Genomic DNA, 144,179 nt, shown 5'->3' with positions numbered 1-144,179 from the left:
AAAATATTTCTATCATTTTCATACTATGTTCTTTTGTGTATCTATATATTCCATCCCAACTTGACTACTCTTATAAATCCAAATATTCTACTCTTTACTGACTATGCTAGGATCATCATTTCTGTTCATCTCCACTAGTATAATATACTATTTCTATTTTAAAGTTCAATTCAAATGGAATCTCTTCCAGGAAGTTTTCCTTGATTCTCGGCTCTTGCTAGTTGAGAAGAAATCTTGCTCTTCCTAAGTAAGTTTCTACAGCACATTTTTTGGTTCCTTTCCAATGCAATTAACATATGGTTATATTGTGTTATAATTATCTACATATCTACCTTTTAAATAAGTAAGGCCTATGACAGAGATTATGGCTCACTGAAATTTTGTATCTTTCCCAATAACTTGCATGCTGTTTGCTTCTTGAATATAATTATATACTCTGAGAATAATAAGTGCTTAATAAATACATGCTGACCTTTCCCCAGCTGGAATGGATTTTTGTTATTGTTGTTGTTCTTGTTGAATTCAAAGAGTACTTTTTACTTCTCATGCAATTATGCATTATTAACTCTACATATTAACTTGCCAACACTGGCTTCACAAAACAGCATAGTAAAAATAGGGAGAAATATTGCAATCTTATTGGGAATAATATTTAAATGGACTAGTATCGGTATAGGGCCAACTTTTCAGTTATAATACCTAAAGCTTAGCAAAGTGTTTCTTTTTCCCCCCACAGATGTTTTCAGTTCAGAAGTTACTTTTTAGTATGAGTCAATCTTAAAAATTTGACTTCCTTTAGGATTTATATTTTTCCTTTGCTGATTTCTCTCCTCTCCTGTCATTGATGTATAACTAGTTTAATAGAACAGAAATAATAGGTTACTCATTTGTGGTCTGAATGTATCAGTAGACTTTACTTTTGGAATCATTAGCAAAGTCACATCAAATTACTAAAGTGCATGCTCTGTAGTTTACAAGAAATGGATTGGATAAAGACCATGTAGGACCATGTAGAACATAGTGCTCATGAATACAAAAAGTTTGGAGTAGTCATTGTCAATTTTTTATGTATTTGCTTCTTTTAAAATAGCCTATTTTAATCACTTCCTTCTTCCCATTCCTTTCTTAAAAAAAAAAAAAAAAACTGAAGTAGCCATATGAAAAGATGCTCCAAGTCATTATTAATCAGAGAAATGCAAATTAAGACAACTCTTAGATACCACTACACACCTGTCAGATTGGCTAGAATGACAGGGAAAGATAATGCGGAATGTTGGAGGGGATGTGGGAAAGAGGGACACTAATACATTGTTGGTAGAATTGTGAATACATCCAGCCATTCTGGAGAGCAATTTGGAACTATGCTCAAAAAGTTATCAAACTGTGCACACCCTTTGATCTAGCAGTGTTTCTATTGAGCTTATATCCCAAAGAAATCTTAAAGACAGGAAAGAGACCTGTATGTGCCAAAATGTTTGTGGCAGGTCTCTTTGTAGTGGCCAGAAACTGGAAACTGAGTAGATACCCATCAATTGGAGAATGGCTGAATAAATTGTGGCATATGAATATTATGGAATATTATTTTTCAGTAAGAAATGAGCAGCAGGATGATTTCAGAAAGGCCTGGAGAGACTTATATGAACTGATGCTGAGTGAAATGAGCAGGACCAGGAGATCATTATATACTTCAATAACAATACTACATGATGATCAATTCTGATGGATGTGGCCATCTCTAGCAATGAGATGAACCAAATCAGTTCCAATAGAGCAGTAATGAATAGAACCAGCTACACCCAGCAAAAGAACTCTGGGAGATGACTATGAACCATTACATAAAATTCCTAATCTCTATATTTTTGTCCGCCTGCATTTTTGATTTCTTCACAGGCTAATAGTACACTATTTCAAAGTCTGATTCTTTTTGTACAGCAAAATAACTGTTTGGACATGTATACTTATATTGTATTTAATTTATCCTCTAACATATTTAACATGTATTGGTCAACCTGCCATCACGGGGAGGGGATGGGGAGAAGGAGGGAAAAATTGGAACAAAAGGTTTAGCAATTGTCAATGCTGTAAAACTACCCACGCATATAACTTGTAAATAAAAAGCTATAATAAAAAAATGAATAAAATGAAGATTGATTTCATTTTTAAAAGATCAAGAACAGTTCATGAAATAATCAGAGGTAGTATGGTGATGTTTCAGAACCAGTGTTTAAACATATCACCATATAGCAGTGTTCTTATCTTTCCAATTTACAATACAAGGTTGACAGAAGTGCTTTTTAACCCTTAGAATGTTCTAAAAACATGTAAAGTATATTAAAGACAATAGCATTTGTAATCATGCACTCATATAGGATTTATGAATATTAAGGCAAATTCCTTTTTTTCTATAAAGGGCATTCTTTTGATTCTATTTGCAGTGAGATTTCATCAGTTTAAGGGATTCCTACTTAAAAAAAAAAAAAAAACTTCTGCTACCAAATTTTCTGTGATTTATAGTGAGGATCACATGAGAGACAGGCTAGGATCATAGGTCAGTATCTATTAAAGATTGGACTTGAACTTAAGTTTATGTTGACTCGAAGGCTGACATACTATTCTTTGCATCATTCTATCTCTCCAAAGAATTCAACGAGCCAAATTAATCAACAAAGCAACTAAAATAGTCTAGTAGGTGATTATGGTTAATAGGGAATATTTATAGTGCTATTAGAAATAATAACAATCACTTTCACAACTACTATTGTAGCTATTAGATCAGACATGTACTAAATACATTTAACAATATATTAATATGTTTAACTATATATATATAACAATCTTTGAGAAAATTTTACACATGAAACATCTTTTCCATTTAATATATATTATATTAAAAATTAATAAATCAAGCCTAGATTTGAAGCATTTGCCAATTTCTGAGGTATAAATGCTCACACTGAAAATTGTAAGAACAAATGGATTTTATAGGCTGATTCAAACCAAGTCCAATGCACTCTTCATTCATAGTTTTCTAAAATGTTAGAATTAGAAGAAACCTTGGACATCACCTAGTCCAATTTTTCAACTCTCTTGACTTGATAAGTTAAAATAAATAGGTAAACAAATTCAAAGTGTGAACCACTTATAATCATAAGCAGCAGCAACTTCCACAATAGATGATAAATCCTGAATTATATTGGGTGGGTTCCCTGTGGAATACTTATGGAAAAACTGAAAATAGTCACATGTGATAAAAAGTCAGAGATATATTATGATCTACATTGTGAAAGGGACTATGGACCCTGATAGGAAAACAGTTTCATTGGATTATTAAAGTATTATTACAAGCTAAAAAGTATTTCATTTTTTTCTTAGGTTAAAAATGATCCTGTAGATTGGAATGAATTTCGGTGACTATTTTAGTGCACCTCTTCCTTGGGTAAAGGATCCTTAGGTCAAAAGGATGGAGCTGAAGAAATTAGAAGGCTTTGTATACTAGATGTGAGATTTTGAGTAATTCACTTGAATTCTCTGGCACTGCTTCCTCAGTAACATGATGAATAGATGGATTTAGGTAATCTTTAAGCTCCTTTCCAGTTCTAAAATCTGTTGATTCTAAAGCCATAGCCCAGTCAATTTATTAGCAAGTAAATCGTATCATAAATTAACAGGAGAATAGATTAGTATTGTTGGTATTGCTGAGCCCTGTTGAGTGCAACTTTTTGTGACCCATTTTGAGGTTTTTGTTTTTTTTTTTTTTTTTTTTTTTTGGTTTTCTTAGCAGACATACTGAAATACTGAAGTGGTTTGCCTTAGTTACACAATCTACAAAATGAGCTAGAAAAGGAAATGGTGAACTAATCTATTATCTTTGCAAAGAAAACCCCAAAAGGAATCACAGAGTCAAACACAACCAAAGACAACTAAACAACAACATTCTTGAGATATCTATCACTTGATGAAATTTTTGTATTATCTCTGGTGTTAACTTCTATTCTATTTCCACTATATATAAGATAACAACACTGCACATTTATATAGAGTTTAAAATTTTAAAAAGATCTTCCCTCACACCTTGTGAGGTAGGCAAACTTACAGATAACAGAATTGAGTCACTAAGAGATAAAATCACTTGCTTAGAATCACATGGCAATTAAGTTTTGAGTTAAGATTGGAATCCAAGTCCCTTTACTACATATCTTGTTCTTTGTCCCTTCCAAAGCAGACTGAAGGGATTTTATGTTCCTCATCTGTTTCACTATTGGTAAAGTAGACACTGTCTGTGTTCATGATCTTCAATAAAGAGTGGCAGCCAGAAGATGAAATTGTTTTTTTTTTTAAATGCTGCTATATCAATTTTACAAAACATGAAATGTCACTGCCTGAAGCAATGACCTTGAAAACTAAGTCATGTTTCTGCAAACATATTCAGCTGCATAGTTTTTAGGTGGCCTGAAATAACTACTTTTTTCTTCCTGTGAAGCTACATACCTCCTTTATGATTGCTTTAAAAACCAATAACAGTACTGCTCCATTCTCTTATTTTGTGTACTTGTTTTCTTGTTTTGTGTAAAGAAATTTATTGCTTTGGAGACTATTGTGTTCAAGAAAATGACAAGTCCCAAGGTGCTACATAGCCTAAGTCCAGAGGCAGGTGTGTCTGCAGTGCTATCAGAATGTGAATATCAATTTCATTCCATGTTTTAGTGTAACTCCACTAAAAACTTACTTTGATGCCTAGTCATAACTTAATCATGACCTGAAGTTCATAGAGGCTATGCCTGCAGAGTATAAATTAGAAAATTTTTAAGTTCAAGTCTGGCAACTGTTTAATATCTCATGACCAAGCTAGTATGGTTCTGTTGTACTTAGTTCAATAGAAGGCTAAGTACCAGGTGATGATTTTTTTCCCCATCACAGTGATTCATGGAGACAGCATAGAAGGGTGCCGATCCATATCAATATATGTGTGCTCTGCAAATGTCATGTTTGATAAAAGGGAAGTTACTTTCTGTAATGTATGAGCTATTGCTTAGCATTGATTTTAATTGACTGTATAAGAAACTCATAAAATCTATGTTTCAGTAATATGATAGTTACCTCACTAATGTAGGTTGCAATACTTTCACATTTTAAGAGGTGATTCTATCAATTCTGAGTCCAGAAACATTTCTCACATAGTGAATAGACTTTTAGTGATAAATTACTTTAAAAAGCTAGCTGGGCTGGTCCTCAAATGGCATATATTCCATCTTTGTAGACCTATATTTAAACATTTTCTAGTTGAATAGGATTTGCTGGAAACGTTACTGTTTAGTTAGTCAATAAGCATTTATGAAGTTGTATTCATTATGTACCAGGAACTATTAGAATCCTAGTGTTAACTCAATGGAATTGATAGAAACAGTGTTTATGTGCTTGGAATTACATCTTTGGAGTTCACATCTTTGGGAGAATTCACACATTAGAGGTCACACATCAGAGCTCACACATTTAAGCGAGTTTACATATTGCTCACACATTGGAGTTCATAAATAGGGAGCTATCCAAGTTTATATCTTCCATAATCCCACTCTTGGAGGAGGAGTCAACATTTGAGTTTTCTCCTCTAAAAGCATAAAAAGGAGCTGAGTCAGTGGAGTCAGTCAGTTAAGGAGATTGAGAAGCTAATCTGCAGTTGGGCAGAACCAAGATTCAGAGAGAGCTGGAGGCTGAAGCTAGCAACAAGAGCTCTTGGAACCAAAGAAACTGGGCTATTTTGGAAGAGAAAATAAAAGATTTGAACTTTTATCAGCTGGCTGCGTTTGAGGTGATTATTACTTTGAACCGAAACTAAGGTTGCCTCCAGAAAACCTCCCCAAGACACCTGCTCCCAGAGAACCATTATATATTATACAAAAGAAGAGAATACCACAAGGAACTGTGCTAAGAACTGGGGATACAAAACAACAACAACCCCCACAAAAAAACTAAAGATAGTTTGTGATTTTGAAGTTAACCTACCACTGCAGACTTTGAAAATATATTCACCTTCCCACTATGGAATAGCATTAGAGTAAAACCTCAGTGACTTCCTCTTTCCTGGGGAAAAGTGGTCAAGGATATCAAATGTAAGCCCAATTCCTTTGAGAAACTTTAGTTAATTATATATTCTTGTTGTCTGACTCTCCACAAAAATACCAGCTTGATTCTTCCATTCATGATATACTCTTCAATTATCATTACTGTTGTTGTTGTTGTTGTTGTCGTCATCATTATTAGAGTGATTAGTTTTTGTCTGGACCTCTCATATTATGAGTCAGAACAATTCCCTGGTTTGGAAACTCGTACTAGCAATGCTGACTGGTAACTTATCTGTAACTTTGTTTGAGAGAATTGTCTGCAGCACTTAGAAGTTGTGACTAGCTTGTACTTTTTCAGCTAGTATGTATCAGAGAAAAGAATTAACCCAGAAACTTCCGCCTACAAAGCTGTTCCACTATCCAGTATGCTACACTGTCCTTTAATTATTGTAGATAATAGTAAAAATGGATATTCATAGTCTATTGCATTATATTATTATAGAATGTAAGCTCCTTAAGCATAGACATTCTCACTTTTATCTTTATATCTTCAATATCTAAAACCTTGCTTAGTACATAATAGATACTTATTAAAACATAATAGATGCTTATTAAATGCGTTTTGATTCATTGATTTGTTGCTTTTGCTTACTTGGACAAAAGGACTTGTTCTAAACTTAATTGGGTAGTCTAAACAACACATTTGGTCCTATGTCTATATTACTAAATAGAAAAATTACTCATTGAGCACAGGTATGCCAAATCATTGACCTGAAGACTTTTTGTGAAACTCGTTACAAAATTTGCTGAGTTCTCTTCAAATTAGGAATCAAATATCTTAAGTTGCAAACTTATTTTATTTTTAAATTTTATTTTTCAATTAATAAACATCTTTTCTCCTCTTTCCCCCCTTATTTCCTTTTTCATTACAGAAGAGAGAAAAAGAAAAACAAACATTTTAACCAATAGGCATAGTCAGGGAAAATACATTCTTATATTTTTCACGTCCTAAAATATGTTTCATTCAGACTCCTAAACATATAATTTCTTTGCTTATATATGAGTAGCCAGTTGGAAGATACCTTAGAAATTATTTAATCCCAAACCCTATTTTTATAAAGGAGATAAATGGAGTTCAAGAAAATAAAGTCTCTTTCTCAAGGTCACACTGGTATTAAAAAAAGAGTTTGACTTTGAAACCAAGTCCTTTGACTAAAATACCTAAGTATTTTTCTTTTTCAACAGTCATTTCTTTTTTACCATTTAAGCATCATTTTTATTAATTTTATGTATTTTTGGACTACCTCAGTCAATACAATTATATAAATATCATCCCTAAGGCAGTACCAAAGTTATATTGATTTCTGGTTACTTGTTTTAAAATTGTAGACTGAACAACTTCAATTAATATGTGTATATATATATATATATATGTCTTTTATTAGTATACAGATAAATTAATATTTAAAGGATATAATTTTGTTAATGGGCATTTCATCCTTCAATCAAGATTATGCTTCATTTCTTATTTAATAGATGATAGGTTTTGGAAGTTTCTATGACCCACTGATGTACCATTTCTGTGGTCAACCTAATTATTGACTTAATTAAGCCAAGTTACTTGTTCCATATATAATGGAGCTAATAGCCCAAATATTTTCAGTTTTGTTGTATTTGCAATCATATTTGATTATTGTTGTTTGTTTATTTGTTCAATTATGTCTGATTCTTTTTGACCTCATGGGCCATGCATGTGAGGCCCTTCCATTCTATGCTACTTCTTGAAGTCTGCCCAACTTTGTGCTTATTGCTTCTATAATACTATCTATCCATCTCATCCTCTACCATTCCCTGTTTCTTTTTCCTTCATTTCCCCCCCCCCCAAGCCAGGGTCTTCTCTAATTCATCCTGTTATCTTATTATGTGGCCAAAATCTTCAAGTTTTATATTGAATATTTGTCCTTCCAATGAGTAATTTGAATTAATTTAAGTATTGATTGATTTGATCTCACTTCTGTGCAAGAGGCTCTCAAAACTCTTCTCCAGCACCACAATTCTTAAGTGTCAATTCTGTGGTGCTCAATTTTCCTTATAGTTCTTATAGACTTTATGCATACATTACTATTAGGAAAAAAAAACCCACACCTATGAATACATGGATGTTTGTTGGCAAAGTGATGTCTCTGCTCTTTGGTATGCGACCCAGATTTGCCATAACTTTCCTTCCTAAGAGGAAACATCTTTTAATTTCATGGCTGCTGTTACTATCTGGAGTGTTCTTTGAGCTTTAAAATATAAAATCTGATACTGCTTCCATTTCTTCTTCTTCTATTTACCAGAAATTGATGGAATCAGTTGCCAGGCTTTTGGCTTTTTTAATGTTAAGCTTCAAGTCAGTTTATACACCCTTCTCTTTCATCCTCATCAAGAAGTTTCTTCACTTTCTGCCATCAGAGTAGTATCGTATACATATCTGAAATTGGTGATTTTTCTCCCAGAAGCCTTAATACTGACTTTTGATTCATTCACTCTGGCTTTTCATATGGTGAACTCTGCATATAAATTAAATAGATTAGATGACAATGTATAGATTTGTTATACTCTTTTCCCAATCTTAAATCAACCAGCTATTCCATGTTTGGTTCTAACTGTAGCTTCTTGAACCAATTATAGGTTACTTGGAAGATAAGTAAGATATTGTTAAGTTTCTATCATTTTTGTCTTTTATCATGCTTAATTTATTGCATTAAATTTTCCTTTGATATCTTTAATTTCTTCTACTTCTTTGAGTTGCTCATTTAAGGAAATATTCTTATCTCTTCTTGATATTATCTGCAATTCTTCATTTACTTGGTTATATATTTTCTTTCTCCTTTCTGTTTCATTTTTCCTAGTTATTTATAAAGCTGCATCACACAGCTATTTCACTTGCTCTTTTTCTTTGTGGTGTTTTTTTGTTGTTGCTTCTTCTACAATATTGCAAACCTCTGTAATTTTTCAGTCACTCTATCTATCAGATATAATCCATTCAATCTATTCATCACTTTCACTTCATATTAATAAGGAATGTTATTTAAGGCATTCCTATACAGTTTTATTTACTGTCTTCAATTTAAATTTGAATTTTTCTGAATCATAGTAAGTTCCAACTTTTGTTTTAACTTACTGTATAGAGCTTTTTTACCTTTGGCTGAAAAGCATATAATCATTTTGATTTCAATATTGATCATTTGATGATATTGATGTGGAAAGTCATCTTTAGGGTTGTTGAAAAACAGTGTTTGCTATATGAATAGTGAATATCCTTACAAAACTTTTTGAGTCTGTGGCTTTTTTCTTTTTGTCTGCCAAGGCCAAATTTGCTCAATACTCCAATTAGCTCCTACTTTTCTACTTTTGCAGTCCAGGTTTCTGTGATGAATGTGACTTCTTGTTTTTCTTGTTCTTGTTCATGTTCTCATTCTCCTTCTTCTTCCTCTTCTTTTTCTTCCTCTTCTCTTCTTCTTCTTCTTCTTCTTCCTCTTCTTCTTCTTCTTCTTCTTCTTCTTCTTCTTCTTCTTCTTCTTCTTCTTCTTCCTCTTCTTCTTCTTCTTCTTCTTCTTCTTCTTCTTCTTCTTCTTCTTCTTCTTCTTCTTCTTCCTCTTCTTCCTCTTCCTCCTCCTCCTCCTCCTCCTCCTCCTCTTCTTCTTTTTCTTCTTCTGATTTTGTTTCTAGATATTGTAGGATTTCATATAATGGAGCAACTTTTGCCTTTTTGATACCAGAGATTGGAACGTAGATTTGTAGTCCTCTGATACTGAATAGTTTGCTTTGGATTCAAATAACAATTTGTTATGTTATCTAACTTTCTCATCTGAAAAAAAAAAGTTAAAACTTAATTCAAAGAAGCTCATCAAAAGATTGGCTTTTTTCTGTTATTTTTGAGATTAAACACCAGAACTGTTTTTTTTTTTTTTTCCCACTCTTTTTGACTATGAGAACTACTTCATTTCTTCTAAGGAATTCTTGCTCACATTAGTACATGTAATGATCACCTGAATTAATCCTTCCATTCCCAGTTGTTTACATTCATTGATACCCAAACTGTCGGCACCATGCTTTTGTTTTATCACCATGTATGGTGACAAAGCTTCCTCTGTTTCCTTTTAGGAGCTTCCTTTGTTTAGCTGCTTCATTCTTTCTGGAGTTACGTGTGTCTTCTATTCTTGTCTAGTGATGTGTTGAACACTTTCCTGACCTGAAGTGTTCATTTTCTCATGTCATATCTTTTACCATTTTAATATTGTTTATGGGATTTTCTCATAAGATCTGGAGTCATTTATCATTTCCTTCTTTGGAAATATGATGTCCACAGACCTGGAAAATAGATCCAGGAGAGACAACCTGAGAATCATTGGACTTCCAGAAAAGTATGATGAAAAAAAAAGCCTGGACACTATTTTCCAGGAAATTATCAAAGAGAACTGCCCAGAAGTCATAGAAACAGAAGGTAAAATAGACATTGAAAGAATTCATCGATCCCCTACTGAAAGGGATCCTAAAATCAAAACACCAAGGAATATAGTGGCCAAATGCCAGAACCCTCAGGCAAAGGAAAAAATACTGCAAGCGGCTAGAAAAACCCAATTCAAGTATCAAGGAGCCACAATAAGGATCACCCAGGATCTGGCAGCATCCACATTAAAGGATCGAAGGGCCTGGAATATGATATTCCGAAAGGCTAAGGAACTTGGTATGCAACCAAAAATAACTTACCCAGCGAGATTGAGCATCTTTTTCCAGGGAAGAAGATGGACATTCAATGAAATAAGCGAATTTCATCTATTTCTGATGAAAAAGCCAGAACTTAACAAAAAATTTGATCTACAAGCACAGAACTCAAGAGAAATCTAAAAAGGTAAAGATTAATCTTGGGAACTATATTTCGGCTATAAAGTTGTATAAAGAATACATGTATACCTTGTTCTAGAAACTAGATGTGGAAAGGACATTGTACCAGAAATAAGGGAAAGTGGGGGTACTACATCTCATGAAGAGGCAAAGAAAACCTAATATATCTGAGAGAAAGAATGGAGAGGGATGAATATAGTGAGTATTTTACTGCTTTCAGAATTGGCATTAAGAGAAGAATTTTAGACATATTCAATCTATGGTGAAACTTCTCCCACCTCATTGAAAAGTGAGAAGGGAAAAGTGAAAAAGGAAGGAATAAGCTAAGTGGAAGGGAATACGGTAACTGGGAGGGAAAGGGGCAAGTTGGGGGAGACTTTAAGGGGGGGGAGGGATACTGAAAAAGGGAGGGCTGTGAGAAGCAAGTGGAGCTCACAAGCTCAATACTGGGAAGGGGGGTAAGGGGAAAGAAGGGAGAAAAGCATAAACCGGGGTTAACAAGATGGCAAGTATTACAGAATTGGTCATTTTAACCATAAATGTGAACGGGGTAAACTCCTCTATAAAGAGGAAGCGGTTAGCAGAATGGATTAAAAGCCAAAATCCTACAATATGTTGTATACAGGAAACACACCTGAAGCGGGGTGATACATACAGGTTAAAGGTAAAAGGTTGGAGCAAAACCTACTATGCTTCAGGTGAAGCCAAAAAAGCAGGGGTAGCCATCCTGATCTCAGATCAAGCTAAAGCAAAAATTGATCTAATCAAAAGAGATAAGGAAGGGCACTATATCTTGCTAAAGGGTAGAATGAATAATGAAGAAGTATCTATAATAAACATATATGCACCAAGTAGTGTAGCATCTAAATTCTTAAAAGAGAAATTAAGAGAGCTGCAAGAAGAAATAGACAGTAAAACTATAATAGTGGGAGATCTCAACCTTGCACTCTCAGAATTAGATAAATCAAACCACAAAATAAATAAGAAAGAAGTCAAAGAGGTAAATAGAATACTAGAAAAATTAGATATGATAGATCTCTGGAGAAAATGTAATGGGGACAGAAAGGAGTACACCTTCTTTTCAGCAGTTCATGGAACTTATACAAAAATTGACCATATATTAGGACATAAAAACCTCAAACTCAAATGCAGTAAGGCAGAAATAGTGAATGCATCCTTTTCAGACCATGATGCATTGAAAATTACATTCAATAAAAAGCCACAGGAAAGTAGACCAAAAAATAATTGGAAACTAAATAATCTCATACTAAAGAATGATTGGGTGAAACAGCAAATTATAGACATAATTAATAACTTCATCCAAGAAAATGATAATAATGAGACATCATACCAAAATGTATGGGATGCAGCCAAAGCGGTAATAAGGGGAAATCTCATATCTCTAGAGGCCTATTTGTATAAAATAGAGAAAGAGAAGGTCAATGAATTGGGCTTGCAACTAAAAATGCTAGAAAAGGAACAAATTAAAAACCCCCAATCAAACACTAAACTTGAAATTCAAAAAATAAAAGGAGAGATCAATAAAATTGAAAGTAAAAAAACTATTGAATTGATTAATAAAACTAAGAGTTGGTTCTATGAAAAAACCAACAAAATAGACAAACCCTTAGTAAATCTGATTAAAAAAAGGAAAGAGGAAAATCAAATTGTTAGTCTTAGAAATGAAAAGGGAGAACTCACCACTAACGAAGAGGAAATTAGAGCAATAATTAGGAGTTACTTTGCCCAACTTTATGCCAATAAATTCGACAACTTAAATGAAATAGAAGAATACCTCCAAAAATATAGCTTGCCTAAACTAACAGAGGAAGAAGTAAATATCCTAAACACTCCTATCTCAGAAAAAGAAATAGAACAAACTATCAATCAACTCCCTAAGAAAAAAACCCCAGGACCAGATGGATTTACATGTGAATTCTATCAAACATTTAAAGATCAATTAACTCCAATGCTAAATAAACTATTTGAAGAAGTAGGGATTGAAGGAGTCCTACCAAACTCCTTTTATGACACAGACATGGTACTGATACCTAAACCAGGTAGGCTGAAAACAGAGAAAGAAAATTATAGACCAATCTCCCTAATGAATATTGATGCTAAAATCTTAAATAAAATATTAGCAAAAAGATTACAGAAAATCATCCCCAGGATAATACACTATGACCAAGTAGGATTTATACCAGGAATGCAGGGCTGGTTTAATATTAGGAAAACTATTAACATAATTGACTATATCAACAACCAACCAAACAAGAACCATATGATCATCTCAATAGATGCAGAAAAAGCATTTGATAAAATCCAACAGCCATTCCTAATAAAAACACTTGAGAGCATAGGAATAAAAGGACTTTTCCTAAAAATAGTTAGGAGCATATATTTTAAACCTTCAGTAAGCATCATATGCAATGGGGAAAAACTGGAACCTTTCCCGGTAAGATCTGGAGTGAAGCAAGGTTGCCCACTATCACCATTATTATTCAATATTGTATTAGAAACACTGGCCTCTGCAATAAGAGTCGAGAAAGAGATTAAAGGAATTAGAGTAGGCAAAGAGGAAACCAAACTATCACTCTTTGCAGATGATATGATGGTATACCTAGAAAACCCCAGAGATTCTACTAAAAAGCTATTAGAAATAATTCATAATTTTAGCAAAGTAGCAGGATACAAAATAAATCCCCATAAATCCTCAGCATTCTTATACACCACCAACAAAATCCAAGAGCAAGAGATACAAAGAGAAATTCCATTCAAAATAACTGTTGATAGCATAAAATATTTGGGAATCTACCTACCAAAGGAAAGTCAGGAATTATATGAGCAAAATTACAAAAAAGTTTTCACACAAATAAAGTCAGACTTAAATAATTGGAAAAATATTAAGTGCTCTTGGATAGGCCGAGCAAATATAATAAAGATGACAATACTCCCTAAACTAATCTATTTATTTAGTGCTATACCAATCAGACTTCCAAGAAAATATTTTAATGATTTAGAAAAAATAACAACAAAATTCATATGGAACAATAAAAAGTCGAGAATCTCAAGGGAATTAATGAAAAAAAAATCAAATGAAGGTGGTCTAGCTGTACCTGATCTAAAATTATATTATAAAGCAGCAGTCACCAAAACCATTTGGTATTGGCTTAGAAATAGATTAGTTGATCAGTGGAAAAGGTTAGGTTCACAAGACAGAATAGTCAACTATAGCAATCTAGTGTTTGACAAACCCAAAGATTCTAAATTCTTAAGTGTCAATTCTGTGGTGCTCAATTTTCCTTATAGTTCTTATAGACTTTATGCATACATTACTATTAGGAAAAAAAAACCCACACCTATGAATACATGGATGTTTGTTGGCAAAGTGATGTCTCTGCTCTTTGGTATGCGACCCAGATTTGCCATAACTTTCCTTCCAAAGAGGAAACATCTTTTAATTTCATGGCTGCTGTTACTATCTGGAGTGTTCTTTGAGCTTTAAAATATAAAATCTGATACTGCTTCCATTTCTTCTTCTTCTATTTACCAGAAATTGATGGAATCAGTTGCCAGGCTTTTGGCTTTTTTAATGTTAAGCTTCAAGTCAGTTTATACACCCTTCTCTTTCATCCTCATCAAGAAGTTTCTTCACTTTCTGCCATCAGAGTAGTATCGTATACATATCTGAAATTGGTGATTTTTCTCCCAGAAGCCTTAATACTGACTTTTGATTCATTCACTCTGGCTTTTCATATGGTGAACTCTGCATATAAATTAAATAGATTAGATGACAATGTATAGATTTGTTATACTCTTTTCCCAATCTTAAATCAACCAGCTATTCCATGTTTGGTTCTAACTGTAGCTTCTTGAACCAATTATAGGTTACTTGGAAGATAAGTAAGATATTGTTAAGTTTCTATCATTTTTGTCTTTTATCATGCTTAATTTATTGCATTAAATTTTCCTTTGATATCTTTAATTTCTTCTACTTCTTTGAGTTGCTCATTTAAGGAAATATTCTTATCTCTTCTTGATATTATCTGCAATTCTTCATTTACTTGGTTATATATTTTCTTTCTCCTTTCTGTTTCATTTTTCCTAGTTATTTATAAAGCTGCATCACACAGCTATTTCACTTGCTCTTTTTCTTTGTGGTGTTTTTTTTGTTGTTGCTTCTTCTACAATATTGCAAACCTCTGTAATTTTTCAGTCACTCTATCTATCAGATATAATCCATTCAATCTATTCATCACTTTCACTTCATATTAATAAGGAATGTTATTTAAGGCATTCCTATACAGTTTTATTTACTGTCTTCAATTTAAATTTGAATTTTTCTGAATCATAGTAAGTTCCAACTTTTGTTTTAACTTACTGTATAGAGCTTTTTTACCTTTGGCTGAAAAGCATATAATCATTTTGATTTCAATATTGATCATTTGATGATATTGATGTGGAAAGTCATCTTTAGGGTTGTTGAAAAACAGTGTTTGCTATATGAATAGTGAATATCTTTACAAAACTTTTTGAGTCTGTGGCTTTTTTCTTTTTTGTCTGCCAAGGCCAAATTTGCTCAATACTCCAATTAGCTCCTACTTTTCTACTTTTGCAGTCCAGGTTTCTGTGATGAATGTGACTTCTTGTTTTTCTTGTTCTTGTTCATGTTCTCATTCTCCTTCTCCTTCTTCTTCTTCTTCTTCTTCTTCTTCTTCTTCTTCTTCTTCTTCTTCTTCTTCTTCTTCTTCTTCTTCTTCTTCTTCTTCTTCTCCTCCTTCTTCTTCTTCTTCTTCTTCTTCTTCTTCTTCTTCTTCTTCTTTTTCTTTCTTCTTCTTCTTCCTCTTCTTCCTCTTCCTCCTCCTCCTCCTCCTCCTCCTCCTCCTCTTCTTCTTTTTCTTCTTCTGATTTTGTTTCTAGATATTGTAGGATTTCATATAATGGAGCAACTTTTGCCTTTTTGATACCAGAGATTGGAACGTAGATTTGTAGTCCTCTGATACTGAATAGTTTGCTTTGGATTCAAATAACAATTTGTTATGTTATCTAACTTTCTCATCTGAAAAAAAAAAGTTAAAACTAAATTCAAAGAAGCTCATCAAAAGATTGGCTTTTTTCTGTTATTTTTGAGATTAAACACCAGAACTGTTTTTTTTTTTTTTTTTCCCCACTCTTTTTGACTATGAGAACTACTTCATTTCTTCTAAGGAATTCTTGCTCACATTAGTACATGTAATGATCACCTGAATTAATCCTTCCATTCCCAGTTGTTTATGTTCATTGATACCCAAACTGTCGGCACCATGCTTTTGTTTTGTCACCATGTATGGTGACAAAGCTTCCTCTGTTTCCTTTTAGGAGCTTCCTTTGTTTAGCTGCTTCATTCTTTCTGGAGTTACATGTGTCTTCTATTCTTGTCTAGTGATGTGTTGAACACTTTCCTGACCTGAAGTGTTCATTTTCTCATGTCATATCTTTTACCATTTTAATATTGTTTATGGGATTTTCTCATAAGATCTGGAGTCATTTATCATTTCCTTCTTTGGAAATATGATGTCCAAATTATATTCGATGCTAAACTACATGTGATTTCCCAAGTCTGGAATCTACATTAAAGTTTTACCATGTGAAATAATCAAACTTTGATTATTCATTTGAATCTTTTTGATTTTTTCCTGAAATGGTAATATCTGTCCAGCAATACTACACATCCATGAAGCCATTTCCCTAGTTCTAAGCACCACAATATTTGATATTTCAAATTGTTTATGATTTTGTACATGTTAGTAAACTGTCTGCAATCACAGTTTATAACCTATCACCATTAATGATTTTTGGAAATTGTGGTAGATGAAATGTCTTTGTCCTAAGGTCAAGCTCTTTGATTAACTTTTTTGAACTTAGTTTTTTTTTTTTTTTTTCAGATGGCAAAGGTAGATAAAGTTTATAACAAATTGTAGTCTTTCTAATTGACTAGGAATAGACAGATTTTGCATTCTTTGTGAATAGCCTTTGGGAATTCAGGAACAGATTCACAATATGGATGAGATATCAGAAGACTTCTTTGAAGGGGTGGATGGAAAGTATACCAAATGTAGTTTAAAATTCATATATTTGGAGCTGAAAGGGAACTTAGAAATGATCTGATCATATCACTTTCTTTTATAGATATGGACTGATTCTCAAAGACTCAAAATTTGCCCAAAGTCACACAGATAGTGTCAGGATTCAAATCCAGCTCTTTTGAGTGTAAAGTCAATCAAACCTCATTTCCTTAAAGTTACTAAAATTCTTTTAAAGTTATGCATATATTCAGTTATTCTATGTTCTATTGTTAGAGAAGCAGCTAATATGAAATCAAATAATGCACAATATGGATGCAATGAAAACCTTATCTAATTCAATAAACATTTATGTATTGTATCTCTAAAAACTGGTAATATATAGACAGAACACAAAGAATAGGACTTATTTAATAAAATAACATTCTATTGGAAGGTGTATTTTATTTAAAATTAAGAGAACTTTAATATAAATCTAGACTCTACCAGCTATTACCTTTATGACATTGGATCTGTCACAATATTTCTATGTCTCAAATTTCTCTTCTGGAAAATGAAAAGATTTAAGTGGATGGTCTTTAAAGTAGCTTCTAGTTTTAAGTTTTAAGAATATGCTCTTATCTAATCACATTAAATCTGTCTATGTTTATTAAGGACTCATTTTGTATAGAAGTTTGTAGGTAGGGAAGGATTCTGGGAAGATGGTGAAGTAGGTCAGAAAATTTCAAGTTCTCCAGATTTCCCCATAAATACCTCAATATAACTATGGATTGGTGAAAAACAAAGACTCATTTGGGGTTACAAAGAGTCAGAAAAGAAAATTGCTACTTCCACCATTTACAATTTGTATAATCAGTTTTCAAGTATATATGGAAAAAGAAAGTCCTGGAGATGGCTCACTGAGTATATGTGTTGGGTGATTTTGAAAGGAGAGACTCAAAACTTTTGTTATTGTTGTTACTAATATGGTTATTATCATTATCATATGTATTTGTTTACAAACACACAAATGTCACACACCTACACCTACCCACACTCGCATGAACACAAATTTTGGTTTGTAAATGCTGGGAAACACCATAGGAAGACAATGTGATGCTTGGGGAAAACAAATAAAAATGAAACAAGAGTGTGGTTGGAACCCCTAAGTTCTAATTCTAGCTTATTTATTCTATGAGAATAAGTAAGAAGGGAAGTCTATTACTCCATTTTACAGAGGCATAAATATGTTGCCCCTGAAAAGTATAAAAAAGCATACAAGATGTTATGACTAAACATATATTTATATTCAAAACAATTGATGGTGAAATACAGAAAGCCTTTTATAGCCAATGCAAATATCAAATCTACACAAGTCTTACCACCTTGAATTTTGTTTTGTCACTTTAGAGAAAACATTAGATGAAAAATTATCAGTAATAAGGAGGATAAGTAAATAATTATGGAGGATAGCATGAGATAAATATAGAAATTTTTTGGTAGTAGATAGAGATGGAGATATTGGTTGAAAAATTTTAAATATATCTTTTTGGATGCTAGAGGAGTATCTGGTATATTAAATTTTGTTTATAACCCACAGAGAAGACTATTTAAAGACTAAAAACATCCAATAGTCCTTTTGCCCTCCATTTCTCTTGCTGCATAGAAAAAGAAAGACATCTTCAGTGCTTCTATCTTTTCTCAAAAAAAACTTGATAAAAGTGGCAATGTTTTTTGCCAGTAATAGTTACAGTTGCCACAGTTTTGACTACATTAGCTCTCATTATTACCAGATCTTTGTTATTTCTTCTTATGTAGTAATGTATTTTTCAACTGGAGTATTTGAACGAATGTAGGAAATATGAACTCTCATTTGTCTATCATGGTTGTTAAAAGGAATAACACCTGTGTTATAATCATAATAGTAATCTTGGAATTACTAATTTACAAGATATTGGAAGAAAATAAATATGTTTAATTGTAAGGGTACTTTAAATGGGTGGCCACAGTGCAACAGGAGATTTAAGTGGCCTGGAAGTAATCTCTGTGGGTATAGGACTGACAATTGGGTGGGATCTTGTCCATATCAGGATAGCTTCTTAACAGAAGAAAGCTCTCTCTCTGATTGGCTGTGGTGTAACCTCACAGATCCTCTATAAGGCCACTGTGGGCAGCAAGTCTCTCTCTTTATCCTGGGGTAGCCAAGCCGAGTGGATGGATAGCCAAGAGAGGTAAGGAGGATGATAGTGAACACGTGAGTCTTCAGATCAGGTGTTCACTAGGAAGTTAACAAGTCAGGGCATTAAGTGAGTAGGTATAATAAAAGCTTTAAGTTTGCATGTCGATGGCTGTTCTTGAGCGTGTTGTCGGTTATTAAACTAGGATTCAAGAAATCATGGCCAGAGGCCTCTGAAGGCCTCAGAGGAGGCGAGTTGGTAGAATTAGTTGACACTGCAAAGGTCAGTGGCCAGAGGTACTCTGAGTGCCTAGGAATCAGGAGAGACTGGTAATAGTAACTGCTATGAGAGCATGTTACATTTAATATTAAAATCATATTTAATGTAATTTATTTTTCTAATATTTATCCCATTGTGATAAATGATCACTATTAGAATAAAATGAACTTTCTAGTTTCCTAAATAAATTGCGAATGTACATACAAATATCATATGCATCTTTAGAATTGTCTATTGAAACCAATATTCTAAATTATGATCTGTTGTACTGCATGAATTTTTAATAGAAATGTAATTATATTAGGTCTTGTTTCTATAATGTTTTACAGTTTACAAAGTGCTAATCTCACAACTCTGTGAGGAAGGTGGAAAAATAAGTTTAACAATCCTCCTCATTTATGTAGTGCTTTAAGAATTACTAAACAATTTCTCAAACCAAAAGTAAACTCTATAAGTATCACTTTTACAGATGAGAAAATTGAGGCTTAGAGAGATTAAGTAACTTGTCCTTATTAAAAATGTAAGAAGCAGTAAGGCCAGAAGTCATACTCACAACTTCTGTCTCAAGATATCTAAGGCAAAATCACATAACGTTTTTGTGAGAGAGGAGTACAAGGATTATTTACCCTTCTTTCAGATGATAAAATGGAGATCCAAAGAAGTGTTATCAAAGGTCACATAGCTATTAATAGTAGATCTAGAATTCTAATACAGATTTCTTGACTCTAAAATCTGATTCTTGCATTAGTATATCTAAACTACTCAAATTTCTATGGCAGGAAATTAGGCTAAAATGTTTGAGAAATATTTTAGATAAGAAAGATTAGACCAAAAAGGTCAATATGCATTTAATTAGAAAATGGAATTTTAAAATACTGTATTTTCTGAAAATTTTAATTATTTTATTCTGTAATCTTATTATACTTATTTACAATATTATTTAGTACTATACCCAGTGATAAAATATTATTTAAAGAATAAAACATTTCATTTTTTATATTATCTGTGCAATACACTTTTCAATAATTCTAATAAATTTAAATATCTATAGAGTCAGAGAACTTTGTAAGATTAGCAAATTTGAGTAGCACGAGAAGGAATAACATTAATAACATTTGTTTGAATTATAAAATTCAGTAATCTTTTAGGTAATTTCCAATTTTGATGGAGGGTTTTTGTTGCTTTAATCAAGATAGTCTGGTAGTGTTGGGTTTTTTACTAATGAACCATTTTATTTGCAGTCTGTGCTTTACACTTTATCACAAAACTGGGAATAACAAGTTGAACACAATAGGAATTTCAGTATCTTGGAAAGATCACCAATAGAAACCAAAGGAATTGCAGCAGTATTTCAATGCAATCCAATTCAACACAATCAACTTGCTATAGGAGGCAATGATAAATATAAACCCAGAAAACAAAGAAAATTACAGCCTACAGCAATTTCTTCATGAAATAGTTTTTGTATGTCCACAGTGTGCAAAGAAGTACATAAAGCTTTTTAAAAATTCACCATCACAGTTTAAGTAATATATAATTCTTATTCTGTAGGTTGCAATAAAGATCTTTATTGCTATGGTTGATGATGTCTAAGAAAATGACATGATTATGGATATCAAAAAAGTGATATTAGTTCTTAATCTTTAGGAAGAATCAACAACTTTAACTGAAAGCTTTTCCATTTCCACAGTTTCAATAATTCAGAAAGTTGTCACTGAGAAAAAAAAAATTGAGGAAATATTACAAGTATATTTTTAAAACAAATTCATAATGAAGAAAAGAACATTTCTTAGGATTCTTTATATAACATCTACACGTTTTTCCCCTCTTGTTCTTCTGTGTCAACAAATCCTTAACACCCACTGTCTTCTTCCTTTTCTCTTTTTTGAGTCCTTTTGTTTCTGGGCTTTAAAATATCACATTTCAAATATATATTTTATTTTATTTTAGTCATAAACCTTATTTGTTCTCATTATGAAATTGAGCAAATTTTGGAAACTTGTCACTTCAACATTTTATTTTTATCAATTTCCTTCTTGATTTCCTACTTCCATTTTATTTAATGTAGAATATGTTTGTGAAGTCAGTAAAATCTACATGAGAGGTGGATGATTTAGATCTAGTCTTGCATAAGTCAACATGATGCAACCAAAAAGAACATAGAACTACATTAATAACAAATATTGTTTAACATATGTTGAATTGTGGATGCCCATCAATTGGAGAATGGTTGGATAAATTGTGGTATATGAGTGTTATGGAATATTATTGTTCTGTAAGAAATGACCAGCAGGATGAATACAGAGAAGCTTGGAGAGACTTACATGAACTGATGCTAAGTGAAATGAGCAGAATCAAGTGATCATTATATACTTCAACAACAATACTGTATGAGAATGTATTCTGATGGAAGTGGATTTCTTTGACAAAGAGAAGATGTAACTTAGTTTCAATTGATCAATGATGGACAGAAGCAGCTACACCCAAAGAAAGAACACTGGGAAATGAATGTAAACTGTTTGCATTTTTGTTTTTCTTCCCAGGTTATTTTTACCTTCTGAATCCAATTCTTCCTGTGCAACAAGAGAACTGTTTGGTTCTGCACACATATATTGTATCTAGGATATACTGTAACATATTTAACATGTATAGGACTGTTTGCCATCTGGGGGAGGGGGTGGAGGGAGGGAGGGGAAAAGTCGGAACAGAAGTGAATGCAAGGGATAAAGTTGCAAAAAATTACCCAGGCATGGGTTCTGTCAATAAAAAGTTATAATTATTAAAAAAAGAAAAAAGAAAAAAAATGTTGAATTGGTTGAAATTAGAAAGCTTAAGTCTTGAATAAATTTTCATGACTTTCAACTTTACATTCATCCTAGAGCACAGTTTTCCCCTTCTCTAAGCCAGGGTAAAGCTGGATTTATCAGGGGAAGAACAGGCATGGTATTTATTTATTTTTTTTTTTTGGGGGGGGGGGGAGAAATGAAATAGACAGAATTTCACTACCAAATGTTTTCCTTGATGTACTTCATGGTATCTAAACTTCATTACTAACAATTGATTCATTTTGGGCACCAATAAAATCCTATTTCAATGCAAATATCTTTTTAAAGTATAAAATATTAAACCAGTAATAATTAATAGGGAATAATGACATCATTATTACTATATAGCTTTCAATAAATTTTCTACTTTGAGAACTATTTCTATTTCTTCTAAATTTGAAATAGGAGTGTATAATCATATATTGGAGCTGAAAAAACCTTACCAGATATCTAGTTCAACTCTATTATTTTCACATGTGAAAATTAATCCTTATTTGTTGAAGAGGTGCATGAATGGTCCTATGTCTAAAGTGGATTAGATTTAGTCCCTGGGGAACCTGTCTTCTGAATACAATCACTTTTATTGTACTTTCTGAATCTCTATATCTTCACCTTGAAGCCCTAATAACAGTGATGGTGGGGAGGGACACTTAAAGATCATGTTTGGCTCATACATAGAATATCCTCAAAAATTAATAGATAGACAAAATATATAAATTATTTTGTCCATGCAAAACAAATGCTTAAAACGTAATTGTATTATAAGCACAAATCAATAAAGACTAAAAGAAGATGCAAGTATTTATCTACTATTTATACACTCTAAAGAGTTGACACTTAAACCTTTAAAACATAGACATATAATAGGGGTTTTGAATAATTTTTTCTTCCTCACAGTTACACATCCTATAAATACCTCTCTTAAGGTTCATTAACTTAAAGTTCAAGCCAGTCCAGGGATTGTGTTTGTTCTCCTTCTGGTGGTCATATTCTCCTTTACAAAACATGATTGTTTATCCTTCATTTTGAAGAGAATCAATGACATTACAGGTGATGTCTTGACTTGGGCATGAATTGACTTTAATTGAAGTAGAGTTGCTTGAAGTTGTCAGCCTCAGTTTATCTTCCAGTGTTATTGAAGTCCACTGGCAGGAAAAATGCCATGAATGCCAATCTCAAGATGACTGGAGATGATATGGGATGCAGTGAATGACCTTGACATCTTTATTGTCTGACCGAATTCTAAGAGTTAATCAGGACCTGATTCAGTTCTCTTCATGACCAATGGAACACATTGTTCTTATCCACCTATTTTACCAGATATAAAACTCAAAGAGCAAGTGAAATTGGAATGAGTGACACTTGTGAGGAGGAAGGGCCACCTATTCTACCAGATATAAAACTCATAGAGCAAGTGAAATTGGAATGAGTGACACTTGTGAGGGGGAAGGGGACATAATGAATATTATTTTATTTTTTATTTTTTTACCTTTTAAAAATTTATTTTATTTATTTATTTTATTTGAAAAAAAAAAAACTGAGTAAGAAAAGAGGAAAAACAAAAGAAATTTTGTAGAAAACAAAATAAAGCCAAACAAAAGAGAATATTGTTATGTGTTCAGCAGAATATCAGGGAGGATTCAAAATATATAACAACAGATTACCAGATCAAGAAAAAAAATATACATACATATATATATATATATATATATATATATATACACATATATATATTCATAGAAGAAATTATATTCTTGAATGTCCATTTTTTCTTTACTTCCTTATAATTTGTTCTTCTTCTCTGGTGTGCACTTTATTTATTTCATCCTTTTTTCTTTACTCCTTTCATCCCCACCACTCCCAAGCAAGCTACAGTTAAAAAAAGATATATTTATGTATATGTGTGTATGTGTATGTGTGTGTGTGTGTGTGTGTGTGTGTGTGTATGTGTGTGTATACACAAGCTCTATGACTTGACTTGGCTATTACTTAACCTCTCCCCATTCAAGGATTTCTCCCTTGTCTTCTTCCCTCACCCTTTTCTTTCCCATCTGTCCATCCCTTCCTCCTTATTTCTTCATATATTTTGAAGGGTGCTATATCTTTCATGGTATGTAGGTAGTGCTGACTGTTGAAATTTCTAATGTGAGTAGGTATTCAGAACTATGAGCCCTCCTTCCCCTCTAATGCCTCTGTGTCTATTCTTCCTCTGTATGTCATTTGTATAATCTGATTGCTATTTTTACCTTAACTTTGGTAATGTTTCTTTTGAGCTACCCTATTGTTGAAGTGAATCTTAAACATATAATATATATTTTCCCATGTTATAAACAAAGAATTTATTGATGTTTAAACAGTTTGTCCATAAGAAATTTCTTAGAACTGATCTTTCATATTGAGTTTTATATGTTGAATTTTCTATTACCTTCAGATTTGGTTAATAGAAAGTCCTAAAAATCCGCAAGTTCGTTGAATGTCCATTTTTCTCATTCAAAATTATAGAAAATTGGATTGAATATGAGATTTTTTTTTTGATTCAGGCCTAGTTCTTTTGATTGTTGGTAGATATGATTCCAGGACTTGCAGTGTTTTATTGTAGCTGCTGTTAAATCTTGTACAATTTTAATTGTAGATCTAGCATATTTGAATTGTTTTTTTCTTGTTTCTTGCAAAATTTTCTCTTTTATCTAGGGTTTTTGAAATTTGACAGTAATATTCCTGTGTATTTTCTACAAAGTATCTCTTTGAGGTAGTAATCAGTAGATTTTTTCTATTTCTATTTTCTCCTTATGTTCTATCACTTCAGGACAATTTTCTAGTATTATTTGCTGCATTATTATGTTAAGGTTCTCTTTTTGGTCACAACTTTCTGCAGTCCAATTATTCTTGTTTTCTTTTTCTTGATCTGTTCTCCAGATTTGTCATTTTTCTCACAGATGTTTCACATTTTGTTCTATTTTCTCATTCCTTATAATCTATTTGGTTATTTCTTGGTTTCTCGATTGGCTTCCTCTTGCCCAATTCTAATTTTTAAAGAATTATTTTCATCTTTGAGATTCTGTACTTCCTTTTCTAGTTGGTTAACTTCTTTCCCATAAGCTTCTTGTTTTTCTTGGATGATTTTTATTTTTATTTTTATTTATTTATTTTTTAGTTTTTCCTCAATGTCTCTCATTTGATTTTTAAGTTCTTTTTTGAGTTCTTCTATAATTTCTCTCTGGGTTGGGAGTCATTTCACATTAGTTTTTGCGGATAGAAGCTTTTTTTTTTTTTTTACTAAAGTGAAGATGAACCCTGGTCTTCCCTGTTCTCATAAGATGTTTCAAATTAATAAAAAGTGATTTTTTATAAGACGTATTAGTGTAAGCACTTTTAATCATGGGGTAGGAGTTGATGCCTCAAGCTTCCCTACAGCTTTCATCTCTGAACAGGAGCCCCAAACCAAGGGCTCCACCCTCCTGCAAGTGCCCACAGCCAGCAGCATCTAGGGCTTCTCAGCAGCACAGTTGGGCCTGGCTTTCCCAATCAGCCAAGTTTCAGTCTTTCCAAAGTAAGATTTGGACTCCATTAACAATCTGGGAGGTAAAAGTCTCTGTGGTCCCTGCTGAGGCTCTGGGCACATTCAGCTAGCCAGAGGGGTTCCCACTTGCTTCTTTGGAGGTATCCTAGAGGTGTCTGAACTTCAGATAGCCTAATCCCCAGCCCAGGATCTTTCTTCAGATCTTCTTGGGTTGTATCAGGAGGACTCCTATTTTGCCCCAAGTCTTCTTGATTTTTTTCACCAATCTATGTTCATCCTGAAAAGCAAATTTGTTCTACTTGTGAGGGGAATCTGGAGAGCTTAAAGTTTACTAAGCCTACTCAGCCATCTTCCCAGCTCTGAATTTATTTCAAATGAGCTGAGTTTTGATGATGACAAAAGATTGAAATAGAAGTAGAAATGTCCATTTTACATTTGGTGAACATCTTTCTCAATTTTTTTTTTTATTGTGAACTTTTTCTCTGTCTGTAGATGTAATAGGCATTCTTCCCCTCCTCCATGCTTCTCTTATTTGCTTCTATTACTCTTTATGTCTAAGTCAAATTCCACCTTATCTTTGGCATATGATTCAAGATTTTGGTTTATGTCTAGTTTTTGTCTTACTACAAATTTACCTAATAGTTTTTTTTTTTTTTTAACCAAAAAGTGGGTTCTTGACCAAATAGTTCCAGATATTTGGGAATTAGGGTATTGGGCTCACTTGCTTCATTATCTTTCCATTTTTAAATTATTCTATTTCTTATCTAGTACCAAATTGTTTTGATGGTTACCACTTTGTAAAATAGTTTGAGATCAGGTATTTCTAGGTTCCCTTACTTTATATTTTTTATTGATTAATTAGATATTGAGCTTTTGTTCCTATCTGATAATTTGGTGTGTCATTGAATAAGAAAATTAATTTAGATAGTATTATATTTTATTATATTGGTTTGATCTACTCATGAGCAATAAATATTTCTCCAATTTTTTTTTTTTTTTTGTGGTTCAGTGATTTTAGTTGTGTCTGACTCTTTGTGACCCCATTTGAGTCTTTTTTTTTTGGCAAAGAGAGTAGAGATGATTGCCATTTTCTTCTCCAGTTCATTTTATAATTGAGAAACTGAGGCAAACAAACTTAAGTGACTTTCCCAGGCTTACAACTAGAAAGTGTTGGAGACCAGAATTGAACTCAGCAAGATGAATTTTCCTGAATCCAGGCCTGGCACTCTATTCACTGTACCACTTAGCTTACTAAGTTTCCAATTATTTAGATCAGCTTTTATTTTTGTGGAAAAAAAATTAAATTGTGTTCCTTTAAGTCCTGTGTGTATGTTGGCAGGTAGACTTCCAAGTACTTTTTATTGTCTGCAATTAATTTAATAGACTTTAGCTTTTTATTTTTTCTTGTTAAATTATGTTGGAACCATAAAAATGGTGATGATTTGAGCAACCTTGTTAAAGATGTTAATTATTTTGACCAGTTATCAGTTGATTCTCTCAGATTCTCTAATAATAACTTGTATCATCTGTAAAGTGATAGTTTCATTTCCTTATTGCAAATCCTTATTCTTTTATTCTTTTATTTGTTTTATTATTATAATCTGTAATTCTAGTAAAATATTAAATAACAATAGTGATGATAAATATCATCTGAGATGTTTCTCTCTTGATCTTATTGGGAAGACTTCTAATTTATTTAGTTACAGATAATGCTTGCTCCTGATTTTAGATTGATTCTATTTATGATTTTAAGAAAAGCTCCATTTATTCATATACTTATTAGTTGTACTTGGTCTGTAGTTTTGTTTCTCTCCTTTGCTCCCTAGTTCAGGTATGAAAATAAAATTTGCATCATAGAAGGAGTTTGCTAGGAATGTTTATTACCCTTCTATTCTATATTCTGGTTCTTATTCATGTGGAATCCAAGGCTGTTCTTTACCTTGGAAGGAACTATGATTCCAAACTGGGAAATGGGTGAATGAGCTATCAAATGACATTTGATCCAGTTCCAGTAGTGACGTCTCTTAGGATTTCATTCTGCCAAATTTTTCTATTCCCTTACATTTTTGGGGAGCTTAGTTGTTCCTAGAAGCTGCCACTACATTTTAATTATGTCTTTTCGAGCTGTTATGGGTAGAAAAAATGATTCATTGTGTTTTTTTTTCTGCTGTTTCCAACCAGAGATTTGTGTGATATATTTTTTAGAGTCACTATAGAGGAAGTTTTGGGGAAGCGTTTTGGAAGATTTGGCCTCTCATTCCACCACCATGACTCTGCCTCTAGGAAGGAGTCTCAAAATGAACCTTATTATCCTCATAATTTTGTCAAAATTGTACTTGTGCCTTCAGCTAAACTGTATTCCTACTAGCCCTATAAATGCTACTTTAGCAGTTCCACAGACTCTTCCTTGTCATAATTTTCTTTTATCATCCTACATTTCCCTCTCATTACACTTCCCATTGTCTTTCCCTTTATCAAAGAAAACCTCATTTTCTATACCTATGCTCCTCTTTTAGAGTTGTAACATTTCCCCCATTTCTTTTATATAATTTTTCCTTCAGATTATGTCATTCATCTCAGAAATGTTATCTGCTATCTCAATATTTTATCAACGTGGGTTTTCCATCCACTGGCACAGATTGCCACCCCTCTATAATTTAATAGACAGTCTTGAGAGTTTCTGTGGCTGAAAAATTCATTGTCTTATGACCATCCTATTCATAATCTTTTTTGAAGTTAATTCAATTGTTCTTCAGAAAACAGACAGAGTCACTATGCCTTATTATCAGCCAAATAATTGTCTTCAGGGAAATGCTTTTCCATTTTCTCTCTTTTTATTTTATTTATTTAATTTTTACCTATGGAGACTTGAATCCCTTCATGTCATGTTTTGGTCTCCTGCCACTGATCCATATGTCACAATATTTATTCCAGAAGCAACCTAAAATTTTTCAGGCTACCTTTCTACCTCTTCACTTCAAATGCTTATCAAAAGTCATTTTGCAAGAATATTCGAGAATTTGTCAATGTAGACTGACAAAAATTGCCTTGAATTTTAGGGAATAATAATCTTATCAAGACTAGGGAATTTTATCTATAGGGGTAGAGACTATGGAAGTATATTCTTCTAATGTGGTATACCATTTAGATCTCTAAGAATAAAGTATTGTATTTTATATATCAATATGCTGTTAGAGAAGGTCCTTAACAAATTGCCTATTAATTATTTAAAAATATAGTTATGCATATGCTTCCAAAAGGTTGAGGTCCAAATTTAAAATGTTTGAAGGAATCCTGATCACAGAAATGAAATTTGAATTGCAGATAAAATGACACTTTGGAAGGGTTATATCACTTTGTGAGTTTCAACACTGCTGAGACATAATTTATGTAGCGTCATTGCAAAGAGGGAACCATAATGGCTTTATAATTATCCCGAACTTCAAAGAACAAATGAGAAGTAGACTACTTTCCAGACAAAGTAGGAAAAATATTGGAAGATGGTTGGAAATAATTATATATTCATGCCCTATTTAAAATATCCTAGCACAAGAGAGTTTATATCAATTTCTCAACTTACATAAATTACTTAAAGGTATAGTAATACTTTTTGTTCATTTTTATCTATTGAAATAAAGTGAAATGAAGGAATTATGGGATGTATAAAAATTATTTGAAGGAATGGTAAGCATAATTTTAAGTAAAACTGTAGAGCTATAGGTTTCAGGGAAATAAAAATTACAGAATCATGAGATTTTGTTATAGAAGTGAACATAAAGATTCTCCATTCAATTTCCTTATTGTATAGATAAAAGAAACAAATAGAAAAGTAAAATGACCCAAGGTCACATTGTTAATTAGTGGCAGGGCCAGGATGAGAATCTAGACCTGCTCATTCCTCCCTCATCCCCCCTCCATGCTTGTAATACGCAGATTAATTTGGCTTTTGAGAAAGTATGTCTGAAAAGCAGAGTAGTAAGCATAATCCATTATCCAAGTAGTAAGCTTTGGACTTACATTGAATTAATTCAACCTTGAGATCAACCTGAACCACTAACATCCTGCATCCAAATTGTATCTTTTTGACCTATTTTATATACTCCCCTTATGACCAGTTACAACTCAAATATCCCCCATGTTGTCCTGTGGATGGAGGTAAAAATGAATTCATAGGTTTTGTACAGGTATTCAAGGTAAAAATGTATATAGCAGATATTTCTATATTTCATTCCACAGAAAATGCAGAAATCTCATAAAGGACCTTACTTATAAAAGGGTCTCATGAACAATTAATATAATTCTTTTTGTTATTTAGTTCAGTTATGCCTTTTTTCCAAGGCCTATATAGTTCTGTAGTTTTACAGCAAAAACAAATAATTTGGACTCCCATTGGAAAATAAATAAATATGGGACTATTAGAGAAGTGATGGCACAGCATTCCAATGAGATCTAAATTCATACAAGGGATGATCACAACCTTAAAACGTGTAGTTCTTCCCTAAGGACTCAGACTATCTCAAATAGGAAATTAAGTAGGGGTTTTTAGACAATCTTCTTATTTTTACTCTAGGCAGTAATTTGGGAATTCAATCTTATGGTACTTAGTGTTTATATTCTCCCCCTAAGAAATTTGGAGTGGTTAGGTGAGGTAATCGCTTACATTTTTTGAGGCCTACAGGCATTTAGATTCCTGATACTGTATTACACATGAGTTCTTAGAATACCTAAGCAGGGAAATGATAGGAAATTCCCACTGAATCGTTAGCCTCTGAATAGCTCTCAATAAAAGCTCAGGGCAAATTATATGTATATATCTTTATATTTATATATACACATGTACATACATTAATACACACATAATTTTCCCTTTGATGTGTATGCATATAAATACATATATATAATACACATACATATAAATATATACATATTTCCCTGTATTGTTGTTTTTAATCTCATGCAGCTTTTTTAGCTTTTGAGAATGCCTGTAGAAATCTCTTTTCCCCAAGACTGACATTTATAGGAACTCCCGTTTTTCTCATTAAGAATCTGGTCCCTTAACTTCTCAAACTTAAATATTTTAGAAAGGCAACTCTTGAATTGGTATTGACCAGAAACTTCTTTTTTGAGATCTCAAATCCAGGAACTTTCTTCTTGGGGCATATACTTATAAGTATATGTAGTTCTAATGTTCCTCAGATTTACCACAACCATTAACAACTTGGAAGAAGGAAGGTAAGATGGGGAGATTAGATGCATAATTATTATTTGATCTAGGTCCATTCTTTGCTCAGTGGCTCTCTGCTATCTCCTCCCAACAAAGGAGAAAAGAGTAAGAAAATCCAGGAGAGAGAGAGAGAGAGAGAGAGAGAGAGAGAGAGAGAGAGAGAGAGAGAGAGAGAGAATGAATGTGTGTGTGTGTGTGTGTGTGTGTGTGTGTGTGTGTGTGTGAGAGAGAGAGAGAGAGAGAGAGAGAGAGAGAGAGAATCAGAGACAGACACAGACACAGACAGAGCGGCAGAGAGAAAGAGAGAGACAGACAGATAGACAGAGAAAGAGATAGACAGATAGGCAGACAGAGACAAAGAGGAAAGGAGATAGAGAAATAGTTCAAGTTTTCTTTTCTTTTCTTTAAATCTTAATTTTTTAAATTTCATTTTAATGAGCCTGCTCATTTTTCATTGATCAGTGCAGATGGGTTGGTTAGACTCACAGCAGTAATTCATTCTTTATTATTTAGATAACTATCAAAGTCATAAGGAAAGATTCAACAGGAAGAAAATTGGCAGTATTTAATATAGAAAAAATATTTAATAGACTTTGGTTTTACTACCTCAATTTTTCAATGCATATACATATATACATTACAATGTTAAAGGTTATATAATGTAAAGAATTGCACTGAAGAAATGTGATTTGCAGAGGAAGTCATACTTATTAACATATGCCTCAGTGAGAAAATACAATACTTGGTAGAGATAATCATTTTTTTTCTTTAAAACATCAGTTCTTTGGGGACAATTGGGTAAATGATGAATAATACCTAATATTTTAATGATTGGATGAATGATGAATAATACATAATATTTATAATAATTCCTTACATTTCCCAAACCTATTTCACCCATATTATGTCATTTGTCTTAGGTAGGTAGAGCAGGAAGTATTTTCCTATTTTTAAATATGAAGAAACTGAGGACTGTATATCTTGAGGGATTATTATGAATAATGTGTTTTTGTTGTTGTTCAGTCATTTTACTCATGTCCAATTCTTTGTGACCCCATTTGGGATTTTCTTGGCAAAAGTATTAGGAAGATTTGCCATTTTCTTCTCCAGCTTATTTTACAGATGAGAACACTGAGGCAAACAGGACTAAGTGACTTATCCAGAGTAACACAAGGAGTAAGTATGTAAAGCTAGATTTGAACTGACTTCAGACCTAGAAATCTAACCATTGCATCACCTAGCTGTATTAATGTGTTTTATAAACGTTAAATAAATGTAAATTGCTGTTATAATTTCTGACTGAAATAACGTTCTCTATACCGAGGTGAAGGAACACTGAGTTTATGCAGAAATTATCCTCTTGCTGATTGATGCCACATTAAAGCATCATTGAAATATTTAAAGCATTAAAAGGAGAATGAAGTTCAGAGAATACTTTCTTACTGCATAACCCTTAATTCTATTTAATTCAATTCAACAAATGTTTTATTAAACAATCTAGAATGTGCTAGATACTAGTAACATGAAAGTAAAGAGAAAAAAGCCAACAATATATTTTTTGGACAAAAGGAGAAAGAAATACTGGACAGTGTAAATAGAATGATGAAAACTGATGACAGAAGGAAGAGCTGTTTAATTTTTATTCACTTCTGGTTTTTATGAAAAAGATGATAATCTTTCAATCAAAATCTTGAACTAAAATTGTAGAGAACTGAAAATCATGATAAATAAAGAAACTGTGACAGAATATATTAGTTGTTTTCAACGAATTAAGTCTACTGGTCCAGATGTACTACATCCTTATGTATAGAAAAACCAGCAAAAGTAATTGCTTCATCATCTTAGTCATTTTCAATAATATTTGAAATGTCTTGGAGAATGGAAGAAATATTATTGGTCTGGAGCTAGATGAAAGTCATCTTAACTTTCCAAAAATAGAAAAAGAATAGAGTGAAGCCTATGAGTCCATGAGTTTTACTTTGATTCATAGGAAAATGCTATGACAGATGATCAACAATATGATTAATGAACATCTTGAGAAGTAAGTGAAGAACAAAAAATTAATATAACTTCATCAAGAACAGGTCATTCTGAACAAATCCGATTTCCTTTTATTTTTTTGAATCTAACCAATCGGGGTCTGTTGCAGATATTATTTACACAGATTTTAGCAATAATTGTGATCAAGTGTTACATATTTTAGAACACATAAAAGATTTGGGCAAAATTATAGAATGGTTAGGTGAATTTAGATCTTGTTCAATGGCTTAGTTCAAAAAGAAGATACTCATGTTTCAACATCACCTTGAAAAGAAGGCCACTAAAGTACCCTAAGAATCTTTTTGTCCTTACATTATATAATATTTTAATTAAATGTTTGAATTAAGGCATAGATGACTTGATTGTCAAATTTCTAAATGATATGAAATTTCAGGTCAGGGGAGATATCCAACTCACTGGATAAGTCAGGATCAGAAAAGATCTTGACAAGCTAGAGCAATGGGAAGGACATAATGAGATTCAATAGGGATAAATGTAAGGTCTCACATTTAGGGCCAAGAAATCAACCTCATGAGTATACATGAAGACACATAGTTAGATATTCTACATATTTGTCATTGATGAAATAGGTCATGATAATTTGGGTGGAATTTCTAGCAGTCTAGTGTGCTTGAAATACAGAGGATATAAAAAGAAATAGCATAAAACAAGACTGGACATAAAGATTGGAACAAGATTTTGAAAGTCCTGAAACCATTTGCAAGGAGGAATCATCCCACCTAAGGCAAATTCAATTGAGGAGATGATATAGTCAGGCATAGTAAGAAATGACTGTTGTAGGAGAGAAGTGTGATAGCAACAGGACCCTCAATCTGGTTACTTGAGCAGGGTTGTGTGATTATGCCATGTAATGTAGATGCTTACAAGTCACAAAAATGGTTTTTGAGCATGAGATTGGAATATTGAATATTTGGATAGATTTGTAAAATATAAACAAGAAATTGTATTGGAATGTATCCATGTGTAAATCTATTTAACTGAATTTGACCACTCCCTTTACTTGATTAAAGGAGGACAAATATTGAAAGAAAAAAAAAACCTCTCCTAAAGGTATTAATTAAGCTGGCTGGGGATTGGTTGTTTAGCCTTAGTAACTGGTCTAAGACAAGGGAAAGAGTTAAGAAAGAGTTGTGCTTGACAAGATTAAATGATTATGGGAAGACACAGACTAATTTGCAAGTGGGAGCTGGGCGTTCATGTCTAAAGAGGAGCCTTGTAGGCTGAAGATAACAGGATTCTGTTATTGTTGCCATGGGATATTGTTATGCGCCAGAACTCTGAAACAAGGATTCTTAAAAAGTACTAAGTGGAATTGATGAGACAATGGTTATCTAGTTTAGCATGGTGATTAATAGTTCTCTAAATTCAGTATGATTGATTTAATCTTACAATAAATATTTCTAGTGATATAATGATTGGTTTATACTCAGTGTAGAGCATATAAGCTGGGAGCCTCAGCTAGGTTCCTTCAGAGAACTAGGGAAGACAAGCAGACTGAAAGCTGAAGCACAAGCCCTCGGACTCAGATTCATTCATCCCATCTGACACCATCCTGGTGGCAGGCTCTGCTCCTACATTTCTCCACTGAGACCAAGGTGGGTCTGAAATGCTCTCCAGAAAGCTGCCCAGCCCCAGCGAGGAGATAATAAAGAATCTGGGCTTTAACACCTGGTTACTCTTGTAGTGATTACTCAACTGAAAAGAAGGCTTTCCCCAAGATCTCCAGGGAAACCAAACCTAGAACATTATAGGATATGAGTCTTCCTGGCTTCAGAGGAGGACTAGGGAAACAGCTTTGTCAAGTAGTTAAAAACAACTGTGGAATGAGGCAAGGAGAAAGAATTAATATTTATCAAGTACCTACTATGTACTAGGCAGCATGCTATACATTTAAAAATGTTAGACATTATATCATTGATAATGAATTCTCCTTCCCTCTTTCTCTGCCTTCTCTCTGTGTTTCTCTCTCTGTCTCTGTCTCTCATGTCTGTCTTTCTGTTTGTTTCTGTCTGTCTGTCTGTCTGTCTGTCTCTCTCTCTCTGTATGTGTGTATGAATGGGGTGTGGGATGTTGAGATCAGGAGTAAGTTTCTAGATTTTCTTTCTGTAGATACTCCCAGTTATAGTACCTGGAAATAGAATAGATTAGTACTCTAGTAAATAGTGTAGAAATTAGTGGCAAAATAAACTCTCTATAGAATCAATAATAACTGAGTTGTGTGTATCCCTTTTAACTAAAGAATAAAAGAAAATGGGACTTTATCCTTCTCCTCCCTTCACTGTCCTCATATCTAACACTATTCTTTTGTAATACCTAATCTTTGTGTTTGTTACATAAACTAGTTAAGGCAACACATACCGTGTTAGCTTAATGGAACAGAAGACTGGTTCAGTCATTCAAAATGTAATGATGCTATTACTCTCGCAAACTGTTTCCTGAAGTTCTCATATAGCTACTTTCAAACAAAATTTCTCTGCAGCACTAGCTTAGAATGAAATTACGTGCACATTTTCAGAACCTTTACATTAACTCTGTGAAAGTACCAATTTTCAGACTAAAAGTATTAGACTTCCATTCCACGCAAACGTCAACTTAATGTCAATGAAGTAGGGAATGGTTTACAGGTTTACAGCTTTCAAAAACCTGTAGAGGACTCTAGGGAGAAACTGGCCCACATAGAAGAATAGTTGTTTCCAAGTAAAAGAAAAATGTAATATATTTAGATGGAAGTTTTTCTAGGAACCAATAATACTTCTACTAAACTTCATTTTTTAGTACTTGAAGTTCTTCAGTTTCCATTTTCTGTCTCAAGTATAAAGCAGAAACTTTCCTTCCCATTTTCCTTCTTAGGTCTAAAGCACCAGAATATGTTTTTATAACACTGATTTGATGATAATGACAGTTCTGATAATGGAAAATGTTTAAATTAATGTGACACTAACTTGGGTAGATGGCTAAAAATAGTCAATAAATACTAATGAGCTAGAAAAGCAAAATTCTTCACCTACATTGGGTTATCATAATCAGGAAGGCAGAAAAATTAATCTGTGAGTTAAGAAGGCAGCAGCTGCTGTCATTAACTCTAGGAAGGCACCAGCTTCTCTTTCATTTTGAGGGCTTGTGAACTCTAGGAAATATATATACACACACACATACATAGCAGAATTTAAGCTTCCAAGCTAGTATTATGCTATCTGTTATATTACAAATTGGCTATGTGTCCTGGAAAGATGGAAAATAAGAGATACAATGAGTGTTCTTTGTGGCAGAGCTGTGCTGACTAGGGGAGTCTCATTATTTGGGTAGTTTTCTCTGTGTATTTCTGTTAATGCTTCTGTGGGTCTGGCGAAAGTATTGTAATTGGACAATCTAGACTTTAGGATCTTAAGTAAAGCATATGCTGTTCTAGAAGCTAGACAGTGATTACACCACAAAGTGTTCTTGGAAACATCTAAATCCTTCCCTCATCATTCAGATAGAAGTTCATTAGCAACCAAAGGATCCTGTTAGTCAGAAGCCACGGCACACTAAAACACTGTCAACTACTTGAGGGAAAGAGCTTTTTAATTTTTTAAATGTAATTTCATTTTTTGCTTTTATAGAATGGGAACAGAAAAATTGCTTAATAAATATCTTGAACTGAATCAAACATGCTTTGCAAATAGTTAAGAAATTTGAATAAAGAAAATATTCAACTCAGCTCTCCCAAAATTGCTCTGAATTATTTTAAAATAATTCCTCAAATTGAATTTTGGAGTGACAGAGGCTACCAAAAAAAAAAAAAAAATTAAAGTGAGACATTCTTTAATGCAAGTCCACATGGATGAAACATCAGTGATGAGACCAAGTGGTTGCAACAGAAGCAGCAATAGCTTTGGGAGCTCCCCTTAAGAGATAGAGACAGAAAGTGATCTTGCAGCTGGTTAAAGGAAATTATAAGGTATTACAGTGATAACACTGAACTGAGGACAAGAGGCTGTTTGACCACTTCATTGCTTTTACTCACTTCTTGGTCATGGTTCAAGAGTGGAGAATAGAGAGCTTTGGTTAAGAAGGAACAGTTGCTCTGAGGAGCAACATTGCATTTGGACACAACAGATCAGGAACATTGAATAATAGTATTATTCCCAGTCCCCAGAAAGCAGAATCCCTGAGGAGCAGTATTGGTTGCAATCTGAAGGGATTAGGGTCCTTCCTGGGTAAGGATCAGAGTACAGACCAGGGGAGCACTGAGCATACATCTTCCCACATCACACCACTTTGGAAACAGCAAAAAAAAAAAAAAAAAGTTTCAAATTTTCAGACTAGCTTTGAAAACAATAATGCAAAAAAAAAAAAAAAAAAAAAGCCTGAAGTTTGAGTGTCCTTTCAACTTTCCATGCCATGAAAAGAGTCCAACTTTAATATGAAGATCAAGATTAAGAAATAGTATGGGAAAAGGAGAAAACAACAGCAAAAATAATTTGATCATAAAAACTATTATAATATCAAAAAAGAAACAAGACAAAAATTCCCAAGAAGGGGCAACTAGTGGTGCAGTGGATAGAGCACCAACCCTGAAGTCAGGAGTACCTAAGTTCAAATCTAGTCTCAGACATTTAACACTTCCTAGCTGTGTGACCCTGGGCAGGTCCCTTAACCCCAATTGCCTCAGCAAAAAAAAAAAAAAAAAAATTCTCAAGAAGAAAATGAGTAAAAATAGGTATAAAGAAAGATGCAAAGAAAAAACAAAAATTGGATACAAATCCAACAAGAATTCCTGGAAGAGCTTTTAAAAAAGGGTTTTAAAATCACAGTTGAAGAGAAAAAGTAAGTTAAGAATTTAAAGCAAATGAAAAAAAAATTGTGAAAAGACAATATCTTGATAAAAAAAGGCACAAAATACTAGAGAATATAACACTTTAGAAGATAGAATTCACTGAGCACACCTATCAAGTGGAAAAGGAAGTATAAAAGCTCAATGAAGAAAATAATTCCTTAAAAATTAGAATTGGAAAAAATGGAAGCTGATAACTCCATAAAAAATCAAGGAACAAAAAAGAAGGAAATATGAAATATTTAATTAGAATAAAAAAAACTGACTTAGAAAATGGATTGGATATTATTTAAGAAGCCATGATCAGAGAAAAGAGCCTAGATACCACTTTAAGAAATTATCAAAGAAAATTGTTTTGATATCTAAGATTCAGAGGGCAAAAAAATAGAAAATGAAAAAAATTATCAATTAACATTTGAAGGAGGTCCTAATATGAAAACTTTCAGGAATATTAAAGCCAAATTTCAGAGTTCCTAGTCAAAGAGCAAATACTTCAAGCAGTCAGAAAGCAAACATTAATACTGTGGAGGTAAACTTAGTATCTTACAAGATTTTTTTATCTATCATATTAAAGGAGCAGAGGACTTGGAATAAGATATTCTAAAAGACAAAATTGTCTTGAATTGGAATTGGAATTAGAACCAAGAGTAACCTACTCAGCAAAGCTGAATATAATTCTTCAAGGGGAAAAAAAGATATTTAGAAAAAGTGAAAACTTAGAGTTCCTGAAGAAATGACCAGAGTTGAATAGAAATTTTGACTTTGAAATATATCTCAAGAAAAGCATAAAAAAATAATATGAAAGAGGAATTATAGAAAAAGGATTCTAGAAAAATGGCATATTAGGTCAGAAAACTCCAAGCTGTCTAGATTCTCCTCACAAATAAGACAAAATTGCACCTCAGGGCAAATGCAACGTGCTTAAAAATAAATAAGAGTTGGGGCAGAACAGTTGTCTTTCTATAACAATTGGAGAAGATCAGAAAACAACATACCAGGAAGTAGTTTTGGTCTCTATGAAGTGTAAACACTTTTAGGATAGTTCTGCTTAAACAGCAAATAGTGAGCCCTAGGATTCCAGTTTAGTAATTTTCAGCTTCCAGACAATATAGGGAATTAGTCATCTGAATTTGATAAAGTTGAAGGAACTTATACTGATAAAAAATACTATGCTGAACTTTGTGGCCAAGATGTAACCCTGGATGAGAAGGAACTGATACATGTCAGATGAGTGCAAAAGCGGTGGGACAAGAAAGCTGCTGGCTTTGGGCATTTACAGGAGGGTGGAGTTCCTGGTTTCAGGTTCTAGATCAGATAGAAAACTGAAGGAGGATTGTGGTCAGAGATACCAGCCCCTCATGATTCAGAATTAAGGGTGTTTATACCAACAATCTACCATAAAATAAGCAGGCAAAGGAGAAAGAACCCAATCATAGAAAGTTCCTATGGAGATAGAAAAGACTATGGCTTATCTTCAGAGGAGGACAATGAAATAAAATAAAAACGTCTTTTACTGCAACGAGTAACATCAAATGGTCACCTGTTCAAAAACTTCATGAAAAAAATTACAAAGACTTTAAAAATCCAATGAGAAAGATTGGAAGAAAAACCAGGAGAATATGTAAAGAAAGTGCACTAACTAGAAAAGAAAATCCAGCATCTTCAGAAAGAAAATATTTCCTTGAAGTCTAGATTTGGCCAAGGGGAAGCCAGTGAACTTATGAGATCAAGAAATAACAAAACAAGAATATAAAGAATGAAAAAATGGAAGAGGAGAGACATCTCATTAGAAAAAGAATATGTCTAGAGAATAAATCAAGAAAAGAAAAAATAAGAATACATAGGCATTGACCAAAAAATAATTTTGATGTAATACTACAATAAATAATTAAAGAAAATTGTTTCAAAGTGTTAGAACAAGAAAAGAAAGTAGAAATGCAAAAAAAAAAAATCTATCAAACAATATCTGAAAGAGCACCTATGAGGAAAACAAAGGACCATTATAATTAAATTCTGAAACTCTTAAAGAGAAAATATCATGAGCAATAAGGAAAAAAACCATTAATTCAAATACAGTGGAGCCACAGTTCAAATCTCATCAGACCTATTAGTGACTACATTAAAAGATGTTTCTAATATGTGAAAACTACGTACCAAAGAGCAAAAGAATTAGAGTAGTGGCTGAAAATATCATACCCAGCTAAGTTAAGCATAATACTAAATGAAAAAAATTCAATGAATTTTCAGATTTTCAGGATTTAGTTGCAAAAAGACCTGAACTTGATAGGAAATGATATAAAAGTTCTAAGAGAAATATCAGGTAAACCTCAAAGATTAATTTCAAGGGACTCAGTAAGGACCAACTATTTATGCTTTATATGTAGAAATATAAACCCCTTTTCTAAGATTATTATCAGTAAGTGTGTAGTTTAAAAGAAAGATTGAAATAGAGCTGCTATGATGTGATTCTAAAAAGCAAAACCTTGTAGGAAAAGTTAAACAAAATAATTAGGTTACATGAATGAGATGCAGGAGGAAGAACTGACATGGCGGAATTAAATGGGGAAATAGGACTAGCAGTTCTTGGACCTTACTCACATTAAGAATGGCTTAAAGAGGGAATAATATATATATATATTCAGAATTATATAAAAGTCTTCTAAATTTATAAAGAAATAAGAGGGGGAAAGAAGGAATAGCATAAAAAAGCATGTCTGATTAATGGGAATAGTACAAAGAGGGAGCAAGAGGGTTAGAGGAAAGGATGGATGAGAGAATAAAGGATATATCTTGGGGGGCAAAGTAGTGAGTAGAAGTAAAGTAGATGACTCAGCAGGTATAGGAAACAAGAGTATACACAAATATAATAATTATCAGGAGTAGAATTTATTAGAAAAAAGTAGGATTAGTAATCTTTGATTTCAGACAAAGTCAAAATAGATTTAATCAAAAGAGGAAAAGGGAAACTACACTATATGTCAGTTATGTTAATTGAGATTTTATATTTAAGGTGACTATATACTATATACTATATACTATAACGTTAGAATATTGGTTCTAGAAAATGATAAGTTGGTGGAAAGTAAAATCAGAACAAAAGTCTCCATAGTTCTCCCTCTGGATGCAGATGACATTTTCTATCCCAACTCTCTTGGAATTGACTTGGATCAACATATTGCTGAGAAAAGATAAATCTGTCATATATTCATCACATATTCTTGTTGTTTACTGTGCACAATATTCTTCTGGTTCTGCCCACTTCACTCAGCATCAATTTATGCAAATCTTTCCAGGCTTTTCTGAAATCAGCCTGCTCATCATTTCTTTTAGAAAAATAATATATCACATTAATAACAACAAATTATTCAGTCATTATCCAATTGATGAGCATGCACTAAATTTACAATTCTTTGCCACCAGAAAAAGAGCTTCTGTTATGCCACAGTTTTCTTTAACTGTCCTGACTCAGTTTCCTTGTACAAGTTTCCCTTGTCTCAGTCTCCCTAATTACTCCCCTAAGCTGTAAATCTCCCTCTGGTCCATGAAGGCTGAGGACCAATTAGTCTAAGGATATAAATTGTTAGCCCAAGTAAGATAAACAAGAGAGTAGACTTCCTGATTATCTTCTGTCCTTGAGAAATTTACAACATCCCTTAAAGTATTCCAAGATATTTCACTTTCATCTTTATCATAGCCTTTTCCAGCTGGGCTTTTCCCACTCTTTTTCCCTCTTCTTTGTCTCTAAAAGGTATATAAAGGTTAGAGATTCCTCCATTCATTGCTGGAGAATGGCGGCTGGCTGTGGATGCTGGACGCTGGATTCTTTGAGATGATAGTCTCCTCCAGACCTGGGACCAACATGAATTCCTTGGTCCCAGTATATCTTTATCTCTGTCTGGCTGGACAATTTGAGACGAGAGTCCTGTCCAGTCAATCTTACTCTCCCATTAATAAAATATTAAAAACTCTCTAATCTCTCTCCTGCCTCAGTTTCTCTGGCATTACATTTTGGAGGTTCCCCCGAGATAATAGAAACTGAGAACTGGATTAGAGATTAGAGACCTCTCCGTCTCCACCTAGGCCTGGGCTCAGGACCTGGGTCTGTTCCTTGGGAAAAGATCAGCACTCTGGATAGAAAAGTAAGCAGTTCTTCAGTCTCAGTCTGGCCTACAGTGGACAACGGAATCGATTCGGCATTTGGGAGAGTAAGTCTGTCTGGGTACCTTTTGGGGTACCATCTGGTTCTGGTTCTGGTTCTGGTCTGGTCTGTTGCTAGCAACCTGTAGTCTCAGAATAAATACCGACGGGTTTAAAAATTCTGAGACGGGTATTTTCTGGGACGCTGGGAAATATCCTCTGGGTATATGTTATGTGTTATATGTTTGTTTAATGTTGTAACTGTGTAGTCTGTGTGATGTGTGTTCTATGTTCTGTGTGATTTGTCTGTTTTATTGGTTGGAAAAATTTTTAAGAACATCGTTGCAACTATGCTTACTAAAACGGAGCTCCATGTCTGTCTGTGTGTGTCTGTGTTAAAAGTTAGCAAACTTGTAAGAGATAAGGATTCAGCCTCTGTGTGCAGGCTTAGCGAATATCAAGAAGCTTGAAAAATCTTTCTCTCTCTCTCCCTCTCTCTGTCTCTGGCTGACTGCAGCAGCCTGTGAGACAAAGGGAGAAAAGTGAGAGAATAGATTGATAGGGATTTGGAATTTCGGAAAGTTAAAATACAGCCCCTAGTCTGTTTTTGCTGATTTAAAAGCTTTGTTAAGTTTTAAGAACAATGATTAAGAAATTTGGGAATTGGTTGTTTGAAAATTTGCTTGTGATTTTAAAACTTTTAACCTGTTGTACTAATTTGTGAGTAAGGAAAAGCCTACTAGAGTAAAGAGCAATAAAATTTCAAGCTTACCCTGGCCTGGGCAATAAAAAGCTTTGGGATAAGATGCTAACAGCTGTTAGTAGGAATGTGGTAAAAAAAAAAAAAACTTAAAAAAAAAACAGCTGTATTAATTTGATTCAGTTTGTTACCTTCTGAAATATATTGAGTTATTTGTTAACGTAAGTTATACTTTAAAACCAGCTCTGCTGGACATGTGTGGGTTTGGATTATTCACTATAGTATGAATCTTACAGGTTTTTGAAGGGAAAAGGAAAGAGGAATGCAGGTGATTTAGGAAAGACTGATTAGTAGGGGCAATTAGAGGTTTGCATGATTTAAGGAAGGTGAAAATCTTTTGAGAGTAGGTAAAGAGATGGGGGAGGGAGCCACCCACTCCCACTGCCTTCTGCTACTTTACCAAAGGAGCATCTGATAAGAAAGTTCTTTAAGGAGATTGTTTAAGTATGTAGTCAGGGAGAAAGAGAAGGTTGGAAATGGGTGAATTTGGGAAGAAACCTGATATTGGGAAACTGATGGGTTAAATCTTGAAAAGGATCCCCATTAGGAAATTTGAATGGGGAACCTGAGGGAAGTTTTTTCTAGGGGACAGGAGTGGGGGAAGAGTGGCCATGTGGAATCCTCTCCTCCCCTCACCCCTCTTAAGTATGTTCCTGCCGCTTTTTTTCTTATCTGATTACGGCCAGTTCAGCAAACTGATTTTTAAGGACATACTTTTAGGTTAAATTGATTGAATATTTGTTTTTTTGATACATAAATGTTTTTTGGATTAAAAGAGATATGGTCATAAATGTGATCCATACGTTGGTACGAATATTTCTAAAAGTTTAATTGCTATGTTAAAAAAAACCTTCTTGAATTCTTTTATGTGGAATTGGGTGTTTTGATTGTATTGGGTCACTCTGAGGTTATTTAAAGGGTCTCTGAACATAATAGTTTTTTCTTTGTCCCTTTGAAAATGTTTCTGTTATGGACAATATGCAGTTTGGGATATTTTTCTATGTATTGGGTATTTTAAAAGCAAAATGATTTGTATGTATAATGTTCACTCATGTAACATCTACCCAGATATGATCATTGTTCTAAGTTGTGACCTTATTGAGACGAAATTACTTTCTGTTATTACTATAAGGTTAGGGTAAATGTTTGTTTAGGAGTTATCAGAAATTTGATTAATGGAATTTGTTGTGGGGGGTAAAATTTTTGGGCTTAGAGTTAATTAGTTAATGCTATTTGGGAGTTCTAAAGCTCCACCCTCTGACAGTTACTGGGACAATTGATTGATAAGCTGTTAAAACTCAACTGCTTATGTAATGTTATAGTTATGTTCTTGCATTTTTCCTTCTGTAACTGATCTCTCTGATCAGAGCAATGGTCAATAGAACTGTTGATGCAATTCTATTATGTTATGACTTGTTATTTTCAGTCTGGTTATATGTAATCATTGTATCCTAAATGTTTGGGCAACTATTTCGCCTGGTCATCTGTCTGTTACTGGATATTTGTGTTTTGTTCCTTTAAGGTTTCTACATAATAAGAGGACAATTAACAGGGGTCTATGAGACCTCACTGATGTTACAACTTGGGACTGCATCCATTTGCTTGGCCTGTAAAGCAAACTCGTCTCTTCACATGGAAACTGCTGGCCAATTTATTTTGGCCTCCTCATATTTTGCAGCAGTCTGGTGAACTGTGTCTTTCTATCTGAGACTGATCTAATCTTTCTTTGTTAGAATTGTGTTTTTGTTCTAGATTTTGGTCAAATTACAGATATTGGCTTGCTTCTGGAACCTGGATCAGCTTTGATCAGCTTTGATTGTCAGCATGACGCACCCACTCTGCAAGGAATGAGAGACTCCTATCACTTCACAGCCTGGAGCAGCAGTTTTAAATGAGACCATGGACTGGACCCTGCATCTAGCATACTTTGGACTGATATGAGGGACTTTGGGAATGGTTGATGAATGACTGTTAAACCTTGCCTGGATCATCTATTACTGTGTGTTTAAGATTTGGGATGGGATTTGTTAACACTGTGTAACTGTTGCTGTTTTGTTTGAGGGATTTTTAGGAAATGCTACTGTACTAGTCTGTTATGTATAGGGATTTTGATTTGCTCTTGGAATTTATATGGGGAATGGTCATTTGATAATTCCTTTCCGTGAGAAAGAAAAAGGGGGAGGAAGAGATAGAACATTGGGGAAACTGGTATATTTTTTTTCAATACCAAAAAAGAATGGGAACCCCTAGCTCCTATTTTGTCTTAGGCATTTCTGTCTCACCCCCTATCTCACTAGTTCAGATTGAATTTGGATGCTTTAGTTTTAGAATCCCTTATTTTGTTAAAAGTGCCCTGGCAGACTCAGTTTTGAGGATTATTTCTTTTTAGAAAAGTTTCAGAAATCAGACACCTGTCCTGGGACTGGCAATCTCTCTGATCTATTTTTCCATTCCTGTAACCCCAGTTCATTAAGTATTTCAGCATTTCAAAGGACCTTGAAGTTTGGCATGAGGCACCTAAAAAGTTTGGAGTTTGCCTGCCTTGATGGTCTAACTGTGCATAATCTGCTCAGAAATCTATATTCTAATAGCAGCCCTGCCTGTTTCTCTGGGTGGGTACGGGTGGAGCTACTAAGCCTCATCCTTCTCCCCTGGAGAGATCTGCTCCTCTGAATGGGCTTGAGCCCTTGGTCCTGCTGATCTGTAAGCAGAGACAGTTAAGTGCACAAATGACCACAGATCTAACTGTCCATCTCAAACTGGATTCTCTGGCTGAGGTGGTGCTCCAGAACTGTAGAGGACCTGACATGCTTGCAACAAGGGAGCCTTTGTACAGCTGTTAACTCTGGGGTTATCAGGGAGAGACTTGCTCTTGCCATATGAGTCCTTACATTTTTCTAGTTTTATTTTTGGCTCATTTGCTTTACATAAGGTGGATCAAAGACCTCCTGGGTATCTAGAGGAAGGTGCTAAGATTCAAAGGTTTGAATATTTAGGAAAGAGAGTGTGGAATGTTATGCCACAGTTTTCTTTAACTGTCCTGACTCAGTTTCCTTGTACAAGTTTCCCTTGTCTCAGTCTCCCTAATTACTCCCCTAAGCTGTAAATCTCCCTCTGGTCCATGAAGGCTGAGGACCAATTAGTCTAAGGATATAAATTGTTAGCCCAAGTAAGATAAACAAGAGAGTAGACTTCCTGATTATCTTCTGTCCTTGAGAAATTTACAACATCCCTTAAAGTATTCCAAGATATTTCACTTTCATCTTTATCATAGCCTTTTCCAGCTGGGCTTTTCCCACTCTTTTTCCCTCTTCTTTGTCTCTAAAAGGTATATAAAGGTTAGAGATTCCTCCATTCATTGCTGGAGAATGGCGGCTGGCTGTGGATGCTGGACGCTGGATTCTTTGAGATGATAGTCTCCTCCAGACCTGGGACCAACATGAATTCCTTGGTCCCAGTATATCTTTATCTCTGTCTGGCTGGACAATTTGAGATGAGAGTCCTGTCCAGTCAATCTTACTCTCCCATTGATAAAATATTAAAAACTCTCTAATCTCTCTCCTGCCTCAGTTTCTCTGGCATTACACTTCAACAAACATTTCTGCACATGTGAGGCCTTTCCCCTCTTTTATGATCTCTTAGGGATATTGACCAATTAGTGACACTGGTGGCTCAAAGGGTATGGCATTCAAATTCTTTTTTTTTTATTAAAGCTTTTTATTTTCAAAACATATGCAACATTGACTCTTGCAAAACCTTGTATTCCCCCCACCCCTCCTCTAAATGGCAAATAATTCAAAATATGTTAAATATGTTAAAGTATGTGTTAAATCCAATATATTTATACATACATACATACATAAATACATATTTATACAATTATCTTGCTGCAGAAAAAAATTCACATCAAAAAGGAAAAAAAATGAGAAAGAAAACAAAATGCAAGCAAACAACAACAAAAAGAGTGAAATGCTATATTGTGATCCACTCTTAGTTCCCACAGTCCTCTCTCTGGGTGTAAATGGCTCTCTTTATCACAAGATCATTTAAACTAACCTCAGTCATTTCATTGTTGGAGTCACATCTATCAGAACTGATCATCTATAATCTTGCCATGTATAATTATCTCCTGGTTCTGCTCATTTCACTTAGTATCAGTTCATTTAAGTCTCTCCAGTCTTCTCTAAAATCATCCTGTTGATCATTTCTTATAGAACAATGATATTCCATAAAATTTATATATCCTAACTTATTTAGCCATTCTCCAATTGATGGGCATCCACTCAATTTCCAGTTTCTTGCCACTACAAAAAGGGCTGCCACAAACATTTTTGCATATCTGGGTCCCTTTGCCTCTTTTAAGATTTCTTTGGAATGTAAGTCCGGTAGAAACACTGATGGATCAAAGGATATGCAGGATATTTTTTTACTAATTTTTTGAGCATAGTTCCAAATTGCTCTCCAATCTGGATCTGTTAATAATTATACCAAAAATGTATTACTGTTTTAGTTTTCTCACATCCCCTTCAACATTTATCATTATTTTTTCCTGTCATTTTATCCAAAATCTGAGAGGTGTTTAGTGGTATCTCAGAGTTGTCTTAATTTATATTTCTCTGATCAATAATGATTTAGAGCACTTTTTCATTTGACTAGAAGTGGTTTTAATTTCTTCATTTGAAAACTATGTGTTCATATCCTTTGACATTTATCAATTGCAGAATGGCTTGAATTCTTATAAATTTGAGTCAATTCTCTGTATATTTTAGAAATGAGGCCTTTATAAGAACTCTTAAGTGGAAAAACATTTCCCAATTTATTACTTTCCTTCTAATATTGTCTACATTAGTTTTGTTTGTATAAAACCTTTTTAACTTAAAGTAATCAAAATTATCTATTTGGTGTCAGTTATGATGTCTAGTTCTTCTTTGATCACAAATTCCTTCCTTCTCCACAGATCTGAGAAGTAAACTATTCTTTGTTCTTCTAATTTGCTTATAACATCACTCTTTATGTCTAAATCATGAACTCATTTTGACCTTATCTTGGTATGTGGTGTTAGGTATGGGTCAATGCCTAGTTTCTGCCATACTAGTTTCCAATTTTCCCAACAGTTTTTTGTCAAAGAGTGAGTTCTTGTCCCCAAAGCTGGTGGTTTGTCAAACACTAGATTGCTATAGTTATTGAATATTTTGTCCTATGAACCTAACCTATTACACTGATCGACTACCGTTTTTTAGCCAGTACCAAATTGTTTTGATGGCCGTTGCTTTCTAATATAGCACAGCTAGGCCACCTTCATTGGCAACTTTTTTTCATTATTACCCTGAAATTCTTGACCTTTTGTTCTTCCAGATGAACTTTGTTATTATTTTTTTCTAGATCTGTAAAATAATTTCTTGGGGATTTTATTGGTATGGCACTAAATTAGTAGATTAATTTAGGTAGTATTGTCATCTTCATTATGTTCATTCAGCCTATCTGTGAGCACTTGACATTTTTCCAACTGATTAGATCTGACTTTATTTATGTGGAAAATGTTTTGTAGTTGTGTCATATAATTCCTGACTTTGTCTTGGCAGACAGATACCCAAATATTTTATACTGTCACTAGTATGTCCACTTTGAATGGAATTTCTCTTTGTATCTCTTGCTGCTGGACTTTGTTGGCAATATATAAAAATGCTGATGATTTATGTGGATGTATTTTGTAACTTGCAATTTTGCTAAAGTTGTAAATTGTTTCTAGTAGTCTTCTAGTTGATTCTCCAGGTTTCTCTAAGAATACCATCATATCATCTGCAAAAAGGATAATCTGGTTTCCTCATTACCTACTCTAATTCCTTTAATTTCTTTTTCTTTTATTGCCAAAGCTAACAGTTCTAATACAATATTGGATAGTAATGGTGATAGTGAACAACCTTGTTTTACCCTGGTCTTATTGGGAATGGTGCTAGTTTGTCCACATTATATATAATGCTTGCTGATGACTTAGAGGGTATTGATCATTTTAAGGAACACACTATTAATTCCCATACTCTAGAACATTATTATGGTTATTGATCATCTTTTCATTTTTAGGAATGTATTTAAGAGATCCATTAGAAACTTCTAGTTCATAGAAATTGAGATAAACTTGTAGATTGATGCTAGAAAGTAATGTGGACTCAATGCTCTGGCTCCCCACACCAGCACCTTTCCCCAAGCTCCCTACACTGCTTCAGTCTTTTACCTTTATTCTGTATGTATCATTCTGTTTTAAATGTGTTTCTTGTAAGCAGCATATTTTAGGATTCTGGCATTTAATCCAGTCTGCTATTTACTTCCAGTTTATATGAGAGTTCATCCCATTCACATTCATAGTTTAAATTAGTAATTCTGTATTTCCTGTCATTTTATTTACCCCAAATTATGCTTTTCTTTTTCCTTTCATCCTTCCGTTCTCCCCGATATTTTGCTTCTGACCACTACCTCCCTCAAATAGTCCTCCCCTTTTAGAGCCCCTACACTGTGATCTGGGCTTGGCAGACTGTCCCTCCACCTGATTGAAACAGATCTGTTCTGAAGTTTTTCCAAAGTATTTTCTTCTGCAAATGTGTTGTACTCCAAATATTTGTGGGTTCTGTCACTTCAAAACTAGTCTAGAAGTTTAATCTGCTGTTGGTTTGAGAGAAGGTCAGAGAAGTTCACAGAAAGCCATGTCTGGCATTCAAATTCTTAAAAGAAAAGCTAAATAAATTAAAGAGTGAAATACACAATCAAAATATTCTATTGGAGGATCTCATCTTTCTCTTTCAGTGCTATATATATCTAAACATAAAATTAATAAGAAATAAGTCAAGGAGGTGAATAGAATCTTACACAAGTTAGATATGATAGGTTTCTGGAGGAAAATGAATGGGAATACAAAGAAGTATTTTTTTCTTTCTTGGTTGTACATGACACTTTATCCAAAAGTGGCCACCAAGACATAAAAATTTTACAATCAAATACAAAGAAGCAGAAATGTTAAATGAATTCTTTCCATACCATAATGGATTGAAAATGCATTTAATAAAGAACTTTGGAAGCCTGGATTAAATATTAAATTGGAATCTAAATAATATAATCCTAAAGAATGATTGGTTAAAATATAAAGGAAACAATATGTAATTTCATTAAAGAGAATTACCATAGTGAAGCAACATTTCAAAATTTGTAATCTACAGACAAAGCAGTAATTACTAGAAAATTTAGTTTATGTTTACATTAATAACAGAGAAAAAGAATTTTTCAATGAGTTGACCTTGCAATTGCAATAACTAGAAGAACAAATTAGGAATTCTCAATGAGACACTGAAATAAAAAAATTAAAATCTTGAAAATCAAAGGAGAGATTTATAAAATTGAAGTAAAAACAACAACAAAAAAATCCAAATCATTGAACTAATAAATACAACCAGGAGCTGGTTTTATTTAAACAAATAAACATACAATAAACTAGATAAAGCACTGGTTAATTTGATAGAAATATCAAATCACTGGTGTTGGAATCTTTACAAACTGCTAACTAATTAGAGTTGATCTAATCTTACAAGAAGATGTTTTGGGCAGAACCTGAAACAAGGTACTAAGTAGAATTAATTAGTACAATGCTTGTGTTTTCACCTTTACTCATTGGAGTTCACAAGTATGCCAGCTTCACAAAGTAAACTTTGTAACTTTGTGAGTTCATACCTCCCTTGAAGCTCTTTGGGCCAGAGAGCACTATGGGAGAAAACCCATAATCCCTCTCTCTCGTATCCCACAATTCACCCCTCTTGTATAAAAGAAACAGACAGAGGCTCTCGGTCAGATTTCAGCGGAATTACAGCAGAAGCCCTCTCCCCGAGGCAAGGCAAGAGAGAATATATTCCACGTGGCTGGCTGGTCGCAGAAGAGAGTTCAGCTAGATTGGAGAGGAGCACTCTGGTGCAGACACAGAGCACTTTGGGAGATTTCACCGGAATGACATGAAGAGTGGAGCTGGCTAGAGGCTGAAGAAAGCAGAGACAGAGGCTGAAGGACAAAACCTTTGGATTTGGCGACATTCGGAGGGAGCTCTTGGAACCAAGCAGAGAGATAGGCCTCTAAGCTAACCGGGTTATATTGGAGATAATAAAAGATCTGAACTTTTATCACCTGGCTGTGTTTTGAGAAGAAAAAGCTCACCACATTTTGGCACCCAAACAGGGACCAACAAAATCCTGATTCCAGGGAAGGCAGCCAGAGAGAACTTTTATAATATTTTAAAGAAAAACAAGAACCCAACATTTGAACTCACAACTTTTGAACTCCAACAACTGGTATGAAAAATGAAATGAATGGTGAATGCACCACCAATGAAAATGAAATCAAAACAATGTTTGGGAGTTATTTTGCTCAATTAGTAAAACTGTTAGTAAAACTGATAATCTATGTGGAATGCATTATTATTTACAAAAAATATAAGCTGTTCAGATAAACAAAAGAGTACTAGAATACTTAAATCAGGGTTACTTAAACTTTTTCCACTCATGATTCTTTTTTGTCCAATAATTTTTTATGTTTTTTCAATATATAACTGAATAAAATAGGTATACAAAATAAAATATCTGCTGACAATTAAACCATAATCTAATACTGGCTAATAGAATGGTAGATCAGCTTTAAAATTAAGTAAGCAATACATAGCATTATATGACCACAGGAATCGAGTGTTAGATAGATACAAAGATCCAAGCTTTCAGAGCAAGAATTCCTCATTTAACAAAAATTGCTGAGGAAATTGTGATTTAGTTTGGCAGAAACTAGGCATAGACTAACATCTCACACTGTTTTTTTAAAAAAAATTTATAACTTTTTATTGACAGAACATATGCCTGGGTAATTTCTTCTGTCTGACTTTTCCCTTACCTCCCTCCACCTCCTTCCCTAGATGGCAAGCATATCTTATACATGTTAAATATGTTATAGTATATCCTAGATACAATATATGTGTGTAGAACTGAACAGTTCTCTTGTTGAACAGGGAGAATTGGATTCAGAAGGTAAAAATAACCTTAGAAGAAAAACAAAAATGCAAACAGTTTACACTCATTTCCCAGTGTTCCTTCACTGGGTGTAGCTGCTTCTGTTCATCACTGATCAATTGGAACTGAGTTGGATCTCTTTGTTGAAGATATCCACTTCCATCAGAGTACATCCTCATACAGTATCATTGTTATAATATATAATGATTTCCTGGTTTTGCTCATTTCACTTAGCATCAGTTCATGTAAGTCTCTCGAAGCCTCTCTATATTCATTCGGCTGGTCATTTCTAATAGAACAATAATATTCCATAATATTCATATACCATAATTTGCCCAACTATTCTTCAATTGATAGGCATTCACTCATTTTTCAGTTTCTAGCCACTACAAAAAGGGCTGCCACAAACATTTTGGCATATACAGGTCCCTTTCCCTTCTTTAGTATCTTTTTGGGATATAAGCCCAGTAGTAGCACTGCTGGACCAAAGGGTATGCGCAGTTTGATAACTTTTGGGAAATAATTCCACATTGCTCTCCAGAATGGTTGGATTCATTCACAACTCCATCAACAATGCATCAATGTCCCAGTTTTCCCGCATCCCCTCTAACAGTCATAATTATTTTTTCCTGTCATCTTAGCCAATCTGACAGGTGTGTAGTGGTATTTCAGAGTTGTCTTAATTTGCATTTCTCTGATTAATAATGACTTGGAGCATCTTTTCATATGTCTAGAATTGTCTGTTCATATTCTTTTACCATTTATCAATTGGATAATGGCGTGATTTCTTACAAATTAGAGTCAATTCTCTATATATTTTGAAAATGTGGCCTTTATCAGAACCTTTAAGTGTAAAAATGTTTTCCCAGTTTGTTGCTTCCCTTCTAATTTTGTTTGCATTAGTTTTGTTTGTACAAAGTCTTTTTAGTTTGATGTAATCAAAATTTTCTATTTTGTGATCAATAATGATCTCTAGTTCTTCTTTGGTCACAAATTCCTTCCTCTTCCACAAGTCTGAGAGGTAAACTATCCTATGTTCCTCTAATTAATTTATGATCTCATTCTTTATGCCTAAATCATGGACCCATTTTGATCTTATCTTGGTATATGGTGTTAAGTGTGGGTCCATGCCTAATTTCTGCCATACTAATTTCCAGTTTTCCCAGCAGTTTTTGTCAAATAATGAATTCTTATCCCAAAAGTTGGGATCTTTGGGTTTGTCAAACATTAAATTGCTATAGTTATTGACTATTTTGTCTTGTGAACCTAACCTATCCCACTGATCAACTAGTCTATTTCTTAGCCAATACCAAATGGTTTGGTAACTGCTGCTTTATAATATAATTTAAATCTGGTACAGCTTGGCCACCTTCATTTGATTTTTTTTTTTCATATGAATTTTGTTGTTATTTTCTCTAGGTCATTAAAATAGTTTCTTGGGAGTCTGATTGATATGGCACTAAATAAATAGATTAGTTTAGGGAGTATTGTCATCTTTATTATATTCACTCAGCCTATCCAAGAGCACTTAATATTTTTCCAATTATTTAAATCTGACTTTATTTGTGTGGAAAGTGTTTTGTAATTTTGCTCATCTAATTCCTGACTTTCCTTTGTAGATAGATTCAAAAATATTTTATGCTATCAACAGTTATTTTAAATGGAATTTTTCTTTGTATCTCTTGCTGTTGGATTTTGTTGGTGATATATAAAAATACTGAGGATTTATGCGGATTTATTTTGTATCCTGCAACTTTGCTAAAGTTATGAATTATTTCTAATAGTTTTTTTAGTGGAATTTCTGGGGTTCTCTAAGCATTCCATCATATCATCTGGAAAGATGATATTTTGGTTTCCTCATTATCTACTCTAATTCCTTTAATCTCTTTTTCAATTCTTATAGTGGAAGCTAGCATTTCTAATGTAATATTGAATAATAATGATGATAGTGGGCAACCTTGTTTTTTTTTTTTTTAATTTTATTTAATAATAACTTTATATTGACAGAATCCATGCCAGGGTAATTTTTTTACAACATTATCCTTGCACTTGTTTCTGTTCCGATTTTTCCCCTCCTTCCCTCCACCCCCTCCCCTAGATGGCAAGCAGTCCTATATATGTTAGATATGGGGCAACCTTGTTTCACTCCTGATCTTACTGGGGAAGGTTCCAGTTTTTCCCCATTACATATGATGCTTACTGATGGTTTTAAATATATGCTCCTGACTATTTTAAGGAAAAGTCCATTTATTCCTATCCTCTCAAGTGTTTTTATTAGGAATGGATGTTGGATTTTATCAAATGCTTTTTCTGCATCTATTGAGATAACCATATGGTTTTTGTTAATTTGGTTATTGATGTAGTCAATTATGCTAATAGTTTTCCTAATGTTGAACCAGCCCTGCATTCCTGGTATAAATCCTACTTGGTCATAGTGTATTATCCTGGGGATGATTTTCTGTAATCTTTTTATAATATTTTATTTAAGATATGTGCATCCTCTCTGCAATCTTGGCTGGAAGTCCTAACATCTCAGACTGTTGACCAAGATAAGGTCAAAGTACATAAATGATTTAGATATCAAGAGTGCTGTCATAAGTAAATTGGAAAAATGTACTTGTCAAATTTATAACAAAAGAGTTTATGACTAGACAAGAGATAGAGAGGATTACAGGAAGTAAAATAAATAATTATGATTACATGCCACTTAGAAGCTTTTGTACAAACAAAACAAAAATGCAGCCAAAATTGAAAGGAAAGTGGGGAATGGGAAATATTTTTACAACAAATCGCTCTAATAAAATGCTGTTTTCAAATATATACATATACATATATATATATATGAATTGTATTTTAGAAAAATAAAGAGGTATTCCTTAGTTAATAAGTTTTCAAATGATATGAATAGAAAGTTTTGAGAAGAAGAAATCAAGACTATCAATAGACATACGAAAAATGCATTAAATAGTACTGAATAGAGAAATGAAAATTAAAAATTCTGAAATACTACCTTATATTTATTAGATTGGCTAATTACAGAAAAGAATAATAAGTGCAGAAGTGGATATGGAAAAATTGAGACACTAATGCCCTCTTCTAAAATTGTGAACTAGTTGAGTCATTTTAAAGAACATTTTGGAACTGTTCCTAAAGAGCTATGAAACAATGCATAGCTTTAACCTCAACAATACCAGTACTAGTGTTTGTTTAATCCCTAAGAGATCAAAGAAAGGAGCAAAGAATTTATTTGTACAAACATATTTATAGTAGTTCTTTTTGTGGTGACAAACACTTGGAAATTGAGGTGGTGCCCAGGAATGGGGAAATAGCTGAACAACTTGTAGTATATGAGTATAACAGAATACTATTGTCCTATAAAAATGATGATGAGGGTGGTTTAAGAAAAACTTGGAATGGCTTATATGAATTGATGCAAAGTGAATGAGCAGAAACAGGAGAAGATTGTACACAATAATAGTAGTATTGAAAAGGTGAGGGCTTAGCCATTAGGTATTCTGATCAGGACAATGATCCAAAATAGTTGCAGAGGACCCATGATAAAAAATATTGCACACTTCCAGAAAGAGGACAGAACAGACTGAAGCATGCAATTTTTTACTTTTTAAATTTTTGTTTGTATTTTCTTTTGCAATATGACTAATTGAGGATATGTATTATTTCCCATATAAAGTTGAAATCAAATTACTTACCTCACTAATAGTACCTTTGGTAGTGGGAAGAAACTGGAAACTGAGTGGAAGCCTATCAAATGGGGAATGGCTGAATAACATAGTATATGAATATTATTGTTCTATAAGAAATGATCAGTAGAATAATTTCAGAAAATCCTGGAAAGACTTACATTAAATGATGCTAAGTGAAGTGAGTAGAACCAAGAAACCATTATACACAGCAACAACACAATTTTGTGATGATTAATTTGGATGGACTCTTTTCAACAATAAAATGATTAACTCCAATTCCAGTAGACTTGTGATGGAGAGAACTATTTACATTCTGAAAGAGGACTACTGGGACTGAATATGGCTCATAACAAAGATTTTTTTCACTTTTTTGTTGTTTGTTCGCTTTTTGTTTTTTTCTCATTTTTTCTTTTTAATGTGATTTTTCTTGTGCAGCATGATAATTGTGGAAATATGTATAGAAGAATTGTACATGTTTAACATATATTGGATTACTTGTTTATGGGTGGGAGTAAGGAAACGGAGTGAAAAAATGTAAAACAGAAGGTTTTGCAAGGGTGAATGTTGAAAACTATCGTTTCTTGAAAATAAAACTATTATTTAAAAAACACAAAATTAAAAAAATCAAAAAATTAATAACTGTTTACATGTAATTGGTAAATATTTAACAAAAGGAAAAGAAAAGAATGGTTTAGATTTTTGCAATTTCAGTTTGCTTCCTTCTATTTTACATTAGGCCTGGAATTATGAAGATCTAAGTACAAACCAAATCTCAGATATTTACTAGCTCTATGAACCTGAATAAGCTACTTCACTTCCATTTGTTTAAGTTTTCTTTTTGTGTAAAATGCAGATAATAGTGGTACCTGCTTCTCAGAGTTGCTGTGAAGATCAAATCAGTTAAGTACAAAGTGCTGAAAACATAATAAGTGCCATAAAATGTTAGCAATTGTTATCTTTGTTGTTTTTATTTTAGTAATCTGATACTCTGTCTTTGTGTCTCTTTCCTTTTGTGTCCTTTTCCTTCTCTGTCTATGATTTACATCATCCTTTCTCTTTTCAGTGATGAGTTTTTTTAAGCTTACAGATGTCTTCCATTTTCCAGGGATGGAATTTAGTTCTGAAGATGACAAGATACATATCAATATTATACATAATATTTTCTGTCACGAAAATTACAGGATCAATTAGGCCACTAGTTACATGCAACTATCATGGCCCTGCAAAAATTAAGGAAGCCCAAGCACAGCAATTATGCTGGTTTATAAAACTGTATATATAACAAAAGAAATTAGGGTGAGTTGAAATAGATTTAATTGAATGCCAAGTTTGTCCACAGTAAAGGAAAGCTTGTATGTGGACAATGAGATTTATATTTGTTTTATAATGCTCAACTATTTTATTATTGATAATGTGAACTATGAATTTCTCATGTGTTTTTCTAAATACCAAAGTACCAAAATAATGAGAGCAAAAAAATGAAGTTTTGTTAAAACCTTCAATAGAAAATAATGAGCTGTCTTCCACTGAACTTTATTTCATATCCTTAGTTTCTGATTGATTGTATTTTAATGGATTACAAGGTAATGCATGTTTGCTTAACAATATACTGAGCTGTTATGGACTGCTTCTAAGCATTTGATAAAAAGGCAAGAAAATGAATTTTATTTATGCATAAAGAGTTTTGAATTATTGTTATTTTCTCATTCATTGCTGTTAAAAGAAAACATTTTTGTGGTGCACCTTAGAGTTAAAAGATGAGCTTTACATTGTATTCAAATAATTTGTCCTTTGAAGACAATGCTGTTCACTACAGGCAATTACCAATCTTGCCTCTCTTTGTGGCTCTGTTATATATTTTTTAAAAGTTTCTTTTTATACTACTGCTCTAACCTATTGGATTTCATACGGTGCTAGGCATATGCATCATAGTCTGTCACTAAATGCATATTGGATAAGTACAACATATATTTCTCAGATGGAATTTATTAGACATAAAAAGATATATAATGTTAATATATGATCCTGATAGAAAATGAGGTATGATCATGAAGTAATTACTAATTTTCAAGCTAACTTATCAGTAATTTTATATATGTTATATTTATCTTGATTGATGACAAACACATAAAATAATTTCATCATTTTATAACTGCACTTAACCCCTTCTCCACAAGTTATATTCACTAACTTAATCATCCAGTTATACACCTTATTATCCAACCTTATTCACACTTGGCTCCAAATAACTTTAGCTACCACCTTTTAGAGCATATAGATTTGCTACTATAGAGGATTTTAAAATTATCTATCAGAAGCTTTGGAAGCAATTTTATGAGAATAATGCTAAAAATTTTTGAGAGCAATTATAATATTTTTGGGATGAGGGACTTAATGATTATTTTAAATTAAGTAATATTCTTATGGGTATTTCATTCTTCTAAGTTTATTTATGAAATGTGGTCACATTATTTTATAGACATATCCCTATAAATAGTAAGCTCTTTTGCTAAATTCAGGAAATAGGATTTTTTTTTTTTTTTTGGTCTGGCAAATACCTCACTGTATTCAAATATGCCATAGTGAACTCTGAAATTCCTAACTTTTCAAATCCTTAGATTGTGACAAATTGTACAAATTGCATTTTTTAATTTGACTCATTAGAACAGAATTTGATCTTCTGGTTTACCAGAGCATTATTATGGCTATTTATCATCTTTTAATTTTTAGGATTGTATTTAAGAGATCCATTAGAAACTTCTAGTTCACAGAAATTGAGATAAACCTATAGATTGTTGCTAGTAAGTAATGTGATGCTATTCATTTAGATTTTTTTTTCTTGTTTCTTTTTTATTAGTTGAAGTCCATATTTCACCTTCAAAATGAATTAACTGCAAAGTTAAATAGTTTCAAACTATACTTGGGAATTGTTTCATTTTTTTGTACTTGGTTCCCCAGTGCTTTGCATAATGCCATACATTTAATAAATAGAATAATGTGGTGTTCTTCTTCTTTTATATAATATATGATGGTTCTCTCTGGGAGCAGGATTCTAGGGGAGGTTTTCTGGAGACAGCCTTAGTTTCAGTTCAGAGTAATAATCACTCCAAATGCAGCCAGCTGATAAAATCCAAATGTTTATTTTCTCCTTCCAAGTCTTATCTCTTTCCTTAGGCCCAGTTAGCTTTCTTAGAGGCCTCTCCCCTTCCTTGGTACTGAGAGCTCTTGTTGCTAGTCCTTTGCTTCTGGGTCTGCCTCAACTCCGACTTGAGGCAATCTTCTAACTGCTGCTCCTCCACTCTGAATCTTTTCAACTGACTCTGCTGACTGAGCTCAGCTCCTTTTTATGCTCTCTCAAAGACTGACTCCTCCTCTGAGAGTAGGATTAAGGGAGGTGTGAATTCACAAAGTTATAAAGTTAACTTAGTGAATCTCCCATACTTGTGAACTCCAATGAGTACTTAAATACATTAGTGAGTTAAAGAATTTGCTAAGTACCATGCTAAATTAGGCAACTGACTTATCCCTTTGTAAGGATTCTAACAGAATAACAGTAACAATTAACATTCAAAAAACAATTCTTACTCTGTGCCATGCGTTGTGCTAGGCATTTTACAATTATCATTCCATTTGATCCTGAAAATAATCCAGGCACTATTAATATCCTTATTTTAAAGATGAGGAAAATTGAGATAAACAGAGGTTTAAATGATTTTCCCAGGGTCATATAGTGTCTGAAACTGAATTTGAACTTAAATCTTTCTGTCTTCAGTTACAACACACCATACTCTAGACTACCTGTTAGCCCTTGTATTTGATAGAGACTTCTTGTTTTCTTAATTTGTATTAATTTTGGAAATTTTTCATGAGTATGATTTTTAAGTATATGAGAAACACATAAAAATTGAAATGATGTCAGGATTTTCAATTTCATCAAATTAGAAAAAAATATGAACAGTTTTAAAATATAATATAAACAACTGTGGTGATTGGATACTTTATGAAGGCCTAAAATGGAAACATTTACAATGGTTATTATTGAAAAGTTTCCCATGCATTACTATAAATTATTTTAATTGGGTCCCTTCACTCACTGGGGTCCTCAAACTTTTAAAATAGGGGGCCAGTTCACTGTCCCTCAGACTGTTGGAAGGCCGGACTAAAGTAAAAACAAAAATTTGTTTTGTGGGCCTTTAAATAAAGAAACTTCATAGCTCTGGGTGAGGGGGATAAATGTCCTCAGCTGCTGCATCTGGCCTGGGCCATAGTTTGAGGACCCCTGCTACAGGGATGAGGCCAGTTCATGCTAATAGTCATAAGCAAGAGACACAAGTTGAAAGAGCATACAGTAATGTAGAGTGGTGTAAAGCATGGTACAAGCTTGATAGGAAACAGAATATTATAACAACATCAAAGGAAAAAGTTTATTAAAACAAATGAGTCTAGAGATTTAGTCAGAAATAGTGGAGAGATCAAAAGCTGGAATTTTCTTAGAATGGAATAAGTTAGGAAAAAAATATGGAATGAGTAGGATAAGACATTGATGAATGAAAATTTCTCCCACTTAAAGTCTCCAAGGAACTAACATTTTTTTTTTTTTAAATAGCATCCATCACTTAGCCATATCTCTTTCTTGGTTATTTCTTGGTTTGGACATTAAACTGATTTAAGATACAATAATAAATTAAAAGATAATTCTGTTCCATATTGCTTTTTTCTAACCTTTAAAATAATCAGGTCATGTCATTTTCATTACAGTTTTATTTTACAATAATAGAAGATATAATTTGTAGGCTTGTTGTGAGAAAAAAGTCTATCTAGAAATGGTCATTACAATTTCTTAAGTGAAGTTCTATGAATTCACTATTGTAGAGAGATATCATTAGGCCCAATTAATATAAGTTAGATTGATAATCAGATAAGCTTTACTATATTGAGGAAGAGAATATTTTTAGTGAAGGGGTATAATTCATCAGAGCTATGCAATTATTTAATAAGATTATATCTATAGACAGCTGTGTTTAGAGACCACCGGACGGAATAAATCAGAATGAATGTGTGATCATGGGCTAGAAATAATGTAAGAGGCAAACAATTGATAGAAATGGTCAAAATGGTAAGAACACATACTTAAAGGTAGAGGAGACAGGAGTTTTATCATTATATAAAGGGAAGATAAGAAGTCTGAAAGGATAGTTTTCATTTTGAGCAAGAAAACACTCATAACCACTTTGAGAGCAATCAAAATTGTCATGAGAAATTGCTGTAAATGTAAAGTGACTAACAACTTTGACTGCTAATAAGAAATAGAATTCTGAGCAGAGAATTCTTTCGAATTATTTAGCACCAACAATGGGCATTTGATGTTATTTTTATACTTTCACTCTTCCTTTTATCAAAACCTCCTCTTTCCTCTTAGTTTGAGTTTGCTTACTATTCTTTCCATTTTCCTCTTCATCTATTGAGAATTTTTACTCTTAACATGTCAACAAAGGTCAATCTTATTTATTGGATGAAAGTCTGATTCTGTAATATGTTTTAAGGGAAAAAAGATGCCATAAGCTAGATTGGAGAGTGTGAAGAGAATGCTAGATTTTGAGTAAGAAGACCTGAAATTAAGCCATGGCTTGTTACATACTATTCATTTCTGGGTAAGTTATTTCACTGCTCTGGACTTCAGTTTCCTCATTTGTAAAATGTTAGACTAGATGAGTTCCAAAATCATATCTAGTCTTAAGTTCTTTGATTACTTTGCTATCTAGCTTCCTGAAGTAGAGGACTGAGTAAGAATTCCTTATCATAACAATTTGAATGAGAATGCTGTAGTTTGAGGAATTTTAACGTGAGGAAAATTAATTATTTTTCCTACTCATTTAATTTCCTATATTTGATGTCAAATGTAGGCTTCCAAATGACTGACTATATTGTAATTCAGCATCTATATATAGGAGAAGAAAGAGAGGAAAAACTACATCTATGTACAGATTTATTAGTATAATAAACTTAAGGTCTCAGAAGAACTGGAGACAGAACTGGGTCTTGTGTTTTTCCAAGTGTGCATCCTGATTGGGGAAGTGGTGGATTAACAGATTTCCTCTTTTCTATACTAAATATCCCATATCTTAAGTGCATTTGGGATGATGCTTCAATTTTTTTTAGTGGGGAAGGGGCTCCATGGTGGTGACTGGTGGTAAAGCATGCTGGTATCTGTTATCATAACTTATAGATATACACTGTGTTATCTTTTAGAATCATAATTAGTAGACAAAGGAGAAACCAAGGGATCTGGAAAGAGAATGTAAAATGGCTGACTTTGTACCTGTTCTCATATATAAAGGAATCAGTTTTTGGGACCTTGATTGGACTTTGTAGGATCTTCCCAATGCAGGTGGTTGTAATTTCATACATATATGCATAATTCATATATGCATACACATACATAAACATATATGTGTATGTATATATGTGAATGTATACAACAGAGGTATCAGAGTTTGTTCTGATTTAGCTTTTAATTTATATAAGCCAGGCTCCAACAACTAAAATACAGCTTATTCATCTGGGGTGCCATGAAAAAAGTAAATTTTTCTTGGCACCTATTTGACAGAGAAAGAAAGACTTTTTATTATCTCCAGGTTGTCATTTGGAAGATAGGTCATGTGCCCTTCTGTGTCAAAATTCCTGAAACATCATGGCATTAAAACTGATCAAAATGGAGTTCGCCTGAAGAGGTAAGAGTATACTCATCATCATCTTCTTCATAATTATCATTATCATTTTGTGGAAGGAAATAATTGACCATGGAATTCCTTAAAGCTGAAAGGAAAATACTTCATACCTTCTCAATTATTAAATTGATTTGTAATTTGAAATCATAAAATCATAAATTTAGATCTGTATTAGGCCTAAAATAGTTCTTAACACAGGGTTCAACTATGAATAGATTTCAGAGGATCTATCAACTTGGAAAAGTGATTAGATTATTTATTTTCATTAATATTTAAGTGAAATTTAGCATTTCCTTTGTTTATGAATGTAGTTAATAAACCTTATTCAGATGATGGATTCTCAGATGTCGCTAGATTGTCACTAGGGTGTATGATCCCCAAAGATTAAATATATCTGTTTTGAAGGACACAATTAGTACAGTAAATAGGTTAACATTCATTCAAAATCATTTGTTCAGTATTTCATATATTGGGATGTCATGCACTTATGAAATGTGTCAGTACATAATTGTTCCACACTAGAATAGGACCTAATAATAGGAAAAGAATGAATAATCTTTCAAGATACCCTCTGGCCTAATTATTCTCTGATGTCAATATCTTTTCTCATCTTCCATCCTTATTATTCCACCCTCTGCTCATACAATTTTTAAAACTGTAGTTTTACTTTTGAACAAGCAATGGTTTTCTATGCTTTAATGAAAATTATCAAACCAGACAGCCACTTCTTCAATACATTCAGTGTTTTCTTTGCTTCAAAACCTTTTGTGCATGGAATATATTTCTTTGTCATTGTCCTTGTATCCCCATCAACTACAACAGTCCAGCACACAATAGGCATTTAATATAATCATATGGATTATTTGTTTTTTCTGGAAATCTTTTTGACAATCATCTTAATTTGGTTTCTGTCCTGAATTGCTTATTGAAATCATCCTCCCCATAAACAATAGTGATTTCTACAAAGTAAACTTCTATCCTGGCTTACAGGATCTTGCTTATGTTAGGTAGACAGCTATTATCTTTTCAAATACAGATTAGATATTATCCTTTAAGTATTTCACCTAATATTTTGGGACAAAAGTTTGATACATATAGGATAGTGTATACTTTTTATATTTGCTTTCCTCTTAATTTTTAGAAGCAAAATGCAGTGTATAACCTCTATCACTGACCCTACTAGATTTGTGTACAAAATGTGTGAATCTCCAAGACAGCTGACTTCAGTTTTTAATCAGCATGGCCAGTGACTAAAAATATGATATATCAGACACTATAATCACAGAAGCCCTACTGGAAAAAATTGAAAAGGTTCTAAAACCTGGTAGTGATAATAAAATGAATCAGAATTAGGAAAAGCTTAACTGCTTCATTTCAGAATTGCATATGTGATCTGTAATTTTTACCACAGATCTAAAAAAAAAATTAAATGAGGTCAGTCAATAAACATATAAATTGAAAAATAAATGCTATTGATTGAAGGGGTGGAAGTGGGGGACAAAATAAGGATTCAAAATGATGAAAGTGACTGACAGAAAGAGTGCTAGCAAGAGAAATTCCAAATCACAGAAGTATGAAATGTAATCTTCCAGGCAGACTGAATAGAGGAAAAAAGGTCAGAAGCATGTTCTTGTTCAACTGTGGTCTATGACTTCTATGAAATGAGAGATGCTTGGAATAACCTTAAGACACTTCAAGGTTCATTAATTATCCATGTTTGCACCCCAGCTTCACTGAAGAATTGAACTGACTACCTTTATATATTGCTGGTTCAATGGTTGTGGATAAGAAATAAATTAAAAGATGCAAAAAAGAAAAAAGAAATTAAAAAGGTCATGATTTATTTTTCAAAAAATCATGCAAAATGTGACTTCTTTTATATTTCCTTAAAGGGGAAGAATCAAATATGGAGTTAAGCTTGATATACTTTGGCAGAACTCTTTTAAACATTTTTTTTCTCTAATCTATTTAAATCATTCTTCAGAAAGCTATGTTATTCATTATTTTCTTTTCCTTAAAAAATTGAAATAGGAGGATCCATTTGATTATATTATTTTTATTTTACTTCCATTTTCATTATTTATATGAGCAAAGCCCAAGGAGTTTTGCATAGATAAAAATGGTTATTTTCTTTATTAAAATGAAAGTTAACTTTTAAATTGGTTCAATCTTAAGACTATGAATTAAATTGGAAGCAAAGGATACCTGATGTCAAATTGGGGAAGAAACAAAAATGTATTTCTCTCTCAGAGTCTGCAGGGTTTAATTTAAATGAATGGCTGAAAGACTATGCCAAGTTTTCTTTTATTCCCTTTCACTTCTCTCAGGCAAGTAATTAGTAACCATAGCCATATGCCTTTTATATACATGAAGAAATGGTATAATAAGGTTGTAGATCTATGCTTCTTAAGGAATTCATGCCATAATCACCCAAAAGGGCCCAGAGCAATAAATAAGAACACTGCCTTATATAATCATCATCAAAAACCAGAGTGAATAAGATGATGACCTGTTGCGGTAAAGGATCATCAGGTTCCCTTGGGATTCAGTGGATAAACTTTTGTTTTGCTTCATCACAGTTTCATATTCTGCCATTGTGAGTAGAATTGAACATAAAGTCTTATGGAATTGGATTTGAGATGCTTAATATGGATGACTCTTGAACAATAAATTCTAATGAAGAGAACATAGTAACAAAAGTTAGGAAAACATCTGGAATCTATTTTTCCTTTGAAATTTGTTTTCCTCCGTAATGAAGTTATAATAAGCTGATGTAGGAAGAAATAGAAGATGTGTTAAATTTATAATTTTTTAGATATCTAACAGTGTACCTTTGGATCCCAGGCGATGTTAAAACATTTCCTTTTTAATTTTTTAAAAGCGTAGATAAGTGGTTTCACTAGCATGAGGTAGCTTATAGTGTAGACATTTTTTTTTTCACTGATGCAAGTAACAGTTTATCTGGAATTTACAATTTTTGGAGATGCCTAGAGATGGTTACAGAGTTTGTATCTATAAGATGCAATACTTGAATTCAGATTTCTTGATTCTAAGGCTAATCTCTAACATTTTATCCCTAAATATTTAATTAGTTAACATGATTTTGTCACTTTTTTGGCTATGAGATTCTATTATTTTATTTATTAGTTCAATAGTTTTCTTTCAATAATCTCCCCTTTTATTTTCAGAATTTCAAATTTGGTATTTAATTGGGGTTGTTTAATTTGTTCTTTTTCTAGCTTTTTTAGCTGCAGGTCTAATTCATTGATCTTTACTTTATTACATGTAATTTTTATTGCATTATGATCTGAAAAAGATGCATTTACTATTTCTGCCTTTCTGTATACTCCTTTCTGTTTCCATTCAAATTTCTCTAAAGGTCTATTATACCTAAATTTTCTGGATTTCTAGTTATCTTCTTAACTTCTTTCTTATTTATTTTGTGGTTTGATTTATCTAGTTCAGAGAGAGCAAGGTTGAGATCCCCCACTACTATAGTTTTATTGTCTAATTCTTCTCGCAATTTTCTTAACTTCACCTGTAGGAATTTGTGCACATATGTTTAGTATTGATATTACGTTATTATCTATGGTATCCTTTAGCAAGATGTAATTTCCTTTATTATCTCTTTTAACTAGATTTATTTTTGCTTTTGCTTGATCTGAGAACAGGGTCACTATCTTTGCTTTTTTTTTTTTTTTTTCTTTTACTTCAGCTGAAGCATAATAGATTCTGCTCCAGCATGTTTCCTTTATCTATATGTATCACTCTGCTTTAAATGTATTTCTTGTAAACAACATATTATAGGATTCTGGCTTTTAATCCTTATTTGCTTCCATTTTATGGGAGGATTCATTTCATTCACATTCACATTTAAAATTACTAACTTTGTATTTCCTACCTTCTTATTTTCCTAGTCTTGATTGTTTTGCTTAGCATCAGTTCACATAAATCTTTCCAGCCCTTTCTCTAATCAGCTTGTTCATCCTTTTTAAAAGAACAGTAACATTCCATTACTTTCACGTACCACACCTTGTTCAGCCATTGCCCCGTTGGGTGGACATCCACTCTTTTTCCAATTCTTAGCTATCCCAAAAGGGCTGCTACAGACATTTTTTGCACATGTGATTCCTCTTCCCTCCTTTATGATTTCCTTGGGATACAGATCCCAGTAATGGCATGGCTGGGTTAAAAAGTCTGCACAGTTTTTTTAAAATAGTTTTTTATTGACAAAACATATGCATAGGTAATTTTTCAACACTGATCCTTGCAAAAACTTCTGTTCCAACTTTTCCTCTCCTTCCCTCCACCCCCTCCCCTAGATGGCAGGTAGTCCCATACATGTTAAATATGTTAAAAATATATGTTAAATACTATATATATATATATATATATATATATATATATATATATATATACACACACACACATATTTATACAGTCATCTTGCTACACAAGAAAAATTGGATTTAGAAAGAAGGTAAAAATAACCTGAGAAGAAAAACAAAAATGCAAGCAAACAGTAACAGAAAGAGTGTAAATGCTATGTTGTGGTGCACACTCATTTTGCAGTGTTCTTTCACTGGGTATAGCTGGTTCATTACTGATCAATTGGAACTGGTTTGGATCCTCTCATTGTTGAAGATTGTCACTTCCATCAGAATTGATGTTGTTGTTGTAGTATTGTTGTTGAAGTGTATAATGATCTTCTGGTTCTGCTCATTTCACTTAGCATCAGTTCATGTAAGTCTCTCCAAGCCTCTCTGTATTCATCCTGCTGGTCATTTCTTATAGAACAATAATATTTCATAACATTCATGGTATGTACAGTTTTATAGCCTTTTGGGCATAGTTCCAGATTGCTCACAGATACAGTTCTCAAGAGTAACATATAAGCTTCCTATATAGGAATGTATGCTTTTTTTTTTCCTTTTTAATTTTTTTAATTTTATGCATTTTTTAAATTTTTATTTAATAATTACTTTATATTGACAGAATCCATGCCAGGGTAATTTTTTTTTTTTTACAACATTATCCTTTGCACTCGTTTCTGTTCCAATTTTTTTCCCCTCCCTCTCTCCACCCCCTCCCCTAGATGGCAAGCAGTCCTTTATATGTTGGATATGTTGCAGTATATCCTAGATACAATATATGTTTGCAGAACCGAACAGTTCTCTTGTTGCATAGGGAGAATTGGATTCAGAAGGTATAAATAACCCGGGAAGAAAAACAAAAATGCAGATAGTTCACATTCGTTTCCCAGTGTTCTTTCTTTGGGTGTAGCTGCTTTTGTCCGTCATTTATCAATTGAAACTCAGTTAGGTCTCTTTGTCAAAGAAATCCACTTCCATCAGAATACATCCTCATACAATATCGTTGTCGAAGTGTATAATGATCTCCTGGTTCTGCTCATTTCACTTAGCATCAGTTCATGTAAGTCTTGCCAGTCCTCTCTGTATTCATCCTGCTGGTCATTTCTTACAGAACAATAATATTCCATAACATAAATATACCACAATTTACCCAGCCATTCTCCAATTGATGGGCATCCATTCATTTTCCAGTTTCTAGCCACTACAAATAGGGCTGCTACAAACATTTTGGCACATACAGGTCCCTTTCCCTTCTTTAGTATTTCTTTGGGATATAAGCCCAATAAAAACACTGCTGGATCAAAGGGTATGCACAATTTGATAATTTTTGGGGCATAATTCCAGATTGCTCTCCAGAATGGTTGGATTCGTTCACAACTCCATCAACAGTGTCCCAGTTTTCCCGCATCCCCTCCAACATTCATCATTATTTTTTTCGGTCATCTTAGCCAATCTGACAGGTGTGTAGTGGTATCTCAGAGTTGTCTTAATTTGCATTTCTCTGATCCATAATGATTTGGAACACTCTTTCATATGAGTGGTAATAGTTTCAATTTCATCCTCTGAAAATTGTCTGTTCATATCCTTTGACCATTTATCAATTGGAGAATGGCTTGATTTCTTATAAATTTGAGTCAGTTCTCTATATATTTTGGAAATGAGGCCTTTATCAGAACCTTTAACTCTGAAGATGTTTTCCCAGTTTGTTGCTTCCCTTCTAATCTTGTTTGCATTAGTTTTGTTTGTACAAAGGCTTTTTAATTTGATGTAATCAAAATTTTCTATTTTGTGATCAGTAATGGTCTCTAGTTCATCTTTGGTCACAAATTTCTTTCTCCTCCACAAGTCTGAGAGATAAACTATTCTATGTTCCTCTAATTTATTTATAATCTCGTTCTTTATGCCTAGGTCATGGACCCATTTTGATCTTATCTTGATATATGGTGTTAAGTGTGGGTCCATGCCTAATTTCTGCCATACTAATTTCCAATTATCCCAGCAGTTTTTATCAAATAATGAATTCTTTTCCCAGAAGTTAGGGGCTTTGGGTTTGTCAAACACTAGATTGCTATAGTTGACTATTCTGTCTTGTGAACCTAACCTTTTCCACTGATCTATTAATCTATTTCTTAGCCAATACCAAATGGTTTTGGTGACTGCTGCTTTATAATATAATTTTAGATCAGGTACAGCTAGGCCACCTTCATTTGATTTTTTTTTCATTAATTCCCTTGAGATTCTCGACTTTTTATTGTTCCATATGAATTTTGTTGTTATTTTTTCTAGATCATTAAAATATTTTCTTGGAAGTCTGATTGGTATAGCACTAAATAAATAGATTAGTTTAGGGAGTATTGTCATCTTTATTATGTTCGCTCGGCCGATCCAAGAGCACTTAATATTTTTCCAATTATTTAAGTCTGACTTTATTTGTGTGGAGACTTTTTTATAATTTTGCTCATATAATTCCTGACTTTCCTTTGGTAGATAGATTCCCAAATATTTTATGGTATCAACAGTTATTCTGAATGGAATTTCTCTTTGTATCTCTTGCTGTTGGGTTTTGTTGGTGATGTATAAAAATGCTGAGGATTTATGGGGATTTATTTTGTAGCCAGCTACTTTGCTAAAATTATGAATTATTTCTAATAGCTTTTTAGTAGAATCTCTGGGGTTCTCTAGGTATACCATCATATCATCTGCAAAGAGTGATAGTTTGGTTTCCTCATTGCCTACTCTAATTCCTTTAATATCTTTCTCGACTCTTATTGCCGAGGCTAGTGTTTCTAATACGATATTAAATAATAATGGTGATAGTGGGCAACCTTGCTTCACTCCAGATCTTACTGGGAAAGGTTCCAGTTTTTCCCCATTGCATATGATGCTTACTGATGGTTTTAAATATATGCTCCTGACTATTTTAAGGAAAAGTCCATTTATTCCTATGCTCTCAAGTGTTTTTATTAGGAATGGATGTTGGATTTTATCAAATGCTTTTTCTGCATCTATTGAGATGATCGTATGGTTTTTGTTTGGTTGGTTATTGATATAGTCAATTATGCTAATAGTTTTCCTAATATTGAACCAGCCCTGCATTCCTGGTATAAATCCTACTTGGTCATAGTGTATTATCCTGGTGACGATTTTCTGTAATCTTTTTGCTAACATTTTATTTAAGATTTTAGCATCAATATTCATTAGGGAGATTGGTCTATAATTTTCTTTCTCTGTTTTCAGCCTACCTGGCTTAGGTATCAGTACCATGTCTGTGTCATAAAAGGAATTTGGTAGGACTCCTTCAATCCCTATTTTTTCAAATAGTTTATTTAGCATTGGAGTTAATTGTTCTTTAAATGTTTGGTAGAATTCACATGTAAATCCATCTGGTCCTGGGGATTTTTTCTTAGGGAGTTGATTGATAGTTTGTTCTATTTCTTTTTCTGAGATGGGACTGTTTAGGATATTTACTTCTTCCTCTGTTAGTTTGGGCAAGCTATATTTTTGGAGGTATTTTTCTATTTCATTTAAGTTGTCGAATTTATTGGCATAAAGTTGGGCAAAGTAACTCCTGATTATTGCTCTAATTTCCTCTTCGTTAGTGGCGAGTTCTCCCTTTTCATTTTTATGACTAACAATTTGATTTTCCTCTTTCCTTTTTTTAATCAGATTTACTAAGGGTTTGTCTATTTTGTTGGTTTTTTCCTAGAACCAACTCTTAGTTTTATTAATTAATTCAGTAGTTTTTTTACTTTCAATTTTATTGATCTCTCCTTTTATTTTTAGAATTTCAAGTTTAGTGTTTGACTGGGGGTTTTTAATTTGTTCCTTTTCTAGCATTTTTAGTTGCAAACCCAATTCATTGACCTTCTCTTTCTCTATTTTATACAAATAAGCCTCTAGAGATATGAAATTTCCCCTTATTACCGCTTTGGCTGCATCCCATACATTTTGGTATGATGTCTCATTATTATCGTTTTCTTGGGTGAAGTTATTAATTATGTCTATGATTTGCTGTTTCACCCAATCATTCTTTAGTATGAGATTATTTAGTTTCCAATTATTTTTTGGTCTACTTCCCCCTGGTTTTTTGTTGAATGTAATTTTCATTGCATCGTGGTCTGAAAAGGATGCATTTACTATTTCTGCCTTACTGCATTTGAGTTTGAGGTTTTTATGTCCTAATATATGGTCAATTTTTGTATAGGTTCCATGAACTGCTGAAAAGAAAGTGTATTCCTTTCTGTCTCCATTACATTTTCTCCAGAGATCTATCATATCTAACTTTTCTAGTATTCTATTTACCTCTTTGACTTCTTTCTTATTTGTTTTGTGGTTTGATTTATCTAATTCTGAGAGTGCAAGGTTAAGATCTCCCACTATTATAGTTTTACTGTCTATTTCTTCTTGCAGCTCTCTTAATTTCTCTTTTAAGAATTTAGATGCTACCCCACTTGGTGCATATATGTTTAATATAGATAGTGCTTCATTATCCATGCTACCCTTTAGCAAGATATAGTGTCCTTCCTTATCTCTTTTAATTAGATCAATTTTTGCTTTAGCTTGATCTGAGATCAGGATGGCTACCCCTGCTTTTTTGACTTCACCTGAAGCATAGTAGATTTTGCTCCAACCTTTTACCTTTAACCTGCATGTATCTCCCCGCTTCAGGTGTGTTTCCTGTAAACAACATATTGTAGGATTCTGGCTTTTAATCCATTCTGCTAACCGCTTCCTCTTTATGGGGGAGTTTACCCCGTTCACATTTATGGTTAGAATGACCAATTCTGTATTACTTGCCATCTTGTTAACCCCGGTTTATGCTTTTCTCCCTTCTTTCTCCTTTCCCCCCTTCCCAGTATTAAGCTTGTGAGCACCACTTGCTTCTCACAGCTCTCCCTTTTTAGTATCCCTCCCCCCGCCTTAGAGTTCCTCCCCCTATCTTACCCCTTTCCCTCCCAGTTTCCATATTCCCTTCTGCTTAGCTTATTCCTTCCCTTTTCACTTTTCCCTTCTCACTTTTCAATGAGGTGGGAGAAGTTTCACCATAGATTGAATATGTCTTAAGATTTTTCACTTAAAGCCAATTCTGAAGGCAGTAAGATACCCACTATATTCATCCCCCTCCATTCTTTCTCTCAGATATAATAGGTTTCCTATGCCTCTTCATGAGATGTACTACCCCCACTTTACCCTTTTTCTGGTACAATGTCCTTTCCACATCAATTTCTAGAACAAGGTATACATGTATTCTTTATACATCTATATAGTCAAAATATAGTTCCCAAGATTAATCTTTACCTTTTTAGATTTCTCTTGAGTTCTATATTTGTAGATCAAACTTTTTGTTAAGTTCTGGCTTTTTCATCAGAAATAGATGAAATTCGCTTACTTCGTTGAATGTCCATCTTCTTCCCTAGAAAAAGATGCTCATTCTCGCTGGGTAAAGTATTTTTGGTTGCATACCAAGTTCCTTAGCCTTTCGGAATATCATATTCCAGGCCCTTCGATCTTTTAATGTGGATGCTGCCAGATCCTGGGTGATCCTTATTGTGGCTCCTTGATACTTGAATTGGGTTTTTCTAGCCGCTTGCAATATTTTTTCCTTCGTCTGAGGGTTCTGGCATTTGGCCACTATATTCCTTGGTGTTTTGATTTTAGGATCCCTTTCAGTGGGTGATCGATGAATCCTTTCAATGTTTATTTTTTCCTCTGTTCCTATGACTTCTGGGCAGTTCTCTTTGATAATTTCCTGGAAAATAGTGTCCAGGCTCTTTTATCATCATGTTTTTCTGGAAGTCCAATGATTCTCAGATTGTCTCTCCTGGATCTGTTTTCCAGGTCTGTTGTCTTCCCCAGAAGGTATTTCACATTCTTTTCCATTGTTTGATTTTTTTGGATTTGCTTGACTGATTCTTCTTGTCTCCTCGAGTCATTCAATTCCAATTGTTCAGTTCTGATTTTCAGTGAAGTATTTTCTTCACTCACTTTTTTAAAGTCTTTTTCTAATTGTCCCATTGAGTTCTTTTGTTCTGTGGAATTTTTTTCCATTTCGCCAATTTTGTTTTTTAGAGAGCTATTTTCTGTTTCCAGTTCACCAATCCTATTTTTCAAGGATTTTACTTCTTTATCCACTCTCTCTTTAACTGACTTCTCCAGGCTCTTTTGCCAAGCCTCCCTCTCCTTTTCCCATTTTTCTTCTAGCTCCCTTGTGAGAGCCTTTTTAATTACTTCTATGAGGTTCATCTGTGCTGAGGAACAGATGATCTCCTCCTTTGGGGATTCACCTGGGGATTGTCTGTTTTTAGTCTCCTCAGGATTTAGAGTCTGCTCTCTATCTGTATAGAAGCTGTCAAGGGTTAAAGTCCTCTTCAGCTTCTTGCTCATTCTGTCTAATAATCAGAGACAAACTACCAAAGAAAAACAGAAAAAAATGGAGTCTTTCTTTGGGGGAAGGGCTGGGTGTGTTACCGAGCTTCCTCTGCAGACTGCGGGGGGCAGCAGTGAGGCACTAGCAGGACTGTGCTGCGCCTGCGCTCTGATATCCCAGAGCGTGCTGAGTCACTGTGGGGGGGGGGAGGGGGAAAGGGGGGGTGGCCAGGTCCCGAGAGACTCCAGCTGTTTGGGGTTGTATTCTTCAGCCCCGGTGTTTTTAGCTTCTCTGCTGGGCTGCTGACTTGCTGCCGGAGCAAAGTATCCAAACCTGTAGCGAAGCTCTCCCCGCAGAGATGGCTGCGATCGCTCCCCCCCCCTCTCCAGTCTGCTCCCGTGCTCTCACTGCCGCTGCCCGCCGCCTGCGCCCGATCTAAAAGCGTCCCAGCCCTCCAGTAAAGATAGACCTTTCTTGGTGAATCTCAAGGATGGCTTCTCTTGGTAACTCTTTGTGGGTTTTTTTTCAGTCAAGTATTAATTCAGAGGCTTGTAATGAAATGGATAGTGAGAGAAAGCATGGAGCTTACACAACTGTGTGCCTCCTCTCCGCCATCTTACCCGGAAGTCCGGAATGTATGCTTTATTATTATTATTATTATATCTTTTTATTTGCAAGTTATATGCCTGGGTAATTTTACAGCATTGACAATTGCCAAACCTTTGGTTCCAATTTTTCCCCTCCTTCCTCATACCCCTTCCCCTAGTTGGCAAGGATGACCAATAAATATTAAATATATTAGAGTATAAATTAAATACAAAATAAGTATATGTAATGACCGCGTATTTAAAATCAACTGGAGTCAGGAATTCAGGTTAAGGGAAAAATCTTCAATATTTATTGAAGTGAAGAGATGAATAAGGATTGCAATAGCAAATATAAACAAGAAAGATTGCGATAGCAATATGGGCAGTTGCGACAGGATGCCAGCTAACAGAGAGAGATCTGAGCTGAGCAAACCGTGGCAATGGCAATGCAAAAAGTCTCTCTTTCCCCTTCCTTTTCCACTCCCCTGCCTCCACCCACCAAAATCGTCATTTCCTATACAACACATCAGGACTTGCACAAAGAGTGGGCGGGGGCCATTCTTTCTCCAAGCTTATATATTAATAGGGTATGGTCCAATTACTATTTAGCCTCATGTGCTTGGGACCTCAGTGCATCAACTCAAGCCTCAGCCCATTACAAGTATACATGTCCAAATCATTATTTTGATGTACAAAAAGAATTGGACTCTGAAATATTGTACAATTGCAATTGTGATTGTGAAGGAAATAAAAAATGCAGACAAGCAAAAATAGAGGGATTCTATGTAGTGGTTCATAGTCATCTCCCAGAGTTCTTTCACTGGGTGTAGCTGGTTCAATTCATCACATTATCTTTCCCTGTCATTCTAGCCAATCTGACATGTGTGTAGTGGTATCTCAGAGTTGTCTTAATTTGCTTTCTATGATTAATAATGTCTTGGAGCATCTTTTCATATGGCTAGAAATAGTTTCAATTTCCTCATCTGAGAATTGTCTGTTCATATCCTTTGACCATTTGTCAACTGAAGAATGATTTGATTTCTTATAAATTAGAGTCAATTCTCTCTATATTTTGGAAATGAGGCCTTTATCAGAACCTTTGACTGTAAAAATGTTTCCCCAATTTATTGCTTTCCTTCTAATCTTGTCTGCATTAGTTTTGTTTGTACAAAAACTTTTCAATTTGATATAATCAAAATTTTCTATTTTGTGATCAATAATAATCTCTAGTTCTTCTTTGGTCATAAATTCCTTCTTCCTCCACAGGTCTGAGAGGTAAACTATCCTATGTTCCTCTAATTTGTTTATAATCTCGTTCTTTATGCCTAGGTCATGAACCCATTTTGATCTTATCTTGTTGTACGGTGTTAACCGTATGTCGATCAATGTCTAGTTTCTGCCATACTAATTTCCAATTTTCCCAGAAAGTTTTCTCAAACAATGAGTTCTTATCCCAAAAAATGGGGGCTTTGAGTTTGTCAAACACTAGTTTATTAAAGTTATTGACTGTTTTTTGTCCTTTGAACTAACCTATTCCACTGATCAACTAGTTTATTTCTTAGCCAATACCAAATGGTTTTGGTAACTGCTGCTTTATAATATGATTTTAGATCTGGTACAGTTATGCCACCTTCATTTGATTTTTTTTTCATTAATTCCCTTGAAATTCTTCACCTTTTGTTTTTCCATATGAACTTTGTTGTTATTTTTTCTAGGTCATTAAAATAGTTTTTTGGGAGTCTGATTGGTATAGCTCTAAATAAATAGATCAGTTTAGGTAGTATTGTCATCTTTATTATTTTTGCTCACTCTATCCAAGAACATTTAATATTTTTCTATTTGGTTAGATCAGACTTAATTTGTGTGGAAAGTATTTTGTAGTTTTTCTCATATAGTTTCTGATTTTCTCTTGGCAGATAAATTCCTAAATATTTTATACTATCAGTAGTTACTTTAAGTGGAATATCTCTTTGTAACTCTAACTGTTGGATTTTGTTAGTGATATATAAGAATATTGATGACTTATGTGGAGGAATGTAAGCTTTTTAACTTTTAAAAGAAACAATTATTTTTTCTTTTCTTTTTACCTTTTTATACTTCTCTTGTGTTTTGTATTTGAAGATCAGATTTTCTATTCAGCTCTGTTTTTTTCATCAGAAATAAAGGAAATCCACCTATTTCATCAAATATCCATATTTCACTGAAAGATGAAACTTAATATTTCTGGATAGTTGATTCTTGACTGCAATCCAAGTTTCTTTGCCCTTTGGAATATCAGATTCCAGGCCCTTTGTTCTTTTAAAGTGTAACTTGCTAGGTCCTGAGTAATCCTGATTGTGGCTCTTTGATATTTGAATTGTTTCTTTCTGGCTGCTTACAATATTTTCTCATTGATATTATAATTATGACATTTAGCTATGAAATTCCTTGAAGTTTTCATTTTGGGGTCTCTTTCAGGAAATGATTGGTGAATTCTTTCATTGGGCTATTTTACCCTCTGGTTCTATGACATCAGGGCAGTTTTCTTTGATGATTTCCTGAAAGATGATGTCTCATATACTAATACTAATAGTAGTATAGCCTAATCAGCTAACCTAATCAGGTTCTTTATTTCATCATGCTTTCTCAGGAAATCCAATAAGTTTTAGATTTTCTCTCCTAGATCTATTTTCTAGGTCAGTTGTTTATCCAAAAAGATATGTTACATTTTCTTCTATTTTTTCATTTTCTTGGTTTTATTTGATTGATTCTTGATTTTTCAAGTCATTCACTTCCATTTATTCAAGTTTAATTTTTAATGAATTATTTTCTCCAGTTAGTTTTCTTATCTCCTTTTATATTTTTTCAAATTGAATTTTAAATGAGTTGTTTTGTTCATTGGATTTTTTTTCCATTTCACAAAATCTTTGTTTTTTCAATGAGTTGGTTTCTTTTTTTCAAATTTATTTTGTAAGAAGCTATATGCTTTTTTATTTTGTCTATTTTGTAAGGAGTTTTCTTCAGATAATTTGTTTCCTTTTTCAAACTCTCTTGCAAAGTTCTCATTTCCTTCCCATTTTTCTTTTAACTCTCTTTTAAGATCTTTTTTGAATTTTTTCCAAGACAGTCTTGTGGAGACTAACTCATATCAGCCTTTGGAGCTTCATTTGAAGACATTTTGCCTTTAGTATCCTCAGAGTTTGAGGTCTGTTCTTCTGTTTTTCTATAAAAGCTGTCTGTGGTAAGGTTTCATTTTGTGTTTTTCCTTATTTTTTTAAAGTCTGCTCTTACCACAAAGGAGAGATTATTCCAAGCTTCCTCTACAACTGATAGTGTCTTTTTGCTGTCCTGGGCCAGTTCTGTTGATGTCCTTCCTGTGCTGGAGTGCTTGTCAAGTTCTATATTATTCTGGGATTCAGAAGCTCACTATTTCTTTTGTATTTACATTGGATGTCTCACAGCCAATCTGCTGATGCACTGGCTTTTGAATTAGGAGATAGCCAGTCCTGCTGTATTTTGGGTAAGAGCCTCCTGCATGTGGAAGTCACCAGCATGTGGAAGCCATCTGACTCTTGGTCTCTGCACTGTGCCTGCAATTAGCCACCTTCCCTGTGTCCAATTGAAACAGACCTATTTTGAACTTTTCCCAAAATATCTCCTTCTGGAAATTTGTTACACTCCAAATATTTGTGGGCTTTATCAGTGAAAAGCCAGTTTAGAGGCTTGATCTGGTGTTAATCTTTGGGATAGCAGGAAGAGCTCAGATAAAGACCTGTCTACTCTCTGCTATCTTGGCTCTGCCTCCTATATTTTCTTTTCTTGATTTGTTCTCCAGATCTTTCCTTTTTCTTATAAGATGTTTTACATTCAGTTATATTTTCTCATTTTTAATAATCTGTTTTGTTGTTTCTTCGTCTGTCATAGCTTCAAAGAATTCATTTTCAGTTTGATTAACTTTTTTCATAATCCTGTTTTTCTTGGATGGTTTTTAATCTATCTGTCATTCTGTCTATCTATCTATCTATCAGTCTACTTAATATTTCCTCAATGTCTTTCATTTCATTTTTAAATTCTTTTTTAGTGGGGAGTCATTTCACATTACTCTTTGGAGTAGAAACTTTTTTTTTAATTAAGATGTCCTCCTCTGAAGATGAACCCCGTTGTCTTTCCTGTTCCCATAGTATGTTTTAATGGTGGGATTCTTACTTTTTTTTTACCAATAAATTTTAAAAAATAAGTATAGTGTAGGCATCTCTTATCATGGGGTGGGAATATGGTGGCTCAAACTCTTTAGCTCTTCCCTCTAATCAAGAACTCCAAACCAAGAGCTTCTTGCTCACATCCAGCAGAATCCCTGCTCCACTGCTTTTGCACTCAACCAGTGCTGGTTCCTTTTTGCCCAGAACTGTGTCTCAGCAATACAGTCGGCCTTATGGCCCTAATCAGACAGTTCACTTAGTCCTCACACTCAGATCCCAACTTGACAAACCAACTTGGAGATTAAAGCCTCTGTAGCTCTTGCTGAGTGAGGTTCCAATCACACCATGCTAGCCTGAGGTATCCACTTGAAGTTTATGCCTACTCCAGAAGTATTTTCATTTTAAACAGGTTAATTCCTACCCAGGGATTTCTCCAGATCTTCTCGAGTTGAATCAGGAAGACCCCAGTTCTGCTCCAAGTTTTCTTGATTTTTCACCAGTCTTTGTTCCCCTTGAGACTCAAATATGTTCTTTTTTTGCAAGGAAATCTGTTTGTCTATCTATCTATAGATCTATCTACTTAGTTTTTCCTCAATGTCTTTCATTTCATTTTTAAATTCTTTTTTGTTGGGGAGTCATTTCACATTACTCTTTGGGGTAGAAACCTTTTTTTATTAAAGTGTCCTCCTCTAAAGATGAACCCCAGTCTTTCCTGTTCCCATAATATGTTTTAATAGTGGGATTCTTACTTTTACCAACCTACTCTGCTTTCTCCTTAGAATCTTCCCTCTTGATATTCTCTCTTTGAGCCAAATCTGCTGAGAATAATGTTCATGCAATGCTCATTCCCCCTCTCTTCTTTCTCTCTATTGTAATAGGTCTTTTTTGCCACTTCATGAGATGTAATTTATCCCATTTTACTTCCTCTTCCCTCTTCTTCCAGTACAATCCCTTTTCCACTCTTAGTTTCTTTTTATGTAACCATAATAAAAATCAAATTATACTTACACCCTCTAAGTATACCCCTAATAATGGTAGACTTCTTAAGAGTTAAAAATATCTTCTCATATAAGGATGTAAATTTTTCAACTTAATGTTTTTGTTTGTTTGTTTGTTTTTGTGGCAGCCCTCTTTGTAATGGCCAGAAACTGGAAACTGAGTGGATGCTCATCAATGGCTGAATAAATTGTGGTATGTGAGTATTATGGAATATTATTGTTCTGTAAGAAATGACCAGCAGGATGATTTCAGAAAGGCCTGGAGAGACTTACATGAACTGATGCTGAGTGAAGTGAGTAGGACCAGGAGATCATTATATACTTCAACAACAATACTATATGATGATCAATTCTGATGGACATGGCCCTCTTCAACGATGAGATGAATCAAATCAGTTCCAATAGAGTAATAATGAATTAATCCAACTACACCCTGCAAAAGAACTCTGGGAAAAGAGTATGAACCACTTCAGAGAATTCCCAATCCCTCTATTTTTGTCCATCTGCATTTTTGACTTCCTTAACAGGTTAATTGTACTATTTCAAAAGTCTGATTCTTTTTGTACAGCAGAATAACTGTATGAACATGTATACATATATTATTCAGAAGCCAGTGGATCAGCAGACTAGCTGTGCTATTACAGAAAGTAAATAATGAACCTCTGAATCCCAACTCACATCTCTCTTTGGAGCTTCATTTGAAGACATTTTGCCTTGATTGTTTCCATAAAAGCTTTTTATGATCCAAACTCTTTACTTTTTTGCACATTTTTAAAGGTTGAGGCATGTTCTTAGGGCAAACTTCCTTTATAGGTAATAGTAGTTTCTATCTAAGCTCAAAAAGGAAGCCAGCAGCACTAATGTGTCTGGTTATTTGTATGTTGTCTTCCTTATTAGATTTTAAGCTTTTGGAGAGTAGGAGCTGTTTACTCTGAAAAAGCCTTTCTTTTCACTTCAAGCACTTAGCACAGTGCTTAGCACATAACAGCTATTTTATTTTGTCATCTTTATTTATTTGTCACAATTGTCAAAAATAGTGACTTTTGTTGATGACTAAGCTTGTTATTTACTTCAAATATGAAGGATTGGGTAGGATAGCAGGAGAAATGAATTCATCTCCACTGTGTAATTTTATACTCACATTCCTTGCCTATATTTATATTAACTGACTTTACTATAATGCAGTGGCAAGAATCAGTTTTGTGGCTTGGATTTATTTTTAGTTATCTTGATATTGCTTTGCTGATACCTTCTAAAACTATATTACTTACTTTATTTAGTCTGACGAATCCATATGCTAAGAAGAGGGTCAGTTTTTTTTTTTTTTTTAAATAAGACATCAATTTCCTAAGACTTGTATTTCAAGTTCAAAGAAAACTATTCTACCTCATTCTTTGGGGTAATTCAATTTGACAGGTATAATTAAAGATCTAGAATATAAGTGCAGAGAGTGAAAAGACAATAATGAAACTTTTGTTGTACTCAGGGACCTTAGGCTCTACTGGAGGATAGTTCAACTTTCTTATCCTAAAAATAAGGCTATCTAAGGCTGATACAAAACAATAGCCCACATAGTAAGCACTTAATAAATATTTGTTGTTGATATTATTGTTCACTGATGCTCTACTCTGATGACTGAATATCTATTGTTAAGGAGATGTTTTATTTAAATGAGAAAGACTCATTATGAAATTGGCAACATTTTAATTGAATGAAGAAGAAATTCTTGAGAACTATCTCTTCTATAGGAGTTGTGTTGTCATACATTGAAAGGAAAATGTGTCTTGATGAAAATACAAATTTTTAAATTAATTTATGAAAAGGGATTATTGATTGTGATGGTAATTTAGGTGTCAATACTAAGTTACTTGAATTTTTGAGTGGAAATCTCTTCATTCCAAAATCATGTATCCATGCAATAAAATTCCCCAAATTACTCCCCTATATTTTGAACTTCTTTTCTTTGTAAGATCTATATAATTATTTGGCATTTCAAGGCATGAAGTGCTTCAATACTTTCCTATTAAATATCCAATAATGTTTTCATTTATTAAATGTTGAGATCTCAGGGAACAAGGTACATATCTTTAAGCACCACATTTTTTTAGTTCTTGATTCCCTCTTGGGCTTTACTTAACCTTATTTGAAATGGGAATTATAAGAGGGAAATTCCCATTAATGAACAACACTATATAATGGTAATTAGTGTTACATTATTCCCAGAACTTATTATATGAAGTCATTAAAGAGAAATGTCATCTTTTTGGAGTAAAGCTATTTTGACATTTTAAAGAGTATTAATACTTTTAAACACAGCTATGCATATTTGAGTTTTGTGAATCATTAAGGTAAAATTAGGTTCCTTACTATTGAGACAAGTAAAAAGAAAAACTTGATAGGGAGAGGATGAAGTTAAAACAATAATAATAAAAAGAAATATTAAGAAAGCAATAATGTATGTTTAAAACAGGTCTCAAATGATTTTTATACCATCTTTTTTCCTTCCTCCTTTCATAATGTCTCTCAACCACTTGTTATAGGGACAGTTCTAAATATGGTCCAAAAACTTCTCTGTTTCTAATAAACATTGACAATGGAATAAGAAATAAACACAATAAAAATGAACTCAGACTGTATAATCTTGGGTAGATAAAAGCTTTCCCCACAAAACATTTAGAAGTGAACATTATAAAGCTCTACTACTATTTTTATCCAGGCTTTAGATTTCATAATTGACTTTTATTTAATTCTCTGTGTGCGATAATAAAGTCTATTGCCAGCAATTGGATTACAGGATTGTGTTGCCAAAAACCAAAGTTAAAATTAAAATGAAAAGAAAGAAGAGTAAAAAGGCATGTAATGTGCTAGAACTGTGTTTAATGTGCTACTTTCCCTCTAACTGTTTAACTTAGAGAATACAGCCCTGATTTACTTCACTTCTTAAGACCTCAGAATCTGCATTAAAAAACAAATCTTGCTTTTTTGAACTGAAAAAAAAATCCCTGATATCTTGCCATTCTTAATCCCAAGCCTGGGAATTAAGTTGATAAGTAGTTCAAAATGTTGATGTGTATATGTTCTATATCTGGATAAACTGGGAGTAACAGCCAAATTTTAAGGTAGTTTTAACCATAGAAATTATAGGAGTTGACATAGTATGTTTTGGTTACTGTCTCCTCACTTGTTTAACTCAAGAACCTGATGTTAATGCTTTCACATTAATAACTCCAGTCTCTAGTCTTCTGTGTAATCTTACTCTTAGTATTCTGTGCCTTCATATATATTAGCCTATTCCAGGATCCCAATAGCATTGAGGTACTGTCCTTGATGCTTTCTATTTTTCCTATACTTTTGAACCAGAAATATCGCACAGGATTATATATATTTTTCTAAACCAAAGGTGTTTAATCTGATTAGCAGCTGAAGTTAATATGTTTCTCTTTCCAGAGAACAAAACCTTTATTCAGCAATCTGTGGACTTGTATGATCTTGTGAATGGTGATATTCTGACAAGTGATGCAAATTTCAAATTATTTCTACTATGTAATTCTAATCCATATCACAGGAGATTCACCCAATGAAATGAATATTAATAAATAGATACAGGTTTTGTTGATACTAACAAGAAGTTGATGGCTGCTTGTTGATGATTGGCCAATTTTCTTTTCCCAATCATTCATTTTCCTCATAACATCCTATAAAACACTACTCCAGCATAGTTCCTTGCTTGCAGTTTAGTAGAGATCCATTTTGTAGATCTATTTTGGTCCAGTGAAAAAAGAATTTGATCAAAAAGTATAACATGTATAATATGTATACATATACATGTATAACATGAGTACTTCCTCTAAAGTAGAATTCATTCATGATTTTTCATCTTGTATAGCCTTTTCTGTCCTATAAATCCTTCCTTATTATTCTTTCTAATGTATTGAAGGACTACTGCTAGGAGTGTAGACTTTAAGTTGTATATCAGTCATTCTTTATTCTCCTGGCTTAATTACTGTCCCACCTTTTCTTCCCCTTCTGATGACAAAGAGGAAAGGTTAGTGGATTTGTGTTCTAATACTTGATTCTTCAGATTACTACTTGTATGTCATAGAAAATATTTGAGATTCACTTTTCATCTACAAAATAAGAGGTTTAGGTTAAAAAAATCTATGATCCTATGATAGATATTTTTAAAGTCTCTTTTTACATATAAGTCAAAATTGGTTATATGTTGTAGCTTACTTACATTCATCATGAGTCTCTTAATTCCTATTGGGTTATCTACATCTTGATTTTCTTGTGATTTGTATCCATATAATATTACCAGAAAAACTGACATGTAAAAATAGTCTCTCACCCCATCCTAAAACCTGGGAGCAGTTTAGGATCATTAAAAATACTACACAATTTCCCACAAGGAATCCAGCTTAATTTCTTCTATGAATTTCTGAAATTAACTCTTTAAAAAACAAAAATGACAAAAAACCCCAAACTTCATAAATTTCCTAAGACAGATATACTGGTGGTCCAATTTTATAAACTACCTAGTCAACCAATTTGATAAGGAGACATAAATCTCACACTTATCAAATCATTTTAATGGATTCTCACAATTTGAGAAAGACTTCCTTTATCTATGTAATGTTTCCTGTGTAGATTAAGTTGATCATTTCTAAATGTTTATGGATAACTTTAAGGAGTTTGATGCAACCCACATAATGCTACTGAAAAATTTTACCTTTTAAGTCCTTAGGTAAGAAATTCTTTTAAAATTGAATTTGATATAATTTTCTATGACAGTAATAAATATCGTTAATGAATATGTCTCCTTGTTTTTATTTTTCCTTGAATTGATAAGAATTAAAACAAAGTTATCTCCATGATTATATCTTTTAAGACCTTGTGTAATATTTATATATACATGAGTGACTACTTTGTAGAAAGTTTTGCTTGTCCAAATCCTTCCCAGTGTTTTACTTATATGCTTTTAAAAATGATCAAATAATAAATATTGTGAGATCTTTTATCCTCATAATCTTTCAGGGAATTATATAACTGATAAGATGTGTTTTGGTGTAAAATATTATTTGTCAAAGTTTGAGTGTACTTTTTTAGAGTTTCATAAATAATATCACTTGAAACAAATACATTAATATCATGAAAATATGGTATAGATAAAAATAAGCAAATTAGTTGGTATTTATGTATATCCTCTGACTACTTTCTTTTTAATAGCAACCTTGTGTTCCATTTCCCATAAACAATCAGTGTCTTTTTTCTTGAATTTGACACAGATCTCCTAACTTGTATAATGGGGAATTTGGCACATGTCCAGACTCAATGAAATGGAAGCTTTTCATGCTGAAGATAGGAAGCTGGTTCTAGGAGAACCATGATGTAAGGGAGATAGTGTAGCAGGAGTGGAGTTCTATACCTAAATAGCAAGTATTAAATTAATGTTGGTGAATGTTTAAAAACTTTGTGATTAATTTTGCCTTATATTTAAAGACTAAAACTGGGAGTTTCAGATATGGTTATAGACTACATGTGACAAATATTTTGGTAGTATAGGTATTTCAGATATTTTCAAGAATTCTTTTGCAGACAATTATCTATTCTGTCAATGCAAAAAACTGACTATTTTTAGTAGTGGTGAAGTTTTTTTATGAAGTGCTTAATTTATATTTATTTTTATTATATAGTTTTTTATATTTACAAAATTTACATTTTTCATATTTTACACATTTTATTTATTTATATTATACATTACTTATATATATTTATAAAATTTAAAATACATAAATTTATGTATTTATAAATATATTTATAATTAATATAAAATATACATTTTTAAAGTTATTCCCCTTTATAATAATTTTCTCCCATCCTCTTGTTATTGTTGAAGTCACTTTTCTCTATTAATTGAAGTAATGTTCATAGTTGTTGGTGTGGTTGCTGTTTTTTAAGCATAGCATTCAATTACCTAATATTCTCATTACAAAACAATCTTATTCCATGTGATTCCATCTCTGATTGGAACTACCTTATTTAGCCACACATTTGCACAAGTTCTAAAACAAGAATTCCACTACTGCTTTTTTAGCAGTCACTTCACAGCCATCTGACAGAAATCTAACTTTAATTTTACCATAATAAGACTAATCAGAAGACCTCCTGCTTTATGACCAAATATGTATTGTTTGCTAATCTTGATTTTAAGTAGTGTAGTAACTTGATTTAAGGTTCAAACATTTTGTTGGATATTTCAAATAATTGTAGTATTTATATGAAAAAGATTCCACCAATGCTACCTCATTTATTTTGAAACAGCCACACATTTTTTAGGATATAGTATGATGGGAAAAAATTCTAGATTTGGAATCAAAGGACTTAGTCTCAAATACTGGTTATGATCTGGACTAGTTTTGTGGTGTTGAACAAATCACTTATTCTCTTTGTGGTGACTCAATTTCTTCATCTTTACTTCATTTGTAAAATGACATGATTGACTAACAAACATTTAAGGCTTTTTCTACCTCTAAACTCTGCAATCTACATTTCAAACATATGAATTAAATAAATTAATTGATGAACTAATAAACATTTATTAATTCCTTAGTATGTGTCAGACACCATATTAAACACTGGAGGTAGAAAGTAAAAGTATGCATAGCCCTTGTTCTCAAGAAACTTACACTCACACACATATATATACATAGATATGTATATGTATGTAAAACTCAGGAGGACTAGATATATAGGGTTTTGAATAATCAGCATAAAATTATAATTAAATCCCTGGATAGTGATGAATTAACCAAGTAAGATAGGATACATAAAAAAGGGGGGGGGGAAGGGTAGGACAGAGCTTTGCAGGACAGAACTTTAAAGGATACCCAAAGTAAGAAGGTATAATATGGTCAGAAATGTTCCAGTCTAGCCTCCAAAACTTCCTGGCTATGTGAGCATGGACCAATCACCTAACCCTGTTTGCCTCAGTTTCTACATATGTACTCATATGTAAAATGAGTTGGAGAAGAAAATGGAAAACCACTCTAGGTAGCTCTGTACAGAAAAACCCCCAAAGGGTTCAAAAAGAATGGGACCACACCTGAAATGCCTAAACCAGACTTTGTTATATCCAGCCCTGACATCTCTCTTGTTCTAGTTTCAAAAGAGAAAGTTAGGAGGCACATTATCATAAAATGTTTGTTTAGAGCCAGGAAGACTTCAGTTCAAATCAGACATTTACAAGCACTGTGATCCAGGAGGCTGGGATAACCTAGAGGACATAAACTATCTTTGGTTTTTCTTTGTATTCTCCAATGCCAAGCACAATACCTGAAACATTAAGCCCTTTAATGCTTATTGACTAAGCTGGGGCAACTCCACCTCTGTCTGCTTAATCAACTGTAAACTGGGAATAATAATAATAGCACTTACCTTTCAGAGTGGTTGTTAATATATTTGTAAAACACTTACAAGAGTATTGGCACACACTAGGTTCTTACTGTTTCTTCCTTCACTCCCATCTCCCACCTATTAATATTAAAAATAATTTTAAAAATTGAAAATTAAAAAAGAAAGTATAATATGGATCAAGACATAGCAAAAAGGACTGACAAGGAACAGCTAGGTAGGTAGAGAATCAAAGTGAAATAGAATCATAAAAAAACTAGAGAGAAGAGATTTTCAGGAAGATGAAAGTTACAATGCTGAAAAAAAGATAAAAAAGGAAGAAAATTTTAAAAAGATCAGTAGATAGAGCAAATAAAACATTATTAATAACCTGGAAAGAATAGTTTTGATAAAGTGATGACTATTGTCAGATTAAGATTGTATTTTTGTTTGTTAATCTTGATTTTTAATGCTGTGATAATTAGATTTTAAAACCAAATATTTTGCAAGAAAATTTCAAAATTCTAATTAATTTCTATATGAAAAAGTCTACATTAATGTTAGCTAATGTAATTTGAGATAACCATACTTAGTTTTTTTTTTTTTTTTTTCTATAATTATAACTTTTTATTGACAGAAGCAATGCCTGGGTAATTTTTTACAACATTATCCCTTACACTCACTTCTGTTCCAACTTTTCCTCTCCCTCTCTCTCACCCCTCCCTCCCCACCCAGATGACAAACAGTCCTATACATGTTAAATATGTCACAGTATATCCTAGATACAATATATGTGTGCAGAACCGAACAGTTCTCTTGTTGCACAGGAAGAATTGGATTCAAAAGATAAAAATAGCCTGGGAAGAAAAACAAAAATGCAAGTAGTCCACATTCATTTCCTAGTGTTCCTTCTTTTGATGTAGCTGCTTCTGTCCATCATTAAAGGTGTGGATTATTTCTAATAACTTTTTAATAGAATCTCTGGGGTTCTCTAAGTATATCATCATATCATCTGCAAAGAGTGATAATTTGGTTTCCTCATTGCCTACTCTAATTCCTTTAATCTCTTTCTCAACTCTTATTGCCAAAGCTAGCATGTCTAATATAATATTGAATAGTAACAGTGATAGTGGGCAACCTTGTTTCCCTCCTGATCTTATTGGGAATGGCTGCAATTTGTCCCCATTACATATGATGCTTACTGATGGTTTTAAATTGATGCTACTGATTATTTTAAGGAAAAGTTCATTTATTCCTATACTCTCAAGTGTTTTTAATAGGAATGGATGTTGGATTTTATCAAATGCTTTTTCTGCATCTATTGAGATGATCATATGGTTTTTGTTAATTTGGTTATTAATATGGCCAATTATAATGATAGTTTTCCTAATATTGAACCAGCCCTACAATCCTGGTATAAATCCTACTTGATCAAGGTATATTATCCTGGGGATGATTTTCTGTAGTCTTTTTGCTAATATTTTATTTAAGATTTTAGCATCAATATTCATTAGGGAAATTAGTCTATAATTTTCTTTCTTTGTTTTCAAACTACCTGGTTTAGGTGTCAGTACCATGTCTGTGTCATAAAAGGAATTTGGTAGGACTCCTTCCTTCCCTATTTTTTCAAATAGTTTATAAAGCATTGGGGCTAATTGTTCTTTGAATGTTTGGTAGAATTCACATGTAAATCCATCTGGTCCTGGGGAGTTTCTTTTTTGTTTTTGTTTTTAGGGAATTGATTAATAGCTTGTTCTATTACTTTTCTGAAATGGGACTATTTAAGCAATTTACTTCCTCCTCTGTTAATCTAAGAAGCCAATATTTTTGGATGTAGTCATCCATTTCACTTACATTATCAAATTTATTTACATAAAGTTGGGGAAAGTAATCCCTTATTATTTCTTTTATTTCCTCTTCATTGGTGGAAAGTTCTCCCTTTTCATTTTTAAGACTACTAATTTGATTTTCCTCTCTCCTTTTTCTAATCAGATTTACCAAAGGTTTATCAATTTTATTGTTTTTTTTCATAAAACCAACTCTTAGTTTTATTTATTAGTTCAATAGTTTTTTTTTACTTTCAATATTATTAATTTCTCTTTTAATTTTAGAATTTCAAGTTTTGTAATTGATTGGGGGTTTTTAATTTGGTCTTTTTCTAGCTTTTTAAGTTGCTAGACCAATTCATTGATCTTCTCTTTCTCTATTTTATTCAACTAAGCCTCTAAGGATATAAAATTTCCCCTTATTACTGCTTTCCCTAAATCTCACAAATTTTGGTATGATGTCTCACCATTGTCATTATCTTGGGTGAAATTATTAATTGTGTCTATAATTTGCTGTTTCACCCAATCATTCTTTAAGATGAGATTATTTAGTTTCCAATTACTTTTTGGTCTATTTACCCCTAACTTTTTGTTGAATGTAGTTTTTATTGCAGCATGATCTGAAAAGAAAGCATTTACTATTTCTGCCTTCCTGCATTTAATTTTGAGGTCTTTATGTCTTAATATATGGTCAACTTTTGTGTAGGTTCCATAAACTGCTGAGAAGAAAGTATACTCCTTTCTGTCACCATTCAGTTTTCTCCAAAGATCTATCATACCTAATTTTTCTAATATTCTATTTACCTCTTTCTTATTTGTTTTGTGGTTTGATTTATTTAATTCTGAGAGTGCAGTATTGAGATCTCCCACTGTTATAGTTTTGCTGTCTATTTCTTCTTGCAACTCTCTTAACTTCTTCATTAGGAAGTTAGATGCTATACCACTTGGTGCATATATGTTTAATATTATTATTGCTTCATTGTCTATAGTACCTTTTAGCAAAATATAGTTTCCTTTCTTACCTCTTTTAATTAGATCAATTTTTGCTTTTGCTTTATCTGAGATAAAGATGACTATCCCTGCTTTTTTGATTTTGCCTGAAGCATAATAGATTTTGCTCCAGCCTTTTACCTTTGCTCTGTATGTACATCCCTGTTTTAAATGTGTTTCCTGTAAACAACATATTGTAGGGTTCTACCTTTTGATCCAGTCTGCTTTCTGCCTCTGCTTTATGGGAGAGTTCATCCCATTCACATTTATGGTTAAAATTACTAATTCTGTATTTCCTGCCATCCTAATATCCCCAGATTATGCTTTTCTTTTTCTTGCCCCTCTTACCCCCTTCCCTAGTATTAAACTTATGGGTCCCACTTACATCGTGCAGCTCTCCCTCTTTAGGAACCCTCTCTCCTCCCTTTAAATCCCTTCCCCTTTCTTGTACTCTTCCCTTATTACTCTTTTCCCTTTTTCTCTCCCACTTTTTAATGAGGTGAGAGAAGATTCTCTGTAAAACAAATATGTCAATTATTTCCTCTTTGAGCCAACTCTGATGAGAGTAAGAGTTGCACAATGTTCCTCTCCCTCTCTAAGTTCCCTCAAATATGATAGATTTTCTTTGCCTCATCGTGGGATGTAGTTTCCTTTTTATTTTAGGGTCTTTTTCAGAAGGTGTTCGATGAATTCTTTCAATGCCTATTTTACCTTTCTGTTCTATTATTTCTGGGCAATTCTCTTTGATGATTTCCTGTAAAATAGTATCTAGGCTCTCTTTTTCATCATAATTTTCGGGTAGTCCAATGATCCTCAGGTTCTCTTTCCTAGATCTATTTTCCAGGTCTGTTGTTTTTCCAAGTAAGTATTTGACATTTTTTCCCGATCTTTCATTTTTTTGGTTTTGCTTGACTGATTCTTGATGTCTCAATGAATCAGTCATTTCTATTTGTTCAGTTTTGATTTTTAGTGAGTTATTTTCTTCATTAGCTTTTTTTACTTCTTTTTGTATATGTTCAATTGAGTTTTTATTTTTTTTTTTTATTTTTTTATTTATTTTTTTTTTTTTAGTGAGTTATTTTTTTTTTCCAATCAACAAATTCTGTGTCCCTGCACTTCTTGGAAATTTTTTTTTTTACCTTTTCCAATTCATATTTCAGGAAATTGTTGCTCTCTTGCATAGTTTCTCTTTCCTTTACCCATTTTTCTTCTAGGTCTCTTTTAAGGTTTTTAATAGTCTCTTCTAGGAGAGCCTTTTATATTGGGGACTAACAATTGTCTGGAAACTGTCTGCTATTAGTCTCTTTGGGGTTGAAAAGCTGTTCTCTTTCTGTATAGAAACTATCAATCATCCTTTTGATTTTTTTTACTCATTTTTAAAAGCCTGTTGGGTCTGCCTTCAGGGCCAGGAGGTTACCAGCTTCCTCCACAGAGCAGTGACAGGTATATGGAGGGGTAGTTGTCCTGCCAACCAGCTACAAAGAGCAGCAAGGTACAGGAGTGCTCTGGGAAAGAGTTCCCCACCAGGAAGTAACTCAGGCCTGCAGGGCCGAGCTGGGAAAGTGCCCTGCAATGAACCCTACTATGCAGGTTAATGATTGCCCTGGGGCTAGAATCTGAGCAGTGAGAGTTTCACTACCCCAAGTCAAAGCCTGCCCTGGGTTGTGGGTATTAATGGCTGAGCAGTGAATAGCCCTGGACTGGAAGTGTCTCTGCCCTAGGAAACACAATTGGCTGTGAAAGTTCTATTGCCCCAGGCTGAGCCCCTCACTGTGCAGATTAGAGGCTGCCCCGGGCTATGCTCCCCTGCTGTGCAGATTTGTAACTGCCCCCTGCAAAAGCCTCATACTGCAGGATGTGGCTGCAGGGCTGTGTTACAGTCTGCCTGAGTCACTTCCAGGTTTGGGTCATTAAAGCCAGATCTTGTTAGGTTTTGGCATTTTTTAGAGTACCCTCTGTTTTAGGCTTTAATTTCTCTGCTGGTTTACTGCTTTGTAATCAAGGCAGAGCAGTTAGCCTATAGCAGAGTGGTCTCTATAACTTCTAGCCACAGAGATCACCCTGCCTCTGGTCTGGTCAGGACTCTGCCTGCCTGTGCTGGCCCCTCAGGACAAACCTTTCCTAGCTATCTTCCAGATTATCTTTGGCTGGTAAATTGTGTGCTTCTAATCTGCATGAATTTTAGCAGTCAAGTGCTATTTTTGAGGCTGAATTTAATAGTTGGTTTTGAGGGGATGAGAGGAGCTTAGAAAGTCGTGTGTGCCTTCTCTGCCATCTTGGCTCTGCCCCCACTTGAGCATACTTAGTTTTAAGAAAATTGATAGCTTTTATTTTTCAATATCCATGCAGAGATAATTTTCAATATTCACTTTTGCAAAACCTTGTGTTCTAATTTGTTTCCTTTCAGTCTCCTCCACCTTTCCCCCAAACATCAAGCAATTCAATTTCGGTCAAACATGTTCAGTTCTTCTAAACAGATTTCCATATTTGTCATGCTATGCAAGAAAAATCAAAAAAAAGATAAAAGAAAAAAATATAGAAAAGAAGACAAGCAACCAAACAAAACAACAACAACAAAAAGATGAAAATACTATGCTTAATCTGCATTGAGTCTCTCTCTGGAAGCAGATGGCTCTTTCTATCACAAGTCCATTGAAATTGCTTTGATTCACCACATTGTTGAAAAGAACTGAGTCCATCACAATTGATCATCGCATAATCTTATTGTTGCTGTGTACAATGTTCTCTTGGTTCTATTCACTTCACTTAGTATCAGTTCATATAAGTCTTTTCTAGCTTTTCTGAAATCAGCCTTCTTGTCATTTCTTATAGAAGAATAACATTTAATTATATTCATATACTATAACTTATTTAGCCATTCCCCAATTGATGAGCATTCATTTAATTTCCAGTTCCTTGACATTAAAAAAAGCTGCTACAAACAGTTTTGCACATGTGGTCCTTTGCCCTCTTTTTTGATTTCCATGGAATATAGACTCAGTAATGGCACCGCTGGGTCAAAGGGTATGCATAGTTTTATAGTCCCTTGAGCATAGTTCCAGATTGCTCTCTAGAATGGTTGGATCATTTCATAACTCCACTAACAATGTATTAGTTTCCTAGTTTTCCCACATCCCCTCCAACATTTATCATTATCTTTTCCTATTATCTTAGCCATCTGAGAGATGTGAAATGGTACATCATCATTGTCTAAATTTGCATTTCTCTAATCAGTAGTGGTTTAAAGCATTTTTTCATGATTATAAATGGCTTTAATTTCATCATCTGAAAATTGTCTGTTCATATCCCTTGACCATTTATCAATTGAAGAATGGCTCATATTCTTATAAATTTGAGTCAATTATGATCTATTTTAGAAATGAGGTCTTTAGGACCTACATGGGCAAAAAATGTTTGTGTCAGCTCTTTTTGTAGTGGCAATAAACTGGAAATTGATTGGATATCCATCAGTTGGAGAATGGCTGAATAAATTATGGTATGTGAATGTCATAAAATATTATTGTTCTACAAGAAACAATCAGCAGGATGATTTCAGAGAAGGCTGGAGAGACTTACTTGAATTGATGCTAAGTGAAGTGAGCAGAACCAGAAGATCATTGTCCACAGTAACAACAAGATTGTATATGATGATCAATTCTGATGGCTCTTTTCAACAATGAAATGATTCAGGCCAGTTCCAATGGTCTGGTGATGGAGATAGATATCTGCACCCAGAGAGAGGCCTGTGAGAACTCTTTTTGTTGCCTGCTTGCATTTTGTTTTCTTTCTCATTTTTTCCCTTTTGATTTGATTTTTCTTGGGCAGCATGATAATTATGGAAAATGTATAGAAGAATTGCACATGTTTAACATATACTTGCCATCAAGGGAAGGGAGTGGGAGTAAGGAAGGAAAAAAAAAATTGGAGGACAAGGTTTTGCAAGGGTGACTCTTGAAAATTATCCATGCATATGTTTTGAAAATAAAAAGCTTTAATAAAAAACTATTTTAAAAAAGAAATGAGGGCTTTATCACATTCCTTGGATATAAAAATTTCCCCCAGTTTTCTACTCCCTTCTAATTTTGGTTGCATTGGTTTTGTTTGTATAAAACTTTTTTTTTTAATTTAATGTAACCAAAATTATCTATTTAGCATTTCATAATGTTTTCTTCTTCTTCTTTGGCTATAAATTAATTCCTTCACAGATATGAGAAGTCTGTGTTCTCTTAATTTCCTTATTATACCACTCATTATGTCTAAATCATTAACCCATTTTAGCATGTTAAATGTTGATTAATGTCTAGTTTCTGCCATTTTATTTTCCCATTATCCCAGAAATTTTTGACAAATTGTGACTTCTTATCCCAGAAGCTAGAGTTTTGGGGCTTATTAAACACTAGATTATTATAGTCATTGAATATTGTGCTTTGTGAACCTACCCTATTCAACTGACCAATTACTCTATTTTTTTAGCCAGTATCAAATGGTTTTGATGACCAATACTTTATAATATAGTTTTAGGTCTGGTCATTGTAATTGTGTTCACATAATTCCTGACTTTATCTTGGCAGATAGACCACAAAATATTTTATTTTATCTAAAGTTATTTAAAATATGGGATTTCTCGCTATCTCTTACTGCTGAACTTTGTTGGTGACATATAGAAATGCTGATGATTTATGTGGGTTTATTTTCTATCCTACAACTTTGCTGAAGTTGTTTCTAGTAGTTTTAAAATTGATTCTCCAGGATTCTCTAAGTATACCATCATATCATCTGCAAAGACTGATAATTTTGTTTTTTTTCATTAATTACTCTAATATCTTCAATTTATTTTTCTTCCCTAACTGCTAAAGCTAACATTTCTATACAGTGGGCAACCTTGTTTCATCCCTGATCTTATGGGAAATGCTTCTAGTTTGTCAATATTATATATAATGCTTGGTGAAAGTTTTAGATAGATGCTACTTATCATTTTAAGGAAAATTATTCCTATACTCTCTAGTGCTTTTAAGAGGATTGAGTATTACATTTTGTCGAATGCTTTTTTGCATTAATGACCATACTTACAGTTTCCAAACCAAATCCTTCACAAAAAGATTGAGTGATATGAGAAGAAGTTGAGGCAAAAAGCATAAGACACTTTTTTTTTCTAGGATTGTAGCAATGAAGGGAAAAAAATAAAAACTATTAGTGATGATAGGATCAAGTTAAATTTTAATAGGGGGAGATATGCATAGTTACATTTTTGGTAGTAGGAAAAGAACCAATAGAAATTAAAGTTTAGAAAGAAAGTGTGGTGACCATGGAGACAGTATGGTGGAGAAGATAGGAAGACATGGGATGAATGGTACATGTAGAAATGTTGATTGTAACAAGAAGGTACATCAGAGAGTGAAGTGAAGGAAGAAATAATGGCAAATAATGTCAAAAGAATGTAAGTGTAGAAAAGTGAGTTCTTGATGAATAGGTGCTTGTTCTTATTTTTCTTCTTTATAAACTATAAAGTCAGATCCTCACCTGAAAGAGGGTGCAGTGGCATGGGAGTCTTAGTTTGTAAAAATTACCATGGTGAATGGGATTATGAATTGGTTAGAGAAATATGAAGAGATTATCTTGCTACAGAGAACTAGTTGAGATTTCATAATATGAATGAAGCAAAGATGCCTATTCTCTTTTATTATTTGATATAATTCTGGAAATGTTACTAATAGCAGTAAGACAAGAGAAAGGAAGTGAAGGAACAAAGAGAAGTAAAAAGGAAACAAATCTAACCTTGTTTACTGATGATATGGTGGTTTGCTTGGAAAAGCTCAGGGAATCAGCAAACAAAATATTTGAGAATTAAGTTGTTGACTACAGAAGAAATCCCTAAAATCAGCAAGATTTCCATATAATAATGACAAAATACAAGTAATAATAGTAAGATTCTATTCTAATTGGAATTAGAAATTCCATTCTAAATAACTACAAAATGTATAAAATATCTAGGGATCAACCTCCAAAAGCACAGAGAAGATTTGTATAGATTCACTTTAAAAAGTTCTTTAAAGAAATAAAAAATAGCTTGAAATTGAAAAGATTATGCATAGATATTAATGCCACTAGAATAATAAGGGAAGTGGTCAGATGTAGGGAAAGTCTTTATATATGATTTCTCTAAAAAAGATACATAAATTATATCCTTCCACAATACATCTCTATCATATGTTATATAACATATATTCTATAGTGAAATGTAATATACTATATAGTATATACTCTGTCCCTTATTATCACATATATTATAGATACCATATATATTGCATAAAATACATATAACACATATCATCAGCTCTATAGTACATGTATATTATATACTATGTACTATATTACAAATAAAAAATTTTATTTTATATATATGTTTGTTTTATCTATCTGTATGTGTATACATATGTGTGTATAGCTTATTTATCTTGAATTAAACACATATGTGTATATATATATAAATATTCATATGTATGTATATAATTAATAGCTATTCTCCAACAGATAAATGGCAAAAGGATATGAACAGTTCTCAAAATGAAACTATAAAGTATTCACAATCACATGAAAAAATGCTCCAAAGCACTAGTAATGGGATATTAATGAGGAATTACCTATCTTTATTCCTTTATTTCCTTTTTCTTGCCCTGTAGCTATTTGTTATATGCCAGAACTCTGAACTTGAAACAAAGGATTCTTATAAGGTACTAAGTCAGTGGAATTGATAGAGACAATAGTTATCTAATTTAGCACGGTTCAGGATGATTGATTTAATCCTACAAGGAGATGTTATGGGCCAGAACTTGAAACAAGGTACTAAGTGGAATTGAGGAAACAATGGTTAAATCTAGTGTAGCATTGATTTAATCTTACAACAAATAATGGTTTTCTAGTGATATAATGATTGGTTTGTACCCAATATGTAGCATATAAGCTAGAAGCCTCAGCCAGGAAGATTCAGAGATTGAGAGACAAGTGGACATAAGGTTGGAGGCTGAAGGCTAGAGCACAAGCTCTTGGACTCACACTCTATTTCACTCTACCTTAGTGGCAGGCTCTCCTCCTTTGCTTCTCCATTGAATCCAAGACTCCAGAAGGCCCTCAGAAAAGTAGTCGAGCCCCAAGTGAAGGAGATAAGACTTTGAAGGAGACAATAAAGGATTTGGACTTTAACACCTGGCTGTACTTGTGGTGATTACTGAACTGAAACAAAGGCTGCCTTCAGAGACCCCCAAGAAAACTTCAACAGAGAACATTACATTTTAGAGAGAACATTACAGCTATTACTTGCATGTCCAAAATTATATCAAGCAAAGCTTGGGAGGATGTGAATTCTTGATTGCTATGCAATCTCAACTAGGCCCTCATTTCAGCAAGGTAATCCTTCATACTTCTTTCATAATGAGAAACACAGATCAAAAAACCCTGAGGTTTTATCTCAGGGGAAAAAAAATTACAAAAAATTTCAAGTCACTATAGAAGGGGATTTTGGAAGACAGACCCAATAACTAATACATTGCTAGTGGAGCTGTGAAATAGTACAACCAGTTTGAAAAGTAATTTAAAATTATGCAAATAAAATGACTAAAATGCCCATATTTTTTGAACTAGAGACTCTATTCCTGGACAAGGAAATCATCAATAAAAAAATATTCTCATATATCCCAAATTATATATAGCAGCATTTTTGGTGATTGCTAAGAACAGGAAATAAAGTACATGCCCTTCATTTAGGGAATGGCTAAACAAATTGTGGTACATGAATACAGTGATATACTACTGCATTTGAAAAAAAAAGTGATGTCCACAATGAATACAGAATTGCATGGAAAGATCTATATGAACTGATACAGAGTGAAGTAATGAGAGCCAAGAAAACAACATAAATAGTAACTATAACAATATAAATGAAAAAAAAAAAAACCGAGAACACACCAAAAATCAAAAGTAAATGTATCAAAATTATAAAAACAAGTTGGTTGGCTATTGGCTATAATCCTTTGTCCTTGAAGTGGACTTTTTTAGTTGAAGAGGACTAAAATGACATCACTATGTTAGAGTTGAGTTACAGTGTGTTCAGCTGTGGTTGATCAGATCAATATGAGCTTGGAATGTTCTGTCACAGGTTGGACGCAATTTGTCCCTATGAATATTTGGAGTAGCTTCTCTAATTTTGTGTATTTCATGTTTCTTTTGGGCTGATTCAATTCTGTTTTGCTCCTAGAGTATAGCATCTTCTCTGATGAGAGCACGCTATGGACTGCCTTGTGCTAGTCTAGTCTCCTGTGTCATATGATCTATTCAAAAGTTCTTAAGAGAGTGTCCTTGTATCACTTTTTCTTACTATTGTGTGAGCACTTGCCCTGTGTGAGTTCTCCATATTTTGTTTTTTCTTTTTGACAAGAGAACATTTGGCATTTGAACAATGTGGCCAGCCCAATGAAATTATGCTTTCTGCAACAGAGTTGGAATGCTTGGCAGTTTAGTTTGAGAAAGGACCTAAGTGTCTGATATCTTCTCCTTCCTGTCAGTTGTTCTTTCGAAGGAAGAGATATGAAAAGACACTTTCAATCTGCCCTTTCCCAGTGGGAAGTCCACATATATCATACATTGCATATATTTTTAAACCTTTTGTTAATGTCTCAATAAATTGCATTGACTTTTCCCCCTTCTCACAACCCAAACTATTTGTTATATTGAATGATTCTCAGGGAGAGTAAGGGAAGATATATACAGGATATTATGGTAATGTAAGAAATAGACAAGAACAATTAAAATTATTTAAAAAAACAAATAAACATTAATTTTCACAAAGGGAACTTAGTAAGATTTTGCACATGAATCATTGCAAATCTATTTTTGGCCTTGACAAAAACTCAGAAACCTTATCTTTTCAGAGGTGGATCATTTCCTTTCCACATTTCCTTATGGGAGAGATGGTAAAAAAAAGTTGCACAGTAAAATAGAACTATAAGCACATGAATACCTCATGAAAACCCCTCTATTGTTATGAAAAATGAAAAGCTGATTCTTAATGTTAGACTTTTCATTTGAATACTGAAAAGTTCTCCATTTATGTAAATATTTTTATTTCCATTCTCTCCTTAAATCTTTTCCAGTTAATTGTTCAGCCTATATTTTAATCTGACATCAGAAGAAGCTTCTAAAAGAAATTGCTCAATTTCCAAAGCACCATGCATTACTATATAATTGAAACAGTTTCAAGTCCACTTTCAAACATTATGAAGAATCCATTTTCATTCTATTTTTATTTCTTGCTGGGGCTGACATTCTCTTTAAGTGCTCCCTCCTCCCCTGACATGTGGGGAGCACATCTGCATAAAACTTCATTGCACAACTCTTAAAGAAGAGCTGGAAAAAGTTTTTCACAAACAGTTTTTTCACAAAACTAGTTCTTGTCTGCTTTTGGCTATTCTAGTGAAGTTTCTATGTCAATAGCTGAAAAGAAAACAGGGAAATGTGAGGACAAAATTCTTTACCTGACAGGAAAATCAAGAAATGAGTTTTTCTTTCTCCCTATATGGAATATATAATATTACCATAAATTCTGATGAGATAGGAGTCCAAATAAAATAATAAATAATTATTGTCATATTTATTCTCATTACAATTAAAGGATTATGACCTTCTTTCTAAGATTATTTAGTTCATCTACTCTTGAAATTATTCTAGTACAATAAAGGCTCAATTACTGTCAACTTTCACTCTGAAACCTAGGAGAAATGAAGTCCTTGTTTTTCAGTGATGAAATATAATTTTCTATTTACCTAATTGATTTTTTAAATCAATTAGACAAATAGCCAGTAAAGAGCAATGCATTTTGTGATTTTTCTGGCTTGATTTACATGTATTACAAGTCCTTTAAAATATGTAGAACCCAGAAAATACTTATTTAACTGTAAATATCTCTGAGTTTCCAGAGTATTGTGATATAGCAGCAAAAGAATACAATCTAGGGACAGAGCTTGTCTAGTTATAACAGTTGTATATAACTCTTTGCAACCTTATATGGGATTATTTTGTGAAGATATTGGAATGGTTTGCCATTTCTTTTTCCAACTCATTTTACAGCTGAGGAAACTGAGGCAAACACAATTTACCCAGGATCACACAGCTGGTAGGTGTCTGAGGCCACATTTGAACTCGTCTTCTAGACTTCAGGACTGGTCTTCACTGTGTCACTTAACTTCCCAGAGTCAGGGTACCTGAGTTTAAATTCTGAATTTAATAATTACTCTACTGTTTGTATCACATTGGGCAAGTGACTTAATCTCACCAGGCTTCAGTTTCCTTATCTCTAAAATAAAGTGTAGAGTAGAAGGACTTTTTTTTTTTCTAAATCTATGATTAAACTTAACCACTACTGTCATGGCTACTTCGAATATCTTGACTCAGAATCACTTGACATTTAAAACCTTTCACATTCTATCTACGATCCTGTTTTACATTGAATCTTCATTTTGAGTTTCCATACTCAGCAAGATGAACACTTCCAGTATAAGTTCCACACTTAAGTGTAGGGCTATGGATTTCCTTCTGTCCTTCCATGTTGATGTATCAACTGGGTTTTTAGCAATCACTCCCTCAAAATATACTGGTGATCATTTTATGAAAATAATTTGGAGACAAAATCCATTATCCAATCATAGATAGCAAGTAAACAAAGTTTAAGGAGAGTAGGCAACTCTTGAGAGTAAGTAGTACCAATTTTCTAGGCAAATGGCAAATTGATTAACTAGGCCATAAGCATAAAGCAGATAAATTCACCAAGTCTAGCAGAAGTAGTAGTCAATAAAACTACTCAATTCTGTCTAGGTAGATAATTATTTTTGTGAATTAATGAACCAGATAAGATTATATTCAGCTTGAGGTAGAAGTGCCTTTCTCTTGCAATTAGCAGAGCACTGGTGCTTGATTATTGTTCACACCCTGAAAAAGATAATGATAAATTTTGGAGGTGATGTAGGAAAACAGGGACACTAATACATTGTTGGTGTAGTTGTGAAATGATCCAACCATTCTGGAAAGCAATTTGGAACTATGCCTAAAGGACTAACAAAATGTGCATACTCTTTGATCCAGTGGTGCCATTACTGGGTCTGTATCCCAAGGAAATCAAAAAGGGGAGAAAAGGACCACATGTGTAAAAATATGTGTAGCAGCTCTTTTTTGTATTAGCAAAGAATTGGAAAATCCCCATCAATTGGGGAATAGCTGAATAAGTTGTAGTATATGAAGGTAATGGAATATTATTGTTTTGTAAAAAATGGTGAACAAGCTGATTTTATTTTATTTTTTATTAGAAGTCTTTTTATTTTTTATAGAATCTTCATGAAGTTTCCCTTCAGTGTAGCTCTAAATACAACACCCTTTGTATTTGGTTTTTTTAAATAGCTTTTTATTTACAAAACATATGCATGGGTAATTTTTCAACATTGACCCTTGCAAAACTTTGTGTTCCAACTTTTCCCCTTCTTCCCCCAACCACCCTCCCCTCAATGGCAGGTAGTCCAATACATGTTAAATATGTTAAAGTATATGTTACATCCGATATATGTATACATATTTATATGGTTAGATTGCTGCACAAGAAAAATTGGATCTAAAAAGAAATTAAAAAACCTGAGAAGGAAAACAAAAAATGCAAGCAAACAACAACAGAAAGAGTGGAATTCTATATTGTGGTCCACACTCATTTCCCATAGTTCTCTCTCTGGGTGTAGCTGATTCTGTTCATTACTGAACAATTGGAATTGATTTGAATCATCTCCTTGTTGAAGGGAGCCACGTCCATCAGAATTGATCATTGTATAATCTTGTTGTTGCCATGTATAATGATCTCCTGCTTTTGATCATTTTATTTAGCATCAATTCATGTAAGTCTCTCCAAGCCTCTCCGTATTCATCCTGCTGGTCATTTCTTACAGAACAATAATATTCCATAACATTCACATACCACAATTTATTCAGTCATTCTCCAATTGATGGGCATCCATTCAGTTTCTATTTCTAACCACTACAAAGAGGGCTGCCACAAACATTTTGGCACATCCCTTTCCCTTCTTTAAGATCTCTTTGGGATATAAACCCAATAGTAACATTGCTGAATCAAAGGGTATGCACAGTTTGATAATTTTTTGAACATAGTTCCAAATTGCTCTCCAGAATGGTTGGATTTGCTCACAATTCCACCAACAATGTATCAGTGCCTCTGTTTTCCCACATCCCCTCCAAATTCATCATTATCTTTTCTTGACATTTTAGCCAATCTGAGAGATGTGTAGTATCTCAGAATTGCCTTAATTTTCATTTCTCTGATCAATAATGATTTGGAACACCTTTTCATATGACTAGAAATAGTTGCAATTTCTTCATCTGAAAATTGTCTATTCATATCCTTTGACCATTTATCAATTGGAGAATGGCTGAACAAGCTCATTTTACAAAGGCCTGGAAAGATTTACATAAATTGATGCTGAGTGAAAGAAGTAGAAGCAGGAAAACATTGTACACAATAACAGCAAGAATGTGCTATGATCAATTATGAAAGACTTCATTCTTATGACCAACAGGATGATTTCAGAAAGGCCTGGAGAGACTTACACGAACTGATGCTGAGTGAAATGAGCAGGGCCAGGAGATTATATACTTCAAAAACAATACTATATGATGATTAATTCTGATGGACCTGTCTATCTTCAACACTGAGTTGAACCAAATCAGTTCCAATGGAGCAGTAATGAACTGAACCAGCTATACCCAGTGAAAGAACTCTGGGAGATGACTAAGAAACATTACATTGAATTCCTAATCCCTATATTTTTGCCTATCTACATTTTTGATTTCCTTCACAGGCTAATTGTACAATATTTCAGAGTCCGATTCTTTTTGTTACAGCAAAATAACAGTTTGGACATGTATACTTATTTTATATTTAATTTAAACTTTAATATATTTAATATGTATTGGTCATCCTGCCATCTAGGGGAAGGGGTGGGGAGAAGGGAAAAAATGGAACAAAAGGTTTGGCAATTGTCAATGCTATAAAATTACCCATGCATATAATTTGTAAATAAAAAGCCATTAAAAATTAAAAAAAATAAAAAGAAAGACTTTGTTCTTCTTAGTGGTTCGGTGGTCCAAGGCAATCCCAATAGACTTTGGATAGAAAATGCCATCTGCAAAATATCTAAGGAGACTGTATATAAATCAACACATGCTATGTTCTTCTTTTTTTTCCCCCTCTTCCATTATTTTTCCCTTTTGTTCAAATTTTTCTCTCCCAACATAAGTCATGAAGTAATGTATCTTAAAAATACATTAATTAATTAAAAAAAATATTCACTCCCTTCTTGAGGCCCATTTCCCCAACTCAAGGACCAAAAGTTCCTGGGCTTCCCATGATCTTTCAGTGCCTCCTCCTATCTGGGAAAATTCAACTTTCCATAAGATCTTTTCCTGGTAAGGGGCTAAAATATTATTCAATCAACACAAATTGCATTCCACTTAAACTTTTCCAGTTGCTGATTTCCAGATAAAACATTCCATATCCCACCTCTATACCCTGCCACAGTCCTATACTCCTCTCTTCCCCCATGTTTGGAATTATCACTTTCTCTTATCTGTTTTTAGAAATTCCTAGATCCCTTCAAGTCTCATTCTAAGGATGATATCTATAGATTTTTTCCAGAATTCATAGTTGTTACTATTCTCTCTCCCCAAATACTTTGGTTTTCTTATCTGGTACATATAGGTTCCTGTTGGAATCCTTACTAACTGCTAACTAAGTAGAGTTGATCTAATCTTACAAGAAGATGTTTTGGGCAGAATCTGAAACAAGGTACTAAGTAGAACTAATTAATACAAGGCTTGTGTTCACACCTTTACTCATTGGAGTTCAATGAGTTCATACCTCCCTTGAAGCTCTTTGGGCCAGAGAGCACTATGGGAGAAAACCCATAATCCCTCTCTCTGGAAGGAGCATAAATAGGCCAATGGGCCAGTCAAAGAAGTTCTTCAGAGGAAGAAGCTACAAGTCGAGATTTCATGGAATGACATGAAGAATGGAGCTGGCTGGAGGCTGAAGAAAGCAGAGGCAGAAGCAAAGGACAAAGCGGCAAGAGCTCTTGGAACCAAGCAGAGAGATAGGCCTCTAAGCTAACCGGGCTATATTGGAGATAATAAAAGATCTGAACTTTCATCACCTGACTGCGTTTTGAGAAGAAAAAGATCACCACATTTGGAAATCTATTAGATTAACTGCTTGGGGAAGAGGATCTGCTTATATTTCCACAGATGGAGAAAGAATCAAATGGCTGACAAGGAGACTGTTAAAAAGACTTTTAAAATCTTCAGGAATCATTGGATTTCCTAACACAAGATGAAACTGTTTTAGTTCTTGAAAAACCAGCAAGAATGATTGGATTCCCTGAGATGAAAAATTGTTGATGAGACTTTTTGCAGTACTTCAGAGCTTACAAGAATTCTTAGATTCCTGGCACATGAACTAATGGACAATGGATTGCTTATGGACTATTTCTAGGACTTATGGACATGTGTAAATCTTCAGGTTGATTCATGTTGTTACATTACTATTAGCCTGTGTTATATTGCTATGTACTTATGCAAATTATGTATAATGCCTCCCATATTGATGGATTTATGTATACCATGTATATCGGTTACAAAGTTCTGGCCCATATTGATGGATTTATGTGTTCCCCTTCAGAAACCCACTAATCTGATTAGATTTCCTATTTCCTTTGGTGTTTTCATCTAACAAAAGAAAGGGGGAGATGTTGGAATCCTTACTAACTGCTAACTAAGTAGAGTTGATCTAATCTTACAAGAAGATGTTTTGGGCAGAATCTGAAACAAGGTACTAAGTAGAACTAATTAATACAAGGCTTGTGTTCACACCTTTACTCATTGGAGTTCAATGAGTTCATACCTCCCTTGAAGCTCTTTGGGCCAGAGAGCACTATGGGAGAAAACCCATAATCCCTCTCTCTGGAAGGAGCATAAATAGGCCAATGGGCCAGTCAAAGAAGTTCTTCAGAGGAAGAAGCTACAAGTCGAGATTTCATGGAATGACATGAAGAATGGAGCTGGCTGGAGGCTGAAGAAAGCAGAGGCAGAAGCAAAGGACAAAGCGGCAAGAGCTCTTGGAACCAAGCAGAGAGATAGGCCTCTAAGCTAACCGGGCTATATTGGAGATAATAAAAGATCTGAACTTTCATCACCTGGCTGCATTTTGAGAAGAAAAAGATCACCACATTTTGGCGCCCGAACAGGGACCGATTCAGATCCATTTGACCTAGATCACAACAGGTTCCCATCAATAGAATTATTGATTCTCTCAGTAGAGTAAATTTCTTAAGCAAGGATTGCTTCAGTTTTTTTTTTTAATGTCCTCAGGACCTGGCATAGTGTCTAGCACATATTAAGTGTTAATGAAATTTGTTTTTGAATGAAATGTTCCATGGAAATTCTTGTACTAAGTACTCTGCAGCTTTCCTACAAGGATTAAGTTCACTGATCAGAGGTAAGGAAATGGCAACCATTTTAAAACTACATTAAAGTTTTACTCTTTATTGCTTAAGCTTCTTTTCATTAAATTTCTGTCTTTATTTCCTGTCTTCCTTTCTACTAGCCTGTAAATCCAACCTCTCTGCTTTTAGTTTGCTAACTCCTTAAACTCTTACCAGCTGTCTTCCTTTTGACATCTTTTCAGGGGAATGTTAATAATTAATACTCCTGTTCTCTAATCTAGGCTTTTATAGTCATACTCAATTCTTGTTCTCATTTTCCTACTTGCATCCTTGATCTCATCATCAGCAGTATGCTCTGTCCCTATTTTTATCCTCCTCATGATCTTATCTGTTCAAAATTCTCCATAATTAAGTTTTACTTCTCTGTTCTCTACCTCGCTCCTTAGGCAATTAACCCATTTTTACCATTCTTTCATGCAATCTAATTCACAAGGGTTGCTGGCTCAAATTGCCCCCTTGATCAGATTTTTGAAGACCCATCCAGCTAGTTCCTAATTATTACTTTCCTGATGTCTAACACAGATAGAAATCTGGATAAAAGCAATCTAACTGCAGCTCACTAGGTAAGAGGAAGTGAAAGTTAATCAGGACTAGATTTGTAATTATTCATGGAAGAAATCTCTGTTTTATCTATGGAGGGTATTTCCTTTGATTTCTCTGAAGTTTTTAATATATCAAGCTGTCTCACTGTGTTTTCCTGGACTATACTATATTTTGCCTTACTATATTTTATCTGGCCTCAAACCCTCACAGTAGTTACTTAAATACTCCTGTTGTGATTAAATAGAAATATCTATTTAAAATACACCTTTGAAACTAGTAAATAGACAATTTGTTATCATATGCTGCTCCTGAATAATTATGATTAGATAAAGGAATTTCACTTCTCATGGCGAAGTAGCAAAAAGTCTGATTATGGATTATGGAAGGTTTGAGAGCAGAGTTGAGATGGTAGAGAATAGATAATACATTGACTAAGTTCTCCCTAGCTTCCCTCAGATTCAGTGCTAGATTAAGCAGCTGAATGGATTTTGGAGTGACAGAATTCACAAACATTCAGAGTATAATAATTTTCCAGCTAAAGATATCTTGGAAGGACTTCAGGAAAGGTCTGTGTTAACTGGGGAGGGGGAAATGGGGCCTAGCACAGACATGGCGTGGAAAGGGCTGGTGGTGCTGGGAATCTAGCTGGAGTCTCTTAGACAAAATGTGGGAGCATGACTACTCTGTTTTAGTAGAAAAGACCAGTTAATCAACAGACTAACTGAGATCTCCAATGCAAGTACAGAAGGTAAATTTTGAGCCCCCAGAACATCCAGATGAAGCCTCACAGGGGGATATGAATTGGGTTTCAGTTCAAAAGACTCTCTTGAAAGAATTCCAAAAGGCTCTTAGAGGAAAGATAGGAGAAAAATGGAGAAAAGAAATGAGAGCTATGTGGGAGAATTTTAAAAGTTTAGGGGGAAAAAAGCCAACAGCTTGGATAAAGAAGCAAACAATTTGACTGAAAATAACAACTCCTTAAAAAAAAATTAATTTGGCAAAATGGGAAAATTACACCAAAGAAAGCAACTTCTTAAAAATATTATTTTGGTGAAATGGAAGACTATTATTCAAATCCTATTTTCAACATACTAATTCTTTGGCTTCACAGAAATCATTTAACTTTGAACCTCAGTTTTCTCATCTGTAAAATGCAGTAATATTTTTACTGCCTTTCTCACAGGATTGGTTGTGAGGACAGCACTTGATAATCCATGTTGTGTTACAACATTCACAAATGGTAAAAGTTTTTCACTGTAAATTACATGTGAATTACACACCTAGGAACAGTGCTTTGTGAACTCCTTGGAGGGTAGCTACTGACAAAGATAGCTGCACAGAGTGCAATATCTCTACACAAGCCATCAGGTGGAGTTTTGAGGTCTGGGCTACCAATTTTTTTTTATTTAATCATTTTGGTTGTGTCTACTTCTTTATGATCCCATTTGGAGTTTTCTTGGGAAAGAAACTGGAATAGTTTGTCATTTCTTTTTCCAGCTCATTTTATAGATGAGGGAACTGAGGCAAATATGGTTAAGTAACTTACCCAGATCACAGAGCTAGTAAGTATCTCGGGCTGAATTTGAATTCGGGTCTTCCTAACTTGAGGCTCAGCACTCTATTCAATGTATCACCTCCATCAAATTGCTCTATCAGATTTAATTTTTAATTACCAGCTGTTCTTTCCCTCTCCTGGGGCAATTGGGGTTAAGTGACTTGCCCAGGGTCACACAAAACTAGGAAATGTTATGTGTATGAGGCTAGATTTAAATTCAGGTCCTCTTGACTTCAGGGCTGGTGCTCAGTCCAGCTAACTGGATTGCCACCTAGCTGCCCCAATAGTTATTTTTTTTTTAAATGCATGTAAGTACAGCTTAATCTCAGTTTGAGTTCTGCTCACTGCAAACTTTACCCCTTCCTTTCCCCTACTTTTCTTTTAGCTCTTCTCTGATCTAAGAGGATGAATATTCCTAACAATAACCCACTAGCTATCAAATGGCTTTAGCTTTTATTCCCATCGGATTTTTATCTCTTTTCCAACTTTATGTGATCCCCAGAGGATCATTCAATCATATATAAATTAAAGGGAATGTTTACTAAAGTCATACCATACATAAAGAATAGTATGATTTAGAACTCTGGTATCTGGTGCTGCTTCAACCGTTTCTGTTAAGATTTTAATTTTAATTCTCCCCTCACTTTTATATCTGTTTTCCCACAAGTTTATTGAAAATTTTTTGGGGGGATAGGGGATCAGAGGAAGGATTTCTTTAAGTGCCCCTATGCCCCCAAATAAAAATCATCTCCTTGTACAGACAGTAAACCAAACAAAATACTTATGCTTTTGGCTGCCCAATAGCTGGGCTGCCCTTAGATACTTCAGGCAGTTACTTGGGAAGTGTGACTCAGTGATATTTTCCTTTGAAATTTCAGTCAATATATGTGAAAAACTTATGGATATTATAATGCTGGAGAAACTGAGGCAAGATAGAGATTAGAGAATTTTTAATATTTTATTTGAGAGGTTGAGATTGTGCTAGGACCAAATGGATCCATGATTTGGTCCCACAGCTGAATGAGACTATTGTCTCCAAGAATCCAGCAGCTATTTTGTGTTTCCTATGAAGTATATATACACATATGTGTTTCCAAGCAACTGGGGTAGACCAAAGCAGGGGCGGAGTCAAAGCACTGTCTAGTTCTGACAGAATGGGGAGAGGCATCGGACATTCTGATAAGTAGGGAAGGTCTGGGGTTATGATGTCTAATGAGAGAAGGTCTTCCTCCTTAGTTGGATCACACATCCTGATGATTAGCAGGGAGGATTGTGTTGCAACCAGGGGGATGAGATATAACCAACAATTAGGAACTGAGGCAGAATTATTCAGGGAAACTGAGGCAGGGCAATTTTTTTTTCTCTGTCCTCAAGGAGGTTATAATTTTTTTTTAAAATTTTTATTTAATAATTACATTATATTGACACTCGTTTCTGTTCCGATTTTTTTCCCCTCCCTCCCTCCACCCCCTCCCCTAGATGGCAAGCAGTCCTTTATATGTTGGATATGTTGCAGTATATCCTAGATACAATATATGTTTGCAGAACCGAACAGTTCTCTTGTTGCGTAGGGAGAATTGGATTCAGAAGGTATAAATAATCCGGGAAGAAAAACAAAAATGCAGATAGTTTACATTCGTTTCCCAGTGTTCTTTCTTTGGGTGTAGCTGCTTTTGTCCGTCATTTATCAATTGAAACTCAGGTCTCTTTGTCAAAGAAATCCACTTCCATCAGAATATGTCCTCATACAATATCGTTGTCGAAGTGTATAATGATCTCCTGGTTCTGCTCATTTCACTTAGCATCAGTTCATGTAAGTCTCGCCAGTCCTCTCTGTATTCATCCTGCTGGTCATTTCTTACAGAACAATAATATTCCATAACATTCATATACCACAATTTACCCAGCCATTCTCCAATTGATGGGCATCCATTCATTTTCCAGTTTCTAGCCACTACAAACAGGGCTGCTACAAACATTTTGGCACATACAGGTCCCTTTCCCTTCTTTAGTATTTCTTTGGGATATAAGCCCAATAGAAACACTGCTGGATCAAAGGGTATGCACAATTTGATAATTTTTTGGGCATAATTCCAGATTACTCTCCAGAATGGTTGGATTCGTTCACAACTCCACCAACAATGCATTAGTGTCCCAGTTTTCCAGCATCCCCTCCAACATTCATCATTATTTTTTCCTGTCATGTTAGCCAATCTGACAGGTGTGTAGTGGTATCTCAGAGTTGTCTTAATTTGCATTTCTCTGATCAATAATGATTTGGAACACTCTTTCATATGAGTGGTAATAGTTTCGATCTCATCCTCTGAAAATTGTCTGTTCATATCCTTTGACCATTTATCAATTGGAGAATGGCTTGATTTCTTATAAATTTGAGTCAGTTCTCTATATATTTTGGAAATGAGGCCTTTATCAGAACCTTTAACTGTGAAAATGTTTTCCCAGTTTGTTGCTTCCCTTCTAATCTTGTTTGCATTAGTTTTATTTGTACAAAGGCTTTTTAATTTGATGTAATCGAAATTTTCTATTCTGTGATCAGTAATGGTCTCTAGTTCATCTTTGGTCACAAATTTCTTTCTCCTCCACAAGTCTGAGAGATAAACTATTCTATGTTCCTCTAATTTATTTATAATCTCGTTCTTTATGCCTAGGTCATAGACCCATTTTGATCTTATCTTGGTATATGGTGTTAAGTGTGGGTCCATTGAGGCAGGGCAATTAAATAGAACTGTGGAACAACAGGTACTGACTGCATGATGTCTTCATGGATAGATTGGTTTTCTTCTACTTGTCTTCTCTCAGTAACATAGCTCATCACATTGAAAAAACAAATCCATTTACTGAATATGCTTCCACTTTGATTTTGTGGGAAAATCTAGTTATTTTTCTCTGTGAAAGTGAGAGGAAAAATATATATATTTCATAGGTAGAGAGAGAAAAACTCTTAAAGCACTCTCTCTACTTTAAAAAAAAATTCTTTCCATCACACATTTTGCGTGGCCTCTCTCACTTATTTACTATATAAACTCTTGGTAGAACTCAGGCCCACACTTTCATCTCTTTGGCATCTTTAACATTCAGTCAGGAGGGAAATGTAGCATTGGCAATTTCCAAAATACATCTCACACCTTAATTACTACAATAGCCTACCGATGGTCTGACTACCTCATCTCTCTCCACTCCAGTCTATTTTTCATTTAGCTACTATAATGATTTTACTAAAATGCAGGTCTAATCATATCATATACTCCTCACCCACCTTCCTATTCATTAAACTCCAGTGGCTTCCTTTTGCCTTCAGTAGTAAATGCAAAATACTCTGGCATTCAGAGTCCTACATCAGCAAGCCCATCCTACCTCTCTAGCTTTCTTAATACTTTGCTCTCTCACACATACCTTTTGATATGGTGACAATGACTTTCTTTATGTTCCACAAACAAGACACTCTTTCTGCTCCAGGCAAATGTCCCCATACTTGAAATGTTCTTCCTTCTCTTTTCCTTCTATAGCTTTTTAAAAATCCAAATTAAAATCCTTCATTCTACAGGAAGCCTTCCCCAAATCTTCTTAATTACAGCACCTTCCTTTTGTTAATTATTTCCTTTTTATTTTGTGTATAACTTGAGATCTGTCTATTTTAATCTGTATTTGTGTGCATGTTCTTTTCCATATTAAATTGTAAGATTCTTCAGGATAGTTACTGTCTTTTGCCTCCTTTTGTATCCCTATGACTTAACATAATTCTTGACACATAGCAGACATTTAAAAAGTTTTCATTGAATTGAATTAAATAGCATCATTATCTTTACAAGAGAATAAAAATGCAGCTGTCATTTCAATGATATAAGGAATTCTCAGGTGAGGAAAATCGTTCTACTAATGGTCATTCTTTGACACTTAGAACTATTCAGAGCACTGAGTGGTTGATGCCAAGCAGAGTCTAGATAACTTCCCAATGGTCTTAACAATAGACTCCTAATTGATTTCCTTGCCTATTTTTTTCCCTTTTCTCTACTTAAGAAATTTAGTGGCTTCTCTTTGCCTCTAGGATAAAACAAAAAAATTATTCTATTTGCCATTTATACCCCCTTCTCAATAGGGAACTAGAATGGGTTAATTAGGTGGTGTAATGAATAGAGTGCTTATCCTGTAATCAGAAACACTTGTATTCAAATTTGGCCTTAGAGGCTTACTAGTTGTGTGACTCCACACAAGAGACTTAACCTTGTTTGTTCAGTTTCCTTATATGTAAAACAAGTCAGAGAAAACAATGGTAAACCACTCCAGTAACTTTGTCAAGAAGAAGTCAAATGGAATTACAAAAATTGGACCCAACTAAAATGACTGAATAACAGGAACATATTTCAGGAATAATTTTATACTACTGTTCTGCATACACCCTACTTTCCAGCCATATTTATTGACTTGTTATCCCAGTTGGCATTCTACTGTTTATGGACCTTAGTACAGGTTGTCCCATCATCCTGGAAAGACCTCACCATGGTCATGGTCCTATATTTCATGCAATGAATCACTCCGAGTTCAATAGTTCAAAGAAATGCTCATTTTACTAAGAATCCATTTTAAGATTATCAGGTAGAAGCAGCTCCTAAACTGGTTAAAAACTGTTCAAAAAAATAAAGTAGACCAAAGTTGCTGACAAAGACATTAAAAGCAGTTGATAAAAACATTCTCTGAGGTCTCACTAGTCCTTTGTGATACCCTAAAAACTATGTTTAATCATTTCTTTCTTTCTTTTTCAAATTTATTTATTTTTGGTACACATTGATTTATGAATCATGTTGGAAAAGAAAAATCAGAACAAAAGGGAAAAGGTTGGAGAGAAAAAAAACAAACAAAAGAAGTGAATATAGGATGTGTTGATTTACATTCAATATCTATCTATGTATATTTTTTTCCTGGATGCAGATGGCATTTTCTATCCAAAGTGTATTGGGATTACTTTGGTTCGCTGAACCACTGAGAAGAACCAAGTGTTTCACAGTTGATCATTGCACATTCTTGCTGTTTGAATACAATATATTCTGGTTCTGCTTGATTTGCTCAACATCAGTTGGTATAAATACAGGCCTTTCTAAAATGCAACTATTTAGAGGTAGAAAATTTCCCCTAAGAATTGCTTTGGCTGAATACCATAGGTTTTGATATGTTGTCTTGTTGTTATTCTCTTGGATGAAATTATGAATGGTTTCTGTGATTTGTTGTTTGATTTACACATTCTTTAGAATTAGATTATTTGATTTCCTTTAAAATTTTTTCTAGTAAAATTATTTATTTTTAATACACCTTAATTTATGAATCATGTTGGAAGGAAAAAATCAAAGCAAAAGAGAAAAGTCATTGAAGAGATAAAATAGCAGAAAAAACAAGTGACCGGACATGTATTGATTTACATTCGGTCTCCTTAGTTCTTTTTCTGGTTGCAGATGGCATTTTTTGCTTTGTCAAAGTCAAGACTTTTGCAAAGTCAAATTGCTTTGAAGAGTATTTAATTTCCAATTGATTTTTAGTGTATCTTTTCCTGGCACTTCATTGAATATAATTTTTATCACATTGTGGTCTGAAAAGGAAGCATTTACTATTTCTTCTTTGCATTTGAATGTGAGGTTTTTATACCCTAATAAAGGTCAATTTTTGTATAGGTGCCATGTACTGCCAAGAAAAAGGTATATTCTTTCCTGTCCCTTTTCAATGTTCTCCAGAAATCTATCATACCTAGATTTTATTAACCCCCCTAGTATCCTTCTTGTTTATTTGTGGTTAGATTTGTCTGATACTGAGAGGAGAAGGTTGAGGTTTCCCACTAGAATAATTTTGGTCTCTATTTTTGCCTGGCTTAAAATCTTCTCTAGGATTTTGCTTGCTCTACCACTTGGTGCATATACATTTAATATTGTTAATATTTCATTATTTAGGATACCCTTTATCAAGATGTACTTTACTTCTTTCTCTCTTTTAATTAGATCTATTTTTACTTTTGATTTATCTGAGATAAGATTTGCTATCCTGGCCTTTTTTTAAAAATTCAGCTGAAGCAGAATAAATACTGTTACAGCCTTTTATCTTTATTCTGTATGTTTCTCTCTGTGTCAAATATGTTTCTTACAAACAACATATTGTAGAATTCTGTTTTTTAATTCACTCTGCTATTCTCTTCCGTCTTATGGAAGCATTTATCCCTTTCACATTCATAGTTATGATTACCAGCTCTGTATTTCTGTAAATAATATTTTCTTTCTGTATATATTTTTGTTCTCTCTTTCCAAGCTATCTTTACTTTTGTCCTTTTTACCCACTCCACCAACTATCTTACCTCCTATGACCTCTTTCCTTCTTTTAATGGTGTTTTTTTAACCCACTCCATCTATTTTCATATATTCTATCACCCCTTTCCTGCTTCTCTTACCTTTTTCCTTAGTGTTTCTGCCCTCCCTTCTATCTTTCACCTCTCTTTTCTTTCCTCTTTCTCCTCTTAGTTCTTTATAGAGTTAGATAAATCTCTATACCAATTTAATGATTAAGTTATTCCTTCTTTGACCCCAAAGCAATAAGATCAAGTTTCAGCCAATTCTTCTTCCCCTTTTCCCTTTTATTTTAATAAGTCTTTTGTGCCTCTTCGTATAATCTAGTTTGTCCCATTACACTTCCCTTTACTTCTTCTTCCAGTACACACCTTTTTCCACACTTTAATGGTTTTTCCTTTGAAATCACATCACATTCCATTTTTAACCACGCCATCTGTCCATGTGATACTACCCTCTGTCTGTCCCAGAAACAGATTCAGTTCTCAAGAATTACAGATATCGTTTTCCTATCTAGGGATAAGCAGTTTAACCTCTAAATAATATATATTTTCCGATGTTTACCTTTCTATGCTACTATTGAGTCCTGTGTTTGTAGATTTTTTTTTGTTTAGTTTTAGGTTTATTTTTTCCAGTAGAAATAATTGAAAGTCTCTTATTTCATTAAAGATCCATTGCTTCACCTGAAAGATAATGTTCAGTCTTGCTGGGTAGTTAATTCTTGGTTGTAATCCTTTTCATTTCAAAATAGGGTATTCTAGCCCTCTCATCCTTGATTTATTGCAGCTGCCAAATCCTGGGTAATACTGACTATTGCTCCTTGATATTAAAATTATTTTTTTTTTTTATGGCAGCTTGCAGTATTTGTCCTTGAGACTGTAGTTCTGAAGTTTTGCAACAATGTTCCTCAGGGTTTTCCTTGTGGGATCTCTTTCTGAAAGTGATCAATGGATTCTTTCAATGACTATTTCTTCCTCTGTTTCTAGGATATCAGGGCAGTTTTCCTTGATGATCTCATGAAGTATATTATCCATGCTCTTATTTTGTTTTTGTTTTTGTTTTGGTCATGGTTTCATTAAGACCAATAATTTTTAAATTGTATCTTTTGGATCTATTTTCTAGGTTGGCTGCTTTTCTAATGAGATATTTTGCATTTTCTTCCATTTTTTCTTTTCTTTTTTTTTTTTTTAGTTTGTTGGACTGATTCTTGATCTTTTCTAGACTCGTTAGCTTCCATTTGCCCTATTCTAATATTTAGCGTGTAATTTTCATCAATTAGCTTTTGTATTTGTTTTTACATTTGATTAATTCCACTTTTGAAGGTATTTTTTCTTTTCTTTTTTTTTTTTTAAAAATAACTTTTTATTGACAGAACCCATGCCAGGGTAATTTTTTACAGCATTATCCCTTGCACTCACTTCTGTTGCAATTTTTCTCCTCCCTCCCTCCACCCCTGTCCCCAGATGGCAAACAGTCCTTTACATGTTGAATAGGTTACAGTATATCCTAGATACAATATATGTGTGCAGAACTGAACAGTTTTCTTGTTGCACAGGGAGAATTGGATTCAGAAGGTATAAATAACCCGGGAAGAAAAACAAAAATGCAAGCAGTTTATATTAATTTCCCAGTGTTCTTTCTTTGGGTGTAGCTGCTTCTGTCCATCCTTGATCAATTGAAACTAAATTAGCACTCTTTATTGAAGAGATCCATTTCCATCAGAATACATCCTCAAACAGTATCGTTGTTGAGGTATATAATGATCTCCTCTTTCTGCTCATTTCACTTAGCATCAGTTCATGTAAGTCTCGCCAGTCCTCTCTGTATTCATCCTGCTGGTCATTCCTTACAGAACAATAATATTCCATAACATTCATATACCACAATTTACTCAACCATTCTCCAATTGATGGGCATCCATTCATTTTCAGCTTCTAGCCACTACAAACAGGGCTGCCACAAACATTTTGGCACATTCCTTTCCCTTCTTTAGTATCTCTTTGGGGTATAAGCCCAGTAGAAACACTGCTGGATCAAAGGGTATGCACAGTTTGATAACTTTTTGAGCATAGTTCCAAATTGCTCTCTAGAATGGCTGGATGTGTTCACAGTTCCACCAACAATGTATCAGTGTCCCTGTTTTCCCACATCCCCTCCAACATTCCGCATTATCTTTCCCTGTCATTTTAGCCAATCTGGCAGGTGTGTAATGGTATCTCAGAGTTTTCTTAATTTGCATTTCTCTGATTAGTAATGATTTGGAGAATATTTTCATATGTCTATAAATAGTTTCAATTTCTTCATCTGAGAATTTTCTGTTCATATCCTTTGCCTATTTATCAATTGGAAAATGGCTTTATTTCTTATAAATTAGAGTCAATTCTCTATATATTTTGGAAATGAGACCTTTATCAGAACCTTTGACTATAAAAATGTTTTCCCTGTTTATTGTTTCCCTTGAAGGTGTTTTTTCCTTCAGTGGGTCCTTTTTTTTTTTTTTTTTTTTTTTTTTGCATTTGGCCAATCATGTTTTTAGTATATTTCTTTAAAAATTGCCTTCCTTTTCCAAAATGTGGTTCTCTTGTGTGTATTTTGGCTTAGGTTTTGAGCACAATGGCCCTTTGTGTTTGTAAGCGGTAGCTTCACTTGTTCTGTTCAGGGGCCATTGTACTGAAAAGCTCGGCTCAGAGCTGCACAGGAAGCTTGGGACAGTGCCACCTTTAGCCGAGGAGCCCAGGAATATATATTTAGTTGCATATAGAAATTTCATTAATCCTATACATAAGAGGAGAAAGAGGAAAAGAAAAGGTGAGGTCCAGGATAGAAATTAGGGCAGAAATAGTATCAAACATGGTAAGGAAAGGGGGGAAGGTGCTAGGTGAAGTGGTTTTTAAAGAAAAACACTACTAAAAAAAGGGGAAGGGATGATAGGAAATAAAGTAGTGGGTGAGGTGGGTAAAAAAAGACAGAAGACTAAGGACAAAGTAGAAAGAAAAGAAAAAGTATAAACAGGAAAGAAAATAGGATGGAAAGAAATACAGAGCTCGTAGTCATAACTGAATGTAAATGGGATGAACTCTCTCATAAAATGGAATCAAATAGCAAAGGGGATTAAAAAACAGTATCCTACATTATGTTGTTCACAAGAAACACATTTGACACAGAGAAACACATACAGAGTAAAGATAAAAGGCTGGAACAGAATTTATTATGCTTCAGCTGAAGTAAAAAAAAAATATGATCTTAGATAAAGCAAAAGTAAAAATAGATCTTATTGAAATAGATAAGGAGGGAAAGTATGTGGTGATCTTCTTCCCAAATGCAGCCAGGTGATAAAAGTTCAGATCTTTTATTATCTCCAATATAGCCCGGTTAGCTTAGAGGCCTATCTCTCTGCTTGGTTCCAAGAGCTCTTGCCACTTTGTCCTTTGCTTCTGCCTCTGCTTTCTTCAGCCTCCAGAGCCAGCACCACTCTTCATGTCATTCCGGTGAAATCTGACCGAGAGACTCTGTCTGTTTCTTTTATCCAAGAGAGAGGAATTGTGGGATACGAGAGAGAGGGATTATGGGTTTTCTCCCATAGTGCTCTCTGGCCCAAAGAGCTTCAAGGGAGGTGTGAACTCACAAAGGTACAAAGTTTACTTTGTGAAGCTGGCATACTTGTGAACTCCAATGAGTAAAGGTGCAAACACAAGCATTGTACTAATTAGTTCTACTTAGTACCTTGTTTCAGGTTCTGCCCAAAACATCTTCTTGTAAGATTAGATCAACTCTAATTAGTTAGCAGTTTGTAAGGATTCCAACAAAAGTACATCTTGATAAAGGGTACAATAAATAATGAAGTAGTATTGATACTAAATGTGTGTAAACCAAGTGGTAGAGCAAGCAAATTCCTAGAGAAGATTTTAAGCCAATTACAGGAAAAAATAGAGAACAAAATTATTTTACTGGGAGACCTCAACCTTTTCCTCTCAGTTTCAGACAAATCTAACCACAAAATAAGCAAGAAAGTGACTAAGGAGATCAAAAGCATCCTAGTAAACTTAACTATGATAGACCTCTGGAGAAAATTGAGCAGAGACATTATATTTTATTGGCAATACATGACACCTCTATAAAAATTAATCATGCTTTAGTGTATAAAAACCTCACAATCAAATGCAAAGAGACAGAAATGGTATATACTTCCTTTTCAGACCACAATGTAATAAAAAATATATTCAACAAAGAGTCAAGGAAAGATATACTAAAAACCACTTGGAAATTAAATAATCTAATTCTAAAGAATGAATGTATTAAAAAAGAAATCACAGAAAGCATCCATAATTTCATCCAAGAAAATGGCAATGAGACAACACATCAAAACATATGGGATGCAGACAAAGCATTTCTTAGGGGAAATTTTAATTCTCTAAATAGCTAAATAAAAAAAGACAGAAGAGATCAATGAATTAGGCAGGCAACTACAAAAGCTAGAAAAAGAACAAATTAAAAACTCCAATTAAATACCAAATTTTGAAACTCAAAGAAGAGATGAATAAAATAGAGACTAAGAAAACTATTGAACTAATATACAAAACCAGGAGTTGGTTTTATGAAAAAAGTAACAAAAATGTCTGAAGAAAAAAATTACTTAAACAGTAGAATAAACTAAATGGAAAAAAGAAATATAAAAGATAACTGAAGAAAATGACACATTAAAAACGATAACATTAGCATATGGAAGCTAATGACTTTGTAAGCCAGCAAGAATCAATCAAACAAACTAAAAAAAGAATAAAAAATAGAAAAAAAAGTGAAATACCTCATTGGCAAAACAGACGACCTTGAAAATAGATCCAGAAGAGACAATTTAAAAATTATTGGCCTACCTGAAATCCATGACCAAAAAAAGGAGCCTGGATAGCATTCCACAAGAGATCATTATGGAAAATTGCCCTCAAATACTCTAGAAACAGAAGGGGAAATACTCATTGAAAGAATCCTTTGCTCACCTCTAAAAAAGAGATCCCACAAGGAAAACCCCAAATAATATAGTTGCAAAACTCCAAAACTACAATTTCAAAGAAAAAATACGGCAAAGTGCCAGATAAAAATAATTCAAAGATCAAAGAGCAACAATCAGGATTACCCAGGGTCTGGCAGCTTCTAAAATAAAGGATTGAAAGAAATGGAACTCACTCTTTGCAGATAACATGATGATATACTTAGAGAAGCAGAAAATTATCCAAAAATGTACTGGAAGCATTCACAGCTTTAGCAAAATTGTAGGATATAAAATAAACCTACACAAAGGATTAGTATTTCTATATGTTTGTGACAAAGCCCAGCAGCAAGAAACAGAAAGAGAAATTCCATTTAAAATTACTGTAGACAAAATAAAATATTTGGAGGTCTACTTGTCAAGACAAACCCAAGAACTATATGAATACAATTACAAAACACTTCTAAATCAGATCTAAACAATTGGAAAAATATCAATAACTCATGGGTAGGCTGAGGTAATATAATTCTGCCTAAATTGGTCTATTTGTTTAGTGCTGTACCAATCACACTGACAAACCGTTATTTTATTAAACTAGAAAAATTATAACAAAATTTATCTGAAAGAACAAAACATCAAACATATGACAAAAAATAAAAAGGATAGTGGCTTAGTAGTGCCAAACCTAAAACTATATTATAAGGTAGCAGTTACCAAAACCATTTGATACTTGCTAAGAAATAGAATGGTAAATCAGAGGAATAGATTAGATACACATGACACAATAATCAAAGCCTATAACAATCTAGTATTTGACAAATTCCCAAATTCCAGCTTCTGGAATAAGAACTCAGTATTTGACAAAAATTGCTGGGAAAACTGGAAAATAATATGTCAGAAACTCGGCATAAACCTACATCTCACACCCCATACCAAAATACTGTTAAATGGATACTCTTCCATTACCTCATCTCACTTTGCCTTCCTTTCCCTTGAATTTCTGTACCTTTTTTGCTGTATTTTTCTCTGTGTCTGTCTCTCTGTCTCAGTCTCTCTGTCTCTTTCTCTCTCTTTCTCTGTCTCTGTCTGTCTGCCTGTCTCTATCTGTCTCTCTCTTCCCCTCTCTCCCCCTTTCTCCTTCCTCCTTTCCTCCCTCCCTTTCTCTCTTTTTTTCTTTCCTTTCCTTTCCTTCCTTCCTTCCTTGGTAAGATAAAATACTTACCAGGAAATATGCTAGTTCTTATATAGGATAAAGGAAAAAATCTTAAGAATTTTTTCTTCAATTGATAATGGTAGCTTTTTTTTTTTTTTTTAAATTTTATTTTATTTAATAATAACTTTGTATTGACAGAATCCATGCCAGGATAATTTTTACACGACATTATCCCTTGCAATCACTTATGTTTCGTTTTTTCCCCTCCCTCCCTCCTCCCCTCCCCCCCCCCCAGGATGGCAAGCAGTCCTATATATGTTAAATATGTTGCAGTATATCCTAGATACAATACATATTTTCAGAACCGAACAGTTCTCTTGTTGCACAGGGAGAATTGGATTCAGAAGGTAAAAATAACTCGGGAAGAAAATCGAAAATGCAAATAGTTCACATTCATTTCCCAGTATTCCTTCTTTGGGTGTAGCTGTTTCTGTCCATCATTTCTCCAATGAAACTCAGTTAAGTCTCTTTGTCAGAGAAATCCACTTCCATCAGAATACATCCTCATACAATATCGTTATCGAAGTGTATAATGATCTCCTGGTTCTGCTCATCTCACTTAGCATCAGTCCATGTAGGTCTCTCCAAGCCTCTCTGTATTCATCCTGCTGGTCATTCCTTACAGAGCAATAATATTCCATAACATTCATATACCACAATTTACCCAGCCATTCTCCAATTGATGGGCATCCATTCTGATAATGGTAGCTTAGTCAATGATTAATGCTTTATTCTAATTTACTTTAAAGTAAAAGGTTCAATTTTTAAATTTAGCCTTTTAGAGCTATTTTTCAATATACCTCTGGTTTACAACTATGCTTTTTTTCTTAAGAGAGAGAATTTATATTAGTATCTTTAATGCCTGTCACAAAGGCTGACACACAGTGGGGGCCAAATAAATATTTTTAATTGTTGTGTTTGCTTCTATAACACTTAAGCCACTAACCTTTTGTGCAGATACATGAAATCAGCCACAGACAGACCAATCTCACTAGGCCATGAGACAATTATAGCACAAAGCACACTCTGGTAATTATCACATTAGCTCATATTATTATATTTTAATCATCATAACCTTTTAAATACTGATGTTAAGCTGTTAATACTGCTTTCTCATCTTGAACAGATTGATGCTTATCCAGTGCAAATATGGCTATAAGAAGACTTGTTTCTGGGTTCCAAATTAAAAGATTAGTATATGAGTGGATTCTATGTTCAACTTTAAACAATGCTGCCCTTCTGTTTTGAATGCATTTATCTTTAAAATGTGTAAGCTTTTGAATTCCATTAGCAGTTGTCATAATTGTTTTGTGCTCCTAGAAATTTGGTTTTAGTTCATTAATGTGGTGTCCCAGACATTTTTCTATTCTGAATTCTATAATCACTGAAAGCCTCATCTGGAGCAGTCTTAGTGAGATATTTATTCCAAAGCAGGGATAGCAGGAGTTTTTTTTTTTTTTTTCATGTGTGTGTGTGTGTGTGTGTATGTATGTATGTGTGTGTGTGTGTGTGTGTGTGTGTAAGAGAGACAGACAGACAGACAGACAGACACAGAGACAAAGAGACAGAGACAGACACAGAGACAGAGACAGAGACTGAGAGACAGAGAGACAAAGAGAAAGAGAGAGACAGACAGAAAGAGAGACAGAGAGACACAGAAACAGAGACAGAGAGAGAGAAAGAGAAAATCCTTTTGAAACTCTGATGAAACCTCAACCTTCACATAATTACATAATAATGTTTTCAAATTCCTAATGTAAAACACATAAAATGACAAAGGAAATCAATTATTTAAAAAAAAAAAAGTTTTTGACCCCAGCTTAAAAATCTGTTAGAATTTAAGATACTATTCATTTGTCTGAAGTTTTCCAATGCTACTTTTATTGTTATTAATTAACAATTTATTTGTGAGCTACAATTACTCACTTACATGATGCAGTATTATTTGATTACTAAATCTGACAATTCCAAGTAATTTCTTTAGCTGTGGAGCAATTAGCTTCAATACAACTAATTATATCTAAGTTTGAAGAGGAGTCAAGTGAAGTTTAAAGGGAGATATTTTGTGTTAAATTTTATATTTCTAAAAAAAAGTCAATTTAAGTCCAAATATGTAATTTACAAATCAATTTTCATTTAGGCCCATGGGGAAAAAAAATGACATAAGCAGATGAGCAGGGGGGCGGGGGAGGGGAGGAATCATGAAATTTTTGAGGAAAAAGAGTGAATGTTTAAATAATTTGAAATGTATTAAGCTTTATGGAGAAAATGTGTTGGCTGACAGCATCATTTTTAGAAAGAATGTCCATTAAAGTTCTACTTATTAATCTCCATGTAACATGTAAGTGACCCTAGGCTCTCAAAGATTATACTAATGGAATGTGACTCTGGAGAGTGTTTCCATACTGGGGAAAAAACAAACAAAACAACTTTCTTTTTTTTTTTCTTTTTCTTTTTTTTTTTTTTAAAGCATTGAAAGGTTCTGCAAGTTTAATTTTAATGTATGCATACATGTGATAAAGGTGGAGACCCCGAGGCTTAATTTTTTTTTTAATTTTTTATTTAATAATTACATTATATTGACACTCGTTTCTGTTCCGATTTTTTTCCCCCTCCCTCCCTCCACCCCCTCCCCTAGATGGCAAGCAGTCTTTTATATGTTGGATATGTTGCAGTATATCCTAGATACAATATATGTTTGCAGAACCGAACAGTTCTCTTGTTGCGTAGGGAGAATTGGATTCAGAAGGTATAAATAATCCGGGAAGAAAAACAAAAATGCAGATAGTTCACATTCGTTTCCCAGTGTTCTTTCTTTGGGTGTAGCTGCTTTTGTCCGTCATTTATCAATTGAAACTCAGGTCTCTTTGTCAAAGAAATCCACTTCCATCAGAATATGTCCTCATACAATATCGTTGTCGAAGTGTATAATGATCTCCTGGTTCTGCTCATTTCACTTAGCATCAGTTCATGTAAGTCTCGCCAGTCCTCTCTGTATTCATCCTGCTGGTCATTTCTTACAGAACAATAATATTCCATAACATTCATATACCACAATTTACCCAGCCATTCTCCAATTGATGGGCATCCATTCATTTTCCAGTTTCTAGCCACTACAAACAGGGCTGCTACAAACATTTTGGCACATACAGGTCCCTTTCCCTTCTTTAGTATTTCTTTGGGATATAAGCCCAATAGAAACACTGCTGGATCAAAGGGTATGCACAATTTGATAATTTTTTGGGCATAATTCCAGATTACTCTCCAGAATGGTTGGATTCGTTCACAACTCCACCAACAATGCATTAGTGTCCCAGTTTTCCAGCATCCCCTCCAACATTCATCATTATTTTTTCCTGTCATGTTAGCCAATCTGACAGGTGTGTAGTGGTATCTCAGAGTTGTCTTAATTTGCATTTCTCTGATCAATAATGATTTGGAACACTCTTTCATATGAGTGGTAATAGTTTCGATCTCATCCTCTGAAAATTGTCTGTTCATATCCTTTGACCATTTATCAATTGGAGAATGGCTTGATTTCTTATAAATTTGAGTCAGTTCTCTATATATTTTGGAAATGAGGCCTTTATCAGAACCTTTAACTGTGAAAATGTTTTCCCAGTTTGTTGCTTCCCTTCTAATCTTGTTTGCATTAGTTTTATTTGTACAAAGGCTTTTTAATTTGATGTAATCGAAATTTTCTATTCTGTGATCAGTAATGGTCTCTAGTTCATCTTTGGTCACAAATTTCTTTCTCCTCCACAAGTCTGAGAGATAAACTATTCTAGGTTCCTCTAATTTATTTATAGTCTCGTTCTTTATGCCTAGGTCATAGACCCATTTTGATCTTATCTTGGTATATGGTGTTAAGTGTGGGTCCATGCCTAATTTCTGCCATACTAATTTCCAATTATCCCAGCAGTTTTTATCAAATAATGAATTCTTTTCCCAGAAGTTAGGGGCTTTGGGTTTGTCAAACACTAGATTGCTATAATTGACTATTCTGTCTTGTGAGCCTAGCCTTTTCCACTGATCCACTAATCTATTTCTTAGCCAATACCAAATGGTTTTGGTGACTGCTGCTTTATAATATAATTTTAGATCAGGTACAGCTAGGCCACCTTCATTTGATTTTTTTTTTCATTAATTCCCTTGAGATTCTCGACTTTTTATTGTTCCATATGAATTTTGTTGTTATTTTTTCTAGATCAATAAAATATTTTCTTGGAAGTCTGATTGGTATAGCACTAAATAAATAGATTAGTTTAGGGAGTATTGTCATCTTTATTATGTTCGCTCGGCCGATCCAAGAGCACTTAATATTTTTCCAATTATTTAAGTCTGACTTTATTTGTGTGGAGACTTTTTTATAATTTTGCTCATATAATTCCTGACTTTCCTTTGGTAGATAGATTCCCAAATATTTTATGGTATCAACAGTTATTCTGAATGGAATTTCTCTTTGTATCTCTTGCTGTTGGGTTTTGTTGGTGATGTATAAAAATGCTGAGGATTTATGGGGATTTATTTTGTAGCCAGCTACTTTGCTAAAATTATGAATTATTTCCAATAGCTTTTTGGTAGAATCTCTGGGGTTCTCTAGGTATACCATCATATCATCTGCAAAGAGTGATAGTTTGGTTTCCTCATTGCCTACTCTAATTCCTTTTATATCTTTCTCGACTCTTATTGCTGAGGCTAGTGTTTCTAATACGATATTAAATAATAATGGTGATAGTGGGCAACCTTGCTTCACTCCAGATCTTACTGGGAAAGGTTCCAGTTTTTCCCCATTGCATATGATGCTTACTGATGGTTTTAAATATATGCTCCTGACTATTTTAAGGAAAAGTCCATTTATTCCTATGCTCTCAAGTGTTTTTATTAGGAATGAATGTTGGATTTTATCAAATGCTTTTTCTGCATCTATTGAGATGATCATGTGGTTTTTGTTTGTTTGGTTATTGATATAGTCAATTATGCTAATAGTTTTCCTAATATTGAACCAGCCCTGCATTCCTGGTATAAATCCTACTTGGTCATAGTGTATTATCCTGGTGACGATTTTCTGTAATCTTTTTGCTAATATTTTATTTAAGATTTTAGCATCAATATTCATTAGGGAGATTGGTCTATAATTTTCTTTCTCTGTTTTCAGCCTACCTGGTTTAGGTATCAGTACCATATCTGTGTCATAAAAGGAGTTTGGTAGGACTCCTTCAATCCCTATTTTTTCAAATAGTTTATATAACATTGGAGTTAATTGTTCTTTAAATGTTTGGTAGAATTCACATGTAAATCCATCTGGTCCTGGGGATTTTTTCTTAGGGAGTTGATTGATAGTTTGTTCTATTTCTTTTTCTGACATGGGACTGTTTAGGATATTTACTTCTTCCTCTGTTAGTTTGGGCAAGCTGTATTTTTGGAGGTATTTTTCTATTTCATTTAAGTTATCGAATTTATTGGCATAAAGTTGGGCAAAGTAACTCCTAATTATTGCTCTAATTTCCTCTTCGTTAGTGGTGAGTTCTCCCTTTTCATTTTTAAGACTAACAATTTGATTTTCCTCTTTCCTTTTTTTAATCAGATTTACTAAGGGTTTGTCTATTTTGTTGGTTTTTTCCTAGAACCAACTCTTAGTTTTATTAATCAATTCAATAGTTTTTTTACTTTCAATTTTATTGATCTCACCTTTTACTTTTAGAATTTCAAGTTTAGTGTTTGACTGGGGGTTTTTAATTTGTTCCTTTTCTAGCATTTTTAATTGCAAACCCAATTCATTGACCTTCCCTTTCTCTATTTTATACAAATAGGCCTCTAGAGATATGAAATTTCCCCTTATTACCGCTTTGGCTGCATCCCATACATTTTGGTATGATGTCTCATTATTATCGTTTTCTTGGGTGAAGTTATTAATTATGTCTATGATTTGCTGTTTCACCCAATCATTCTTTAGTATGAGATTATTTAGTTTCCAATTATTTTTTGGTCTACTTCCCCTGGTTTTTTGTTGAATGTAATTTTCATTGCATCATGGTCTGAAAAGGATGCATTTACTATTTCTGCCTTACTACATTTGAGTTTGAGGTTTTTATGTCCTAATATATGGTCAATTTTTGTATAGGTTCCATGAACTGCTGAAAAGAAAGTGTATTCCTTTCTGTCTCCATTACATTTTCTCCAGAGATCTATCATATCTAACTTTTCTAGTATTCTATTTACCTCTTTGACTTCTTTCTTATTTATTTTGTGGTTTGATTTATCTAATTCTGAGAGTGCAAGGTTAAGATCTCCCACTATTATAGTTTTACTGTCTATTTCTTCTTGCAGCTCTCTTAGTTTCTCTTTTAAGAATTTAGATGCTACCCCACTTGGTGCATATATGTTTAATATAGATAGTGCTTCATTATCCATGCTACCCTTTAGCAAGATATAGTGTCCTTCCTTATCTCTTTTAATTAGGTCAATTTTTGCTTTAGCTTGATCTGAGATCAGGATGGCTACCCCTGCTTTTTTGACTTCATCTGAAGCATAGTAGATTTTGCTCCAACCTTTTACCTTTAACCTGCATGTATCTCCCCGCTTCAGGTGTGTTTCCTGTAAACAACATATTGTAGGATTCTGGCTTTTAATCCATTCTGCTAACCGCTTCCTCTTTATGGGGGAGTTTACCCTGTTCACGTTTATGGTTAGAATGACCAATTCTGTATTACTTGCCATCTTGTTAACCCCGGTTTATGCTTTCCTCCCTTCTTTCCCCTTTCCCCCCCTTCCAAGTATTAAGCTTGTGAGCACCCCTTGCTTCTCACAGACCTCCCTTTTTAGTGTCCCTCCCCCCGCCTTAGAGTTCCTCCCCCTCTTACCCCTTTCCCTCCCAGTTCCTGTATTCCCTTCTGCTTAACTTATTCCTTCCCTTTCCACTTTTCCCTTCTCACTTTTCAATGAGATGGGAGAAGTTTCACCATAGATTGAATATGTCTTAAGAATTTTCACTTAAAGCCAATTCTGAAGGCAGTAAGATACCCACTATATTCATCCCCCTCCATTCTTTCTCTCAGATATAATAGGTTTCCTATGCCTCTTCATGAGATGTACTACCCCACTTTACCCTTTTTCTGGTACAATGTCCTTTCCACATCAATTTCTAGAACAAGGTATACATGTATTCTTTATACATCTATATAGTCAAAATATAGTTCCCAAGATTAATCTTTACCTTTTTAGATTTCTCTTGAGTTCTATATTTGTAGATCAAACTTTTTGTTAAGTTCTGGTTTTTTCATCAGAAATAGATGAAATTCGCTTACTTCGTTGAATGTCCATCTTCTTCCCTGGAAAAAGATGCTCATTCTCGCTGGGTAAGTTATTTTTGGTTGCATACCAAGTTCCTTAGCCTTTCGGAATATCATATTCCAGGCCCTTCGATCTTTTAATGTGGATGCTGCCAGATCCTGGGTGATCCTTATTGTGGCTCCTTGATACTTGAATTGGGTTTTTCTAGCCACTTGCAATATTTTTTCTTTCATCTGAGGGTTCTGGCATTTGGCCACTATATTCCTTGGTGTTTTGATTTTAGGATCCCTTTCAGTGGGTGATCGATGAATCCTTTCAATGTTTATTTTTTCCTCTGTTCCTATGACTTCTGGGCAGTTCTCTTTGATAATTTCCTGGAAGACAGTGTCCAGGCTCTTTTTTTCATCATGTTTTTCTGGGAGTCCAATGATTCTCAGATTGTCTCTCCTGGATCTGTTTTCCAGATCTGTTGTCTTCCCCAGAAGGTATTTCACATTTTTCTCCATTGTTTGATTTTTTTGGATTTGCTTGACTGATTCTTCTTGTCTCCTTGAGTCATTCAATTCCACTTGTTCAATTCTGATTTTCCGTGAAGTATTCTCTTCACTCACTTTTTAAAAATCTTTCTCTAATTGTCCAATTGAGTTCTTTTGTTCTGTGGAATTTTTTTCCATTTCGCCAATTTTGTTTTTTAGAGAGCTATTTTCTGTTTCCAGTTCACTAATCCTATTTTTCAAGGATTTTACTTCTTTATCCACTCTCTCTTTAACTTTCTCCAGGCTCTTTTGCCAAGCCTCCCTCTCCTTTTCCCAAGCCTCACTCTGCTTTCCCCATTTTTCTTCTAGCTCCCTTGTGAGAGCCTTTTTAATCACTTCTATGAGGTTCATCTGTGCTGAGGAACAGACAATCTCCTCCTTTGGGGATTCACCTGGGGACTGCCTGTTTTTAGTCTCCTCAGGATTTAGAGTCTGCTCTCTATCTGTATAGAAGCTGTCAAGGGTTAAAGTCCTCTTCAGCTTCTTGCTCATTCTGTCTATTAATCAGAGACAAACTACCAGAGAAAAACAGAAAAAACTGGAGTCTTTCTTTGGGGGGGGGGGGCTGGGTGTGTTTTCGAGCTTCCTCTACAGACTGCAGGGGGCAGCAGTGAGGCACTAGCAGGACTGTGCTGCGCCTGCGCTCTGAGATCCCAAAGCGTGCTGAGTCACTGAGGGGGGGGAAGGGGAGGCGGCCAGGTCCTGAGAGACTCCAGCTGTTTGGGGTTGTATTCTTCAGCCCCGGTGTTTTTAGCTTCTCTGCTGGGCTGTTGACTTGCTGCCGGAGGAAAGTATCCAAACCTGTAGCGAAGCTCTCCCCGCAGAGACGGCTACGATCACTCTCCACCCCCTCTCCAGTCTGCTCCTGTGCCCTCACTGCCGCTGCCCGCCGCCTGCGCCCGATCTAAAACCGCCCCAGCCCTCCAGTAAAGACAGACCTTTCTTGGCGGATCTCAAGGATGGCTTCTCTTGGTAACTATTTGTGGGTTTTTTTCTGTCAAGCATTGATTCAGAGGCTTGTAATGAAATGGATAGTGAGAGAAAGCGTGGAGCTTATGCAGCTGTGAGCCTCCTCTCCGCCATCTTAACCGGAAGTCCCCAAAACAACTTTCAATATGCACTTGATTATTTATTTTCTATCTTTCGTTTGAGGACCAATCTAACATTTCAGAGAAGCTCATTAACAAATTGGCCACAGGTTAATTATTTTTGAGAGATCAAGTAACTATTAAACATCATATAATTCACAAAGATATTCTGATTATGTTCTTTGAAATCTTGTCCACTACATATCTACTTTAAGCTTCATAATTTATAAGCTATCCATTTTCCTTGGTCTTCACCAAAATTTATCTCCTTTAGAGATTGTAATGAAATTTATGATCTATTAAAACCAAAACAAAAGAAAAAATTGAGCATTTTCTATGTGCCATCACTGTGAGAAACAAATATAAATAAATAATATAATTCCTTACCTAATGGAGTTTTACATTTTAATGAAGGAAAATAACACATAAAGGGATAGGTGAGGAAGTGTATCTTATGATTTGGAGATCTTGAGAACTAGTGCAGTAGACATGAGGAGGGAGGGGTCCTCCTAGGGTATCATATTGTTACCTACAGATGATCTTAAAAACTTTTTTTCAGCACCAGCCCTGAAGTCAGGAGGAACTGAGTTCAAATCTGGTCTCAGACACTTACTTCCTAGCTGTGTGACCCTGGGCAAGTCACTTAACTCCAGTTGCCTCAGGAAATAAATAAACAAACAAAACCATTTTTTTTTCTTTTGGATCTTTAAAATCTCCCAAGATATTTTAGGGTTTACTGGCTAGATTTCTTTCTTAAGAACCATGGCTTAAACCAAAACCACTGTCTCATAAATCAGCCAACAATAGGTCCCATACCCAAGTCCCAAGTCCCAAATGATTATTGTTTGGGTCCAGATTGATTCAGAGTGAATGTAAATAGCAGTCATTTCTGTTTTGACAAGAAACCCTGAGTATCTTTAATTCCAAATTTATTTATTTAGAGGTTTTTTTTTTTGACTACATGAAAAAGAACATTCTTTGCTTCAATTTCTAACTAGTTTTAATCATGAAATGGGGTGTGGCCTCCTCTACGTCTCAACTGAGACCTGTTGAAGACTTTATCTTAAAAATAACCAGTCTCCCACTGAATCTAGGACCATTTCCAGTCACATCTGTAGTCATTTCTAGTCATCTTGATCTGTATTTGACCAGTGGACCCAGATGGCTCTGGAAGGAAAAGTGAAGCAGATGACCTGTGCATACCCCTCTCTTACATATGACAACTCATCAATGGAATTTAAAAAACAAAACAATAACAACAACAGGAAAGTCATATATATATATATATATATATATATATATATATATATATATATTTGGCATTTATATTTATTTTAGTTTGAAGGAGAGATTAGAGATAGAAGAGACTGAAATCTGGGGGTGGGATTAGTTAAGAGCATCATGGTGCTCTAAGAAACAGATGCAAGAGATTTATGGTGGTTGTGTTAAAGAACTAGCCAGTAAAGAATAAGCTAGCTCAGTGCTTAGAAGTCTCTAATGAAAATGGTAAGAGATAAGAAGTATCAGATTGCCTATCAAACTGAAGGTTTACAAAGCTGTTGTGCTGACCTCATTGCTGTATGCTTCTGGACAATATACCAGTGCCATGCCAGAAAACTGATTTGAATTATCTTAGGCGATGTAGATCTTATATCCAGAGAGCCTAACTTAGTGCTTTGCAATCAATCAATCAATCAATCAGCCAACAAGGATTTAAATGTACTAGGCATGGAAATGCAAAGGCAAGACTGAAATAATCTCTGATATCAACAGATTTATCTTCTAGTACAGGAAACATTTTTCATGCACGTATTCACTTACATGTATATATATATATATATATATATATATATGTCTGAAGTAAATGAAAGGCTTTATATAAGGAAAATTTGGATGAGTTTTGAATAAATAGATAAATTGGATAAAAATTTGAGAAATATTTGATGAGTTGAACTGAAGGATAGATTTTAATATCTGGGTAAACATACTACTATCTTAAGATCAAGAAATGGCTTCTAAGATCATTGCAAAAGAGTGTTTATAGAGCATTTTTTTTTTGTTAAAACAACATTCCATTTCTACCAAATTGAATTTCTACCAAAGGGAAATTATGTTAATCTGGAAGCCTTTTATACAGAATGTTGTAGGTTTGAGGGGGAGAAGCAGAAGAAGGGCTGATAATGATAAATTAAAATTGCTAATAAAACTTTCAAAAAATAAACAGAGAAGAAGGTCAATCCTAGTGTTACTTGAATGGTTTAGCAAGAGTTCTTTCTCTATCTTGACAGCTACAGTAACTTCTCCAAAAACTTTTTGAATTTTCTTTAATGGGTTACCCTCTTAGGAAGTAACCTCCTTGAGGGCAAGAACTTTCTGTGTATTTGTTAAATTCAATTGTAGTTAATTAAAAAACAAACAATCTATACATGGTTAATTTATAATTTCATATCCAATCCTCTTTATATTACACACACACACACATACACACACACACGTAAGGTAATGTTCATATTCATTGATGATTATCAAATTCATAATAAACAATTTATATGTAGAGAAAAATAAAAAGAAATGTGACTATAATGCTTGATAAACTTGGAATATTTGGTACTTCAGATGCAAAATATCAATAGATTTATAGGGGTCTATATAATAATATCCTATATTTCTATAGGACTTCATGGCTTCCAAAGTGCTTTTTAAAAATTTCTTATCTCATTTGAGCCCTGCAAGTCATGTCAGCTAGTATTAATTAAGTGACTATTATATGCCATTAAATATGTGGATGTAGTGGATATGATTTTTTTTAAAGGCACCCATTTTACAAACCTCTCAATATACTGGAGGACACAACAGATAAATAAGTATATATAGTGCAGAGTTAATTGGAGATAATCTCAAAAGGAAGGAAAGAATAGTAAAGGGAGATGTAGAAAATTTCTTGTAATAGATGAAGTTTTAGTCAAGATTTAAAGGAAATTAGAGAAACTAATAAATAGATATGAAGAAGGTATATATTCCATGAATTAGAGGTAGTCTATGAAAAAGGTCAATTTGGGACAATGAATATTTTGGGCACAGTAAGAAATCCAGTGTTACTGATTTTACTTTAAAGGGAGTAATATTCTGAAAAAGTAAGAGGGGGTTATGTTATAAAAGGCATTAAAAATCAAACAAAGTGTCTTATAAGTAAGACAACTATTATTCTACTTCCAGATGATGAAACTGAACTAAGGTCATATGTCTAAGAAATTGCATATCTGAAATTAGGACTCATGTGACCATTGAGCCTCCTTAGATTAATTCATGAATGACAAATTCATAACTAAGGGGGGGTTTAGGAATTTTAGGATTGAGGGCAGCTAATTTTTTGAAATTGGCAGTTACTAGGAAAAAAAAACTCTCCTTGGTGATACTCCAGGACAAGTGCAGAGATAGATACATGGATTTAGTACAGAATTTATATCTCTTATTCTGCCAAATTAAGTCGACTCATTTATTAATTGCTTATTTTGCATCAGGTACTGTGCAAAGCACCAGAAACACAAAAGAGGGTAACCCATTAAAGGAAGGTCAAAAAGTTTTGGAAGAAGTTAGTGTAACCTCCAAGGCAGAGAAAGAACTCTTGCTAAGCCACTCAAGCTTTTGATTTTCTTTCCTTTCTCCTTTTCTCTTATATTGATTATGCATGAGTCAGCTATCCAAGGTTCAATAAATTAGAGAATTAAGGGAAAGTTACATAAATTTTCATGAATGACAGAAAACATTTAACTGGTGAAAATGTCAGTTAAATAAAATATGACAAAGTATACATATATATAGAAAAATGGGTAAGAGCTCAAGCTTTTAGGACTGAAACATAATTTTCTTAATAAAATTGTATGTGATTATGGATGATCTGTAACTTAGGTTTTTTGACTAGAAGTAGCAATTCATTGAAAACGTATGAAAATTAAAAAAATATAACTTTAAAAGTAATAATAACCATACTGGAATTTTTATTTTTCAAATTATTAATAACAGAGCTGCTTATTCATCTTGTTTAAGTTGAATGTTATCTGTTTTTTGAAGAGCAGATGGCAAACTATCTTAATAAGCTGCCCATCAATTCGTGATGTCTCCCTTATAGATTTTCTGTTTTCTGACCCAGAAAGTGCTTATATAAAAATAATTCAAGAAGGTATATGGAAGGTCAGAGACTTATAGAGTACACAAAATAACTATGCCTGTTGGAATCCTTACTAACTGCTAACTAATTAGAGTTGATCTAATCTTACAAGAAGATTTTGGCCAGAACCTAAAACAAGGTACTAAGTAGAACTAATTAATACAAGGCTTGTGTTCACACCTTTACTCATTGGAGTTCACAAGTATGCCAGCTTCACAAAGTAAACTTTCTAACCTCAAGGGAGTTCACACCTCCCTTAAAGCTCTTTGGGCCAGAGAGCACTATGGGAGAAAACCCATAATCCCATTCTCTCAGAAGATTCACATATAAGGCGAGAGAGCCATTCCAGAATGCATTTTCCTCTTGGCTGGCTGGTCGCAGAGGAAAGTTCAGCTGGATTCGAGAGGAGCGACGCTGATGCAGAGAGCACTTTGACAGATTTCAGCGGAATTATGCCAGAAGCCCTCTTTCCGAGGCAAGGCAGAATATATTCCACTTGGCTGGCTGGTGGCAGACGAAGAGTTTTCAGAGGATAAAGCTACGAGTGAGAGTTCAGTGGACAACCAGATTTATCTTCATCTCACACCACTGTAGCTGGTGGCTGGGCTCCTGCATGCCCCCCACTGAGACCAAGCTGGTCTGAAAGACTCACCAGAAAGCTAGCCGAGTCCCAAGTGAAGGAGACAAGAGATTCATTCCATCTCTGTATTGGTCGGAGGCTGAAGAAAGCAGAGGCTGAAGGACAGAACCTTTGGATTTGGAGACATCCGGAGGGCTCTAAGCTAAACCAGCTGTGTTTTGAGAAGAACAAGAACTCCAACATTTGAACTCATAACATATGCCTTTTTATCATGAACACCTTCTTAAAGAAAGAATTGATAGGCATTAGGTACATAGATCACTAAATAACATTGCTGCAAAAAATGATATTTTAACAGATGGGAAAAAAAAACTTATTATTTTAAATGTGTGGTTCCTTTAGTACTTTAGTTCATTAGTACTCTGAAATCATGATTGGACATTACATTGATCAGAGCTTTTATTTCTTTCAAAATTGTCTTAGCTATATTATTATCATCATATACTTTTTTCCCTGCTTCTATTTTTATTTTATTTTGTTTGGTTATAGCATTCAGGTAGTCTGGTGATTCTTAATTGTTTTCTCCTTAGTATTTTTCAAGAGCAGTTATTTTTGATATGAGATATCTTATATCTTCCATTTTTTCAGTCTTAAACTTTGTTTCACTATTACTTGTTTCATGGAGTTATTATCTATTATTTGGTTCATTTCAATTTTTGGAGAATTTATTGTTTTGGCAAGGTCATATACCTTTTGAGCCAAGATAATTTCCTTTCCATGTTTTTCTTCTGCAGCTGTCATTCCCTGCTCTCCCCACTTTAAATTTTTTGTCTTAATTTAATTTATTAAAAATAACATTTTAATACTTTTAATAATCTTGCCTCATCTCTTCTAAGAATTCTAGTTGAATCTGTTTCAAAGTTGTGTTTTTTTTTCCTGAGGCCATCTTTGTTTGTATGTTAACTTTCATTCTGCTTTCAAGGGAAATAGATGACAATATAGTGGAAAATATACATTTCCCAGATATTCTACATGGTAGTAACAAGGGAGAAATTCAAGGAGAAATACAGAGAAGAAATTCTTCAGTGGTTGTCTGGACTTTTACACTGTATGAAAATCTCTTTCAGAAGCATTTCATTAAATTGAGTAGAAATATAATTTGAAAAAATAAATGAAAAAAGATAAAAATTATTTGTTACTCTGTGGCAACTATTATGCTAGACAATAGAGACACAGTTATAAGAACAAAATTGTCCCTTCCAACTTTATATCCATTAAATCAGGTTGCCTTTCATATAAGTAACCTCTTAAGCTACCCATATTTTTTTTCATATTGATCAAATGATCCTTCCAATAGTTTAAATTATGTAACAATCACAATTAACACTTATATAACAACTTAATTAACATTTACCAAATATTTATTAATCTCTAATATAGCATGTTGTTATTTTAGGTTTTGGGGATGGAGTTATAGGTATAAAAATGAAAGTCAAGTCCTCAAGGAAAGTCTATTCTACTGGACAACAGTATCATATAAACTTAGAAGTAAATATAAAATATTTTTATAGAATACTCTTAATGGATGGAGAGTAATCAAGAAAGACCTTAGGAGAAAGATAGTTTACCTCTGAAAAGAGATAGAAGTTGGAAGAAGAAGGCATGTATTCTCATCATGGGACATAGATTGTTCAAAGATCAGAGACTGTTGAATACCAGAACAATAGGGTAAGACAGTTTGGGTGTTTGTATGAAGGGGACTACTATGAAATAGGAGATTAGGAAGGATGGTTAGAGCAAGAATGCAAAAGACTATAAGTGCCAAACAATGGTGATAGTGTTTTATGCTAGAATTTATAGGGAACTCCTGAAACTTTTTGAGTAGAGTATTGATATAATCATAAAAACATTATAGCAATTTCCTGTAGGCAATTATGTGGAGGATAGATTAAATGAAAAGACTTGAGGAGTACATGCAAGAAGTAATGTAATGATAGATTTTTATTTTAAATGGTAACCAAATGAATATGTAGGATGAAGAAGAATGAACTGAAGATGACCCCAAGTTTGAAAATCTGGGTAACTGGAAGGATGATGTTGCTTCTGATGGAAACAAAGGAATCAGGATTGGGGGAAAAAAGAATGAATTTACTTTTGATTGATCAAACTTGATAACAAGTTTGATATGCCTATAGAGCATTCATTGGAAATGGCATAAGACTACAGCTCATGAAAGTAAGTTTGGATATATAGGTTTGTGAGTCATCTCTATCAAGATGATAATTGATCCTATGGGAGCTAATGGGATCACCAAAAGAGAAGAGAGAAAGGAATAAACATTTATATAACATGTACTATGTGCCAACAGTCATGGTGCTAAATGTTTTACAGATATTAACTCATTTGAGAAGGCAATAAAATAGTGAGAAAGAAGGGAAGAAGAGTCACAAACAAGCTTTAGTAAATGTTAGATAGGAGTAGGAGGTAAATATTAGTCCTTCAAAGGAGATTTGACAGGAATTGATCAAAGTGAAGTGAATATAGAGGATGAGAGGTTAATCAACAGTTTCAAAGTCAAAAGACTGATCAAAAAGGAAGAGAAGTGAGAAAAGATCATTAGATTTATCAGTTGAGATTACCAATAACTTAAAAAAAATTGTTTATTAAAAAACAGAATAGAAAAAAGAAAGAAAAGAAAAACAACACAAAATAAAACAAAATAGAGCATTGTCACATACCCAGCAGAACATCAGGGAGGATTAGAAATACATAGCAACAAATTAACAGTTCAAGAAAAGATATATAATAATAGTAGAAGAAATTATATTCATGAGTGTCCATCTTTTCTTTGTTTCCTTGTAGATTGTTCTTTTGTTCTCTGCTGTACAGAGAACTGTATTTTATTTTAGTTTTTTTCCCTCTTTTATCCTCACCACCTTCCTCAAGCAGGCCATAGTTAAGCAGAAATATATTTATGTATACATATAAATATAGATATATCTACATATGTATACATATATTGATATGTATATGCATACCCCCACACACCTGAACAGCCCCACCTCCCCAGAGATATAGATATAAACACATACATATTCCTACCCACCCACAGATCCACACTTATACATATATTTATATATACACATACATAGAACAACATGCATACATGTCAATATATATTCAGATACACATATATACACTTGTATTTACCTATATGTAAATATGAATCTAAAACAATATTAATATGATTGACATATAATGTAGATTTCTCTCTTGATTGAATCTTTAAGATTGAATCTTGATTGAATTGTGTAAGATCAATGATTATTATCTCTATCTTTTTTTCCTAGTAAATTTTACTAGTGATGTTTGTTTTAGTGTTTGTGTATATCTCTTCTTTCCCATCCCTGCTAATTTTTCTGCTTTAATTCTTTTCCTTAACTTGCCTTGATATTACTTAATTTCCCCCCCCACTCATGCACCTCTGGCTTGTCTTCTTTTTCAACCCTTCACTTTTAGCTTTCTGCCATCCCTCCCTTCCTTATTTCTTTCAAAAGTTTTGAAGATCCTATATATAGTGTTGCCTATTTAATCATTCTTGATGTAAGTAAATTTTCAGTACTACGAACCCTCTTCCCCCCTGTCTCTGTCTCTGTGTTTATTCTTCCTTTGCACCTCATTTGTATAACATAATTACTATTTTTTACTATTTCCTAGGTGGCATTGCTTTTTAGTCTGAGATCATTCTCTATTCTGCCTCAATCTTTCTTTTAAGCTAATTACAGATGTCAATCTTAAACATATGGTATGCATTTCCATGACAAAACACAATATATATCACAATAATATAAACATAAACCACATAAACAATCTGTCCATATTAAGTTGCTTGACAATGATCTTTGAAATTAACTCATATCTTAAATTTTCTATTGATTTTAGGTTTGGTTGAAAGAAAGTTCTGAAAATCTGCAAAGTCAATGAACGTCCATTTTTAAAAAATTCAATATTAGGGATAATTTTGTTGTATATGATGTTTTTGTTTGTAGGCCTTGTAGTTTTGATTTCTGGTACATATGACTGTAGGACCTGTGGTCTTTTATTGTGGCTGAAGATAAATCCTGTACAATTCTAATTGTAGCTCCAGTGTATTTGAATTATTTTTTTCTGGTTTCTTGCAAAATTTTCTGCTTAATCCGGGGATATTGAAATTTGGCAATACTATTCCTATGAGTTTCCATAAAGCGTCTCTTTGAGGCTGTGATTGGTGGATTTTTTTTTCTGGTTCTACTTCCCCTTCCTGTTCTATCACTCCAAGAAAATATTCTTGGATTATTTCTTGCATTATTGTGTCAAGTTCTGTAATGGGCTGAGGCTTGAGTTGATGCACTGAGGTCCCAAGCACGTGAGGCTAAATAGTAATTGGACCATGCTCTATTAATATATAAGCTTGGAGAAAGAATGGCCCCTGCCCACTCTTTGTGCAAGTCCTGATGTGTTGTATAGGAAATGACGTTTTTGGTGGGTGGAGGCAAGGAAGGGAAAAGGGAAGCAGAAGGAGAGACTGCTGGCTGGCATTTTGACACAGCTGCTTGCATTGCTATCGCATCGGCCCTTCACCTCCAATCCCCCTCTGCTAGTTGGCTTCCTGTCGCAGCTGCCCATATTGCTATCGCAATCCCGCTCCCCTGTACTGAGAATAAAGATTGAAGATTTTTCCCTTAACCTGAATTCTTGACTCCAGCTGATTTTAAATACGTGGTCATCACAAAGGTTAAGAGTCTTTTTTTGGTCACAACTTTCAGATAATCCAACTCTTCTTATATTTTCTCTTCTTGATCTTTTCTCCAGGTCTGTTATTTTTCTTTTTTTCTTTTTTTTTTTTTTTAAATAACTTTTTATTGATAGAACGCATGCCAGGGTAATTTTTACAGCATTATCCCTTGCATTCACTTCTGTTGCGATTTTTCCCCTCCCTCCCTCCACCCCTTCCCAGAGATGGCAAGCAGTTCTTTACATGTTGAATGGGTTACAGGATATCCTAGATACAATATATGTGTACAGAACCGAACAGTTTTCTTGTTGCACAGGGAGAATTGAATTCAGAAGGTAGAAATAACCCGGGAAGAAAAACAAAAATGCAAGCAGTTTATATTCATTTCCCAGTGTTCTTTCTCTGGGTGTAGCTGCTTCTGTCCATCTTTGATCATTTAAAGCTCTCTTTATCAAAGAGATCCACTTCCATCAGAATACATCCTCAAACAGTATCGTTGTTGAGATATATAATGATCTCCTGGTTCTGCTCATTTCACTCAGCATCAGTTCATGTAAGTCTCTCCAGTCCTCTTTGTATTCATCCTGCTGGTCATTCCTTACAGAACAATAATATTCCATAACATTCATATACCACAATTTACTCAACCATTCTCCAATTGATGGACATCCATTCATTTTCCAGCTTCTAGCCACTACAAACAGGGCTGCCACAAACATTTTGGCACATACAGGTCCCTTTCCTTTCTTTAGTATCTCTTTGTGGTATAAGCCCAGTAGAAACACTGCTGGATCAAAGGGTATGCACACTTTGATAACTTTTTGAGCATAGCTCCAAATTGCTCTCCAGAATGGCTGGATGTGTTCACAATTCCACCAACAATGTATCAGTGTCCCTGTTTTCCCACATCCCCTCCAACATTCCACATTATCTTTCCCTGTCATTCTAGACAATCTGACAGGTGTGTAGTGGTATCTCAGAGTTGTCTTAATTTGCATTTCTCTGATTAATAATGATTTGGAGCATATTTTCATATGTCTATAAATAGTTTCAATTTCTTCGTCTGAGAATTGTCTGTTCATATCCTTTGACCATTTATCAATTGGAGAATGGTTTGATTTCTTATAGATTAGAGTCAATTCTCTATATATTTTGGAAATGAGGCCTTTATCAGAACCTTTGATTGTAAAAATGTTTTCCCAGTTTATTGTTTCCCTTCTAATCTTGTCTGTATTTGTTTTGTTTGTACAAAAACTTTTCAATTTGATATAATCAAAATTTTCTATGTTGTGGTCATTAGTGATCTCTAGTTCTTCTTTGGTCATAAATTCCTTCTTCTTCCACAGGTCTGTGAGGTAAACTATCCTATGCTCTTCCAATTTATTTATAATCTCATTCTTTATGCCTAGGTCATGAACCCATTTTGACCTTATCTTGGTGTATGGTGTTGTGTGGGTCAATGCCTAGTTTCTGCCATACTGATTTCCAATTTTCCCAGCAATTTTTGTCAAATAATGCATTCTTATCCCAGAAACTGATGTCTTTGGGTTTGTCAAACACTGTATTATTAAAGTTATTGGCTGTTTTGTCCTTCGAACCTAACCTATTCCATTAATCAACTAGTATATTTCTTAGCCAATACCAGATGGTTTTAGTAACTGCTATTTTATAATATAATTTTAGATCTGGTACAGCTAGGCCACCTTCATTTGATTTTTTTTCATTAATTCCCTTGAAATTCTTGACCTTTTGTTTTTCCATATGAATTTTGTTGTTATTTTTTCTAATTCATCAAAGTAGTTTTTTGGGAGTCTGATTGGTATAGCGCTAAATAAATAGATTAATTTAGGTAGTATTGTCATCTTTATTATATTTGCTCGCCCAATCCAAAAGCATTTAATATTTTTCCAGTTGGTTACTGTTGTTTTTCTTACAAGATGTTTTACATTCTGTACTATTTTTTCATTCTTTATATTTTGTTTTGTTATTTTTTGGTCTCTTATAGCTTCACTGTCTTCCCCTTGCCCAATTCTTTTTTTTTTTTGTTCCCCACTGTTATTTTTATTGTTTCTCTCTTGTCATTCATTTTAGTAAATATATATATATATAGTAGCTTTTTATTTAGAAGTTATATGTATGGATAATTTTATAGCATTGACAATTGTCAAACCTTTTGACAATAATTTTCCCCCTCCTTCCCCCCAACCCCTCCCCCAGATGGCAGGTTGACCAATACATGTTAAATATGTTAAAGCATAAATTAAATACAAAATAACTATACATGTCCAAACAGTTATTTTGCTGTACAAAAAGAATCTGAAATAGTATACAATTAGCCTATGAAGAAAATAAAAAAATGCAGGTGGACAAAAATAGAGGGATTGGGAATTCTATGTGCCCAATTCTAATGTTTAAAGTATTATTTCATTTTCAAGAGACTATATCTTCTTTTCTAGTTGGTTAACTTTTTTTCATAATCTTCTTGGGTTTTTTTTTTTTTTTTGGATGGATTTATTTTTTTCAAGTTTTTCCTCAATATCTCTCATTTGAGTTTTAAAATCTTTTTTGGAGTTCTATAAATTCTCTCTAGCCAGGGAGCCATTTAATGTTGCTCTTTGGGGTAGAAGAAGCTATTTTTACTTTACTGTCCTCCTCTGAAGATGAATCTTCATTTTCTTTATTCCCATAGTAAGTTTCTATGGTTGGGTTCCTTTTTCTTTGACAATTTTTTTTTAAAATAAAAAACATTAGTGTAAGCACCTCTAATCTTGGAGTGAGGGGAATGGTGCTTCTAGCTTCACTTCAGCTTCCTCTTTGATTTGGAACCCCAAACCAAGAACCCCCCTCCTCCTGCAGGTGCCCACAGCCAGCAGTGTCCCTGCCCCACTATTTATGCACTAAACAGGTGTGCTGATTATTTCTCATACTGGCCAGTCTCTACAGCACAGCTGGGCCTGACATTCCTCATCAGCCAAGGTTCCCTCAATCTTCCTGCACTTAGTCTCCCAATTCTACACACAGACTGGGAAATGAAAGTTTCTATGGTTCCTGTTGAAGCTGCAGCCAAACCAAGCCACCTCCAAGGTTCCTCACTTGGTGCTTTTGTGGAACTAGCCTGGAGGTATTTGCACTTTACATGGATTAATCCCTGGATTGGTGTCTTTCTTCAGATTTTCTTGATTGGACCAGGAAAACCTCTATTATTACCAAGTCTTGATTTTTTTTTTTTTTTTTTTACCAATCTATGTTTACTCAAAGGCACAAATTTGTTCTGTTTATGGGGGGAATCTGGAGAGCTCGAAATTTATTGATTTATTCTGCCATCTCAGAATTTTCTTGAGATTACTAATAACTTTGGAGACAACAGTTCAGTTTTAATCCCAATTTAAAGGATTTAAGAAATCCTTTTCTTAAGTGAAGTGAAGAGTGAAATTGGTGTCAATAACTGAGCTTTGTTATATTATCTGTATCCTCTGCTGCTGGAAAGACCTAAACTCTCAAGTCTGAAACTTCAGTAAGGCTAAATCCAATTGTGATTCTGCACTGTGTAACACCAGTATAGTGAGCCTCTAGCAGTGGAAAATCACTAAGTTACTTAAGTAGGGGTAAACTATTCCAAGATGGAAAAAATTGAGCAGTTTAAGGCTTCCATGTTTATGAATGGCTTTTGTACTTCTAGGCTAGTCAAGAGAGGGAAATATATTTAAAAGAATGAAGGGAAAATAAAAAGGAAGAAAGAAGAAAGAAAAAAATGAAGAAACAAAAAAAGAGAAAAAAAAAAAGAAAAAGGGAAAAAAGAAGAGAAAGTGGGAGTGATAAGTATCACTTTTTTTTTCCCCGGGGAATTTATTTATGAATGTAGAATAGGAGAAAGGAATAATAAGTTGTGCACAATAGATTTTCAGTTTCATATACAAATATGTTTGGTGGTGGTTATTATGGTAGCACTATGTTATGGAAATGCTTGTTGTATTTCATAAATTAAAAATAAAACTAGACAAAAGGTAAAAGTAAGGAGAGGAATCGAAATCAGATTTACGTTTATTGTTGTTGTTTGTCTATTTATTCATTCATTTGTTTGTTATTCATTAATCCATTCATTCATTCATTTATTTATGTATGTATTTATGTATTTATTTGTTTATTTATTTCAGGATAAGTAAGATCTAGGCACAGGTCTTAGTCAACAGGGAAGGAGTAAGTAAACAAGAAATAAGTAAATAGAAAAGAATGAATGAATAAGTGGAGACATGTGTGTAGGGTCAAGAGGCCAAGTAAAGAAATTGACAAAAGAGAAGGGCTACTTCTTTAGAGATAAGAATAAAGACTGAAAGTATTGTAGACTAGTGATAATGAATTTTGAGATGATATAGAGTAGGAGGGAAAAGGGAGCTCCAAATGAATTTTCTCCTATTTTCTCAATGAAGTGTATGAAGAGGTTCTTTTCCATATATGGAGAGGTGATTGAAATGGAATGGGAGAGTTGCTGTTGTTGAGCTGAAAGGTTTTAAAGTTTTCAAAACATTTTCCCTCTGGCAACTGTGTAAATTAAGTAATACAAGATTGTGGTTTATTTGTTTTTTGGTGAAATGGACCCCTGATTTAATTGGTTCAAGGAACTCTTTATGAGGAAAAATCCTATGAGTGCAGGTCCATAGCTCATTTGCAATATATTGTTTTAGAGAATTACTTAGGGTCATTGAGAAGCTGAAAGACTTGCTCTAAGTTCCATAGGGGTAGATGTTGAATGGCAGATTTTCTGACTCAAAGATTAATGTGATGCTCCCACTCATACATAAAAATTATTATTTATATTTTACAGATGAAGTAAATTAATTCCAATGGATCTAAGTGATTTTCTTAAAACCTCTTAGCTACTAAGTATTAGAAATTTAACTTGAAACCAAACTTTTTCATTTTAAATCCAATGGTCTTTAATGAATAAACTACTTTTGTCTATCCAATACTCATTTCTAAGTGGCATATTGGCATTCTTGTTTATGTCAGTCTTAGTTTCCTTACTGTGAATCTATTAATGGGATTTGTGATTTCAGAGGACCTGAGAGCTCATAGAATGATATAGATCTAGAACTGGAAGGAACTTTAGAGGCCATTAAATCTAATCTAACACTCTCATTTAACAGATAAGGATACTGAGGCTTAGAGAAGTTAAAAAAAAAAAAAAAAAAAACTTTCCCAATATCACGAAGGGAGTAAGAAATTGAGACAAGATTTGAATATAGTTATGCTTAAGCAAAATGCAATATCTAAATTAACATTGAGTGAACTAATAGGAATTGAACATCTAAACCAGAAAGACCAATAATTGATACCATAACACAGTTTGCCACATAAACCCTTGAAGACTTTTCACTATCCAATTCTAATAGTCAACATGAATAACATTCATTTTGCATGGGACTAAATAAGAAGCCATACTAGTTATTAGAAATGAAAAGGAACTATCACCATATAAGACAGTCCTTCACTAGCCTAGAGCTTTTAGAAAAGTGCAAAATAAAGCTGTTGATTCTTATCCTACATTTCGCTCAACAAAGACACATTGTTTTCAGTTACCTATAAACTATGTTATCATAGAATCTCTGATGAATTGTAAAGCAAAAGAAGAAATGAACCAGCAATCAATCTCAGTTCCCTTGCAAGGAAACTACTATTATTGTAGACATTTTTCTCAGTTATCATTCTTGAAGAGAATTCTCAAGTCACAAAAATCCTTTAAAAGAACAGATTTTTATCAGCAGTGTGGGGATATCAGAATCTGGGGTTTGTAGAAGGATTGTTTGATCATTAAAGATGTAGGGTACTTAATTGGTGGGAAATTATTTATGAGATTTATGTAGTAACAGAAATGACTATTGTTTGGAAAACAATCAGGAAAGTCAACCCAGTAGGATTGTAGTGAATATGTTCAAAATAAAATACAACACAATTTGCCAAAGGAGATTCCAAATTAAATTCAATGTGCAACCATCATATTTAGGATGCTATGCTAGGCTTTGGAGTTATGAAGATGAAAAGTAGCTTAGTCCTTGCCCTCAATATATTTATAATCTAAGAATAGAATGAGACATTTACATAAATAATGAAAAAATTTTAAATATAAGATCATAGATTGAGAGCCAAAAGGGACCCTGGATGTCATCTAGTCTAATCAATTTCATTTTACAGATAAGAAATCAAAGCCCATAGAAATTAAGTGACTGAGTTAGGAGAAAAAAAAATTTTATATATATATATATATATATATATATATATATATATTTGCAAAAGAATTCAGATAGGAAATTAATTTTTACTTATCAGAATTTTTAGTAAATGATTCAAATAGATTAATGGCTTGAAAATTGTTGTTCCAATCACCAAAGCACAATTTTATATTCATATTGTTCAATTTTGTGTCTATTCTTCTTCTTCAGGTCATTATCAGTCTTATAATAAATGAATGTTATGTCTGGGAATTTTCACTTAAGAATAAGTAAGAGTATATCAACATCTTGATGACACAAAATTATTGAGAATTGATCTC

The sequence above is a fragment of the Antechinus flavipes genome, chromosome 3 (genome assembly GCF_016432865.1).
Source record: "Antechinus flavipes isolate AdamAnt ecotype Samford, QLD, Australia chromosome 3, AdamAnt_v2, whole genome shotgun sequence".
Taxonomy (NCBI): domain Eukaryota; kingdom Metazoa; phylum Chordata; class Mammalia; order Dasyuromorphia; family Dasyuridae; genus Antechinus; species Antechinus flavipes.
This window is presented reverse-complemented; position numbering follows the sequence as displayed.